The sequence below is a fragment of the Erythranthe guttata genome, chromosome 10 (assembly GCF_056151865.1).
Source record: "Erythranthe guttata isolate IM_541 chromosome 10, IM_541, whole genome shotgun sequence".
Lineage (NCBI taxonomy): Eukaryota > Viridiplantae > Streptophyta > Magnoliopsida > Lamiales > Phrymaceae > Erythranthe > Erythranthe guttata.
The window spans coordinates 13,935,816-14,079,994 of record NC_142542.1 but is presented as its reverse complement, the minus strand read 5'-3'; the positions used below and the strand labels follow the sequence as shown (position 1 = coordinate 14,079,994).

Below are 144,179 nucleotides of genomic sequence, written 5' to 3'. Positions count from 1 at the left end.
TTTTTTGTAATTTGACCATACCTCAGGAGTGGTTGGTAATTACCCAAACAATAAAGGGGTTTTGTAATTTGACCATTACTCAGGGGTGGTTGTAATTTACCCTAAATAAAATGATTTAGGGAAATGTTTGTGAAATATAAATAAAATTTGCTAAGTTTGGTGAGACCCCCCTGAAAATGTACCAAGTCCAGGAGCCCCCCACATGTCCCGCCCTATAATACCGCACTCTAAATACACACACACCTCAACTCACCATCCAATTGCTAATTAAGGACAACTCCTAATTCTTAATATTTAAACCATCAAATAAAGAAAAACAAAAGAAAAAAAAAAAAACTAATTCCTTTCAACACAAACCATCAATTTCACACACACACACACACACTCTTTCTATTTCTCTCTCATCCTTCTAAGAAAATTAAACCCACAAAAAAATAAAGAAAAGAAAAGCAAGAGGGCGGTCGCATTACGTTGTTTTCCGGGGTTTCGATCATGTCGACGGGTGCAGCCGGAGACGGGCTTCTCCGGGGAATGTTCGAAGGCTGCATCTCCGGCGGGGATATGGGCGTCCAGCGACGCCCGTATCATAAGAACTGCAAGTGCGCCATGCACAAGGCCCGCGGCCACTGCGCCCACTCCTCTTCTCGGTACGCCAACGTTTCTTACCCTATTCGGAGGTCGTGGAGCGAAGGCTCTCTGGCGTTGATGAATGCTTCCCCGGCCGCCGGATCTACGCCGCCGTCGCCGTCCTCCCCGGTGGTGGCGGCGGGAGAGATCAGCAGGACGCAGACGCAGTTGGTTTTGTTCCGAGAAGAGGATGAAGAGGGTGACGGTGACGATGATGATCATCAGGTTGTTGAGTTTTCTTCTTCTAAAGTTTAATTTCTTTTTTCATTTTGGATTAATTTTATTAAATGGTGTAATGTGTCTAATTTTCTAGTTTTTTATTTTTATTTTAATATGGGGGTAATACCGTAATATTGTAGAATTTTTGGGCGTTAATTAAATTATCAAATGATCAAAATATTGTGGTTTGTTTGGCGGGTCTTGGTTTTTGATACATGCACAGCACAACGTCTGTGCACGTATTTTTCTTCCTGTATTTCTTTTTCTTCTTTTAGCATTATTTATTATTATTATTATTAATATATACAATAACAGCTGATATTTAATTATTATACGTTGTCATCCTCACATATTCTTTTTGCTTTTTCGTTTCTGTCTTTCTTTTGGTTTTCATTTAATTTGCTGATGATTATGTAATTAATCCTAACATAATATATTTATTAATTAAGTAATTCAAAAATAATATTAATAAAGGGGTGAATTGTTTCTACTTTCTAGTCATGTTTTTAGTTTTGATTGAGTTTAGTGGGATTCAATGTATTTGATTATCTGGCATCACATTTTTCCAGCTATTTGGGGATCGATCAGTCATTTGTGTAAAGTTGTTGCATATAGCAACTTTATTGAAATTAATGCCTAATATTCAACCACATTTTGTTGCTCCCACCACAATCTTTTCAAATCAATAAATATCCAAGTTATATGGATGTCTTAGCTAGCGCAAGGAGACAAGGTGGGTCCCACAATTCGAGTTCGATTCCTCCTGCCAATAGTTTTCAGGTCGAACTTCTAGTACAAAGTTTACCGAGTACAATTTAAGTATAAACATTGTGTGATTTGCTAGGTATATATTTTGCACAATTGCGGAACTTACCTAATGCGCATTTATAGTTGTGGGTGCCTTTTCCAAATATATATATATATATATATATATATATATATATATATATATATATATATATATATATATATATATATATATATATATATATATATATATATATATATATATATATTAGAATCTTGATAAATTAATCTCCAATAAATTAATAATTTCGTTTAAATAATAATTTTTTTCGGTCTCGAATCGGAGACAACGTGTTAAATTAATAATTCAATAAATTTATAAGATAATGCATGTTTTAAAATTCTTATAGACCCCATCTAATATATAAATTAATAATGCCTACGGATAGTTCAAATACACATTGTATTTAAATTAATTTATAAAGACCTAACAAAATAGGATTCAATTTTCATTTGTTTCTTGTTAGAAGTTGAAAATATCAAATATTCAATCAGATCCCCCATTTTTCTTGATACAATAAGAATATTTTGTACTTTTGTCAAAACTAAAAAAAAAGGATATTCAATAACATTGTTGCTTTAAGAGCTTAATGGTTGAGAAACGGACGATGACACTTAATTATTCAATTATTTGTTCGTCGGCCAACATCTCTGAAGTTACAATATTTTTTTCAGGGTGGTTCAAGAGATATTCAAGATTCACTTAAAAGTCGGTTGACCGACAATTACACAATCAACCGACTAATTTAATATTAAAAAATATCATAAATATTTAATGGTAATTAATCTAGTAAAATTATGATAGTAAAATGTTAGGGGAAAAACAAAAAGAATTAAACTTAAAATAATAGATATATAAAAGACGTCAAAACTTAAGATACAAATTTATAAACCTCTAAGTACGTACTATTTATTTTAAAAGTCCCATTTCCGATTAGTTTTTGTATATCTAATTCTTGTACAAATTTAGTAAAAAATAATCTTAATTTTAAAATTCTTTTTTTTGCCGCATAAGCTTTTCCAAAATTTTGAATATCTTAATAAAAACCTTTGAAAAAGGTTGATTGAATAATATTATTATTGTAAATAAAAACAAATTAATAATTAAATGTTCGATAATACCAACCAACCGAAGACCCATTTTTTACCTGTAACAAAAGTGGTTGCCAACGAACCACTATCTGATCCACAATAATCGGGCCGGTAATAATTTTTAGTATTCAAAAAAATCGGTTGGTCGAATCGAACGGGTAAATTGGTCAATAATTATCCCACCCATGCCCCAACCCTATGGTTTTCAATTCTAAGTTATGGTTGGTGTTGATTAATTTAAAATACAAAGTAAGAACAGTACTGCTTTTCCAAAGTCAGACTATCAAATATAAGGCAGTATAGTGGATCATAAAAGACCCGTGGTGGATCATGAAAATTGAACTGCTAAAAATCTGCCAAAATTGTGGACCCAATTGCAATTACATCACAAGTTGTTTATTATTAGGTTTTCAAATTTGAACAACCAACCATTTTATTTAATTCTTTTATTTCGTCTACCTGGTGCGGTTGAGACCCCTCTCATAAATGTGTATATATATAGATTGTTCTTTCATATGTACTCGAAATATTTAAAATAGGTGGCGGCGGGATTTAAATACAATCAATACCTTCATTTGGCCCGATTTTGATATCATATTTGATTGACCACCTCAACTAAAACCTTAAGCTGTTAGTAAAATATATCATTTAATATTAATATTTTAAATAATTTTTATCCAATTTTCTGAACCTCTCTACGATGTCATAACTACAAGTTGTTTCTTCATTTTGTTTACACCATTAATTTCAATTCTTTTTTTAAATTTGATATATGTGCATACATATATTCATATTGATTAAATTAATTATTTGTGTTTAATTCTCGTTTTGTCTTTTTTTGATTTTGATTTATTGTTAAATAAGTAATTATTTTTCGATAAATTGTTCAAGTAATGAATTAGTTCACCTAAAATTAAAAAAAAATGACTTACATTTTGTTCAGATGAAATGCTAGACGAGGCGAAGTTTTGTTGAGTGGATTTACCTGTAAAATATAGGAATAATTCTGTTGTACATTCTTTGATAATAGTATGGATTTGTTTGTTCTAATATAATATAAGATTCCTTCATAGGTATATTATATTGTATAATATCATAAAGTAATTAAATATAATAAATAATAAAGGTTTTTGGCCGTTTTATTGAGTTCAACTGATTAATTCAATATTTAATTATGATTCTCTATCATAACAGTTTTCCAGCTATATATCATGTAATGCAAACTAGTTTGAACCTTTTTTTTAATCATATTTAAAAAAAATATGTTATTAATTCGGTTGTCAAGAATTGAATTTAGCTTAAACAAGAATTAATCAAGTTAAATGCAAACCAAGTTCGACGACTAATATAATCTTTTATACATATCATTTTTTGCTAATGGAGTCGAATTCAATTCAAGTTTATTAACTTATAAAAATATATTTCAGTGACAAACTTGAGTGGATTGGTAGATCTATTTACTTTTCAATGCATTCGATTCGATACTTTAGATATACGAGTACGGATGTAGAACACAATCTATGATAGAAAATAATATATATGTATGATTTCTTATTTGAGCTTAGAACTCGATGTAATTCAATGCTACATGTGTATACAATTAATTACGAAACAATTATCCGAAACAATTGAAAATTTCGGCTAGATTTTTTTGTTATTAAGACCAAAGAGATTGCCATGTGAAAAAATCAATGAACATGATGACAAGGCCATATGAAACAAAAGAAAAAAAAAAAAAATACCTATAACTCACACATAGGAAAGGCACAAAGGAAGGATCAATGAGATTCCTCAAGCTCAGAGAGACTAATTGTTTCGAAATTCAGTGGATGGAGGGAATACCGATGAGAAAACGGCCCTAATCAGAGTTTATGAGGCATTTAAGTTAGAAGGGGTACATGTGCCATTTCACAAGTCTATTTTTCCTCTATTACAAATTAACTTTTTTCTTTTTTTTTTTTGCGCAAACAATAAGGGTAAAAGTTTGTTAAAGTTTTGAGCCCAATGAAATGATCTTTGAGTGATCTGGGCAAAGTACGTAAATAAATTGCAGCACAATTCCTGAAATCGGGCCCAAAGTAACATAAGCCCACTGATCCAGTCAAACCTAAATCTGGACCGTCTAGTGTGTGGTTTCAATCTCAGCCCTTCATTTGCCCCATTCTTAAACTCTCCTCTCAAACCCTAGCAGCACTTCTCTGCTGCGCCGTTTCTCTCTCTTCTCCTTGTCCCTCTCTCTCTCTACAGTGTATCGTCACTCATTGTCAAACCGGCGACACCGTCGCAGGTCTAACCGGACAATGGGTGTCCTTGCCGTCGCAGCTCATTTAATGCTGAAGACCGTTGAATTTTCGTGGATAAATACTGTGGTGAGAGAGAGAGACAAGGTGTGATTCACCTTTTATTCAAACCTATTGTTTTATGACATGAATCCTCTTATGTGAGGGTTTCGGTGGTTCTGAGTGAAGAAAACCGGGTTTGTGCTGAGTGGAGAGGGTGGGTTATTCACTGAGTTGACTGTTCATGTGTTGGTGAGTCAACTCAGAGTGAGTTTGGGGGTCAGATCTGGGGTTTGGATCAGTGGCTGTTGCTGGGTGCTTGTTTTCGTTTTGGTGTAACCACCAGACCTTGTATCGACTGTATGAACACTGGAAAAAGGGAACTGAGCCGTTCTATTTCATTTTACAGTTTCCATCTCTTTCCTTATTTCTTTGGTTCTACGGATCTATGGCTGAATTTGGAAGAACCTGTACCTAACAGTGCTATCAGAGCATCAGTTGGGCACTTGTTCTTTACAGACTCGTGCTACGGATTTCATTACTGTGACTCACTCGCTCTGTTCCTGGGTAAAATCCTGGAAAAACCTGTGGTTGACCTTGTGTGGTCAGAATTTCCTTCCGCTGTTCACTGAAACCTGGGCCAACTCAGGCTATCTGTTACACCAAACTTCCCTTGTCCGGACAGCTTAGTGTCGCAGGAATTTGGGGAAGGGGGGTAGTCTGAGATAGCCCAGTTTTCGACCGGTTTTGTTGCCTCCTGCAACACTTGGCTCATTTTTTTGGGCCTTCTGGGATCATCTTGTGTGCTTTTATTTTCTGTTGCTGTCTGTGTGCAGCTTGTGTGCTTGTGTGCTCCTTGCTTGTTTCTGTGTCCTTACCTTTTGTGTGAAAATGAATTCTTATCCTGTCGCTTCATTTGATGGTAAGGGTTATTTTGCTATATGGAAACAGAAAATGAAAGGTGTGTTAGTTCAACAGAAATGTTTTAAAGCTATAACTCAAACCTATGATTATAAAACTACTAAGGAAATGAAAGATGATCTTGATAAACTTGCTTATTCCCTGATTATTCTGAACTTATCTGACTCTGTGATTAGAAAGATAGGTAAACTTGACACTGCTAAGGAATTATGGGATAAGTTAGAAGAGCTTTATACTGAAACCTCCTTACCCTAAAAAATGTTTTTACTGGAAAAGTTTTTTAGATTTAAACTTGACTTGCACAAAGATATATATGAAAATCTTGATGTTTTTACAAAACTTGTGCAAGATATAAAGTTAACTGGGGATAAAAATATAGATGAATATACCCCCAGTGTTCTTTTAAATGCTATTCCAGATTCTTACAGTGATGTCAAATCTGCACTTAAGTATGGCAGAGACAAAGTGACTTTGGATACTGTTATAAATGGTCTGAAAAGCAAGGAACTTGATTTGAAAACCAAAAAAAGCAACAAGTCTTTGGGTGATGTAAACTTTGTGAAAAACAAGCCTAAAAACAAGTTTTCAAACAAGGCTTCTTCTTCTAGTAACCAAAATTTTCAAAAACCAGATAAGGGTAAAGGAGGGAGTAAGAATAAGCTCAAACATAGGAAGTGTTATAACTGTGGTAAAGCTGGTCATTATGCTAATAGATGTGCTGAACCTAAGAAAGAGAATAAGGCTAATAATGATCAGGCTAATAATGATCAGGCTAACCAAGTTGCTGAAAACATGGGTGATGTGTTTATGATTACAGATGATTATCTTGATTTTTTGAATTCTGTGTCTGCATCTTTGACTGATAATGACTGGTTGATGGATTATGCTTGCTCAAATCATATGACACCTCACAGAAGCATGTTGTCTTCTTATGTTGAATTGAAATGGGTCTGTGTCCATGGGTGATAATAGTAAAAGACATGTGCTAGGTATAGGAACTGTATGTCTAAAATTTCAATCTGGATTTGTGATTAACTTGAAAAATGTGAGACATGTTCCTAAACTTAGTAGTAATTTGATGTCTTGTGCTATCTTGGAGGATTCTGGGTATAAGGGTACTTAGGGTGACGGGGTTATGAATATTATGCATGATGGTTTGCTTTCTTTTAAGGCTGTTAGAATGCACAATATGTATGTTGCATCTGCATTATCTGTTTCTCATGTTAACTCTGTCCAGCATGACATGACTGATCTTTGGCATAGAAGATTAGGTCACATCTGTAGTAAATGACTAGGGATTTTGCATAAAAACAACTACTTGAGTGGTGATATAGTTGTTGATATGCCTCTGTGTGATTCATGTGTTATGGGTAAACATTATAAAGTGAAATTCCCTAAATCCCCTTTCCCTAATACTTCTAAGTGCACAGAAATCCTTGAATATGTTCATGCAGATGTTTGGGATCCTGCCCCTGTGTCCACACCTGGTGGAAACAGATATTTCTTGTCTGTTGTTGATGATTTTTTAAGAAAAATGTTTGTTTTCTTACTTGTGCAAAAGTCTGATGTTTTTGATAAGTTTAAAGCTTGGAAAACATTTATTGGAAATCAAACAAACAAGAAACTTAGAACCCTTAGAACTGATAATGGCACTGAATTTTGCAATCATGAATTTGATGCTTTGTGTGCTGAGATTGGCATTAGAAGACATAGGACTGTTGCATATACTCCCCAACAGAATGGCATAGCTGAAAGAATGAATAGGACTTTAATGGATAGAGTTAGATCCATGTTACATGCATCTGGTTTGCCAAAAGTTTTTTGGGGTGAAGCTGTCTTAACAGCTGCTTATGTGATTAACAGATCTCCATTTGTGCCTCTGTCTGGAAACTTGCCTGGAACTATTTGGACTGGGAAACCAGCTGATTTATCTAACTTGAGAGTTTTTTGCTGTTCTGCTTTTGTTCACCATAAAACTGATAAATTAGAGCCTAGGTCCATAAAAATGTGTTTTTATTGGATATCCTGAAAGGGTAAAATGATATAGATGTTGGCTAAAAAATGAGCATGGTTTTAAGACTATTATTAGTAGGAATGTTGTGTTCAATGAAAATGAATATCCTTGCTTACATGTGCCTTCATTTATCATTTATTGTTCCTCTCTCTGCTCCAATTGAGGTGGAGAGATCTCCTCTTGGAAATGTGGAAATTGAGAATGATGATGATGATTCATCCTCTGTGCCTGAAAATGTTTTTGATCAAAATGATGAGTCTGATTTGCCTGATATTGATGATTTGCATGATTATCAACTTGCTAGGGATAGGCCTAGAAGAGAGATTAAGAAGCCTCATCATCTTGATAATTTTCAGCTTGCTTCTTATGTGTTCAATGTGTTTGATGCCTTAGATGGTAATGAACCTAAGTGCTACAAAGATGCTTTAAATTCTGCTGAATCTGCTATGTGGTTATCTGCTATGAAAGAGGAAATTAACTCCTTGCATGTCAATCATACTTGGACTCTTGTCCCTAAACCTGCTAAGTGCTCTATGATTGAATGTAGATGGCTCTTTAAAATTAAGCATGAAACTGATTATGTTAGATATAAATCTAGGCTTGTAGCTAAAGGTTTTACACAAAGGGAAGGTATTGACTATACTGAAATATTTGCTCATGTTGTGAAATTCACCACTGTCAGAATTTTACTTGCTTTAGTTGCTCACTTTGATTGAGAACTTAAGTAAATGGATGTTAAAACTGTCTTTCTGCATGGTAATCTAGATAAGAAAAATTTCATGTCTTAACCTGAAGGTTTTGTTGATTCATGTCTGTTAAAGAAATCTCTATATGGCCTTAAGCAGCCACCTAGACAGTGGAACAAAAAATTTGACTCTTGTATGCTTTCTTTGAAATTTAAAAGAAGTGATTTTGATCCATGCTTGTATTTCAAAGATAACTGTCAATCTCCTGTGTTCCTGTTAATCTATGTTGATGACATGCTTATTGCCTGCCCTTGTTTAAAGGCTATTGATCATGTGAAGAATTGTCTAAGTGATAATTTTGACATGAAATTTCTGGGTGATTCAAAAAGAATTCTGGGTATGGACATAATTAGGAACATAAAAGATTGTTCTTTGTTTCTGAACCAATCTGCCTATGTGGAAAAGATCTTAGATAAATTTGCCATGAAAAATGCCAAATCTGTGTCTGTGCCTTTAGCTGCTCATTTCCTATTAAGTAAGGAACAATCCCCTAAGACTGAGCCTGAAATGTGTGACATGAAATATGTTCCTTATGCTAATGCAATTGGTTCTATCATGTATTTAATGGTTAGTACAAGACTTGATATTGCATATGATGTAAGTTGTTTGAGTAGATACATGGCTAATCCTGGCATGCCTCATTGGGAGGCTGTAAAATGAGATATCTAAGAGGATCTGTTAGAACGGGGATTGAATTTTCTAAATGTGAAAAAGGAATTGTCTTATGTGGTTATGTTGATTCCAATTATGCTAACAATAGAGATAATAGGAAATCTACAACCTCTTATGTGTTTACCTTGTGTGGCTCTTGTATTAGCTGGAAATCACAACTTCAAAATATTGTAGCCCTTTCCACCACTGAGGCTGAATACATTGAAGATACTGAGGCTGTTAAAGAATATATCTGGTTGAAAGGACTGCTCTCTGAAATTGGTTTTTTGAAAGAAAAGGTTGTGGTTTTCCCTGACAGCCAATCTGGTATTCAGTTGTGCAAGAATCATGTCTTTCATGACAGAACGAAACACATTGAAATCAAGTACCACTTTATCAGGAAGATTGTGGGAAAAGGTCAGATAGAATTGGAAAAAAATCCTTCTGAATTCAACCCTGCTGATATGGGCACTAAGTGCCTACCTGTTGAGAAATTGAGATCATGTTTGGGAATCTTGAACATTGTCTCAAAACATGATTGAAACAGACATTTGTGTGTCTGCTTGCTGTGTGCAAGCCTTTTTTTTTTGTGCTTTCTGTGTGATAGCTTTTGTGAATTTTAACTTCTTTGTGATTTTAAAATTTTATGTATCTCGGTTTACCTCCTTCGTGGAAAAATACTTTTGAATCTGCTACTATAATCTGTGTGATTAGTATCTAAGATTCAAAGTTACGGCAATGATGATCCCAGTCCATTAAGTATGTTCATAATAATCTTTTATTGGTCTCAGGTGGAGAATTTGTTAAAGTTTTGAGCCCAATGAAATGATCTTTGAGTGATCTGGTCCAAGTATGTAAATAAATTGCAGCCCAATTCCTTAAATCGGGCCCAAAGCCACATAAGCCCACTGATCCAATCAAACCTACATCTGGACAGTCTAGTGTGGGGTTTCAATCTTAGCCCTTCAATTGCCCCATTCTTAAACTCTCCTCTCAAACCCTAGCAGCACTTCTCTGCTGCGCCATTTCTCTCTCTTCTCCTTGTCCCCCTCTCTCTCTATAGTGTATCGTCACTCATTGTCGTTTTCGGCGACACCATCGCAGGTCTAGCCGGACAATGGGTGTCCTTGCCGTCGCAGCTCATTTAATGCTGAAGATCGTTGAATCTTCGTGGATAAATATGTGGTGAGAGAGAGAGACAAGGTGTAATTCACCTTTTATTCAAACCTATTGTTTTCTGACCTTAATCCTCTTATGTGAGGGTTTCGGTGGTTCTGAGTGAAGAAAAACGGGTTTGTGCTGAGTGGAGAGGGTGAGTTATTCACTGAGTTGACTGTTCATGTGTTGGTGAGTCAACTCAGAGTGAGTTTGGGGGTCAGATCTGGGGTTTGGATCAGTGGCTGTTGCTGGGTGCTTGTTTTCGTTTTGGTGTTACCACCAGACCTTGGATCGACTGTATGAACACTGGAAAAGGAAACTGAGCCGTTCTATTTCATTTTATAATTTTTATCTCTTTCCTTATTTCTTTGGTTCTACGGATCTATGGCTGAATTTAGAAGAACCTGTACCTAACAAAGTTACATTTATTACATGTTACGCTTCATTATAAACGAAACCATCAAATAGGAGGTCAGGATAATTTTTGTATCTAAGAAGGGACGGGTCTGTAACTTCTACCATATAGTGTAGGACAATCAAGAAGTCCAATTAATAATAGTTCGATGAACTTGGAAGGTAGAGTAGCTAGCTTCTCCGTTCCGATGTCTTTTCGCATTTTAATTTATTGAACTAAAATTAGTTCCTTCAATTTATTTTATGTCTAGTTGTCCCTCTATTAGACACATTTCATATCTCACATAGTTATAAGGGTAGATAAATATAGGGATATATATATACATTTACGGATACAAGAAAGAGAAACTTCATTCAAATGTATCTATTGGATAGTTTACCTACAACAAGGACTTACTTATACGGGGTACTTTTATATAACTCAAAATTTGAAGGCCAAAACAAGAAAAGAAAAATGACAAGATAGATAAAATTAATTAGTTGAAGGGATGCCGTTGAGCAGTTTCACATCAACAGAAAAATTAAAAAAAAAAAAAGAAAAAAAAAACCCGACAAAGTCAGGTCAATCATCTCGATGCCACCTAAGAGCATATATGCACCTCACATACACACACACCCACATGGGTGTGTGTGTGGATCATGCACTTGTCGATCAATTGTCATCTTTCAAGGCTTTCTTACTACTACAAGTCACGTGTGTGTGTGGGTAGCCGGCTCCTACTTTGTCCCATAAAAAAAATAAACATCCTTTAAATATTCTTAAACTTGGACGTTCCATGCACTTTCAAGAATCATTCATACATACAAGTCCTCATAATAATATTATATTATACAAGTAGAAAAATAAGTTGACCTAATTCCTCTCTTCCATTCAATATATATATATATTTGATCATCTTGTAGTGCATATACCTATTCAAATCTTACTTAAAGCTTTCACATAACCATCATACTCAAAGATATTGGCCAGATCATCAAGATGAACACTATTGCAGATGATGTATTTCTACGAAGCTTCCAAGGATGCGAATCGATATGTCAAACGGAAAAGAGCCGAAGACCGTATCATAGAAACTGCAGCTGCGAAATGCACAAGTCCAAAGACAATAATTCATCGTGTGTTCATCGCAAGAAGAATATTCAGATGAAGAAGAATAAACCATGGTACAATACTTGCTCCTTGTCAGTCGAAACTCCGAAGTTTATTCTCTCTGAGAAGAATAAAGAAGAGGAGAATGCACCCAAGATAGGAAGGATAGATCAATGGATGTTTATGTAGAATTAAGGAAACCAAACGAGGTATTAACTAGGACTCGTGCGCAAAACGAGATAAATTCAATTATTCTTCACCTCAATTGTTTTTTTCTTTTTTTTTCGATAATATATTGTTCACTTCGAGTACTACTAGCCATTCTTAATTAGTCGATGAGTGATTTTTTTTTAAGTACTATTACAAATTCTTGCACATGCCAACACTCATTACGATATCGGAGTGTGATCTGCACTTGAAAATTCTTTCGACCGGCCGCCTCAATTCAGTTCCTAAGTCAAAAGTTGCATAGCAATTTTAGAATTATATTCAGATATATAGTAATAGAGGGTGTACTTACAATATAAGATATCATGGATTCTAGTTGAGATTAAATTCTTATGTTCTTGTATATTAAAAAAAAAAAGATAATATTCTTATGAGTTTGGACCCATTACTTGAACTTGCACTGTAAATTTAGGCATGTGTGTGTTTGAATTCACGGGCAATTCTAGGCCTTTAATTTAATTGAGTTTATATACAGCTCGCTAGTACATTTTTATGAGCTCGTGTTCGAGCTGAGTCTATGTTTTAAGAACTCGAAAACAAGTTCAACCATAATATTATAACTCACGAGCTGGCTCGTGAACTTTTGAAATTATATATATATATATATATATATATATATATATATATACACACGCTAATTTGCTCTGGGCCCAAATTATACAGCAAATGGGTCTAGATTCACCAAGCCCCAAGCCCCAAAAGATCAAGCTCAATTAGTCCATGAGGCTATTAAGCTCAAATATGAACTATTAGTATATATATGAAATGGGAGATTGAGAGGGTAGGGCAGGAGACACCTACAACACTCAAAACACACACTGTCTCTTTTTTGGTGCCTCATCTATATCGAAAAATATAGATACACACAAATACACGAAATATGATGAGGAGGTCCAAATGGACTTCATCAAATGGCGCCGTCTGTGGGAACATTTGGATTATAGACGGGCGTTGGTCTGATTTTTGAGTTTTTTTTTTTGTTTGGTTTTGGGGGTTTTTTCCAAGAAGTAGAAGGGGTCTTCTTTATTCTTTCTCATTTCTCTTTTACAAATCACCCTACTGTGAATCATTAATGATTTTGGGGTTTTCGGGGTTTATTGTGAGTCTGTCATGAATTAGTGAAGACAACTAGCTATTTTTTGTCCGATTCTAGGGATTTCTACTTGCATCGACCTACCATGTAGTTGCTACAGTCGGCAGCGCCTGTGATGTTGGGAATCAGGCACGTGTATGCAGCGGAAAACAAAAAAATTATATGAAAAACGATTTCATTCATATAAACACGTACTCGATATAAGCAATTAATTACGTACCTTAACGCTTCCAACGAAATTTAAATTACAACATGCATATTGATCCGTCCGGATTCGTGGTGGGTTGGTTTAAAGAGTAGAATGGGCCTGGATTTAGACCGGATGACCGCAGCAAACCTACAAGGGAAGAAAAGAACCGGACTTAGGCCGGAGTTAGCACTCCGACGGCCAAGTCAGTAAATTTCTGAAGAAGATTTTAGTTTATATGTGTAATTTAAGTATGTATGCTTGTGTCTTTTTACTGCATTTATTGCCCCTATTTATACTAGAAAAAAGGGGCGGACGCCAAATACTCTTCAATTTAATTTACCTGTCCCATCGCGGTAATTAAGCGTCCGGACCTCAAATTACCTCCAATGCGGTTTAATATGTCACTTCATTGGCGGCTGCAGAGGCAAAAAGTAGGGGTCGAAGAGACATTCGTCTGCGCTTGTCAGGGGATTGGACGTGTATTAAATACCCCATGTGCAGCCATGATTATCTCCGGCGGGAGCACGCAATCTGGCGAGAGATACAAAGCAGAATAGGTGAGGGGAACGAATCCGCTTATGCGAGAGAGTGGGGAAGCGGGAAGCCTCTCGCACGCGGGCTACCCGCGATCTGCGGCCTGGTCCTTCTCGCCCCACCGGGGCCAGTCTGACTGGCTTCTTCTATTAATGGGCTTGAATGGTGCCTTTTGATCTTTTGTTTGGGCCTTGTCTTTATTGGATCTGTCAAGCAATCCCGGGCTGGATCAACTAGTCCCCCACTCGCGGTTACATGCGATCTGGCGCACGTGGCTGCGAGTTCGCTCTTAGCGAGAGAGTGCGCATGCTACCCTTCCGGCGACCTGCTTCCTAATGTACTCATTCGCACCGCTTCAAATAACGTGCATCGTTTCATATTCCGAAACAGAAAAACTGTACACATTCCGAGTAATTAAATGATTTAATTTATCAAAAAAAATTTTTTTTTTTTTTTTTTTTTTTTTTTTTTGGGAATTGAACCGCCGCCTGCGCTGTCCTCTCACAATTACTGCAGCGCAGGCGCCCCCTCACATCCCATCCCTTGACTATAAAAAGGGGTCTTCCTCACCCCTTTCCTCTACTTTCTTCTTCCACCATCTCCTCCTACTTTTCCTCTGTTCTTCTACGGCGCCGGCAATTGTTCCTTCCTCCCCTTTTATCCAGGTAAACACTTCTCCACCCCGCTTTTTGTGTTTCTTCAGTCCCCATAATTTTTCTTTTTCGTGTTTTCTCCCTTTGCCTCTACCATGTCTTCCGAATCTTCCTCTTCTTCCTCCGGTGAGATTCGCACCCCCATAATCCGCCTTGGTCCTCCGTCGGAACAGAGAAACAGGGCCCAGAAGAGGGCCGTGGTATCCAAAACCCGGGGCCCGTCAGTCACCCCCTCCCGCTCGCAGAAGGGTAAGGGCAAAGCCCCCCCTCTCTCGCAGTCTAAAGGGGGCGATGACGCGACCTCTCCTCCTGGCGGGGGCAAGGGAGTTGTTAGGGTTCCCAAATCGAGGGAACCCTCCGTCTGCATCTTGACCAACCCTCAACACTCGATTTTGACCCCCGACGATATTGGCGATCTCCTCGTCTGGCAAGGGTTAGATGTTTCCTTCGATCTAGCCCTTCCTTTACCCTCGCAAGATTCCCTTCACCCTCCCCCAGGCTACATGACCTGGCATATCGACCAACTGCTCTCGGGCTTGTCGCTGCCCGTTCACCCCTTTTTCTTGGATGTGGCACGCAAATTTCGCGTGCCCATTAATCAATTTCTTCCTAACTCCATTAAATTTATGTCGGCCTTTTTCGTTATTTGCACCGAGGCTTCCATAGAGCCCACGGGCGACCTGTTCCATTCCGCCTTCAAAGTAAATCGCTCCCCCTCTGGCTTCTTCCATCTCACAGCTCGCCCCGGCGTAGGCCTTTTTAAAGGTTTGACCAATAAAGTGCACAACTGGCCCCAACGCTTCCTTTTCATTCGTTCGCCCACCTCCTGGGGCTTTGATCCATCATACGTGGGGACCGCTCCTCGCCCCATCGGGGTGTCACCCGCTTGTTTAGAGACACTTGCCCGTTTAACAGCTCGCACACCTCCTCAATTGTGGGATGTGGAGAAGATAGTAGCTTCTCCTTCTCTTTTCGCCCGCTCCGGTTTGTGGGATATGTCTGTGACTGACCCCCGCCCACTGGGTATTTTCTAGGACTACTTCCTATGTTTTACCCCATGCTCTCTTTTCTTTATTTTTTTTTTTTTTTTTTTTAAATGACCATTTATTTTTGCCATGTCTCAGGCGAGATGATTCGAGATGCCATGAAGGCTGCTCTCGCCAAGCAACGCGCGCAATCTTCTCGCACCCCTTCTGAATCCAACAGTCAGGCTCCCTCCACTCGTCAGCAATCCCCTACTGCAGGCGCTGCGAGCACCGCGGGAGGCTCCACCCATCGTTTCGAGGATAGGCGCGAGAGCCTCATCCCGCCGTCCAGTGTCCATTGGGAGCCCACCATCGATCTTGGTAGTGAGGACGCGGACAATCAAGAGGCGCACGACTCTCTTCGCTCCCGGGAGCTCGCGCAGCTGGAGGCAGGTCGCATGTCTAAGCGGGATGCTAGTGGCGGTCAGGCGTCCCCTATGTCCAAGAGGCGCCGTGCGGACGACAGGGGCTATCTATCGTCGCTCTCGCCTGACCGCAGTTTGGCTGACTTATCTACCCATTTTAGCCAAATCAAACTTGGGGAGGATGCCCAGGCCCTCGAGAGCATGTCATTTGAACAACAATACTCTCGCCTACTGTTCCATTGTTCTCAGGTTTCTCGCGTCATAATCATCAAAAGTTTGCCCTTTGTTTTTTTTTTTTTCTTTTTATTTACTAGCTTCATGTATCTACTTATCCTCAGATCAACGTACTCCTTGCCCATGGTCTTGGCTCAACTGATCCTACGCGTCAAGCTGAGGAGCTCGCCTTTATGAAAAGGCTAGCCAGCGAGAAGGCTAACGAAGTGACTCGTCTTCAGGACATAATCCGCGAGCTGACGAACGAAAAAGAGGAAGTCGCTCGCCTGGGCCATGAAAAATACAATGCCATGAAGTCCTCTCTTGAGAGTAAGGTGGCTCGCCTGAATGCGGAAAAGGAGGAGCTGATCTCCATCTCTCGCCAAAAGCAGGAAGTGGTGGAAGCGGAATGTATGAGAACCGTGGCCTTGGAGCGGGCTAGGAGTTTGTATGACCATTTGTGCTCGATAGATGGGCAGGATTTCTTAAGGGGATATCGCGAGAGGTTATGTAGCAAGTACCCTTCGTCCGCTCACTTTGCCAATGCTGCGGCTCCAATAGGCGTGGGTTTCATGGATCGAGGCATTCGTATGTACGCAGCTCGCCATAATCTTGAAGATCCTACTGAGGAGATCAGCACCATTGTTGATCTACTGGGCGATGAGATTCCTGGCTGGGCGGGGAATCCTACGGAACCCGTAGATTACGCTTGGTGGGCTGGCGTGCTCGAGGGGATGCTCGCAGAGTTGAACCATTATGCTGCACAAGCCCCCTCCAACATGGCTCGTTTGGACCCTACCTGTTCCGCCTCTTCACTTCCCGATGTTCCTCCCTCCTGAGGCTTATGTTTTTTATTCGTAGGAACCTTGAACAATTCGTTTTAGTTTATTATGTTACATTCTTATTTTTACATTTCATGCTTTTGAGTTTTATTATGGCTTTTTGGAAACATCAAGTATTTTTCTAACTGTCTTTCTCGCATTCTCGTGAGGTTTGCTCGCTGCAAATTCTTGTTCGCCCTTAGTATTGGAAATATTCCCATCTTTTTGTTTTCTAGCTAGACTTATGCAAATGCTCGCTCGCAAACTTCATACTTGGGAAATATCCCAGATATTTTCTCTCGCAAATTCCGTAATGGAGATAGTTCCAATACTTTCTAACTTTCTAACGAGGTTTGCTCGATGCAAATCCTTGCTCACACTTCATATTGGAAATATCCCAAATATTTTCTTAACTTTCTTTCTCGCTTACTTGCGAGATTTGCTTGATGCAAATACTCGCTCGCCAATTTCATATTGGCAAAATTCCAAATATTTTCTCTCGCTTTCTGGCGAGATTCGCTCGATGCAAATCCTTGCTCGCAAACGAAATAGAAATACTCAATATTTTCTTTTGCTTTCTTGCGAGATTTGCTTGATGCAAAGGCTCGCTCGCCAATTTCATATTGGAAAAATTCTAAATATTCTCCCGCTTTCTAGCGAGATTCGCTCGCCAATTTCATATTGGAAAAATTCCAAATATTTTCTCTCGCTTTCTTGCGAGATTTGCTTAATGCAAAGGCTCGCTCGCCAATTTCATATTGGAAAAATTCCAAATATTTTCTCTCGCTTTCTTGCGCTTGCTCGCAAACTTCGTATTAGAAATACTCTCAATATTTTCTCTTGCTTTCTTGCGAGATTTGCTTGATGCAAAGGCTCGCTTGCCAATTTCATATTGGAAAAATTCTAAATATTCTCTCGCTTTCTAGCGAGATTCGCTCGCCAATTTCATATTGGAAAAATTCCAAATATTTTCTCTCGCTTTCTTGCGAGATTTGCTTGATGCAAAGGCTCGCTCGCCAATTTCATATTGGAAAAATTCCAAATATTTTCTCTCGCTTTCTTGCGAGATTTGCTTGATGCAAATTCTTGCTCGCAAACTTCGTATTAGAAATTCTCAATATTCTCTCTTTTTTTTTTTTTGTTCGCTTATGTGCGAGTGAGTTTGTAGATTAGACATCAAATTTTCCAAAAGAGGCCACTTCATATTCTTTTCTTTCCTTACATCAAAAACATAGCTCGTCCCGCCCTGTGGACGGCTGGGCTATAAAAAATATGGCCTATTCTAATAATACAAAATATTATAACACCAGCACTATATGTAGTAGCGCTTTAGATGACACACGTTCCATGCGCGGGCTATCCTTAAGCCATTCATATCTTCCAATATGTAAGCTCCACCTGCGAGAACCGCTACTACCTTGTATGGTCCTTCCCATTTCTCCATTAGCTTTCCCACCGCTTTGAGCGCATCCGCCTGCTTTAAGACCAAGTCCCCCACTTGAAAGGCTCTCTGCCTTACTTTCTTGTCATAGGCTGCCTTAATTTTGGCTTTGCTGAGCTCCATCTTTCCTCTTGCGCTCTGTTGTTTTTCCATTACCAAGTCCAGCTCCTCGCGCAAGCGCATGCTATTAGTTGTTTCCTGAAAATTCATAATTCTGCTAGATGGCATTCCTACCTCGACTGGTATGATAGCTTCCGACCCGTACACCAACGAGAACGGACTTTCTCCGGTCGCTTCTTTTGGTGATGTTCGATATCCCCATAATACCGCATGCAATTCCTCAACCCAATTTCCTTTCGCTCCCTCCAAACGCTTCTTTATTCCTTCTAATAGTACCCGATTGATCACCTCGACCTGACCGTTCGCTTGCGGGTGAGCCACGGCCGCAAATCTCTGCCTGATACCCAGACCTGCACACCACCCCCGTATCTTGGCTGAGTTAAACTGTGTTCCATTATCTGAAACGAGATCCCTAGGCAACCCATATCGGCAGCAGATATTTTGCCATATGAATTTCATGACTTCTGTATCCGTTATTCTGGCCACTGCCACCGCCTCCACCCATTTGGAGAAGTAATCTACAGCGACTATTAAGAACTTTCTCTGCCCCTTGGCGAGCGGCATGGGGCCCACGATATCTATCCCCCATTGTGCAAAAGGACAAGGGGAAGTTATTATCGTCATATCCTCTCCCGGTGTGTGAATCAGTGGGCCATGCCTCTGGCACTTATCACATCTTTTTACAAACTGCCCCGCATCTTTCCTCAAAGTGGGCCAAAAATATCCCGCCCTTAGTACCCGCGAGACTAATGCTCTACTTCCTGCATGATCCCCGCAGCATCCTTGGTGAACTTCGTTCAACACGTACCTGCCCTCTTCCAGAGATAGGCACCTCAGATGTGGCCTAGTGTAACCTCTTTTGTAAAGTATATCCCCGAGTAGGCAGAAATTGCTTGCTCGCTGCTCCAGGACCTTTTGGGCGCGGCCGCTTGCGAGCGTCTTTCCTTGCAGACATGCCCTGATTTCGGTGCGCCAATCTTCCCCACTTGTCACTGTTGCAACACGCTCCTCGCCTCCGCTACATGGCTCTTCCACTAGTAGCTGTATTTTCCTTGACTCGTATCCTACCGCCATGCTTCCTACCTTTGCCAGAAAATCAGCATGCTGGTTCTCCTCTCGGGGTATTTGAGCTAGCTCGCAGAAATCGAACTCGTTCATCATCGACCGTACTATCTCACAATAAGCCATCATTCGCTCGTTTTTTATCTCGAATTCGCCTTTGACTTGCTGTACTACGAGCTGTGAATCCGAAAATATGTTCAACTTCCTGCCTCCGGCCGAAGATACCAGTTTCATCCCATGTATAACTGCTTCATACTCTGCTTCATTATTTGAGGCTTTGAAAGGCAACCTTATCGCGTACTCCAACTCCTCGCCTGCTTCCGCCAGCAGCACTCCTACTCCACTTCCTGATGCATTCGCCGATCCATCGACGAACACCTTCCATACTCCTTGCTCTTCTGGTCTCGTTGTTTCCTGCAGAAAATCTGCTAGGGCTTGCCCTTTTATGGCGATCCGTGGTTCGTAGCTGATATCGAACTGCCCCATCTCTACTGCCCACTTGACCATTCTTCCCGAAACTTCCATCCTTCCCATGACTGTCTTCATAGGGTGGTTAGTCCGAACCACTATTGCGTGCGAAAGAAAATAGGGTCTTAGCTTTCGTGCTGTCGTAACTAGCGCCATACCCATCTTTTCTATCTCGGAGTACCTCATCTCAGCCCCTCGCAAGAGTTTACTCGCATAATATACCGGACTTTGCACTCCTCCCTCTTCTCGGGCTAAGACCGAGCTGACTGCGAACTCGCCTACCGCAAGATATACATACAGCTTTTCTCCTGGCACGGGCTTCGCCAACAGCGGGAGACGAGCGAGAAGGCTCTTGAGCTGCTCGAAAGCTTTTCCTGATTCTTCCGTCCACTCGAATTGAGTCCCCTTCCTTAGTATTTTAAAGAAAGGGTGACTAGCCTCTCCCGCCTTAGATATGAATCTACTTAGAGCTGTTATTCTTCCCGCCAGCATTTGAACCTCCTTGATATTTCGCGGTGCCTCCATATCCAAAACCGCCTGCACCTTCTCCGGGTTCACTTCTACTCCCCTCTCCGTTACCATGTAACCCAGGAATTTCCCCGTTCTCACCCCAAAAGCACACTTATTGGGGTTGAGCTTCATGCCGTAGCGCCGGAGCGTGCAGAAGGTTTCTGCTAAATCTTCTAAATGATTGCTCGCCCTCTGACTTTTCACCAACATATCATCCACGTATATCTCCATGTTCCTTCTGAGTTGGTCCTTAAACATTTTGTCTACTAGTCTCTGGTACGTGGCTCCCGCATTTTTCAGCCCAAAAGGCATTACCGTGTAGCAATAAGTTCCAGTGGAGGTGATGAAGCTCACCTTAGGCTGGTCGCTAAGGCACAATGGAATCTGATGGTATCCTTGCGAGGCGTCCAGCATGCTTAGCATCTCGCAACCGGCGGTTGAGTCTACGAGCTGGTCGATTCGTGGCAGAGGGTAGTAGTCCTTGGGACATGCTTTGTTGAGATCCCTGAAGTCAATGCACATTCGCCACTTTCCCTCGCCCTTCTTGACTAAAACCGCGTTGGACAGCCAAGTAGGAAAACGGATCTCCCGGATCTGTCCGGCTGCTAACAACTTCCGCACTTCTTCCTGTATAATTTTGTCTTTCTCTGCTCCGAAATGCCGACGCTTCTGTTTGACTGGCTTCGCATTCTGCTTGACATTCAGTCTGTGCACCACGAGCTGCTCGTCGATACTCCCGAGATCTGCTGGGGTGAATGCGAACACATCTTGATTCTGCCTTAGAAACTCAACCAGCTGTCGAGACATGTTTGTATCTAAACCGCCACCTATGCGGGTGGTGCGAGAGGCATCCCTCTCGCATAGTTGGACTACCATTAATTCCTCCATCGGCTTCACGTGGGCTTCTTCTTTTGCGGGGTCCACTTCCGGCATCTGGTCCTCCTTCCCCTGGCTACCTGGGGAAACAGTGCGAATAGCATCTATGTTTCCTATTCTTCTTAAGGCGTCGTAATAACATCTCCTCGAGGTCTCCTGATCCCCCCGGACCTCCCCGATTTGATCTAAGACGGGAAATTTTAGCTTCATATGGTAGGTTGAGACTACTGCCTGAAATGAGTTCATGGACGGTCGCCCCAATATGATGTTGTAGGTAGAAGGCGCATCCAGTACCAAAAACTTCACGGATCGGGTTGCTCGCACCGGCTCCATTCCTAGAGAAATGGGCAGGCATACCTCTCCAACCGACCGCACTGACTCCCCAGAGAACCCGACCAAGCTCGTCTCTACATACTTTAACTCGAAGTCCATATTCATCTTTCTGAAGCAATCATAGTAGATAACATCAGCGGAACTGCCGGTGTCCACTAATATTCTTGCGATATCGAAATTCGCGACCATGGCAGTAATCACTAGGGCGTCGGAATGTGGCTGCCTGATTCCTTCTTCGTCCTGGGGACCGAAAACAATGGGCGGTACGTAAGATATTCTTTGCACCTCCTCGAGCTGAGCTTCCATCTCGCACAAACGTCGGAGGTGCGCGCGACTTGCCCGATCTGCTTCTTCTATTTCTCCAAATAACTCCTCCGTCTCTCGCAACTGTCTCAGGTGTGCTCGCCGGGCTCTGTTGGAGTCTCCTCCTGAAGGTCCTCCCAAGATCATGCTGATGAAGTTGGCAGGTGCCCCCTGGTCCTTCCTCTCATTTAGCTTTTCCCTTCCCGGCTCAGGCTTGCGGGGCTCGCTCGCACGCCGAGCTGGGAACTGCTGTGGGCGTTGGTTCCCTTCTTTCACAAATTCTGGCAGATTCTTCGCGCGTATGAGCCTCTCGATTTCGTCACGAAGGTGTTGGCACTCGTTGGTGGTGTGGCCATAATCATTATGAAAACGGCAGAAACTCCCTAGCGTGGGGCTTCTCTTTGGGGCTTCCGCATACGTGCGAGGCCACTTTAACTTTGGGTTATTCTCTATGGCCAACAATATCTCTCCTGGTTGTGCGACTAGCGGTGCATAGCTGTCAAAACGAGGTCCTATTTTTCTCTCGCTCTGCACCTCCCTTCTCGCCTGTTGAGTCTGCTTCGGCATTCTATCTTCTTTCTTTTCCTTTTTTGCCTCGAGGATGCCCTTGCTCTCGCCAAATTTATTATGTACTGCCTCCTCCGCGTTCATGTATCGCTCGGCCTTTTTCAACAAGGCATTAAAGGATGCGGGCGGCTTTTTCGATAGCGACGCGAAGAAATCACCCGCCCGCAGCCCTTGTGCTAGAGCGCTAATCAAGACTTCCTCCGAGGTAACTGGTACCTCTAAGGTCGCTGAGATGAAACGCTTGATAAAACTTCGCAAGTACTCTCCTTCCCGCTGCCTGACCGCGAACAGAGTCAAGGTGCTCCTCTTTTGCTTCTTGGAGCTCGCGAAGTGATCCATGAAACATGCGCTTAGCTGGTCGAAACTGCCAATCGTGCCCGCAGGCAGCTGGCTGAACCAAGCCTGTGCGGCTCCTGCTAACGTAGTCGCGAAGACCCGACACTTCACTCCCTCGGTAAATCGGTGCAAATCTGAAGTGTTATTGAAGCGGCAGAGATGCTCGCAAGGGTCGGTGGTTCCCAAGTATTCGTAAGTTACATACAGGTCGGAATGACTGAGGCAGATCGTCATCCAGAATGTCGGCCGAGAAAGGGCTTAATGCACTTAGCGAGGAACCTGCGCGGGTGAGCCCCTCGCTCCCTCGCCCGCCACTCGCCCCCATCCTTCTTTTGGGCGAAGCAGCCTCGGGCTCTCTCAGCATGCGCACAGAGCCCTCCTGGACAGCGCTTGCCAAGAGTGCCTGCAAGTTTTCCATAGTCATGGCGACCATGGGGCTTCCTCCCGCGCCGGCCGCCTGTGGCGTCTCCTCCCTAGCGGTAGAGGCCTCTCCGACGGCTGGTTGATGCTCCTGCGGGGCTGGGGTTACTTCGGCCTCCATCTGACTGGTTAGATCCCTTACTATGCTTGGAAACGACTCCATTAGTAAACGTAGACTGGTTAACGAAAAACAGAAAGGTGATTTTTACAGGAAAACGTTGCCACAATTTTGCTCAACGTCTTCCCACAGACGGCGCCATTTGATCCGTCCGGATTCGTGGTGGGTTGGTTTAAAGAGTAGAATGGGCCTGGATTTAGACCGGATGACCGCAGCAAACCTACAAGGGAAGAAAAGAACCGGACTTAGGCCGGAGTTAGCACTCCGACGGCCAAGTCAGTAAATTTCTGAAGAAGATTTTAGTTTATATGTGTAATTTAAGTATGTATGCTTGTGTCTTTTTACTGCATTTATTGCCCCTATTTATACTAGAAAAAAGGGGCGGACGCCAAATACTCTTCAATTTAATTTACCTGTCCCATCGCGGTAATTAAGCGTCCGGACCTCAAATTACCTCCAATGCGGTTTAATATGTCACTTCATTGGCGGCTGCAGAGGCAAAAAGTAGGGGTCGAAGAGACATTCGTCTGCGCTTGTCAGGGGATTGGACGTGTATTAAATACCCCATGTGCAGCCATGATTATCTCCGGCGGGAGCACGCAATCTGGCGAGAGATACAAAGCAGAATAGGTGAGGGGAACGAATCCGCTTATGCGAGAGAGTGGGGAAGCGGGAAGCCTCTCGCACGCGGGCTACCCGCGATCTGCGGCCTGGTCCTTCTCGCCCCACCGGGGCCAGTCTGACTGGCTTCTTCTATTAATGGGCTTGAATGGTGCCTTTTGATCTTTTGTTTGGGCCTTGTCTTTATTGGATCTGTCAAGCAATCCCGGGCTGGATCACATATATAATTCATTAATTAAAACATATAGCATGCTCGCAATGAATCATAATATTCATACAAATATTTTCACGAAAAACGATCAAGCAAAAACATACAAAATCAATTTCATGAAAACATACGATGTTTAATTTAATCGAATTAAATTATAACCTAATACTAAACGGGTCCAAAAATTTACCTCTTGAAGTGTGAGGCGAACTCTCGGATTGAAACCTTGTATATATTGATTTCGATCTTCATTTCTGTTATCTATTTGTTGTGTTTTGATTTCGTTTATGCTTTCCTTTATTAAATGTTTCTGATTGTTTGATCATCTCTCGGATTGATATTAAATAGGATTGAACTCAAGAGAGGATTTCTTGTTTGAAGTTAGGAAAACATAGCTCAGGTATGGAAACGGAGACGTGATGCACCTCGGGTAGCACTTAAGGACTTGATCTAAATGCTCTCTTAATAGCAGGTTCTGAACGGAGACGTCGGATCTGTGGGTAGACTCTAACTACACTTGAGAACGGGGTTAGAGTACTTTAGCGTCTGGGTTAACGAATAGGAATGTGACTTTAGATAACGGATTTGTAGATCGTTGTTGATTATACATTGGTGGATTTTGCCCTAGAAGTCCCTTTTAAATCGAAACCCTCCCGTGTTGAGTTGTCGCTATTTTGTTTACGTATATTATATATTTACATGTATACGATCTTAATTGTTTGTTATTAAACTAGGGTTTATCACCAATTCAACCATTTACAATCAGCTAGATAATATAACGATAATATAATTACATTACTTAGCATGTGAATCTACAGGTCCCTGTGGATCGATATCCGGAACCACTGTTCCGCAAAATGCGATACTGTATACTTGTGGTAATTTATACATGAGGAAAACGCGTATCAAGTTTTTGGCGCCGTTGCCGGGGACCAATTTGATTATATCTTTGTTGATAGTGTTACCAATTATCTGATTATTACTTTAGCTATTTACCTGTTTTATTTTCGATTTTTACCTTGATTTTAACTGATCACTTTGTTTATGCCCAGGCGTCGAAATTCGAAAATCATACCTTACGAAGAGCCACACGCAACCAACAAAGTGAACCAATGGCCGACGATCAAGAAAATCCAGAGCACCTGACCTTCGAGTACGATCGAGAGCCACGACGAGATGACGAGCAACCAAGACCGAACCTACCACCCGAGTGAACAATGCGAGAGTACCAAAAGCCAGCTGTGAATGAGAACTATTCGGGGATCAAGAAAGCAACGATAGCCTCAAACAACTTTGAGCTAAATACGGGGCTTATCATTATGGTCATGGCGAACCAATTTTCCGGATTACTTACCTGTTGGGAAGAATTATCACAAGCCTTTCTGGCATGATTCTTTCCACCCTCGAAGAATGCACAACTACGAAGAGATGTAGGCAACTTGTGACAAATGAGCCAAGAGCCGATGCACGAGTCATGGGAGAGGTTCGAGGAATTCTTACGACAATGCCCTCAACACGGATTCTACCCGTGGGATCAAATGCAGTTGTTCTACAATGGTCTCGATCAACCCACCCGATCTCTAGTCGATGCTGCTTCAGGTGGATCGTTGCAAAACAAGACTCCCACAGACGCTCGAGACATTGTCGAGCGAATGTGTGAGAATGCTTACCATTGGTCGTCCGAAAGAAGTGGTACACAAAAGGTGGTCGGAGTCCACCAACTCAATCCATTAGCCTCGTTATCAGCACAGTAGGGACCCTATCAAATCAGGTCGCCCAATTGTCAGTTCAAGGGACACAAACCAAACAAGTAGCAGCAGCGAGTACCTCGCAAGTCACACATGACAATTGGGAGCAAGCACACTATATGGACAACCGATTCAACAATTTCAGGGGGAACAACAATCAGAATCAAAACCTACTCACTACTACCCGGGAATTCGGAATCACGAGAACTTCTCCTACGTCAATCCAAAGAATGCTCTACAACCACCTTTCGATTTCAACCATCACAGAGAGCAATGAGGACTGACTTATGACGAGCGTCTTCACCGATAAGAACAGGAGATGGAGGGCCTGAAGTCAACAATGAAAAGCATGGAAAAGCAAATACGGCAAATCGCCCAATCCATGTCCACGATGGCAAATGATGGATTTCCAAGCAATGCCGAAGTCAATCCAAAAGAAAGTTGTCAAGCCATAACCACCCGAAGTGGGTTGCAAATGACCGATCCTCCATATCTGAAAGACGAGTTACCAAAGCCAGCCATACAACCGACCCCGGTCGAGCCGGAAATCACCATTTCAAGGAGTAGTACAAAAGAGGTTAGTAAGCACAATAACATTTCAATAATCCTCCTCTTATGATAAATCCTATTCATAGGACCGGCAATTGAGCCGGGCCTACCCGAAGCCCGATAGCTCGGCCCGATTTTATTTGAGCCGAACCCGATTAATTGTGAGCCGGGCCGAGTTTGAGCCATTTTCTTAAACCCGATTAAATTATGAGCCGAGTTTGAGCTTACCATGGCTCAACCCGAATAAAGCCCGACTATATATATATATATATATATATATATATATATATATATATATATATATATATATATATATATATATATATATATATATATATATATATATATATATATATATATATATATATATATATATATATATATATATATATTCTCTTTTCTTTATTTTTTATTTTAGGTCTCAAGATTTTCAAAAAGAGTTAGGACATTTAGAATTGCTTGTAGTTATTTATTTTATGATTTTATTCATTTTGGACTCGGATGCATTTTTTCGTTTAATTAATTAAGGATTAAACATGTGCAATATTAAGCTTCATTTGTTTTAATGAACATACTATGGTTTTTTTGTTTTTTAATCTTATTTTGGTTTTCAATGAATATTCTAGATTTTTCTCTTAGAGTGCGAGGTTTTTTTTTTGTTTTTCTTTAACATGTCCGACCGCAAAGTTGTAAAATATGTAATTTATTTATTGTCCGATATAAGCCCGATATAAACCCGAAGCCCGAAAAAATACGTGAGCCGAGTTTGAGCCTATAGGCATGAGGCCCGATGGTATTTGAGCTTGAGCCTATAATAATGAGGCCCGATGGTATATGAGCTTGAGCCGACCCCGGCTCGGCTCACACGGCCCGATTGCCAGCCCTACCTATTCATTATCCAGAAAGATTGAAAAAGAATAAGTTCAAGGATCAATTAAAGAAGTTAATCAAAAAGATTAAACAAATTCGAATCAACATCCCTTTTGCAGAAGCCTTGGATGTAATGCCAAACTACACCAAGTTCATGAAGGAAGTACTATCCAAGAAAATACGAATCGAAGAAAACACACCAGTGACACTCACGGCAACTTGCAGTACCATTCTTCAGTCGAATTTACCACGGAAAATGAAAGATACAGGGAGATACATTATTCCTTGTATTATTGAAAATTCTATTTTCGATAAAGGTTTATGTGATTTGGGGGCAAGAATTAGTTTGAGGCCTATGTCTGTGTTTCTAAAACTGGGCTTAGGAGATTTGAACCGCACTCGCATGACTTTATAATTAGCTTACCGTTCATTGAAATACCCTGATGGGATTGTAGAAGATGTGCTAGTTAAAGTAGACAAATTCATTTTGCCTGTTGATTTTGTGGTACATGAAATGCCTGAAGATGATGAAGCACCAATCATTCTAGGTCGTCCATTCTTAGCCACTGATAAGACGATGATTGATATGGAATTAAGATCTTTGAAACTTAGGGTTAATGGGGAAAATGTTGTTTTTAGTTTGATGAATGCATTTAAACACACTGAACATGTTGAGCATTGCAGTAGAATAGACGTGATCGAGGACTGTGTTTCTTCCTTTTTTGATTTGTATAAATTTATGTGATTCTGTTGAGCACTGCATTGTTAACTCTATTGATTTGCATTCTGCTTCCCCTGAAACTCCAATTGAATATGATGTGCATGATTGTGTGTTGTTTCTTGAGTGTGCCGAGATTTTGGGCATAGACGAGATATGAATCATCACTGAGATACTAGTTAGCGTGAAAATGACCCCCGTACTGGAATTGAAAAAATTACCGGATTACCTTTGTTATGCTTTTCTTGGAGCAGACAAGACTTATCCGGTGATCATTTCTTCTAGTTTGAGCGAGGCCGAAACAAACACACTGTTGGAGGTCCTTAGAGAATATAGGTCGGCTATAGGTTGGTCTATTGAGGATATTTAGGGAATTAGCCCGTCTATTGTCCAACACAAAATTCTAATGAAAGAAGTCTATAAACCGAGAGTCCAACCTCAGAGGCGGTTAAATCCGTCAATGAAAGAGGTAGTCAAAAAAGAAGTCTTAAAGTTGTTAGGAGCTCGTATGATTTATGCAATTTTTGATAGTCCGTGGGTCAATCCGGTGCAGGTTGTGCCAAAGAGGGGTGGGGTGACGGTTATTGTGAATGATAAAAATGAACTTATTCCGTCTAGGACAGTCACTGGGTGGCGTGTATGCTTTGATTACCGATTATTGAATGCAGCCACTAGAAAAGACCATTTCCCCTTCCCTTTATCGATCAAATGCTAGAGAGGCTAGGAGGATTCAAGTATTACTGTTTTCGAGATGATTAATCGGGGTACAATCAAATTTCAATCACCCTGGAAGACCAAGAGAAAACTACTTTTACTTGCCCCTACGTCACTTTTGCATTTCGTAGGATGCCTTTCAGTTTGTGTAATGCACCTGCTACATTTCAACGATGTATGATGTCTATTTTTCATGATATGGTTGAAGAATTTCTTGAGGTATTTATGGATGATTTTTCTGTGTTTGGATCGTCTTTCGATCATTGTGTGCACAATCTAGAACTTGTTTTGAAAAGATGTATAGAAACGAACCTTGTTTTAAATTGGGAAAAATGTCATTTTATGGTTAGTGAATGTATTGTTCTAGGTCACAAGGTCTCGAAAAAGGGTCTTGAGGTGGATAGGGAAAAAATCGAAACGATTGAAAAATTGCCTCCACCGAAAGATGTCAAGAGGGTTAGAAGTTTTTTAGGGCACGCTGGGTTTTACTGTAGATTCATTAAATATTTTTCGAAAATAGTGAAACAATATATCATTTTCTTGAGAAGGAAGCCGTCTTTGATTTCAATTATGCTTGTTTGCAGGCTTTCACGTTTCTCAAGGAGAAGCTAACCCAGTTACCGATCATGATCACTCCCGATTGGGAAGAACCATTCGAGATCATGTGTGATGCGGGCGATTATGCTGTAGGTGCAGTATTGGGACAAAGAAGGGACAAAATCTTCAAGGCCATCTACTATTCAAGTTGTACACTTGACCAGGCACATAAGAACTTTCAACGATCGAAAAAGAAATTCTTGCAGTTGTTTATGCTGTTGACAAGTTCAGACCGTATATTTTGTCTCTCGGGTTATCATTTACACCGACTACGCATCTATTCGATATTTGTTCGCAAAGAAGGACGCCAAGCCCCGACTCATCAGATGGGTACTACTACTCCAGGAGTTCGACTTCGAGATCAGAGGCAAAAAGGGGAGCGAGAATGTGGTAGCAGATCCTCTTTCCAGACTCATACTTGACGAAGTTCCAGCCGAAGAAAACATTCAGGAATCATTTCCAGACGAGCAACTGCTCGCCATTAGCACTCACACTCCTTGGTATGCTGATGTGGCCAACTTCTTGGCCAGTCGAATCATTCCTGACGGTCTATCTTATCACCAAAAGAAAAAATTCCTTCACGACAATCGTTTCTTTCTATGGGACAAGCCATTGCTTTTCAGAACCGGCCGAGATCGAGTGATCTGACGATGTGTTCCGGAAATCGAAATACGTGAGATACTCGCACATTGCCACTCTTCACCTTGTGGCGGGCATCATGGGGAATCTCGCACCGCCGCCAATGTTCTGCAGTCAGGCTTCTTTTGGCCAACCCTCTTCCGAGATAGTTACGAGTTCGTGAAACGGTGTGATCCGTGCCAACGGACCGGGAATCTATCCAACAAAAGCAGATGCCACTGAAAAATATGCAAGAGGTAGAACTTTTTGATGTTTGGGGCATAGATTTCATGGGACCAATCCGTCATTCGAATGGAAAGTTGTACATTCTGCTTGTCGTGGACTATGTGTCCAAATGGGTCGAAGAAATTGCCACCACTACCAACAATGCTCGTATGGTCCTCAAATTCTTCCACAAGAACATATTCTCAAGGTTCGTCACACCTAGGGCAATCATTAGCGCTGAAAGATCCCACTTTTGCAACAAACTACTCGCCAATCTCACGAACAAGTTGAGGATCCGACAAAAAATTGCGCTAGCTTATCATTCGCAAACAAATGGCCTTGCTGAGTTGTCGAACCGAGAAATCAAATAGATTCTAGAGAAGACCGTGAGCACGAACGGAAAAGATTGGGTTTTGAAGCTCGATGATGGACTTTGGACCTATCGAACCGCATTGAAGACACCAATTGGGATGTCTCCTTACAAACTTGTGTTTGGGAATGCGTGCCACCTACCAGTGGAATTGGAGCACCGAGCTTATTGGGCCGTCAAAAAGCTCAATTTTGATCAAACAGCTATCAGCGATTGTCGATCGCTTCAACTAAAGGAAATGGAGGAGTTCAGAAATGATGCTTACGAGAATGCCAAGATTACAAAGAAAAAACGAAAAAGTGGCATGACAAAAGAATTACAAAGCAAGAGTTCCGGGCAGGTGACCAAGTCCAGCTATTCAATTCTCGGCTATGACTATTTCCGGGAAAGCTCAAGCCCCGTTGGTCAGGACCATTCATAGTCCTGAGCGCAACCCCACAAGGAGTTATCGAAATCCGAGGACGAGATGGTCCATCGTTCAAAGTAAATGGGCAACGAGTCAAGCATTACTATCCGAATGGTGCTCCCGAGGAAGTGGAGCGTGTCGCACTGATTTTCTCCCAGTAAACCCAAACGAAGTCGAGTCGTCGACTGTAAAACAGGCGCTAAAAGGGAGGCACCCCATTGTTGCTCATTTTCTGTCATTTTCCTTTTCTTTTTCATGCTTACGTGTTTGTTTTTAGCCTCTTTTGCATTTTATATTTTTAGGTTCAATATCTCATTCTCACCCATTTAAATTTCAATTTTTTGGCAGATTAACAGGACCCAGATCGCGATCCAGCCTTTCGTATCGCGAGTTGGGGGGTCTTATAGTAGCCAAATGGAGAGGAACCAGATCGCGATCCCACGAACTGTATCCCGATCTGGGGTGTTATACAGAAGCCAAAAGTTGAGGATCCAGATCGCGATCTAACAAACCGTATCGCGATCTGGGGGGTCTTACAAAGAGCAAAAAAATGGAGGATCCAGATCGCGATCCCACATTTCGTATCGCAATCTGGGGGGTTTTACAGAAGCAAAAAATTCGAGGACCCAGATTGCGATCCAGCCTTTCGTATCACGATCTGGGGGGCCTTACAGTAGCTAGAAGTCACAGACCCAGATCGCGATGCAACCTTCTGTATCGCGATCTGGGGGGTTTTACAGTAAGTAAAAAGGGCATACCCAGATTGCGATCCAACCTTTGTGTATCACGATCTAGGGACGGGTTAGAAAATAAAACCCTTTTTTTTTCTCACTTCTATGTTTTACAAAACTCGAAATCCTCTTCCCCCAAACCCTAAAACTCCAATTCTCCAGCAAATTTTCTCATCAAACTTGCATCTTTTTAGAATTTCATCAACAATTATCGTTCATTGCTTATTTTTATTGAGAATTGTGGACGAATCTTCAACAAAGTATTTGAGTTTTTCTTGTAGTTTCGAATTTCTTTCAAATTACTTGTCTTTGTCCCTTGATTCTTCATTGTTTATGCTTGTACTTGTTTGTGTACTTGATTTTTGGGACTTGAAAGCATGACTCATTGGTTGAACCAATGTTTAGATATAGGAATTGCCCTATTATGCTTAATTTCGAAATTCTTGTGGAAACTGGTTTGGCTTGAGTTCTTTGATGCTTATTTTTTTCGTTGATGGTTACTGATTATTGTTGTTGTGTGATTGATGTAGGAGGGTTAGATTTCGAAAGAATCTAACATTCAAAGATATTCAAGAACTTGCGCACGCCAAGTGTTCGACGAATTGTCCGAACCATAAGTTCAAGCCTAATTTGCATCTTTCTTCGCATCATGACTTCACCGGCAAACAAGCTCCAAAAAACGGGTGAGAACTCCAAGAAAGCCCCACCAGAGGGAAAGGGAAAAGCCCCGGAAAAGAAAAAGGGCAAAAGTCAAGGCAAAAAGGGGCAAGAAGGCACTTCAAACTCGCCTTCGCATTCGGATGTACCGGCAGAGCATGCCATCCCAAGAACCGGTAACGTGCCCCTCAACACAGGCGCCCATGCAAATACATGCTCGCTCGTCAATGAAGTCACCTTCGACGAGTACGATGAAGAAATATACGTGAATGCCGACGCCAAGAGTGTGTATATCGACCGCCTCCCTCGATCGATCGTCCTAGAGAGAGAGTTAGATGTGCGCACGATTGGATGTCCTTCGGTTGTCAGAAACATCTAGGATAGGCATTGGAGAATCCTCGTTGACAAACCGAGAAGCTACAACGAGAATTTGGTCCGGCTTTTCTATACCAATGCCGGTTAATACACAGGCTCGGTGGCCTTCATCCGGGGCATGGAAGTTAGCTATGACGCAGACGCCATCAATCGAGTCTAAAGGGCGAGGGCGATGGCCCTGAGCCAGATGTACCAGGATTCGAAGATGCCCGACCCGCACCACGAGGCGGGAAATGACAGCAGACAGCAGCAGCTCCGCCACTTCCAGAGTATATGGGCGAGTGGATGGATGCTATGGAAGAGAATCTGGGCTGGTTCAGGAAGATGATGAAGGTTATGGAAGCAGCACTCCAGTGCAGGACAAACGATATAGTCGAGCCACGATCGTTCCCACCACGGCCTCGATTTGATGGGGCATCATCCTCCAACGCAGTTGCCGATTATTCCCGTTTCAAAAAAAAAAAAAAAGTTGTGATGAAAATCACCAAAAAAATTGTTGTTGTTATTTTTCTATTAAATAAATAGACCTGCTTGTGCCCAATTCGAGTTTTTGAATTTCATAATCAAAACTTACTTTTCATCCACATTTCTACTCAAAACCCTCGATGATTGTGTTTATTGTTTAATTACGGATTCTTGAGTCTATCTATTATTTTGGTGTAGAAACAACTAATTGCGTGGGTAGGCGTTAAGTGTATATTTTTACACTTAATCATACCTTTTAATTGGAGCTTTTGGTGTGTTTTAACGATAATTGGTGCTTAAAATGGTTATTATTTGTATTTTAGGTACAAATTGAAGAATTGGAAACTTATGGGGTAAAAACTGCAATTTCGGAGAAAAAGTGGGCCAAAAGTAAAAAAATCAAAACATCGAAGAATTGAAGTCCGGACGGTCGTCCGAGTTTCAGTGTTAATTTTGACACGGCCGTCCGAGATCACGAGGAGGCGCAGTGAAGGAAGTTTAATTACACAAGGAAACCGCCCTCTTATTTTTTTGTAACCTATATAAAGGCTAAGCAAAGCACACAATTGGATCTTATCTTTTTACACGCAATCTAGGAGCAAGATAACGGAGCAACGAAGACAAAGACTTGACGAATCTTAATCATAGTTCTCCCTTTACTTTTATTTTTATTTACGAACTTTTATGATTTATCGTATTTTTATTATGATTTTCGTAGAGAACATGAGTATCTAGGTTTTTAATCTAGGATTTTGTTGGAACCCTATGTGGTAATTCGAACATATTTTTCTAATATTATGCACATTTGAATTCCGTGATTATTTCTTCTATTTTGATCTTATTTAGCGCATGAACCTAGCTAATTTATGTTGCTATATGTTATTGTTAGAATTGATTGACAGGTCGTTTTAATAATTAGAACAGGGATAGAAGAGCCTTCGAGTAGTTTTCACTGGATGAGTGTGTTAATTGCATGTATTATCGTAGACATACAGATAATACCTTAGGTAGCCGTTTACGAGACTTGTTATTTAATGTTTTGTTCATAATTGGTTTGCATAGACATATAGTGAATCGTTTATGAATAATAGACTCATAGTACACGCGACAGCGGGTTATGTGTAATTTAGTGTCTCGGGTTAATAATCAGGAATCCTAACTTGCATGATAGAGGTTTGATTGGGTGATGAATTATCACATGGGGGGAGATAAAATCCTAGATCCGTTTTTATATTGATATTTTCTCGTGATTATTTGCATTCTTAATTAGTTTAATTTAGTTAATTGATTAAATTTGACAACCTTGCGTAGGCTGGATAAAAATCATAATTGTTAGAATTTGGTACTTAGGATTAGATAATTTGAGTATTCCATGTGGGATTGACATCCGACTCTCACGAGTCCACTTTTACTACTTGTTTGCTGATACGTGCACTTGCGTGTTAGGTATTTAGCCCCAACAAGTTTTTGGTTGTATGCCATTCTGAGATTCTAGGTTATCTAGCTCGTTTTATCTTTTAAATTAATTGCAATGCTTTGTGCTTTGACCAATCCGGCAACTTTGTGGGTATGTTGTCTGCAAATCCTCACGAGAAACAACTCGGCCTTTGGGGGTACCCAGGGGTTCAAAGGCTTGTTGCATACGCTAAACGCAATCGCGATTCCCTACGTTAGTGGCCTAGTTTTAGTTTGTTGTTTTTATTCCTTTTTGTTATAGTTTTGTTTTGATTTACTCCGGACGAGTAAAGATCTAAGTTTGAGGGTGTGATAAGTGTTCGTTTTTGCATGATTTTTACTTATCGAATTCGAGTTTTGGTCTTCGTTCGTCTGAGTTTCGGCTTTATATTATTCCGTTTCTTGTTTTATTTCTATTTTTAGGTTTTGTTAGCTATTTTTGCCGAGTCGAAACCATTTGAAAGCAAAAGCGAATTTTCAAGCCAATTTTGGGGCCAAGAAGACCCTGTTCGCGATACAGGAACTGCGTATCACGATCTGGGGATGTCACATAAAGAATCAAGATTAAGACCCAGATCGCGATATGGGGGTTTATACAGAAAAATTTTCGATCAAGACCCAAATGGCGATCCAGCACTCCGTATCGCGATCTGGGGTTCTTACAGTAGCCTCTTCACTCAAGATCCACATCGCGGTCCAACACTCCATATCGCGATCTGGGGGGTCTCACAATGCAGATTTGCTTGGGACCCAGATCGTAATACACATCTGTAGATCGCGATCTGGCATGGCGGTGGGCAGTTCCCAGAGGCTGACAGATCGCGATCCAGCCAAACCGTATCGCGATCTTGGCACGACTTTATGGAAAAGATATTTTGTTGCAAAGCTTCTTGAGGAAGCTTTGCATTAAATATAAATAGGATGGCCCTTTTCATTCTTCATTCTTCTTCGACTCTTTACGGTTTTCGACAGTTCTTCGCGGGAATCGTCAATAGGGGTTTCGACTTGGGTTTTGCTTACGCAATTTCTTTATGTTTTGTTCTTCATTTCTTGTGTACATTCTTTTGACTCTATGTTTGTTATGAACTAAGAACATTTTCTTCTAGGGTAATGAAACCTTGTATATATTGATTTCGATCTTCATTTATGTTATCTATGTGTTGTGTTTTGATTTCGTTTATATTTACCTGTAATGCTTCTGATTGTTTTATCATCTCTCGGATTGATATTAAATAGGATTAAACTTGAGAGAGGATTTCTTGTTTGATGTTAGGAAAACATAGCTCGGGGTGTGGAAACGGAGACGTGATGCACCTCGGGTAGCCCTTAAAGACTTGACCTAAATGCTCTCTTAATAGCAGGTTATGAACGGAGACGTCGGATCTGTGGGGTAGACTCTAATTACACTGGAGACGGAGGTTAGAGTACTTTAGCGTCTTGGTTAATGAATAGGAATGTGACTTTAGATAACGGATTTGTAGATTGTTGTTGATTATACATTGGTGGATTTTTCCCCAGAAGTCCCTTTTAAATCCAACCCCTCCCGTGTTGAGTTGTCGCTATTCTATTTACGTATATTCTATATTTGCATGTATACGATCTTGTATGTTTTTAAACTAGGGTTTATCACCATTTCAACCATTTACAATCGGCTAGATAATATAACGATAATATAATTACATTACTTAGCATGGGAATCTACAGGTCCCTGTGGATCGATATTCGGAATCACTGTTCTACAAAATGCGATAATGTATACTTGCAGTAATTTATACGTGAGGAAAACGTGTATCGCATACTTGTGGGGTCACGCACTTCGCACTGCCCCGTATTTGCTGAATAGAGTTAACACCAAAGCAGTTAAGTCCACACCATACGAACTTTGGCATTCCCAGAAGCCCAACATCAAACATATTAGGATATGGGGCTGTCCCGCTTTTGTGAAATGGCTGGGGGGAGATAAGTTGGATAGTAAATCCGGCTTATGCTACTTTATGAGGACTCAATGGGATACGAATTCTATTATGTCCAGGAAGCAAAAACTTTTGTTTTGAGAAATGCCACCTTTCTAGAAAAGGAGTTTCTATCAGATACAAAAAACAGCATGATAGGACTTGAAGTGGTTCAAGAACCGCAAAGTGAAGTTCAAGCACAATAACAAGTAATCGAGCCAATACAACAATCCACTAATATACCTCCTAAACCTTCAGTACGCAGATTCGAAAGAGTTCCGAAAAAGCCTGATAGGTTATTTCTCCTCGAAAATGATGAATATCATGTTGAACTTGGACAAGATCCAAGAACATACAATGATGCCGCATCGGATGCGGACATGGGACAGTGGTTAAATGCCATGCAATCCGAAATGGACTCCATGTACTCCAACAAGGTATGGACCATGGTAGATCCACCCAAGGGAATAGTTCCCATAGGCTGCAAGTGGATATATAAGAAGAAAATTGGAGTGGATGGAAAGGTATCGATCTATAAATCTAGATTGGTAGCGAAAGGATATACTCAAAGGCAATGTGTTGACTATGAGAAAACTTTTTCACTAGTTACAATGCTGAAGTCTATTAGGATTTTGTTGGCCATGGCTGCGTGGTATGACTACGAGATATGACAAATGGATGTGAAGACCGCTTTCCTTAATGGATTGAGGAAGAAATTTACATGGCGCAGCCGCAAGGCTTCATATCTTATGGAAGTGAGCAAAAGGTTTGCAAACTCCAGCGATCCATTTATGGATTGAAACAAGCATCCCGTAGTTGGAACATAAGGTTCGACTCAACTATCAAAGAGTTTGATTTTGAGAAGAACCCGGATGAACCTTGTGTATACAAGAAGGTTAGTGGGAGGGCAGTAATACTTTTGGTGCTTTATGTCGATGACATTTTACTCATTGGGAATGACGTTGAATGTTACAACAGACAAAAGCTTGGTTGTCCACATGTTTCTCAACGAAGGATTTGGGAGAAGCATCTTACGTATTGGGAATACGTATCTATAGAGATGGAGCAAGAAAGATGCCTGGCTTATCCCAAACCAAGTACATAGACACCGTTATGAAACGGTTTAGCATGGAAGAATCCAAGAAAGGATTCTTGACCATGTCCGATGGGTTCGTCTCTTGAAATCCATGTGTCCTTAGACACCTAGTGAAATCGAGGAGATGAAAAGGACACCTTATGTTTTTGCCACAAGAAGCATAATGTATGGCATGCTATGTACTAGACCCGATATTACGTATGTTGTGAGTGTCACAAGTAGATATCAGTCTAACCCCGGTACTCACTGGAAGACTGTGAAAGATATATAGTACTTACGAATGAGTAAGGATATAGTTTTGGTCTATGGGGGTGCTGAGTTGAAATTAGAGGGCTTTACCGACTCTAGTTTTCAATCGGATGTGGATGACTCAAATTCAACCTTGAGATTTATATTCACGCTTAATGGTGGTGCCGTGTGTTGGAAGAGTTCCAAGCAAAGCACGACGACCGATTCCACTACCGAAGCTGAGTATATTGCAGCGTCCGAAGCTGCAAAAGAAGGGACTTGGATAAGGAAATTCATCCAAGAGTTGGGTGTTATTCCTAATGTTAATGATCCAGTACCGTTGTACTGTGATAACACCAGAGCCGTGGCGCAAGCTAAGGAACCGAAATCTCATCAGAAGTCCAAGCATATTCTGAGGAAGTATCATCTGATTCGAGAGATCATTGATAGAGGTGAAGTCAAAGTAGAACAAGTCGCCTTGGAAGAGAACGTTGCAGTCCCCTTCACGAATCCTTTACCAAGGTCGGTCCACGAGAAACATCGAGAGTCGATGGGATTACGACTGATGGGTAGTTGACTTTTGGCCAAGTGGGAGATTGTTAGAGTAGATGACCAATAAACCAACTTGTGGCTGTGGTCTTTCCATTTATTCTTATAATAAATAATAATTTTTCGTATTAATGATAAAACACCTTGGCATTCTATATCTTTGTCCCTTGTTCAAACATAGATATAGTCCTTAGAGTTATTACAATTACTTGTAATTAATCTTTTAGGATCGTGAGACATTTACTTAAGTATTATAACTGTTAAGGGTCTTTCTAGGGTGAGACCACCCATGTTCTAAACTTATTTGAGATAGGCATTAATCACCATTAATTTTCTAAGATTAAATCTGGACCCTAGGAAAATAACATGGCTTATGTTCTAAAAAATGAAGTACTTTACCATAATATCCTTCGACTATTTTTTTTAAATTAATATAAAATAGATTAACATTGAATTGTCAAACTTACCCCCGACGATATTTTACTGAAATAATTAATTTAAATCCGTTTTAAATATACGGTGTCATTTTACGTAATTACCTTTATTCAATATTTTTCTAAATATGGACATTATTAATTGAAATAATTAAATTAATTATGATTGACCTCCTAATTATCTGCATTACATTACATTACTTAAAATTTAGAATTGAAGTAGAACCCTAACACGAATTTATTAGAACCCTAACTATATATGCATTATAATTTTGACGGATTAATTTGTCGATGTAAATTGTTTATTAAAAAAAATGGGCAATTTAACTACAATTTAACAAAAGCCCTAATTACGAATCAGCAGAACCCTAATTACAAAAAAAAATAGTCGAAGGCAACCTAGAATTGTTTACATATTATTTAATTAATTTCGAATAATACTGTTTATCCCAAACATTCAAATTTTATTTATTAACATAGTTACAAACAAATTCATACAAATTAAAAAGGTGTTTGTCTTTGAAATTGTCAAGTTGCAAATTACAACCCTAATCACGTATCCATGGTAATCCTAGCACATTTTACTGATTACTTGTTCGAATTAAAGTGTTTGTCTTACAAATTGTCAAGTTACTAATTAGAATGTTGTACTGATTCATTGTTCGATTTTTATTGTTTGTCTAACAAGTTGTCAATTTACCGTGTACAACTCTAATCACGTACCCATGGTAACCCTAGCACGTTTTACGGATTACTTGTTCGAATTAAAGTGTTTGTCTTACAAATTGTCAAGTTACTAATTAGAATGTTGTACTGATTCATTGTTCGATTTTTAGTGTTTGTCTAACAAGTTGTCAATTTACCGTGTACAACCCTAATCACGTACCAAGAAATTTGCAATTTCAATAGATATCAAAACGTTGACAATATCATAAAAACTAAATGAGTAGTGGTCAAAACATGTACCAAAATGTGCTAAATAAAATTAAAATGGAAAAATATGTCAAAATAATTCCTTTAGAAAAAAAAATATTCTAGAATGTGATATGAAGCAATACGTTCATTAGGGGAAAAAAAAACATCGACAGGACAAGTCGTTATCCGAATCGTCATCTGAAGTCTCGTCTGGGTATCATATCATGTTATGTGGGCTATTGTACATGTTTAGAGCCAATGATTTTCTTGCAGTTACTGATTGTTCCTACAAAAAAAAAAATTATAGTCATATAAATAATATAAAAATAATTGGTACTCATATATGTTCATCAAAACCAAATTGATTGTTAATATTGCTCACATTGCTCAATGGTGCGTTGAATTCGTTGCCCAATAGCATTAGCATGCACACGTACAATCCACAGTCGTACATGTTGGTATTTAATTGTTAGTTTGTATAGTACTGAAAATGTATGAAGAAAATTGTTAGTGTCTTAAACTTACGTATTTTGTTGAATGGGTACCCAATCCGCCTTTTCGTAATTCAAGAGAGTTGAATTGAATCTCGTTTTCGCCTCTCCATTGTCCCATTTCATCAACACTTTCTCTAGTCGTTTTACCTGCAATATTAAGGAAATGATTAATTATACATGCGGTTGTCAAGATATTAACGTCTCAACAGTAACGGGAACTAATATAGTTATGGTGTAATTACCAATTTTGTTACAAGGTCCATCCGATGGGTATCGAATTATGCTGTAGGTAGAGAATCACAAATAAACACCGTATGTGTGTTAATATCTATAATGACACAAAACCAATGTTCCAAATTGTCATTAATTGGTATGTGGATATTCTTAACAGTGGATAGGGAACCAACGAAAGTTCTATCCTTTGAAAAATATTTCTCAACCATATCTTCAACGCTCCAGGTTGTGTCTTCCATCATCATTTGCTGAAGTACACAACAATTTACATATTGTTAGTTTATTTAATTTTGTATTAGAAATCAGATGTAAATAAAAATCATATTACTAAAATATTTTGACGAAATACGTACGGAAAATTTACTAGGCAAGTACCAACATGTACGATCGTCATCTTTTTCAGCCATTTGCAGCGTCCGCATATACGCCACGCAGTCGATTACCTACATAAGGCAAACAAATATTGTAATTACAGATGCTTTATATAACTATATCAAAAACAAATAAATAAGGTTCGACTTACGGCGCCACTAATGTTAGATGCAGGGAGCAAGGTCAACAGTTGCCTATTAATATACCATTTTCCAAAATCCAGAACTACCTGATTATTGTTCAAAATAATAGAAAATTTATTTAGCTCCAATGAAATAGGTTGTAACATTATTATATTTTTAATACTAGAATTACTCTCACCTCACATCAGAATCTGCGTTGAAAAGTTTGCGAATAATTCTTTCCCCATCCATAGGTTTTTTCAGTCCAGAACACTCGAATTGGTCTTCGTTTCCAACGTAAAGTACCTCATCACCATCAATATTGTCATCATCGCTAGTGAGATCAATTGTGTCCGAGGCATCAACACTTTTGTTAGCACTTTTATTGTCACTGCCGTTGAAAGTTAAAACCTTTGGCAATAGCGATTCGTTTCTAGACAAACTTGTTGGTTTGGACGAAGTCCAAACCCTTTCCTCAACGTTGTGCTTTGTGGATTTCGAAGTAGATCCCCTATTATTGAGAGATGGTGTGCGGTCCAATTTCTCCGATTGTCCAATCCGCAAATTCGGTAGTGTCTCGCGAATCGTCGATTCTACCATTTGCGGGATCTTAGTTAGGCATCTCTGGATATCCGTAGCAATGGTACTAAATTCCCCGCTTCAGTCACGCGTGATGTCGTACCATTACTCGATAATATTGCTTGCATGTCCTTCCGCAATTGTGAAATTGAAAATTCGAGTGATATTATCCGCGAAGTCAACATTGATGGCGTCATTCCAATTTCAGTAACAAGAATGACTTTGCGCGTGTGGGGTGGCCCTGATTTTGTACAAGTATTGTACGGATATACATGTGATGTACGACCACCGTATAATTGGTGTTCAAAGTCATTGCTGTTGTTACTCTTTGTTGAATTAGCCGGAATTGATGATTCAATCGAATTCGCTTTAGTTGTCTCAAACCTCGTAAGCTGAAATTGAAAGTTTTATTATGCATAATATTGTTTTTATACGAAAAAAAAAAATTGGAATTAGTCGACCAAATATGTTATGCGTTGAACTTATAATGAAGTTACCATTGTGTTGCCGTAACCGCGCCATTTGACATCAACTCTTTGCATAGTGATTTGGAACGCATTTTCGACAAGTGTTGTATGAAAGGGACTTCTTTGCTGAGATCTAAGGAATATTTTGACCCGCTTGTACGTACTCTTCCCAGGTAAATAACCTGCATCAGTGTCAGTTGATGTTAGCATTCTAAATCATTACATCAACTTGATGTGAACAATTAAATGTAAAAACAATAACATTACCTGCAGTAGATATGCACATCCACCAACAAATTTTGTCTTTGCATTACTTCTCCATTCATGTATCCCACAGTTTATTTTGTCAATAACTAAGGAAGCCCAATTCACTTTAGGTGTTTCAATAATATGCTCAACTAGATTGAGGTAATGGGTTGGAATGTCATATTGATCACATGGGTATAGAAAAACACCGAACAAAATGGTGAAGTACATAATCTTAAAAATTTTGTCATTGTTGATGTTCTTAGTCTCAGTTAAATGGGACATGAGATCTGTCGTATCCAATTTAGAAACGCCATTACCCTTCATTCGTAAGAGTTTACCGTATAGGTTGGTGCCAGACTTGATTGATGTAAGGTGATATATTTTATCGCCTTCGTATGGAATACCAAGAGCCTCGTACACTGCGTAATCATCCAACTGAAATTTTTTATTTAGCAAATTCATAGAACTGGTTTCGGGGCAGTAGTTGTGTGCAATACACTCCAACAAATCACGGTTAATGTCATCACAATCTCTAATCCTCGCCAAAGTTCCAAACCCCAAATCGTCTAATATCGCCAACTGATTTTCATTAAGGGTTTCATTTACTCGGATCAGCTTTGTCACTGAACACCTTGTTGCAAATCTTTTCGACGGGGTCTGCGGCAATAAATGTACGGTTTATGGCCAATTATCCGTATAATTCAACAAAATTATAGTAATACTAACATATAAATTCACTATGCATTACCGTAAATTGTTTGATGAAGTCATCCATGGCACTAGAAGGCATCGTATCAACACTTCTTTTAAGAGATTTCGATTTCCTATTCTGTATGATTTTTCGTACGGATATTAACAAAGCAAAAAAATCAGATTTTAAAAAAACTGTGCGAATTTATGTTTCATTATAACACCAAAGAAATACATGGAACTAAAAAAGGAGTCTCACCACTTTGTTGCTGGTATTTGAGCATTCAATTTTCCTCTTTCCCGATGTTGATTTATCCCTCCACAATTTGTAAATTAATTAATTAATACAAACGATTAAACATAAGTTTCCATAAAACAGTATGCAACTAATGGAGATTTAAACATGTCTATTTTGCAGTGGTTTCTTAATTAAAAAGAACTTACATATTCGCAATCGGCTGTGGGGTTCTTCCTCGTTACACAGAAAGTAGGTCAAATTTGCTTAAAGTCGAGTGATATGGAAACGAATTTATATTACGTATATCACATAATTGTAGTCGAACACGGAAGTGGGCGCAAATCGTGGAGATACTGATTTCCACAAGATTTTGTTAATTAATTTGACAATTATTTTCCACAATATTTTTGCAGATTTTGGTAACCATTAAGAAAATAATGTGATTAGATCAGGATAGTATTTTCATAATATTAGGAGTATTATTAGGTCTTTATGTGATACTAGACGTATTATTAGGTTGCATCATTTGTTTGGGTTAGTATAACCTAATTTTGTGTTACTTTCCATTAATTGTGAGTTAATTTCCATAAGATTTGATTTTGCTACCATATTCTTGAAAAGTTAATATGTAACACAAGTTCATTCAATTTGTACTAGTTACTTCTACGTGTATAATCAAGAAAGTGCCAAGTTTTGTTCGTTTTTTTGAAACAAAATAATATGTGTTAAAACACAAATTGAACGTCAACGTAAATTTACAGATACAAAGCTCTATTTGTATCGTCAAAAAAAGGGAATGTAGATGTCACAGTACAAATTAATAGAAAAACAGTCTTCATATATAAATTAGTACAACATAAAAAGTTAAATGAGAAGTTGCATCATGTTCTACTCAACCAACGTGACTGCCATAACGTTCTTGTTTGAAATATATTCAAATGAATACTCAAGACCAAACACCAACTTACTTTTAGCAACGAATACACTCCAATTGTCATGAAATTGATATCTCCACCTGTTATTGTTCTTCCTCTTTCGAATCACGACTTCGACAATGGTTTTCCCTTCAAACTCCATCATTACACTTTGTTTATCGTATAAAGCAGCAGCATCCACAATATAGAGACGTATGCCCTGCATAGCAACAAACAAACAGAAATATTTAAATAATTATTAAAGGTAATAATATGTAATTGGCGTCGTTGAAATGTGCGATATGTTTACCATTCTATAACGTGAATGTTTTTTCAACACAACCTCGAATTTTAGCTCTGAGTCTGAATGGCCTTCATTGTCGCTTCTAGTGAATTCATCGTCATCGACTGGAAGGGATTCGTCGTCGCTGTCGGCGAACTCTTCATCCCCGGATTCGGTTTCAACATCTATGACTTCAATAACGTACGAGAATTTTTTCATGGATCCTCCAAATCCATACGCGGTTACTTCAAAGGTGGAGTGACCGACGTAAGTGAATTCCAAGCTTTCATTAATCAGCATATTGAAATGTACTAACATGTCTTGCCACCCAAGACCATAAAAACAATACTTGCAGCAATTACGATGAACATCAACGATCCAAAATTTGCCATCTTTAGCAGTAAGCTTTACCGTTTTCTCCCATATACTACGATTTCGAGCAGCAAATTCAAAAGGAATTATCTATGCAACATTAAATCAAATAATATTAGCATTTATATATACAAATATGCTAGTGTATATACATGGTATTAAGTAACAGTTCGATTAGGTAACTTACACCCTCCATAGAGAAGTCATTGCGATCTAAGACATGTGCAACACAATCCGAGCCGATCAACAACATTATTTAATTAAGAAACTGATAACGTGAATTAACGTTACAAACAATACATATTCATACCATACGCCATGATGGGTTTTGATGATCGGCATCCATCCCTCAATCGATTTACCTTTTGTTTCGAAACTGTATGCATTAATAAATATCACGATTTAGAAATAATATTGACATCTCACTGAAGACACCTGTTACGACGAACTGTTGTTCAGATCTGATAACAAAATACAAGATATTCAATAACAATGTCTAGATTCATAACATATGATGCATACATAGATCAACATACACAGTTTCAATTGATACACAAAAGAAATAAAATAGGAAACCACTGCATCCAATAGAAAATGTTTTAGTACACAATCGTTTCTACAAACGTTTGTTACATACCTAAGGAGGGAGAACGGCGGAGAAGAAATATGTGTGGAATGATTTTTTTTAATTTTAGGGTTTTTTTGGGTTGGGGTGTATTTAGGGAATTTGATCTTGCACGTCGGATATTGCCACGTGGGGTTTTGCTTGTTATGGTGAATTACAATTAATTCGGTTTTTACAAAACCAAAAAAAGAAAAAAAAATATATATATATATATATATATATATATATATATATATATATATATATATATATATATATATATATATATATATATATATATTACGACGTTTAGACTTCTAATACACTTTCGAATTTGAATTTTGAATTTCAATCTCAAATTGAAAACCAAATCCCGCCCGCCAATATGAAATTCAATTACCAAAATCACATTTATTGAGTTAATTAGCAATAATAAATGTTATTTCCAAAAATAAAATGTTATTAGATTTCAGATTATGGTCGTAATTGTTTGTATAAAAAAAATAGTTATTTTGTTTTTGGAAATAATATTTATTAGTTCCAAAAAAAGTAATTTTTTGTGTTGGGAAGTAACACTAATTGTTTGGTGCAAGTAATTTTATTTTTTTTACGATGTTGACCTCAATTTCAATCTCATAATTTGAATTAAAACTAATCAGGATGAACGATCTTGAAACTTATACCAAATGAACATGAGCCGGTTGTGTACCTGCTATCAAATCACAAATTGAATTACCATAAGCATTTATAAATTTGAATCAAATTACGGTTGAATTGATTTCATAAAAATTAGAATGGTGATCATTCGTGTACCGAATTATGAAAACATTGATGTTGGAATTAGTCGAATAGATGCTATTAATGGATTATGATAAATGTTGGAATTAATGTATGATTCATGCAACTAGTACTGAATTTGGTGGAATTGTTATTATATGTTCGACAATGCATCATTAACTACGTGATTGTGATCAATCTATCAAATTGGACTAGTAGATTAAATGCATCATACAGTTGAATTGTTAACTAGCTTATTAGTTATATGTTTAATTTCATGGTCTACTAACACGATTTCAAAGCTACTTTTGTCAGTAGGTGTACATGCTATCAAATTACAAATTGAATTACCATAAGCATTTATAAATTTGAATCAAATTACGGTTGAATTAATTTCATACAAATTAGAATGGTGATCGTTCGTGTACCGAATTATGAAAGCATCGATGTTGGAATTAGTCGAATAGATACTATTAATGGATTATGATAAATGTTGGAATTAATGTATGATTCATGCAACTAGTCTCGAATTTGAATTAAATTACGATTGAAATTTTAAATTGTCATTACTATTAATGGATTATGATAAATGTTGGAATTAAATTAAACATAATTGCATCGTAAAATTCAACGGCAGTAAATCAAAAATCACCACCTGTTGTGACTGTTAATATTTTAAATTTTTAAAAAAATAAAAATAAATTAAACACAAGCGGTATTTGGAAAGGTGTCGTGAATCTCGAGATATATGCAACAAAAAATCACAAGAATCTAGGAATATAACATAATTGCCATGATTGTTTACGTGTGAACGTGGATATAAACGGCGGGATAATGTCCATAAATATTTTCCCACCTTTTATTTTCAATAACATTAATTTTAGGAAATTAAAAAGGAAACTATATTTTGTGTAAATACTTTATTATATTATTTCTGAATATATGTCACATAGTATATTCTATATATATTTATCAAAATTAACTGATGTAGCATCCACGGTCCACCTATATTAATTGTAAATTTAATTATTATAATTAGTATTAGCATATGAATTATTTATAATTAATGTCTCTTTTTATACAAAATATATTGCAAATTCAATTATTTTGTTTTGATTGTTTGTTGATTTTTATTACTTCAATTTTTATTAGGGTTTAAAAATACTTTGAACATAAAAAAATATTAAGCTGAAAAAATAATATTAGGGAATTCGAAAAGGTGTAATCATTAAAGTGTGGGTAAATCGGCGATAAATATGCATAATTATTTTCTCCTCTAGATAATCGTGCAAATCTTATCAAATACGTCTCCCAGTCTTCTTCAACCTCCCCCTTACAGAAAACCCTAATCGCTTTATGTTCCAAACGTTCATTCTTGATTTTATAAATCTCTCTCACCGCCTTCCTCTCCCACTTTCATTCTTTATTTTCTACACAAATCCAGACGTTCATATCCACTGCCAAATCCTTCTTCTCCACATTAAAAACAATGACTGGAAAACGTGATCCCACCCACGATTGTGCAAAAGCAGCAAGAAAATGAAGACCACATATGATTCCAGCAACGACAAAGACCAGGCGGATTCAGATTCAGACATTGAAATAATGTTCGACGATTTCCCTTACAACACAGACATGGCTGCTGAGTATCTTTATTTCAGTCCGAGGGCGAAGGTTTTGGGTGGAGACTTGGCCGGCGTTAAATTTTTGACAGAAAGGCCGATCGACGACGAGACTTTCACAGATTGGGGTGTGAAACAACTGTTAAAGGATAGGCACCTGTTGGGTACCGTTAGAATGGCGAAAAATCCGACCAAATTTAAGTTTGAGATGAATCTTATCCGTGAGTTCTATGCTAATCTGGAGAGGGCTGTTGGTGACGAGTTATCTTGCCGTTTTGGGCAAATTTATGTTCGTGGCAAAGTGTACGAGTTCACCCCGAAGTTGTTGAATAAGATACTTGGCACGAATGAGAAGGGAGCTTTGAGATCAGGAGTATCCCACGAGGATTTGGCAAAAGAGATGACCAGAGGAAAGATGAAGCAGTGGCCTGTGGTTGGTCTGAAGCGTACACAACTCACGAAGGTTTACGCCATATTGCATGAGATAGGATGTGCAAACTGGTTTCCAACTTTGACTTCGAATCTTGTGTCTGTGGATCAAGCTGATTTCCTGTATGCTGTCGGTTGCGGTGTTGAAATCAATGTCGGCGAATTTATATTCCGGCAAATATTGGAAGAGGCGGAACGTGTTTCTGATGTTTTAATATTTCCTATATTAATATTTTCTTTGCTTTGTGACCAGAAATACGTTGTCAGCAAGGATGCAACTTGTAACAGGGTTCCTGCTTATCCAATTGTGATTTCGAGTCCGGAGACTGCATTCCGTGAAATGTTGCTGGGACAGCTGCATGTGAGGCCTGAAGAAGTCGCTGTTATGGAAGCCAAGATACACGCCCTCTCTGCCCCTGGTGCAAGCTTATTTCCCGGATCAACTTCTGCCTCTCCATGATTGTCATTGAAAAAAAAGTCTTTTGTTGTTGGTTTGTTTTTTAACAATTTATTAAATTTCGAACAATATTTTATATTTTGTTTTTATTTTGGATAATTTGATTTTTGATGCATGATTGGGTCTGCTACCCCAATCTGCATATTAAATGTTATGTTTTGTTTTTTGAATTAGCTATGATTTATTTTTGATTCACTCTGTGGAGGATTTCTGAATTTGAACAATAATCTTTTGATTGTTGTTCTTATAGTTTTTGCCTTATGTATATGATAATTGCATTTGCAGATACACGTAAATGCTATGATTTATTTTGTTTTCATTTTGAGGAGGATCTTTGAATCTGGACAATTTTGTTTGGATACCTAGTTATTTGATATTTTGCATTATGTATGTGATTATTGGATTTGCAGGTATAAGTAGATCATCTGTTTTTGTTTTGGTTTCAATTTGAGAATGTTTTTTGAATCTGAACAATTTTGTTTGGATTTCTTGTTATTGGATATTTTGCATTATGTATGTGGTTGTTGGATTTGTATGAACAAGTAAATGACCTGCTTTCTTTTGGTTTCAATTTGAGTTGGTTGTTATAATGTACTCTATTTTGTTTGGATTTGTAGTTGAGGATATTAATTTTGTTTGGAATCGTGTAAGTAGTTTTGTGTAATATCATTGTTATAAATTACAGAATTTGTACTTTGTTTTCATAGTTTGTAACGCGAGTGCAATATTCCTAGTGTTAACTTTGTTTTCATAGTTTGTAGACATAATTAGGTAATGCGTTACTCTATTTTGATAACTTGTTTTATCTATGAAGATTTTGCTTACAAAATAAGGTTTTTATATTGTATTTATGTTTTTCCAAATGCAGTTGTATTTACTAATATCATGTATGCTAGGGTTCCATCGGTTTATTATGTTTGTAATTTAAGACTATAAAGGTAATATGAATGAAAAGGCATAATGTGATTACCACTCATTTAATTGTTTAAAAAACAAGTTAGTGACAAAAGTGAATCAGTTTTAATACAACTTATTGAAGCATGTACAAGTTGAGGGCGGTGTAACTTTACATTGAATGTAACTGAAAAATTAATATATTTGTAAAAGTTTTTCATCAAACCCTAGTGCAATAACCCAATAAATGAATTGTAAAACCCTAATGCAACATATACTATAATAGTGAACCAAAAGAAAATCAGTTTTAATACAACTGTCTTATAGTAAACGAAAGGTAAAAAGGAGTCAATAAGTAACATTTAAATAAATTTAAATTACATTTGTTGCCTCATGTGACGGTATGTATCCAAATATGATGAGTTCAAATGAGACGTCGACTGACTTGTTCCTTCCTGAAAATTCGTGTTAACAAATTAATATGAATATGTTAACAAATTCGTGTCTCAATATGAATAATAGATATCATTACAAACATGTGAATGGATCCCACATGCAGAATTTTTGAATATGAATAATAAATATCATTACAAACCTGTGAATGGATTCCACCGGCATAATCCGCATAGATGCTTCTTAGCTTTTGATCCGCCCTTAGGAACAATCTTAGCGGGATCACCGACATGTGGGACGTGTTTGAAATTTTCAATTGGTTCCTCATTATCACCTTCATCATCATCATCATCATCATCATCATCATCATCATCATCATCATCATCATCATCATCATCATCAGGATGATCAACCAAAGCCTTCTTCGATACTCTGCCGTGAATTTTCATAGTAGGATCCAAGTATGAGAAACGAGATGTGAGATTCTTGCCAACGTCAACAAACCACCGAGGATGGATACTCTTAGCAGGAAATTTAGTAAGTGTCAAATTCTTAAAACCACATATCAAATGGCGACAAGGGATGCCATCGGACTCGAGCTTACTACATTCGCATTGGAATTCTTCGTTGTCCAAATCGATTACGGTGGTAAATGTACGAGGCCTTGCCTTGCTATGATCTTCAAAGATGAATGTGTGCCGCCGATTAACAGGTACACTCTTGTTGAGTACAATTATGTTTGCCTCCTCCTTCAGCTCCTTTTGTATATAATCGAATATGGCTCTAGTGCATACGCGACCGGCATGGTTCTCAAGACCGCTTAATAAGCCTGTACGCTTCACTTCTCTTGGTGGGTTCTCAGATTCCTTCTGCAATACGTGAAACCTCTTTCGAATCCTCTTCAAGAAACTATTGTTGTACTGCCTAAACAAATCTGTAAGGCTAAAACCAGAACTCACTTTATGTTTCAGTGAAGCGTTCATTGACTCTGTACGTTGGGTGCTCCTCATCATAGAAAAAAACTTGCCTCGAAAAAATGCTTCTGCCCATAAATGTCGTTTTGAGTATATGTCTTGTATCCATGGATGGTCGGCAACACCGAACTTAGCAATCAATGTAGACCATCTAGCTTCAAATTGGGCCACAAAGCATGTACTTTTCATTAGCTTGGAAAAACATGTTGCGAATCCTGAAATTTTTATATTAGTTTCGGCATTACGTGAAATATGCCAGCAACAAAGCCGATGAGTTGCTTTAGGAAAAACATCTCTAATGGCTGCGCACATTGCTGCATCCTGATCCGTCAAAACAGTTGTGGGTGTTTTTCCTTTCATGAATTTTTGAAACGTTTGTAGCAACCTGGTGTATTGTTGAGTCGTCTCCTTGTACATAATAGCAACTCCGAAAATACAAGTGCACAAATGATAATTGACTCCAGATAACAACACTATAGGAAACCTATAGATATTGGTCTTGTAGGTGCTATCAAATAGAATAACACCACCAAAATGTTCATACTCGGCTCTTGAATCCCGTCGCACCAAAAGATTCTTGTAAGTGCATTGTTTGCGTCGACAATGTGCTGGTACTCAATTGATTTATCATTTACCTTCATGCCGTTCAGTAGACCCAACATAGTGTTCGCATCACCTCCTTTAATCCTTTTCAACCTTTCCCCATTCAAATAGTTGTACGCGTCTTTCCGATTAAATAGACGTGTTTCACTCCCTGCACATGCTTCATCTAAAAAATCAATAACATGACTGGGTTTCATCCCAACATCAGTCATCAATTGCAACACGTATTTTGTTTCGTTGGTCAATAATCTGCATGCAATATGGAATTATATAAGTATACAATGGATTCAGTTTACAAGGCAAATTTGATAAGGAAAAAAATATATCATACCATCATGCAAGGATGTCAATATAAAACTAAAACCGGAACGATTAGATTACCTATTGCAACGTAGTATATGACTCGTATCGGGCGTTTCTAGGCGGTGACTGTGATCGGAATTGAATGTAGTCACCCGATATATTCCGGTAGAACGGTCAAGTGCAATACGGAATATGGCTGGGCATCCACACCGCCTGTCTTCTTTCGGTGCACACGATCGATCATAATCCTTAATGCATGTGTCACGATACCCAGCTCGAGAACAAACCCAAACCCTATTCATAACGATGTTTAAATCTGTTTTTTTTCTTTTCAAAGAGTGCTTGCGAACGTCAAATCCTGTTAACTGACCGTACCTAAAATAATATTGATCGGCCTCATGTATATCAGTAAAGGTTAATGACATCATGCGTTTAATTAATTGCAAACGATCATCGTTCTCGTCAATGTCGCCGGTGTTGCCTTGCAAATTGAAATTCATAACACTTTCGTTTTCGTCTTCAACATTCCTTTGTAATTCACAATTAGAAGACCTTCGATCTGCAATACAATAAACATATGGGATTAAAGTAAGAAAGCTATTAAGGATTTCGACCAAAACCCTAATTATTGAAATACATGTAACATACCAACTTCGTCGGGGTTAGACATCCTTGAATAAACGTATTCTGAAGAAATAGTGTAACGATTCACCAATTCGAATTTGTAGCAAAGTAAGAATAAATTAATGGATCGAAAAAAATGATGAACAATTGAATTGATCGTGAAACCGTAAGACCAGATTTCGAAGATGAAGATGAAGAACGTATTTGATTTGGTTAGAGATTAGGGGATAAATCAGCATAATTAGGAAATAATATCGATTAGTTTTTTCTATTACGTTTGTGTATAAGGTTATTATGGTCATTCAAAAAAAAAGTAATAAATTAATTAAAATTGCATTAAAAATAGAGAGGGTAAAATTGACATTACATTAATAATATATAATGGCCGATTTTTTGAAAATATTAATTATACAAAGGGTATTTACGACAATACATAAATGAGGAAAAATTGGGTTTTTTCGCAGTGACACGTGGCGCAATATAAAGGGGGTATCTCATAAAAGTTTAGAACATGGGATCTCATGGTAGAAGCTCCCAACTGTTAAACCGTGTTCCTAGTCGAAGGGTTACGCCACCAATGAGGATATCAACATTTCCCATTAAGAGACTAGCACTTAGTGTATGTGTACTACGTCTCATCAGTAAACGGTATTGTGATATTGGCATGCATAAGTGGGTGCTCGTAAGTTGACGAGTTCACTGAACTCCCTCCCCCTAGAAATCTCTAAGTGGTTCTCAATAATCGAGTAGAGATCTCTATGGTATAGTTGTACACCATTAGTCCTTAAGACCTAGACATCACCGTGACTTCACTAGAGGACCACCTGTATCGTGACCTATCTCTGAGTTCCACCGAGGACCGCCCCAAGGGCCAGTGTTGGTGCAGTCCAAAATCTAGTGGGAGGTCTGTGCATTGTAGTCGGGGATTCGATTGCTAGAATATTCTTGGATGTCCTGTATGTTCTCATGGTTTGTAATCTTTAAGTCTCTGGCCTGAGTTGACTAAGTGATGATTAGGGAATTCGATTCTCTAAGTCATGCACGTACCGACTACAACACTTAGAACGATCGCACAATTATTGAACTACTAAGGAGGTCTCGATGAACTAATGCCTCTAGTTCAATTGGGACATATGAATCGAAGGGATCGTACTGTACGTTAACTATATCAAATGGTTCTTGTAGGCACTTCATTTGTATCTAGGGAATCATGACGCGTAGTTGCTAGACGCTAATCTTGATTCGTCGGGTGATTAAGTTGAAACGCGCTTCATCTTAATTTTAACTCTAGGGACGAGTTTAAACCAGAAAGAGTTGTGGACCCACGGCTAGCTTACACCTGAACCATCGAGGGTCACACTGCTCGTGCACTCGAGTTCTTTGAATAAACGGTCAAAGGTAAAAATGTTTAATCTTAGTATAATTGGAAGTCGATATGATTGAGTCCAACATTTGTAATTTGAAATTATGAATGAGAGTAAGAAAATGAAAAGAACTAGGCGAACATCTTAGTGAACTTTCTAAATTGAGAAGTTTTCAAATTTAGAAGGTCCACTGAATTAGGGTTTCCACTTTTAGAAATTGGAAATCGAGAATTGGCATTCGTAATGACGAGGACGTTTCAATGATTCCGAAAATATAATCGTTATGATTTTCCAATCATTGAGTTGTGAGAAACGAGCGAATAAAGACTAACGAACTTAAGCTGTTGTGCTCGGTGTTAGGGCTTTTATACAAGACACTATAAATACAAGATTTATAGGTCTTGCAAAATACACAACACACACCACAAACCCTAGCCGCTCGTTCCTCAAGTCCATGGCCATCCTCCATCGCCGTCGTCGCCCCGTCGCCGGAATCGGTGCCCACGCGCCGAATATCTTCGGTGGTTCAATTCCTTTTTGATTTATTCTTCCGTTAATTCTAACTTTTGCGTGTCTAGTGCCACGTATTTAGTAGAACTTGGTATACGAGGTGAAATCCGAGAGGAGGAAGACAAATGAGTCAATCTGCCGAGACGCCGCCGCGAACCACCGATGCACACGCCCTCACGCGTCACCCGAAGACAGCGAGTGAACCTCACGCGCCGCCACTGATCAGCGCGTCTGCCGCCGCTGCTTCACCGCTGCTCCTCCCGACTGCACGGATTGGTTTCGTGGCAGTTTTCTTCAATCCGAGAGTTCGCCTCACGCTTCAAGAGGTAACTTTTCGGATCCGTTAAGTATTAGGTTTTAATTTAATTAGATTAAATGAAACGTCGTATGTTTTAAATGAAATTGATTTTGTATGTTTTTCTTGTTCGATTTTCGTGAAAATATTTGTATGAATATTATGATTCATTGCGAGCATGCTATATGTTTTAATTAACGAATTATATATGCATGTTGTAATTTAAATTTTGTTGGAATCATTAAGGTACATAATTAATTGCTTATATTGAGTACGTGTTTTTATGAATGAAATCGTTTTTCATATAAAAAATTTGTTTTCCGCGGCGTACACGTGTCCGATTCCCAACAACTTGTACCTTACAGCAAGTTTCGGATTGAATGCCCAGAGGTTGAATGATTTTCGAATATTAGAGAGAGTATGAGGTTTTTGTTAAAACTTTGAATTTAAATTTCTTAAAATTATTCAAATCCCGTTGCGAAAAGTAAAAGTCTCGTTGCAATTAGTATTCAAATTTAAATTATTATCCAAAAAAACTATTAAATATACAGCAACGGCCTACCCCACGGCCCACAGTCAATCTAACTTGTGTGGCAGCGAAACATCCACCTAAAACCACTCTCTCCTCCATCTACCCCCTTCCACCCCCCACCGTCTCCGCCATGCACCACCACTGACAATGAGCTGCTCCTCCACCTGCTACCTCCCCCCTAATCCCATCCCACCACTCAACCACCACCACCGCCTCCCACTAAACCGCCGCTCCCTCCTCTTCCTCTCCACCACCCTCCCCCTCATCAACCCCCTCACCTCCCCCTCCTCCGCCGCCGCCCCTCCCTCGCCGGACACCACAATCACCGACAGGGTATTCCTGGACTTCAGCCTCTGCCCATCTTACTTCCAGAGCCGCACCCTCGGCGAGTCCGACCTCTCCCTCTGCTCCGAATCCGAGCCCCTCGGCCGCGTCGTCCTCGGCCTCTACGGCAACCTCCTCCCGATCACCGTCTCCAACTTCAAATCCATGTGCAGCGGTACCTCCGGCTCTACCTACAAGGGCACTTTGGTCCACAAAATATTCCCCGGCCAGTTCTTCGTTGCGGGCCGCCAGGGCCGCCGCGACAAAGGCGAGGTTAAGCCGCCGGCGAAGATGGTTAGAAACACCGAGACCATCGAATCCAAGGCCTTCCTGTTGGAGCACTCGAGGCCCGGTCTACTTTCTCTTTGTTTGTCCGAAAACGACGACGATGATGATTTGAAGCTAAACCCTAATTATCACAATGTAGAGTTCCTGATCACTACTGGGCCCGGCCCGTGCCCCGATCTCGATAGCAAGAATATTGTTTTCGGATCCGTTCTTCAAGGTGAGTCCTCTCTCTCTAAATTATTGGAAATGTGTAGTGCTATTTTGATTTGAAATGATTTTATATAGATCTGATTACGTCTCGTTTGCTTACTATATCGGATTGGATTGGATTGGATTGGATTGGTTCACTACTGATTAATTAATTATTTAGTTAATAAGATCAGATTGGGTTAATTAAGGTGTAATTTGTGACCGATTGTTTGCTGATAGTTTTTTAATGCAAAACAGTTTCAAGATCACTCTCGTAAATATTATGTTCGAGCTTGCGATGATTCGTTACCAATTTCTGTCTTAATGGTTTCGTTCTATTCCAAATGGTGTGTCGGGATTGTTTGAATTCCGCACTGAATATAAATTTACGATACAGTTGAGAACTTGCAAGACTTTGAGATCATAGTATATTGAGTTAGGCCGTTCCGTTTTTTGTATTACTGGTCGAAATGAGTTATATCTTCACTAAAACCGAAAAGGAAAAGGTCTACAACTTGTAATTATGCAAATGTGAAATGTGTTTCTCGAGAATATTTCATCGACTTGTAGAGCAATCTTTAACATCAAATTCAGTTGCAGTCGTTCTAAAACTAGATCAGTTCATTAGAGAGATCAAGTTGATCGATCACAATTAGATAATTTCGATTCTGTACCAAACTTTTGAACTCGAATTCCCTAATGAACATATATTGCGTGATAATTAAACAATCTAGTCATATACTCTGTTTAAGGGTAGCTATGAAAATTCTCATTCTGAATTTGTTGAGTTCCATTTTTCGTGTTTATGTGCTCTCGATATACGATAGTCATCTGGTTCTTTTTTATTTATTTTTTTAATCTGGATTTCAGGGTTGGATGTTGTGACATCTATAGCTTCGATTCCGACTTATAAACCGGGTGAAAGAATCAGACAATACAATGATTTTGCAGAGTTTATTGGAGACGAGCGTGCCAAATCAGCTCGTGCCATCTGGAACAGACCTCTTAAAACTCTGTATATTAGTGATTGTGGTGAACTCAAAGTTGCCAAAACTACCCTTTCCCCGACTCTACCCTGAAACTGCTATGTTACATGTGTCGGGCGGGAGCACCTTACTGTATTGAATACGTATATACTTTACTTTCTTAAAAGTAATTTTTTTTCTCAGAGCAACGATTGTAAATTCAAGAGAGACCCTGCATCCATGATTTTGAGTAACGCATTGCATTTGATTTTAGTGTTCGGCTCGATAAATAAATATTCGAGCTCGTGTTATAAAGTCTTGAGCTCAATAAATAATTTGAGAGTTTGATATGAGTTTGAGCTTTCTGATGAGCTAAGCTTATGCAGACTTTTAAGTGTTTAAAAGCTATGAGCTTTATTTGAATATGTTTGAATAAAAAACATACAGGGCAAATTACAACCACACCTCTGATGTAAGGTCAAATTACGAAAATACCCATCGTGTTTGCATAATTATAAGCACCCCTCTCAACTATGTATTATTTTACGAAAAAAACCCCTCCAGTTGATAAATTTAGGGGCGTTCATTTGGTAAAATTGTAAAGAAATTGCGGTACGCCAAACTTTCATATATGTTTAGCGTTTGGTTCGATAAATAATCGAATTACCAAAATTTTATTAGAAATATCTAAAATTTTGATTTTTTTATATTTTTTAATTAATTTTAGTTTAAATACTAATATTACATATATAAATATATATAAAAAATAAAATAGAACTGAATACCGAACCGTTAATTGAATACCACACCGAATTAACGGTTCGGTAATCGGTATGTACGAATTTTCGTTCATTTCGATTCGATCGGTTTACCGACCGGATGAACACCCTCAGATAAATTTGACATTATAAGGGTGGACATGTAAGACAATACGTAGTTGATGGGTGGTTATAATTATGCAAACAAGATGGGTTTTTCGTAATTATACCTTGAAGACACGGCCACGGGCCGGGTTGGAACCGGACCCGAACCCGACTTTATATGGGTCGGTTTCGGGTCTTGATTTATTGGACCCGAGAATCGACGGGTCTACCCGGCAGGGGACCCCAGGACCCGGACCCGTCAGGTCCACCCGAATAATTTTTTTTTAAATTATAAAATGCAACGGCTATAAACCGGACCCGGTCCGTAAATTCATTTTTTTTAATTATTTTCAACGGCTATAAACCGGACCCGATCTAACTGAATTCAATTTTTTTTTCAACAGTCAAGATTCAAAAAAATAAAATAAAAATTAAAAGACCGGTTTTAGACCCGGACCCGACCCGGCCCCGGTCCGGACCCGAAAGGACCCAAGTGGACCCGACCCAGACCCGGACCCGCCTCCTCACGGGTCGGTTTTGGGTCCCCAAAAAGTAGGACCCGGACCCGACCCGGCCCGTGGCCGTGTCTACCTCAGGGGGTGGCCATAATTTGCCCAAATATATAAAAGGAATTTATATATAAATAAAAACTTGTATATGTTTATATAGAACATTTATAAATATACCCATATATTTATAACATTTACATGTTCCCCCAAGTTCTCGTATCCCCATTTTTGGAACATGCAGTTCCCCCGTATCCATATCCCTATTTTCCCATATCGCTGTATCCGTTCCCATGCTACATAGTTGTAGATGTAATTAATAAGCCATGTACGTATTTTAGATATGATTAAACTTTAAATTAGTTAAAGATGTGCTTTTGATAGTGTAAAGGACGGATCAACTCGTTGTTGTTCAATGTCGATTAGACTATCCAAGAGAGTCTTTGAGCTCGCAAAAGTTAACTTCCAAAACAGTTGAATAAGACTAGGTGACACGCCGAGTTTGACCTCACGATTGTCCTACAATGCTCAAGTAATAAAACTATTATAATATAAAATAAAAACTTAATTAATTGCCAAAATAGTGCATACATTGTTATATGAATGATAACACATATCTATAGGTGGAGTTTGATGTAATTTCCAGTTGGAAACCAATGTGTGGGACAAGATAGTTTTAATGTCATGAAATTTTACGAGTAATTTAGGGTGTTAATTGGGATTTTTTTTTTTCTTTTTTTGGATGGGCCAATTTTGGGACTTTTGGGCCAACCTCCAATTATAAACATTATTAAACCCCACTCTCAGGTTGGGCCACGTGCTGATGGCCTGCGAATAATTTAGAAATAGTCGCTTGAAGATGTACAAAATTTCTGAGGGCTGAAATGTTGCAGTCGATTTCTCTACCCTCAGTTTATGATTCTTCGTGTACATTTTATTAATGCTATATTAGTAATAAACTAAGCATATCCTTATAGGGAAATGAAATCTTGTATATATTGATTTTGGTTTCTAGATTTATTATATAAATGTCTCACTTTAGTTTCGTTTACGTTTTCTTGTTCTTAATGTTTTCGATTATTTTGCCAACATTTGAATTAATTGTAAATGGAAATAAGCTCGAGAGATGATTTCTTGTTGGAAATTAGGAAAATATAGTTAATTTGGAGAAACACATCCGTATTAGCCTTTAAAGCCTTGACCTGAATACTCTATTAATATTAGGTTCTAAACGGAGACGTCGGGCGTGTGGTTAGACACTAACTACACTGGAGATTAAATGTTAGGGTATTCTAGCATTTGGGTTACCGAATAGAGATTTGACACCATATATTGGATATGTAGGTCATTATCCGTAGGGTTGTTCATGGGTCGAGTCGGTTGATTATCAGCCCGACCCGACTAACCGACTCTTGCAAATATATAAAACTATTATCGGCCCGACTAGTGTGAGTCGGATAAGGGTTGGCAACCGACTTTGTCGGTTGCCGAAACTGGCCGGTTGAAAATTATCGGCCAATATCGGCCGCATTATAAACAAAAAGAAAAAAGATTTAATGCTATTCCTTAATCAAATTCGCAACAGACATTCCAATATTTCATGTCCAGAATCAAGTTTCAACAATATCACATATTACAGATTAAAATTCCATAAAAAAAATACAAAATACTAAAATGAATTACTTTCAGCCATTGACACATTCGCAGCACAAAATGCTGAAATTTTTTATTTTAATTTGAGGGGAAAAAAAAAAACGTACCTTAGAGTTTAGAAAGAACTAGAGAAGGCTAAAGGTGAATCTTTGGAGAAAGCAATGGTGTGTTGGCGGCGGCGGCGATGGTCTGATGGAGAGAGACGAGAGATACATCGACGACTATGGTTGATATAGAGGGAGAGACAAGAGTCGAAGAGAAGGGGAAAATGAAGAGTAGAGTTTTTTTAGTTTTGTACTTTTATTCATTTCAGCGAAATCAAATATTAAATATTGAAATTCAATAATCAGTCAAAACACAAAGAGAAGTAAAAAAAAAAAAAAAAAAAAAAAAAAACAAACAGAAAAATGAATGTCAAAAGGAGGACGACAGTTCCCGACAGTTTGTGTAGGGATGGCCAATTGTCTTCTTCAATGTCAAGTCCATGACTAACGACAAACCCCCAAACGTAACACGGTTTCTTGTCTGAACTTCAAATTGCACCAATAAAAAAATATCCCATAAAGTCACTATACTATATATATACTATTTTCGTTTAAGCTCAATACACTAGTAGAAAATTTGCTTATTACTACGATTTTTTTTGCTACGGTAAAAAACTGTAATAAAAGGTACTTTTTACTATGGAACAATTTTGAAGTCGTAGTAAATACTAGGATTTACCGTAGCAAAAAACGGCCATTTACCGTAACAAATCTTTTGTCACGCTCGTATATGCTACGGGGCAAATTCGTAGCAAAAGCCGTTTTAGTACGAATTTGATACCTTTTGCTATGGTTAATGATCGTAGTAAAAAGCCATTTTTCTATTAGTGATAGTCAACTTGTTGTGCCCGTGTAAGTTATCCTCATTTTTACGGGTGGTGTCATCACCCCCACCGTCCCTTGTCGCATTCAACGTGTGCCCCCTCGCACACCCGACTTACCAAAAGTATCGGTATGGTTTGACATCTAATTAATAGAGGAGTGCCGTATCATTTGACCCAAGTTCGAAACTTCAACACATTTTAGGTTGAGTACATTACAAAGTTAGTTTAATATGATTGATATCTACCCACAAAACCAAGATTTATCCAATACATTCAAATGACTTTCCTTTAGCTTGTCAACCAAGTAACTAAATAGATAAAGACTACATAAGATTCGGATCTGTCAACATCATTTATCCCCACAATCATTCTCTATATCAATTTCTTCCCACTATTATTATATTTTTTTTAGACTAGTTCCATTCCATTCCTACCGAATTTCATGCCACATATGTGACCTGTTATATATATATATATGTTGTGTGTATATATATATGCATATAGTCAGCTAAAAATATGAGAAAAAATAAAGTATTAGAGTGGTTCAACTGCGGTTTGAGAAAAAAATTAAATATTAGAGTTGTTCAACTGCGGTTTAGTGAATATAGCGCACAATTGGGTGAGAAGTAAACGGATATTAGCAAATTAGCAAGCTGGGAAATGGGAATGTTTCAACAAACGGAACTCTAACCTTAATCTACTCGTTAATGTACACTAGTTGTTTAATTAATTAGTTATGGCTATTTTCAAATATGTAATTAATTAAAGTTTTCTTTTCTTTTCTTTTCTTTTTATTATTATTATTATTATTATTATTATTATTATTATTATTATTATTATTATTATTATTATTATTATTATTATTATTATTATTATTATTATTATTATTATTATTATTATTATTATTATTATTATTATTATTATTATTATTATTATTATTATTATCATTATTATTATTATTATTATTATTATTATTATTATTATTATTATTATTGTTATTATTATTATTATTATTATTATTATTATTATTATTATTATTGTTATTATTATTTTTATTATTATTATTATTATTATTATTATTATTATTATTATTATTATTATTATTATTATTATTATTATTATTATTATTATTATTATTATTATTATTATTATTATTATTATTATTATTATTATTATAGGAACTCAATTGGAATTTGTGGAGGAATATTATTTTTAGAATAACAAATATTATATTATTATTGAAAACAATGTTTTTTTCAGAAAAAAAAAAAAAAAAAAAAAAAAACAATGTTAGACAAGGCATACCTCAAGGAGATAAATGTAGTCATGCAAATAAAATGGAATTTTTCGTAACTTAACCTTACCTGATCAACAGCTTTCGTAATTTATCGTATATTTTAGTAAGAAATAAAGTTGACTTTTTATTTCTTATTAATGGGTAGTTATTCTGATCAGTTTATACTAAAAAGGTTTTGAATCTTTTGATCAAAAATGTGCATGTAAACAACCATATATATAACTAATCTTCTGATAAAAATGAAAGATTAATCAATATATGTACACAAGATATATACGATGCTCGCATCACCACTTTAACAGCTGCTATAAGCTGGCATATATCAATGGAAAATGACACATAACTAACCTAACAAAAATTTAGTTACAACTTATTAATTACTATTTTATACTATACGTACACCCAATGAACAAAATGTAATTAATTACAATTTTTATCAATTCTCCAGTAGCTAGCTTGCTACCTCCACAGAGAATCCAAATCTGAAATATCGGGACTGAAAGGGAAATCACACGACCGATCAAGTAGTTGATCACCAAACGCGGCCTTAGAATTGCTTCCGTTAATAACACTGTCTCCCTTTGAATTATGCACAGAGGCTATTATCTGGTGGCTCGTGACACAGTTGTGAGATGAATTGTCAAAAGGCTCCATTTTGCACATATTTAAATTTTGGTTACAATAATCTTGATTGTACTGATGATCGTAAACAAGAGACGACGAGGATTGATGAGGAGTAAACACTGAATTGGGATGAGATATTTGGAGATCAATTATGAAATTAGAGGGATTATTATTAGGGTTTATGTTGTAGTAATTAGAAAGAGAGGGCATCGAAAGGAATTCTTCATGCTCTTCATCGTGCGTGAGAAAACTCGAACTAGGTGATAATGGTGTAGGGCTTTCCAAGAGATGATCGACAAAAGAGTCGATTCTTGCTAGTCGTGGAGTACTACTAATTGTTCTTGTTCCGGTTTTCTTCTGGAAAACCCTACCAACAACCCATTCTTCCTGCCAATGAAAAAAATTTACATTATTTCTCTTCTTAAACACTTGTTCACACTTTCGAGTGAGGCTGACTTAGCTTATATATAAAATAAACCAATTAATATTGCAATAAAATACAGGAAGTATTACGGAAGATATATTCTACCTCTGGTGTCGAAGAGAAATTGATGTAATGAAAAGAGTTACCCTCCAATCTGAATTCATGCATGACCCAATTAGTGTTCTCTCCTTTAGGAGCTCTCCCTTTGTAGAAAACGAGAGTCTTTCTCATCCCGATTAGGCAGTTTTTTTTACCCTTCGTATGTATCTCTTTATCTTTTCCGGTGGCTTTCCAGTAACCCGATTTTGTTGCTCTATTCGTTCTCTTTCCTCTTGGGTACTTTTTATCTCTCTGCCAAAACACGTACCATTCTTTCTCTTCCGTCTTCGCCTTCTCTAAAAAATCAACGAAAAAATAAATAAACAAGTAAATTTAAATGATCATCATTTCATATTTTGATAAATAATAAGTACTTTCTATTTTTTTAATGTTTGGCTATATATATTACATCAGCTTGGGATTTTATAAAATATATATAGCACATATGTCAACTTGCATAATGTATTAATTAATAATCGTCAACCTTATAATTTCAGTAATGATTAATTAAAAATATATACAATTAAATGAAAATTTGGCTTAGCTTGTTCATCCATGCCACCTAACCTAAATCAAGAACTTTGACTATAGGAACATCTATTGGATTCAAAGTCTCCTGCCCTATTTACGGAAAGTCTTCGATTCGTGCTGGTTGCTTCGTATCCATTTATTACCTAAATTACAATATATATGATGCATCTAAATTGCTTAAGCTAGTAGAAAAAAGGCTTTATATTACGAATTGTTTTGCCACGGTAAAAAAATCGTAATAAAAGGTACATTTTACTACGCGCCAATCAATGAGTCGTAGTAAATGCTAGGATCAATAGTAGCAAATTAAAAAAAATATTTGTTACGGCCGTTTACCGTAGCATAGTTTTTGTCACGCCCGTATCTGCTGTGGTGAAAATTTGTAGCAAATCAGCAAAAACCTTCTTAATACGAATTTAGTAATTTTTTACAATGGTTAATTAATATCGTCGTTGAAGTAAAAAATAATTTTTCTACTGGTGATTGTAACCGGAAGGTGATCTACTATTTCAACCTTTGCAAAGTCAAAAGACTAGGAATTACAACAAACTTCTTGAAATTCTAATAGATCTCTCTCTCACACACACATATGTATGTATGTATATTTCCATGAATGAAAAATTAAAGAACACATATATATAGAGAGAGAGAGAGGGGATGGAATAATTACTTGGTAAATCCCAAGGTTCGCACTTGTTTAGATCAACCTCCGTGACGGCTACGGCCGAAAAACGGGGGTCGATCGACTTTTTGAGAAGATAGTGTACGATAATCTCTTCGTCGGTTGGATGGAATCTGAAACCTGGAGGCATACCTAAGATCATTGATGCCAACTCTTCTTCTTCTTCAGTATTAGCAACAAATGGTGGACCTGCTGCACTTCCTCCTTCCATTTTTAGCAACAAAAAAACTTAATTTCGTGTAAGAAAAAGACAACAACACAATTACTGACAAAGCCGGGAATAAAATTAAGGATTATATTGTTGGTCCAAAATATTTAAGATAATCACAACTCAATATGATAAACAAAGGAAGAAGATTAAACTCAAAACACTTGTATTTCTCAAAGGAATTAGGCTGCTGCCTTTTACAAGATAGAGACTCTCGTTTCTCTCTATTTCACTCTGCTTTTTGTTTCTTCTTCTTACTTGAAATACAAACATAAACCTCATATTTATACTAATAGGAAATTAAGTACAATTTAGATATATGAAAAGACATAAGACTAAATTCATTGTTCTTCAAGATGCATCTTTAATTTTCCAAATTCATGAACTTCACTCTTTAGATGGCCAAAAAGCAAATACACTTTATTTTGATTTGCCTTATCCAACAGCCCCTCTCAAATCAAAATCCTCTTCACTCCAAGCATTTGCCTTAGCTTCTTGAACGAATCAGTTGGTAAAGCTTTCGTCAAAATATCTGCTACTTGCTCCAAGGTACTACAGTACTCCAAAGACATGGTCTTCTTTTTTACATGATCTCTCAAGAAATGAAATTTGAGTTCAATATGCTTGCTTCTTCCATGTTGAACGGGATTCTTGGATAACTCAATCGCCGACTTGTTATCAACATATATGACCGTAGGATCATTCTGTTGATGGTTCAACTCTTTCAACAAATTTTTCAACCAAATTGCTTCACAAACAGCTGAAGATAATGCCACATACTCAGCTTCGCACGAAGATAATGCAACCACATTTTGCTTCTTGGATGCCCATGTGAATGCTACAGACCCAAGAAAAAATACATAACCTGTGGTACTTTTCCTTTCATCTTGATCTCCTCCCCAATCGCTATCCGAATATCCATACAAAATAGCATCATCATTGTACAAATAGGATAAGCCAAAATTCAGCGTACCTTTGATGTACCGCAAGACCCTTTTTGCAGCTAGCCAATGTGATTCTTTTGGTTTCTCCATGTATCGACTTAAAAGGCTCACGGCGTAAACAATGTCCGGCCTTGTGATTGTGAGGTACCGCAAACTCCCGATCAAACTTTTAAAGAGGGTAGAGTTAACAAATTTTCCTTCTCCATCTTTTGTCAATTTTAATCCAGGAGACATAGGAGTTTCGACGGGATTGCAATTTGCCATTTTGAATTTCTCGAGTAACTCAGAGGCGTACCTTTTTTGTGAGATAAAAGTACCTTCTTCCGTTTGTTGTACTTCGATGCCAAGAAAAAACGACATTAGCCCAGAATCTGTCATCTCAAATTCCTTGAACATGGCTCGCTTGAATTCACTAAACATTTCCTCGCAATTTCCAGTAAACAGCAAATCATCGACATAAAGACATAGAATGAGCAATTTACCTTGAGAAGTTTTCTTTGTATAAAGTGCGTGCTCATATGGACATTTGACGAAACCATTCTCAAGAAGATAACTGTCAATGCGAGAATTCCACGCTCGTGGGGCTTGCTTCAAACCGTACAAGGCTTTCTTCAATCGATACACCTTATTTTCTCGGCCTTCAACTACAAAACCTTCGGGTTGCTCGATATACACTTCTTCTTCAAGTATACCATTTAGAAATGCAGATTTTACATCCAATTGGTACAATTTCCATCTATGGTGTGCTGCAAGTGACATCAGCATTCTTACCGTATCAAGCCGAGCAACCGGGGCAAAAACTTCATCATAGTCGACTCCGTATTTTTGCTTGTACCCTTTGGCAACGAGTCTTGCTTTGTATCGGTCAATTTCTCCATCAGCCTTTCGCTTAATTTTGTAGACCCATTTGACTCCAATTGGCCGATGCCCTTTTGGAAGAGAAGTTAATTTCCACGTATCATTTTTTTCAATGGAACGTACTTCCTCCACCATAGCTTTCTTCCAACACTCTTCTTTCACCGCTTCTTCGAAAGATAACGGCTCATGATCAGCATAGAGACATAGCAAATTTGTCTCTTCGGTTTCTTCATAAATTTCCCTCAAGCTTCGCATTTTGATTGGTGTAGAAGGGGAACCACCTGAATTTCCATTTTCGCGAGGAGTTCTTGCATGTGGAGGAGTTAACATCTGCGGCTCTTCACTTTCATTATTTTCCTCATTTTCGACTTGAATTTCTCTGCTGGATTCTCCTTCATTCCACTTCCAAATTTCATCTTCGTTGAATACAACATCTCTACTCACCACTAATTTTTTGGTTAGTGGGTTATAGAGTTTGTATGCTTTTGATTCTTCACTATAGCCAATGAAGATACACTTCTCACCTTTGTCATCAAGTTTTTTTCTTTTTGCTTCCGGAACTCGCGCAAAGGCAACACAGCCGAAAATTCGAAGATGGCCAATTGTTGGCTTGTAACCACTCCAGGCTTCTTGTGGTGTCATATTTCTCACACTTTTAGTTGGACACCTGTTCAGCAAATAAGCCGCACATCGCACAGATTCAGCCCAAAATAATTTCGGCAGCTTTTTCTCTTTTAACATGGTTCTCGTCATGTCAAGAATAGTGCGATTCTTTCTCTCCGCAACACCGTTTTGTTGTGGAGTGTACGAGGTTGTAAATTGCTGCTTTATACCTCGTTCTCTGCAAAAATCTCGAAATTCATTTGAGGTGTATTCTCCACCTCTATCAGATCTGAGGATTTTAATTTTTTTACCACTTTGCATCTCAACAAATGACTTAAACCTTTTGAAAATCATAAATGCAGCTGATTTTTCCTTGATAAAATACACCCACAATTTTCTGCTGAAGTCGTCAATAAATGAAATGAAATACTTGTTACCTCCAAGAGATTCAATGTCAAGAGGTCCACAAATATCTGTATGCACCAACTGCAACGGTGTTTGAGCTCGCCACGACTTTCCACTTTGGAAGCTATTTCGGTGTTGCTTTCCAAGAGTGCACGATTCACAAACAAAATCTGGTGTCTCGATCGATGGTAATCCATTCACCATTTTAGCATTTGCCAGGAGCTTAAGACCACTAAAATTAAGATGGCCAAGTCGAAGATGCCATTTCCACGACTCTTTCTTTATAATCCCTTGTAAACACTTTTCAGAAGTAGTGTTTAACTGCAGCGGAAACATTCGATTGCTCGCCATTTGGACTTTAGTGATAAGACGTCCCTGTGCATCTATCAAATAAAGACAAAAATCCTCCATGTGTATTACATAACCCTTTTCAAGTAATTGCCCGAGACTGAGAATATTGCTCTTCATGTCAGGTACATAATACACACTTGAAATATACTGAGCAACACCATTTTTTTGAAAAATTTTAATTCTTCCTTTGCCTTTCACTGGAACTGTGGAACAATCTCCCATGCTAACATTGCCATGAAAGTACTCTTCAAGGTCCTCAAAGATATCTTTCTTTCCACACATATGATTGCTCGCTCCTGAGTCAAGATACCACACATCTTGTTGTTTGTCGGAGTCCTTTTGTGCAAAAAGAAGTGTGATATCTTCGTTTTCTTGTTTTTGGGCAAAATTGGATTGATCATTTTGTTCAGAATTGTTGAACCAACAATCTGATGCAAAATGTCCGTACTTGTGGCAGTTGTAACATTCAACATCTTTATTGTTACCTCGGCCGCCACGACTTCCTCTCCCACGGGATCTTCCTCTAAAACCTCCTCGCTCAAAATTATATGTGTTCCTTTGCTGATTTTGATTTTGATTTCGGTCGTCGAAGTTCCCACGACCTCGACCTCTACTTCGAAAGTTATTTCCTCTGCCACCACGTTGAACTCCTCGGCCTCTACCTCTTTGATTACTGATATTGAGCTTTGACTCCAAAGCTTGCTCAATTGGGGCAGAATCAGTATCTTTTTTCATGCGTTGTTCATGAACTTGTAAGGAACCCATCAACTCGTCTATTGTAAGTGTATCAAGATCTTTTGATTCCTCTATTGCAACAACAATATGCTCAAAGTTCTTTGTGAGTGATCGTAATATTTTTTCAATCACTCTAATATCTTCAACTGCTTCTCCATTTCTTTTTAATTGATTTACAATAGAGAGTAATCGAGAACAATAATCGGAAATCGATTCACCTTCTTTCATTCGAGTGCTTTCAAAATCACCTCGAAGTGACTGCAAACGAACTCTTTTCACACGATCTACTCCTTTGAATTGAGAGGCAAGTTTATCCCAAGCTTCTTTGCTCGAATTTGCTTCAGCAATCTTTTCAAACATGGATTCGCCAACACTTTGATAGAGAAAGTATAATGCTTTCTTATCTTTCTTTCTTTGCTCTCGTAGAGTATTCCCTTGTCCGGCGTTTAGAGCAGCTTCTGCATCTGCACCAGGTTCTTCGTAGCCACTTGTAACAATCTCCCAAAGATCGTATGACCCAAAGAGAGCCTTCATTTGAATGCTCCAATTTTCATAATTTTCTCCTGTGAGTTTTGGCAGTTGGGTTTGTACAAAACCGTTTGTCATGACGTCTTCCTCGTAACGTGGCTCTGATGCCACTATGTTGGTCCAAAATATTTAAGATAATCACAACTCAATATGATAAACAAAGGAAGAAGATTAAACTCAAAACACTTGTATTTCTCAAAGGAATTAGGCTGCTGCCTTTTACAAGATAGAGACTCTCGTTTCTCTCTATTTCACTCTGCTTTTTGTTTCTTCTTCTTACTTGAAATACAAACATAAACCTCATATTTATACTAATTGGAAATTAAGTACAATTTAGATATATGAAAAGACATAAGACTAAATTCATTGTTCTTCAAGATGCATCTTTAATTTTCCAAATTCATGAACTTCACTCTTTAGATGGCCAAAAAGCAAATACACTTTATTTTGATTTGCCTTATCCAACATATATATAGAATGAAGAAAGTATTATAGTACACGCAGGGAAATTGGGATGAAGTTTCTTGCGGTGGAAGGAAGAATACAAGGAAAGAGTGGTGGGAATATATAATATGCGTAGTTAAATTAATTAATATTTTTTTTTCTATATATTAATCCGGGGGATGAAACCATTAGCTATATATTAATTTCATTATATTTTATTTGATATCTATATATATATATATATATATATATATATATATATATATATATATATATATATATATATATATATATATATATATATATATATATATATTATATATGTTGGCCTTTTCAGACGGAATTGTGTTGACGTAGAGTGTGATGTCATCTTGGTGATGCTCAGCTTTAATTTGTGTATGTCGTTCCTGAGTGTGTGACTGTGTGTCTACAGAGTGTAGACACGTAAATCCAACGTGGTGGTCTACATTTTCCACCCTAAATTCTGCTGTAATAAACTAAGTTTACAAGATTTATTCTTGAGATGAGATCTATGTAATTAATAATATATATAAAAAAAAAAAAATTATTCTAGAATTGAATGTTTCAACTATAGCTTGATATGAAGATTTGAATAGTTGGGTTATGCGCTAATGATAGGGATAATTACACTTTTGGTCCCTCATGTTTGACTAGATTTCACTTTTGATCCTTGTTGTTCCAAGTGAACAAAGTTTATCTCCAAGATTCAATTAAACACTTTCGGTCATCGCGTACATATCCGTTAGCAAGTAAAGGAAAACACTATTTTGGGGTGGAAAGTAATTAAAAATTTAAAATATACTACTAATTTAAGTATACATGAAATTTGTTTAGTTAATATATTTTTTATTATTAAAATTTTAATTATAAGTCGTATAATTATAAAAAATAATATTAAATCTACTACTAAAGTATAAGAGCTAGTAAGATGTTTGGTTGATAAGATACAACATTACTTAAGTCTACTACTAAAGTTGAAGCTTGCAATTAAGTGCTACTATGTCATGAAATTAGTAACACCCTTCCCCTTTGCGATTAATTTTGTATGGGTGACTATACGAAAAATTACAATTTTATCCTTACAACAATAACTTAATTTTTTAAAATAAAAGACTTTATAGACAATTCACATATAATGATAACATCCGACAAATTTAATACAACATGAAATCTAAAGAACCAAACATATTATTAATTAATTATAGTTAACCTATAGGGAACTAACCCAATCTCATCCGGTCTAATCCGATATAGGTAAGCAAACGTTATTTAATAAATATTCTACTAACTAAACTTTAAATAACCCATGAAGCTCATATATTGAAGGTACATGCTATTCATCGCTTGAGTTTTCTGTAATTTATGTGTGCTTATTATCTCGCAGGTTTAAGAGTACTTAAGTATTATAGCGCGCCACATGACGAATGCTCCAGCTACATCACTTGACCGCGCTCCCACGGCAGGACCACTCCCGGCGATCTCAACCTCGTGGCGGGATCCCTCCCGCGGCGGTACTACCGCGTGGCGAGATCACTCTAGCACCGCTACTACCGCGCGACTATCACCTTTAGCCCATCCCAAGGGGTAGGCCAACAAGACCTACGCCTTGGCCCTCAAAAAAATGTTGTTTTTTAAGAGGCTCAAGATCTAATATTAAGCTGTTTAATATGTATTCTTCATTACAATAAGATCATTTGCTCTAGTGGTTATTATTAATCGGAGGTTGAACCATCTAAAGTAGAACAAATAACTATTCTTCTAATATCATCTTCTACATCGAGGAAAATTATGAGAGGGTGAGAAGAAGGATTTTTAGCATACTTAATCAATAAACCACATCAAATTAAAGAAGCAAACTGGAAAAAATACATGTAACTGGATACTTTCCTGAAATATTTCCAAGAGAAATAGATTCATTGTTGTTAAGTGTATAATTTTACACTTAATAATATCTTTTAATTGGAGCTTTTGGTGTATTTTATTGATAATTGGTGCTTAAAGTTTTGGTTTATTGTGTTTTAGATGCAAATTGAAGAATTGAATAAATTGAGGGTCAAAACTGCAATTTAGAAGAAAAGGTGGACAAAATTGTAGAAATAACGTAAAGGAAAGATTGCGCAGTAAAGAACTTCCAAAACTTACAAGGAAAACTGTTTTTTCTCCAATTTTTTCCACTTTGTAAAAGGCCATCTCTCAAGCACACAGTTAGGGGTCCTCTTTTTACGCAATTTCGAGAGCAAAGAAGCAATAACGAAGACTTTGAAGATTCAAGCATAGTTTTTATCTTCCATGAATTCTTTTTACCTAGCTTGTAATTTAATCATGAGTATCTAAACTCTTTATTTGTATGATTTATTTTGAACCCTGTGTGGGATTTATGAACCAATTTTCAGGATTTTATGCAAATTTTAATTTCAGATTATTTCTTCTACTTGTTTTATTAAGTGCATGAAACTGACCACTTTATGTACTCTATTGTTACTGTTGAATGCATGAACCGGAAGATTGGTTTAACAATTAGAACTGCGATATAAGAGCATTTGTTGTATTAACATATGAATGTAGTTAATCTCTTAGGTAGCCATTATTGAGATTTGTGTTTCATGTTGTGTTCCAAATTTAATTGAGTAGGAATACAGTAATTCAATCTAGAATATTAGAAATCGTAATACACGCAGAAGCGGGTTATGATTAATTTAGCATCTCATGTTAGTAATCTGGTTTAATAACTTGCATAATTCAAGGAATTGGGGAATTAATAATCACAAAGGGGGAATAATAAAATCCTAGAGTTGTTTAATCTGATAAATCGTCGTGTTTATTTGCTTTCGTGCTCTTGCTTGTTTATTTTGCTTTTAAATTGCTTTAGTTTAATTTAGTATAATTATTCAACTTTCGACTGTGTAGAGTGAACTTAATTATAATTGGTAGAATTTATCGACTAAGATTAGATAATTAATATTCTCTGCGGGATTATTATATTCAGACTTAATTGTCCACTATATTACTTGTTCGATATATGCACTTACGTGTTCTCAAAAAAAAAAAGATATGTGCACTTACGTGTAAGTAAAATAACCAACAATTGCCGCGAAAGAGACAAATAGAGTTTGTCATTGACCAGACGTAACACCAGGACCTAGAACACCGTATATAATGGCTCCAAATGAGCACAAAGAATTAGAAAAATAATTACAAAAATTGTTGGATAGAGATTTCATTCTACCAATTGGCTATTTGGGAAGAAAACTGACGTAACACTCAGGATATGTATCGTTTGTCATGGACTAAATAGGTGTCACCATCAAGATCAAATATTTGGTGCATCACATTGACGAGTTATTTGATATCTTATAAAATTAATTCGGGGTGTATTCTGAGTTGGATTTAAGGCATAGGGTATCATTAATTAAAAATTAATGATAAATTATAACCATCTCCCTAAGATAAAATGTTTATACAAAAAACCCTCTTATTTTTGAAAAATCACATCTAGTACTTGCAGTTTGTAAAATTAGTACATTTGCCCCTTTAAAAGAGTGTTAGCGTCAGAAATCTACAAATTGCAGGGGTGAATGTAATTATGTGAAAAGAAGGGTTTTCTTTTTGTTTTTTTTTTTTTTTAATATAAATAGAACTACTCAAGGGGTGTTCGTAATTTACCCTTATAATTAATTTAGGGAATATTTAACATTTAAAATTTTAGAGAGATCAATTTGAAATTGTATATCAATTATCATGTATTCAGAATGTTTCTTTCCACAATTTATACAACTATTCTCAACGACTGTAAAATAAATAAATAAATAAAATAAAATAAAAATCACAGATCTTTCAGTATGCATTGGCGCAACAAGGAATTAAGTATATATATTAATTAATGCCTTATATCGATTAAGCACCCTCAACAATTAATTAATAATAAATTCAAAATTCAACAAAAAATAATCATTTTTTTCAAATAAACTATGGATTCATACATACTGGCCTATTGTATTTTAATTTATGCTATTTTAATGAAACTTACTTAAATAATTCGAGGGCGAAGCCCCCGAGCCCTCATCATCAGGGGCGTACCCAAGTTTGTGGCTAGCTTCACGACTGCCAATCTGATTTCGAACAACCTTAATAAAAGTCCTAGATCGCCGGTGCTTGTACCTAGGACCTATAATATGATTTGAGTTGGAGAAATTTGGAACCAATAATTATCTTATTTTTCTTAAAAAAATAAAATAAAATAAACTACAATTTAACACATGGTACATGCATACAGGCGGGAATATTGGTTGCAGTGATTGAGAGTCATACAAAAACAAAATGAGAGTCATACGCAGGCTATTGATGTATATGGTCCTGAACATGTTGGTGGTCCATCAAAGCATCGACTGACACGTGTCAGTTGTACGGTGATATTGTCATTGTCGGAGGTGATGTTATCCGCCTGTCCCTCTTTTATCTTCCTATGTTCTTTGGATACTTGTATTAATGAAGCTCCTTCGACCCTACACCCGGTGTCACGTGTCCCAGTTTTTTATTTTTCTAAAATCTCTAAAGGTAAATCCTAGCGGGAAATATATTATAAAATACAAAAAAGAGACACGTGGCAGCAGAAGACCCACCCAGTGTTTGGGTGTAGGGTCGAACAAATCTATTAGTGCTAAACTCTAAATGAGATCTAACAAAAAATAGGGTAAATTACACCCACACCCCTGAGATATGCTTAAATAATTTTAAGGTCCTTATGGTATTGATAATTACACTCAACCCCATGAAACGTAGTTAGAAACTCTAACCGGATAACGCATTGTATTCCGATAAGGTTCTAATGAAATATTACTTTTAGCTAGTGGTGTAGATAACATAGAGTTATGGGGAGTTATGGGGTGACATGGCTCTCCCAATATTTCTTAAATTAGCCATAACTCTTCATTGTCTCCACGACTTCCTGAAACCAATAGTCTGTTAGAACTCTATCGTAATAACGTATCCAATGCATTATCTCATTAGAGTTTATAACTACGTTTCAAGGGGTGAGTGTAATTATAGATACCACAGGGACCTTAAAGTTCTTTAAGCATACCTCAGGGGTGTGGGTGTAATTTACCCTAAAAAATATTTGGGTGTTTTATGAAAGGGTGAAATACATGTTGCACCCTTGTACTACTGTCGCATTTACCTCATGTACTATTAAATGCTATAAAACGACCCATGCCTTTCACAGTCAACTCTTAATGTTTTAACACCGTTAAGTAGTATTGTGCAATTACATTTGTACCCTTACCCAACTAAATACACAAAAGCTTGTGTAACTTGAGAAATTCCTCAAAATACATTTAAATTTCTTCCACATCTCTCCTCTCTTCGACTTTTAATTACAGTAGAAAAAAAATAATTTTGAGAAAATGGAGAAAAGTATAATTGCAGGATAAAATAAATTATTTTAATTTTTTTTTTTATAAAATTCTATTTATGGTTTTGTGACTTTTATGCATTTTACATTTTATCGAATTTTATGAAGTACTAGTACTTTTATTTATTTTGTTATTGTTTTCATTTGAGAGAATAAGCCTATTTCATTTCTTTAGTCTTTTGTATATTTATATTTAGGAGTGTGAACGAGCCGAGCTCGAGCTCGTCGAGTTCGTTCTTTTTTGGCTCGAGCTCTAACCCAAGCTCATTTGCTTTTTTTTTTCAATATTTTTTAATTATTATTAAAAATTATTTAAAAAAGATTACAAAAGAAACAATAAATTATAATTATATATATTTTTTAATATTTATATTTTATTTTTATTTATTTCTATAATATTTTATATTATTATACATTATTTAAACAAAATAATATATTAAAAATAATAAAAGATAAAATAAAAATAATAAATAAGGCTCGCGAGCTGGCTCGTGAGCTCATGAACAACTAAAAATCGGCTCATCAGAAAGCTCGAGCTCGCGAGCTCGAAAAACTCGAGTCCGGGTTCGAGCTTTTTCGAGCCGGTTCATCAAACTCACGAGTCGGCTCGGCTCGTTTACCATCCCTATTTATATTTTTATATTGGAAGGGTAGAACTGTCAGGAAAAAAAACTTCACATAAAGTCAATGTGCCACCATCATCTCTTATGGATTGAAATATTAACAGTTGTTAATTGCAGCCGTAGATAGACATGGCCACGGGGTGGGTCGGGTCCGGGCCGGGTCCGACTTTTAGGGGACCCGAAACCAACTCGTTGGGAGGCGGGTCTAGGTCGGGTCCGGGTCCAAATCGGTTTTCCAATTTTTTTTTTTTTTGCCCCAAATAATTACAAGAGAGAAAAAAAACTTAAATTGAAACTTGAAAAAACTTGAGATTAACTTTAAATTCAAAATTACAAAAAAAAAAAAAAAATGAATTTAAACACTAAACAATTTTAGAAAAAAATGAAACGATTAACACCTTGAGACATAAACTAAATAAAATGAAAGTTGTGAAGATTGGATTATGTGTATTTATAAGTGAAAATAATAATTGAGAAATTTTTTAAAATTTTAAAATTAAAATTCAATCTTTCTTTTAAATTAAATCATAATTTTTTATATTTTTCAAAATTAAATATATACGCATTTGTTATTAGTGGACAGTTTTAATATTAATAATAGTGAACATGACAATTAATAATTTATTAAACATTAATTATACAATTTTTATAATCATTTTACAGTATTATTTATATTTATATGTTTATAGTTAGAATTATTATAAGAATAAGTTACTTTGCTGGAGTGGTTAGTACTCTACTGAACCACTCCAGCCACCCGGGTTGAACCCCAAACTCGGCACTTTTGTGTTATTTCACTTAAAATCCTGGTGGACCCGACGGGTATTTGGGTTGGGTCCTCGGGTTCCCCTGCCGGGTAGACTCTCGGGTCCAAAACATGCGTTATTTCACTTAAAATCCAGGTGGACCCAAAGGGTACTCGGGTCGGGTCCCCCCGCCTGGTAGACCCGTCGGGTCTCGGGTCCAAAACATCGGGACACGAAACCGACCCATACTTTGTTGGGTCAATGGTCAACGGGGCGGGGCAGTCTTCGGGTCCGGGTCAAACCCGGCCCGTGGCCGTGTCCAGCCATAGGGGTGGGTTTGGTAGAGCAGTCGTACCAAACCCCTTGAGTCACTAGCATTAACGAAGTTACCAATTTACGTTATCTACTATTTGTCGCAAAACTAAATATTATTTTCTGAAAACAATTCATGGCATATACTTGTTTGAAATTCTCAAAACTAGTATTTAACATATAAGTATTTTAAATATATGTTCTTAAGTTACGTAATATAAAATACTTCTTAAATAAAATTATAACATGAAAAATCTTAAAATAAATTATATCATCATTAATAAATGCATTTCAAGTATTTTTCACATACCTGAAAATTACAACTAAATTCTAACTATTAATAATTACTTAGCTACTATTTTCATTTTTTATATAGAATATATTAATTATTCAAATAAAATTTTATTTGTTAATAATACTTTGATACGGTAGGGTAATACCGGTGTAATAATTTTGAGTATCTCTGCCCTACCAAAATACTTGGGTACGGCACGGTACGGTATGGTACGGTAATTATTCGGTAGAAACATTTCGATAGAATATTGGTAGGGTTCGGTAGGGCAATATGAAAAAAAAAAAAAAAAAACCACCCCTAACTGCAAGGGTTGTTTTGTCGGATTTGATAGTATAGGGAGGTAAATGCGACAATAGCTATAGTACAGGGGTGCAAAATATATTTAACTCTTTTGTAAAATTACAAAATTACATTATAAATGATGATGTTCATATTTTAATTTATTTATTTTTCACTTTATCTTATACTGATGATTTTTTTTAAGTTTACAAAACGAAAATGAAATATACTGGCTGGAAAGCGCTTCGAGACTTTTATCTATTTAATAATTCATACTGGTAAAAGATGCGGAAAATAAAAATGAGACTAATATCTTTGGAGGAGACAAAATTATTTTAATTGTCCAATCATGACTAAAAATATTAGAAAAAAAATATGTTGTAAGAAAAAATTAAAGAATGCAGTGAAATTTTTTTGGGCGAATGGCAAAAAGGTCAATCACATGGGACTTAAATGTATTTTGGTCCACAAAAAAAACAGTTATTCAATTAAACCCATCCCCATGTCTTTAGTCTAAAATACCCTCCATAGTATAATTCTTATCAATTCCACTCATTATGCTCTAACTTCCTTAATATTACACATTGACCTCGGATTTAAACAAATATATCACATTAACCCCCCAAATTTTTTTTTCAGAAAATAATTTTTTTTTCTGAAATGTTTTTTTTCCAGCCAGATTCCGGCGTTGACTTTTTTTTTTTTTTGAAAACTTTTTTTTTCCTGAATTTTTTTTCCGGCCGGTCTCCGGCGTTGACTTTTTTTTTCTTAGAAAAAAAATATTTTAATTAATATGACTGTCTTGGCTACTAAATTACTGACTCAGATAGTAATATTACTGTTTGGGACAGTAATATTATGAATATTATTTTCCCGAACTGTAATATTATTAATATTATTGTCTAAGACAGTTAAATTACTGTTGGAGATAGTAATTTAGCAGCCAATGCAGTAATATTAATTAAAATAATTTTTTTTAAGAAAAAAAATAAAAAAAAAAGTCAATTAACAGTTAAATTACTGTCTCCGACAGTTAAATAACTGCTGGAGACAGTAATTTAGCAACGAATACAGTAATATACTAATATTAATTAAAAATATTTTTTTTAAGAAAAAAAAGTCAATTAACAGTTAAATTACTGTCTCCGACAGTTAAATAACTGCTGCAGACAGTAATTTAGCAACAAATACAGTAATGTTAATTAAAAAAAAATTTAAGAATAAAAAAGTCAATTAACAGTTAAATTACTGTCTCCGACAGTTAAATAACTGTTGGAGACAGTAATTTAGCAACGAATACAATAATATTAATTAAAATATTTTTGAAGAAAAAAAAAAGTTAATTAACAGTTAAATTACTGTCTCCGACAGTTAAATAACTGCCGGAGACAGTAATTTAGCAGCCAAAACAGTAATATTAATTAAAATATTTTTTTAGGAAAAAACAAAATTATAAAAAAAAAAAAAAAAAAGTCAACGCCGGAGACCCGGCGGTCAATGACAGTTGACCGCCCGGAAAAAAAATTCAGGAAAAAAAAAGTTTTTCAAAAAAAATAAAAAAATAAAAAAATCAACGCCGGTCAACGGCGGCGACCGGTGGTCTCCGGTGATGGCGGGTCAAAATTGAAATTAAGGTTAAAATTGGTTAATTGATGAAATTGGGCTAAATTGGGGTGTAAATCATGAAATTGGAGTTGAATTGGGTTTCATTGAATTTGGGGGTAATTTTGGTATATATAAAAGGATTTTCCTTATTTGCAAATAAGTTTGAATGAGCTGGATTTATTTGAAAGACAAAATAGTTGGATGTCCCTCTTTTAATTAATTGCCCTTGTCATGGGCCTATTTGCCATTTACCCAATTTTTTTATGTAAACATGTTTTATTACATTAAAAAATGGTTATCGGGTCGGAGGCAATTAGGGACCGTCACACGATAAATTGGTGCGGCAGCGACTAATCGGAGATAAATTGGAAATAAATCAGTTTTTAGATTTAGTATAATGTATTTTGAAATATTATTTGTAAATACTCAAAATATATATTAAAAATATTTAAACATAATTTTATTCCCACCGCCGCTTGCCGTCGAGCATCGTCTCAGTCTGTAGCAGCCGCCGAACCAGTGTGCTTCGTTTTGTTTTAGTAAGTTTTGATCAGATTCTTATTTCTTACGGGGTGGTGACTTGGTTTGATTTTGATTAAAAAAAATTGGGTTGAAATTTGGAAAAACAGAAGAAAAAAAACCTAATTTCCTTTTAATAATTATTTAAAAAAATCCGACTTGTTGACCCGATATATCGATTTGACCCTCCCAAACCACCACACACCGTCACAAACCGCCTCAAATGGCCTTAACGTCCAAAAAATCGATTTTTTCAAATTGCCTCACCAATAATAAGGTTTTAGGATCGCCACCGATATGGCAACCGGCACGACCGATATTTAGAAAGGTTTTTTATGCATAAGTCCCTAACCAACCATTTTTACTACGCCGGCAGCTGAACGTTGACCGTAATTGTACAGTCGTTAACAGTAATTATACTTTCAACCACATCAATATTATTTTTTTTTTATTTTTTTTTTGGTTTGATTTGTTGACAAGTCAACGTAATAATATTATTGTCCTTGACGGTAAAATTATTGTAAATACTATAATATTACCGTCAAATACATCAATATTATTTTCTTTTGTCCTTTTTATTTTACTTGATTTGTTGATCGATTAACGTAATAATATTACTATCTACTAATACTGTAAACACAATAACATTACTGTGGTTGACGGTAATTACTATCGTTACAGTAATATTATTGTGGTTGACAATAATATTACTGTTCACCACATTAATATTAATTCTTTTGGCATTTTATTATGTTTGCATTTGTTGAACGGTCAACATATTAATATTACTCTATTACACATATTAATATTATTTTGTTGTGTTAATATTATTGTTCGAGAGAGTAATATGGCAATATTACTGTGTTAAACTATAATATAGTTAATTTTACTTTGTTAAACAGTATTATAATTAATATGACTGTCAACCGCAACAATATTACTGTTTAAACGGGCCAAAAAATGTTGAAGAAAAAAAAAAGTTAACGCCGCCGGAGACCGGCGTTGACCGCCTGTCAGCGGCGTCAGAAAGAAAAAGAAAAAGAAAAGAAAGAAAAAAGTCAACAGCGGTTAACTAGCCGTCAACGGCGGCATGGGCGAAATTTTACTCAAAATTGATTTTTTGGTCAAAATTGAATAATTGGTGAAATTTGAGGTCAAATTGAAGTTAAATTGAATTAAAGGATGAAATTAGAGCTAGGAGTGAGCAAATCGGACCCATCAACCCGTTGAACCCGTCAAACCCAGTAAAAACCGTCCCGCTAGGACCGGACATATAGATCCATCAATAGGATTGGGTCTTGAAATAGAAAAGATTCGCGGTTTGGGTCTAAGACGAGTTCACATTTTTTTAATATCCGCGAAACCCGTGCCGCCACGCCATACAAAACGACGTCGTTTTGTTTACATTATGTAGTATAATAAATTAATAATATATTATACATGAATAAAGTGTTTCTTAAATGTCAAAACTTATATCTATAATGACGACGTCGTTTTGTTTATATTATGAAGTATAATAAATTAATAATATATAATACATGAGTAAAGTATTTCTTTCATGTCAAAACTTATATCTATAATGACAACATCGTCTCGTTTTGTCTATGATTATCTATTTTATTTAAATCTTGTCTTATAAAGCTTTGAATTTAGTTACTCTTTTAATGGTTTTATGGTTAAAACATATTAATTTTAATTTACTCTTGACATTTATCATTGATTTTATTTACTTTGGTTTCAATTTAAGATTTTATATTTGGTCATTCATTTTAATTTCTAAATAGTTTCCCGTAAAACTTATAAATTATTAAAAAACTAATATGCTTAATTATGATGGGTTTCGACCTGTGAAAATTGGGTCCTATTGTAAACCCGTCATCGAACCGTCTATCCTAAATTCATCGAAAACCCACAGATTTGGTTCCTTAAAATCAAGAATCGTTGGTTGACGGGAGGAGAGCAAATTTTATTAGAACCCGCGGGGTTATCTTCCGTGTACACCCCTAATTAGAGCATATAAAAACGTGAGGGAGTATTTTAGTCTCTTACACACCTCTAGACAATGTGTGGACCTTTTTTTTGTAAAAGTGTGTTTTATATGGACCCCTTTATGAATATGTAGACCATGATGGACTTATTTGTAATGAACTCTATAAGAGAACTTGGTATCAATTAAAATGTATATTTAGTAAAAAAATAAATAAATTAATATGCATACCAAAAATAGGGAAACTTTTGGAATTATATTGGTACTTCCTTCGTTCCAGTTAAGATTAACTGTCACTTTGGGAAGTTTTTCTTGTTTCATATTATCTGTCACTTTATAATTCCAATAATGTATTAATTAATATTTTCTCAATTATGCCCTTGTTTGTTATTACTCTTAATTAGTTGAGATATAATTAGTTACATTGGTATTTTAGTCATAATATATGTCTTTTCCTAAAATCCACAAATATTTATTAATTTTCATAATATGCGCTCAACAACCTAAAACGTCAATTATTTTGGAACGGAGCGAGTAACAAATAGATTCGTTTTTGCAAAAAAATGTGGGAAGAAAATTAAAATCCTCTCCAACATTGTGACTTTTAGACGTTTTAGGTTTTATACTTGTCCTAATTAATCTTTTTAAGACATATTTAGCTTCTATGATTATGTCCTAATTAGGGGCGTAAATGAGTCGTTCCCGCTCGTGAGCTCGGTGAACGAGTTCGACAAAAGCTCGAACTCGAGCTCATTTTCAGTTGTTCGTCAACTCACTAGTTATTTTTATTTTTATTTTTTTATTTTATATTTTAAATATAGTTAATATAAAATAAATAACAATTCATATAAATAATTTAAAAACTAAATTACAGGTTATTTTTATTTCGATATTTTTTTATTATAATTTAAAATAATATTTTTTTAATAAAAAATAATAATAAAATGGCTCAGTTTCGAGCTCGAGCTCAGAAAAAAAATACTCGAAGAGCTCGAGTTCGAGTTCGAGCTCGATGTCACGGCCCGCCAGTTTTGACCCAACCCTTTGCTAGTTTCCCTTGGGCTGGGAGGTTAAGAAGTCAAAACTTAGCCCAAATAGAGTTAGGCCCAAATTGGCCCTAGTGTATATAGAGATTAGTAGAGATTTTTGGAGGATTCTAGAAAATTTTCTAGAACCCTCCCTTTGTGGATATTTTGTAGGAATTATTTGAAGTGTTCTAGTGAACCATACGTAGCCATTAGATCAAACAGATCTCCACCGTTCATTAAGGAGTATAAATAGGAGTAGGGACTTCATTTGTAATCATCCAACAAAATTCAAGACATTCAAGCAATACAAGTACTTTCCTACAAACTTCCTTATCTTCTTAAGTTCTTTATTCGTTTTCCTGCACTTATCATTCACACATTTCGGGGAGGCTCACTAAGCTATCGCGATGGGCGAAAAGAAGCTAAGACCGCACGGTTCGTTGGTAAAGGAACAAGTCCGTGACATCGAGCTCGCTAAAATAGCTAAGTTCGGCTCGTTTACACCCGTAGTCCAAATTATTCTCTTTTCCTGACAGATTATGTGTTTAATTATTGTCCAAAAAGGTAAAACAGTTATGGACTAATTATGAGCAAATTACGTAAAAATACAAGACAATTGCATTGAAATAAAGAGGAAATCAGCAAGACCCCCTTCCATTTAGAAAAAAGTATGCAAGAGAGAAAACCCTTTTTTTTTTAATTTCAGAAAACTAGTTTGACGTATTAATATCAGGGGAAATGTAAGTTGCACCTCCGAATTATGGGATGTGTATTAAACAACCCCATGAATTACAAAGCGTACTAGTTGACTTTCCCCAATCAATATCTTTTGACATATTTACCCCTCAATTTACGATAACTATTTTTATAAAGATATATATACAATTTATATGTATAAAGATAACTAAATAATAGCCGTAATATTTTTTATTTACTCTTTAACCTATTTATACAGTAAAATATTTAATTTATATTTTCATTTAGTTAATAAAATAGGTATTATATCACTCATCATCATCATCTTCATTATCACAATTTTTTTTTAATTTTGTCTTCCTCTTTTATAGGATTATTTTGCATCAAAAATCAATTTAGTGCCCAAAATTAGGATTCACTCGATTCTCGTTTCTTTTCATTGTGGAGGAGTTGATTTTGGAGAAATAAAATATTTATTATTTTTCTCTTTTGCTGTCACTTTTTTAGATATTTCCTTTTGCTGGGGAGTCGGTATTGTAGTGATATATATGACATCCGCCGAAAAACAGAAACTAATTATCTCGCAAGCAAGGAGAAGAAGACGATGAGTTGGGGGCACGTGCCAAGATTTGATTTTAAGAAAAATAAATAACAATATCTCTTAAACTCATAGGGGTACAAATGTTATTGCACCTTCAAACTAATGGAGTTCAAATTTTAATGGTTGACTAGAAAAGAGAGAGGGGCATTTGATATGTGTTGCATTTCAGGGGGTGTTTGATACACACCCCATAATTCAGGGATGCAAAATGAATTTTACCCTTAATATTATTACAATACCAATTACCCTTATTTAATTATTAAATCAAATAAAAGCTCAAACCCACTCTAAGCCCTAGATCTTCAAACCTTACGTGACTTTCTTTTCTCGCCAATTCTCTCCAAGCATTCCATCTTTATTTCTCTTCTATTCTCTCCAAATCTTCTTCCATTATCAAAAAGGTGCAGTTGACGTTATCGTCAGCGAAGGCGGACGAGATGGCAGTTTCAACGTGCGGCGGCGGAGAGTGAAGAGATGGTGGGTCTTGTCATCGGAAAGCCATGTCTTTGAGTATGATCCAAACGACAAGAACGGCGTTGATGGTGTGGGTTTTGTGATGGTTTGGTGTGGCGACGGTGCAGAGCAGATCTAGAGGTTGTTGGGTAGATTGCGCCGAGGATGGTGCATGCCACGAAGAAAGTTCGCGGATGTTGGATAATTAATTGACTACGTTGTAGTATTCGGTTAAGGTTAATCCACTACGTTTCAGTAGTCCATTAATGTTAATCAGCTACATTTTTTAATTAATTTTTAGATTTTCGTTTATTGTTTCTTTATTTGCCTCACATAGTTGGACTTAGGGCCTTAACTGTGGTGTGTTTTTGTTTTGGCATTGTTAATCCATCATCCAATTTTGTATAAATCAATTACAATTTTTGTATATTTGTTGTTTCGTAAAAAAATAATTGATTTTCGTGTTTTTAGTTGTTTTGTTATTTTTTGCGGTTGGTTGTTATTGTTTAAATTTTGTTTTTTGTTGAATAGTGGTGGATTTCATTGCGGCATTACGATTCTTTTTGTTACTTTTAGTTTTAGTAATCAATTTCATTATTCAACAACAATTTTAGTAGTCAGTACATTAATTGATTATGCTTAAATACCTGACAAAGAAAAAAAGAATTGAAAAAAAAATTAATATTGAAAAAATAATAATAAAAATTAAATTATAAAAAACATAAATTAATTTAAGAGAAAAAGAAAAGAAAAAACAAAATGGGGATGAGAATTGTAGGAACAAGATAGTAGGAGGGCAATTTTAAAATTAAAGAGAAAGGTGGAAGAAGCATTGATTTATCTCAAATAGTAAAAGTATGGATGGACATTTTCCTATTATTATATTATTGGGGGTTTTATCAAGGGGAAATTAGCTTGAGATCCCTAAAAAATATTCTCTATAGCTATAAGGATAAACGCATTTTGTCGTTTTGCTAAAAATCCATGTGCGCTCCCCTTTTAACAAAATCGCTTAGGAAAACTAATAGTAACGGCGACGCGGTGATTTACACAGCTTAGTTATAAATTAATAAGCGACGGCTTAGTTAAAATATAGTTAAAAAAAAACTAAAACAAGAATAAATGTTTCCCACAACATGTATACAACTTACACATACAACTTAGTTCCACAACTTAGACAGCTTAGTTACACAATTTAGACAACTTATTTGCGTAGCTTAGTTAAACAAGTCGAGAAAAAAAAATCTTTGGTGCGTACATCACCACCAACATCATCATCATTATCACCAAACAATTCTTAATATTTTTCGGTTTTGTTTCTATGATTATTAGGCTACAACGGAGATGAATAGGTGTAACAAAATTCATATTGCGTATTTGCGTATATAGGTGTGTGATTTATGTGTGTGCACCGTGTGTGGCTGTGTGGCAGAACTTTTCAACGATGACAGCTACATGGACCAGATTTAACAGAATGCAACAAGATTGGACAGAATGTGATGAAGTGTGGAGAGTCCGAAAAACACAGGACTTTTAGCAGATTGCAAAAGTCGGTCTATCCTGATTTGAAAGACAATTAAAGCGTGTTTAGCAAATTGTCTCTTTTATCAAAGAGCTCCAAAACAATTATTGACTACATGGGCACCAAGTAAGAAATCAAGTTTAATAATTTGGATTAAGAACTTGGGTGAAATCGCCCTATTTTATTTCACTCCACCAACATAACATTATTTGTCCTATTAAATAAAAGAATCTACAACTTATTCTTTAGCCAAAATATCCCCAACATGTTGGCTATTTAATTTTTAATTTATTATATATAATAATATAAATAAAAGAAAGAAAAAGCACCTCTTGGTTTCCACTTCCATGCTATATAACTTGTCCTACACCAACAAACCTTCCACCCCCGCCCCCACCCCCATCCCCCTTGTCTATAAGCACACTGTCTATAATTAGGCAGCTTTGAAAATTTGGTTCACCATACACAAACAAACAAACAAACAAACAAATTATATGGCATTTCAGGACCACCGCTACTCCGACGACCACCACTCCTCCTCCTCCGCCGCCCTCTTCCGCTCCATCATCTCCGATGAAAAACCAATCCTGACCACCACCGCCTGGCTCAATAACTCCACCCTCCACCACCAGTGGCTCCCCACCCAAAGTCAACCCCCGCCGGAAAACAGCGATCACAACCAAGAGAGCGGCGGCGGAGATTACAGTAATAACAGCAACGAAAACAACACGGCCGACTGGGAGAAAGAGAGGTGCAAGGTGGATATTCTGAGCCACCCTCTTTACGAACAGCTGCTGTCGGCACACGTCACCTGCCTCCGCATAGCTACGCCGGTGGACCAGCTGCCCGGAATTGACGGTCAGCTTTCTCAGTCGCATCAGGTGGTGGCTAAATACTCTGTTCTCGGTCATGCTCATGGTCATGGTCAACTCCCCTTAGATGATAAAGACCTCGACAATTTCATGGTACCGACCAACTAACTAATTAATCTTGTTTTATGTATCTCCTAATTAATAATCAAGATTCAAGAATCGTCTTTTTTAATTGTTGATTAATTAATTAATTATATTTTTAGCTTTTGTTTTCTGGGTTCTTGAAATTGTTTTTTTTGGGGTTGAAATTTTGCTCTGCTTTTTGTCCGCATCAAGTTGGCTTGCCGGTCACCTACTCTAACACTAATTATGTGCAGGTCCTATGTTAGAACATTTTTTGATTTGATGGTTTTTTTAATTTTGTTTGCTCATAATTTTCATGACTAAATTTTTGAAGAATTAGTGCCTCTAAAAATTGACATTAAAGAATCTTGCTCAAATAAAGCTAAGCCACATATATAGTTACATGTCACTTCTATGTTTAAGGCACACCAAAAACAAACTTTCTTTAATTTCACTATGCTATTTGTTGTTTGTTAGGTTTAATGATGTATTTTAGTTGAAGTTTTCCACTTTCTGCTCGGAGTTCGGTCTTAATCGTGGTTTGTTTGGTGATGTTTATGTGCATATAATGATTCTTGAAAAATTAAGGATATTTTGTTGTGTCGCATCAGAAGAGGAATCTGTTGTACTCACTACACTAATAATTGAGACTCTATATATATATTCATTATAGTGCTTTGGAGAATCTCTTTCTTGATGCAGCTCCACTTATTACTCGTTTCGTTTCGCTTCCGTAACTTCCTTTTTTTCATCCGGAAATTGACAAACTCTATAGTTTCCACTTATTTATAAAATTGGATCTTTACCTATCTTAGGATTTAATTTTTTTTGTTAGATCGTAACTAAGTCAAACCAACAACCCTCTTGAATACGTGATCCTTCTTATGCCGATGCATTTAGATCGATGTAATTACGTGCAACAATTGGTTCGAAATATATGTTTTGATATCCCAAAAATAATTAAATGGATATTTTATCGATTCACTTTTTTTGTGCAATTTTTTATTATGCTTCTTTGATATCAGTAAGGTTATTACAAGTACTTTATGATATGGTGACGCTTTTCGCCATGTTTGCATATAAATCTTTTTTTTTCTTACACGTTTGTGTTTTGTTGTGATGTAGACGCATTATGTTCTATTGCTGTCTTCTTTCAAAGAACAACTGCAACAACATGTCCGAGTCCATGCAATGGAAGCAGTCATGGCTTGTTGGGAGCTCGAGCAATCATTTCAAACCCTAACAGGTATCGTCTCATTACATATTAAATAAATAACTATACATTATTTTTTAGCCGAAAGTACGTTTTTTCATTCCAAGTCATTTCACATAATTCATTGAAGTTAATTAGACCTTGTTCATGGAAATTTGTTCAAGAATCTTGGTAGTACTTCTTCTTGAATGCGCAATTTTTTCAAGAATCTTAGTCGTATACAAAGCGAATAAGTCGACAAATTTCCTCTTCTTTTTAGTTTTTAGTAAAGTTTTTTCGTTATGAAGAAAAAGAAAATTCAGTTAGTTGTTTCATTAGCAATAATCCATATTTAAAATAGGAAAAACCAAACTTGTTTGTATCTTGTGTCAATCATTATTCCCGCGACAGGTGTAGCACCAACTGAAGGTACGGGAGCAACCATGTCGGATGATGACGAGGACATGCATGCAGACAGTGATATTCAAATTAATTTGTTCGATGAATCCTTCGATGGACCGGACAACATGGGATTCGGCCCTCTTGTCCCTACAGAAACCGAGAGATCTTTGATTGAACGTGTCAAACACGAGCTAAAACACGATCTTAAACAGGTCCGCAAAACAAAAAAAGAAAAATCCATGATGGTGCTTCGATAATCTTGTGTGTGATCTAATTTAATCTAATAATAATTCATTGTTTTATTATTTTTTTTTTATAGGGCTATAAAGAGAAGATTGTGGACATTAGAGAAGAAATACTACGAAAAAGAAGGGCGGGAAAACTGCCCGGTGATACAACTTCCGTCTTGAAAGCTTGGTGGCAGTCCCATTCTAAGTGGCCTTATCCAACTGTAAGAAAAGTGTTATATATTACTGCTAAAAAAACGTATTTTCTCTTGTCTGAAAAGTATTTTCGAACCTCGATAAATTAATAACTTCGCTTAAATAATAATTTCTCTCGGTCCCGACTCCGTGACAATGTGCTAAATTATTAATTCGACTAATTTAATATTTTGCTAAATTAATAGAATTTTGTTATTCCGAACTCTGTTAATTTATAGACGTTTAACTATATATGTTGTTTTTTAGGAGGAAGATAAGGCAAGATTGGTGCAGGAAACAGGGTTACATTTGAAACAGATCAATAATTGGTTTATCAATCAAAGAAAAAGGAATTGGAACACTAACTCTTCAACTTCTTCGTCTCAGAAAAGCAAGCGCAAGAGGTGGGTTTTTATGTATTCATCTCATTTTTACCGGAATTAACATGTTTTCACTAAGAATGCCGAATTGATTTTGTTTCCTTTTTTTTTTTTGTAGTATCAAATAGTGGTGCAGGTGATAAACGAACCGATGAGGGTTTTGCAATAAGCGCGGTTTTCGGGTTGAAGTAATATAAAGTTGCGTGTATATATATATATATATATATATATATATATATATATATATATATATATATATATATATATATATATATATATATATATATATATATATATATATATATATATATATATATATATATATGCCACAACGACACTGATAGACGGGCAATGTTTGGTTGAGGAAGGAAATGGAAATGGAAGATTGCAGTAGCTTGACGTTGCGAAGAACACGAATTTGATGCCAATGCAATCGATTGTGATTTATTTGGAACCTTGAAAATAAACATGCTACTGTGATATATGATATTATGGTGTTCTAGTATCCAAGGTTATATGCATATAATTTGATGCTTGGTTTTGTCAATATTGTTACACAAATCGATCAATCAATCATGAATCCTTTTGGATAAAATTGCATTTACGAGTACAACAATGCGATTTAAAACAAACACCACCGGGACTTCCTCCTTTTTTGGTACTTCACTCGACTCTAATTACCTAAGTCGCTAGTAATATGTACTTTAGACGCGGCTGAACTTTCTTCAGAAGACATGTGTTCCAAGTCTTTTTCCTGAAATATTGATTACACTATTTGGATTAGTTCAAAAAATATCAATTTCATCTTATGTTTTCTGGACTAACACGATGGACTATTCGTTAATTCTCTCTATTCTCATGTTAGGTTTCGAAGATTCTTTCCATTGGTGGTTATGAAATTATTTTTGCGGTTGCATTCAGTAAGTGGTAACTGAGCTTGTGTCAATTGACCCAGCTTTGAATTCCCTTAGCTTGCCAACGCCGTTAGGTGGATCTTGTCACACGTGATCTGAAAAGCATCGAACTCCACTAAATGCTTTAAGTTCATTTGCTTCAATCAATCAAAAGAGGATATATTTTCATTTCAATTAAATAGTTATCATTTTTCTGAAAGAAAACAAAAATCAATAAAACCAATATCACAATCCACACATTAAATTAATTACCAATTCTGAGAAACTAATTTCAAGAAATATAACTACTACTACTACTTCTAATCACACTTAGCAGAACTCCTTTTGCTGATCAGTACTGCTCAGCAAAAACCCGCACGGGCAAACCTCGTCGAGAAACTATGCAACAAATCTTCGTCATCCTCCGGCCGGTCGCCGCCGGCAAAGTTGAGGGCATAGCTCTCCGGCGAATACTGAAACCGCGCGGTGGTCTTACAATTATATTTCTTACAACTGCAAATCTTACCGATTTTTCTGACAAAATTCTTCCATTTAGGCCCCGCCGTGAGCTCCGAGAAATCCCTAAGTTTCTTGAGGTTTACGAAAAGCCATGCACCATTTATCAAGGGCGCCGCTCCTCCTTCCTCCTGTTGCAGAAGGTAGCTATTGCTTTCCTCTTTCGCGTACAGTCCGAAGCAGAAGCGCCGGAGACAGCCGCAGCCAGCGGTGGCGGTGGTGGATGCCTCTTCGTAGTCCTGGTGGGGATAATTATATGTTGTGGGGAAGGCCGGTGTGGCTGCCATGTTTGAGATTAGTACAAAGTTTCAGGGAGATTTTGTATGGAAACAAAAAAGGAATTAAAATTAGAGATGGTTTTCTAGTCCTATTAATGGAAGATTATATGATTGAAGTTGCTTATGTACTTGTGATTATATATATATATAAAAGTGTGTGTGCGCGCGGGGTGTAACCGTGTTGTGTTTGTGTTAGGAATAGGGAGAAAAAATCGAGACCTTAATTACAAGGAGTTTGAGAGGAAGTATCAGAGAAGTGCATTTTTTTTTATTAAAATGTAAATATAAATTAAAAAAAGTCGTAGACAATTACAACGGGTATATCCAAGGAAATTGTAGAACCTATTGCAGAAAGCAAAAAGAAATAACCTAACGTACTAAAAGCATAAATAAAAGTGGGGTTTATATCGCATTGACCATCATTACATTAAATTTAAGAGTAAAACGCAATTTACCCCCTAAACTAATGTCCGTTTTGCACTTTGCCCCCTCAAACAAAAAACATTTTCACGTTCTTACCTGAACTCCATTTTTTGTTGCACGGTGCCTCAAAATTAGAATTTTCAGGCCATTTTGACCGGAATCTTATACACGTGCTTTTCACGTGAGTTTTAAGGGGGTAAAAACGTTAATTTATTTATATTCTTCAAAAAAAAAAAAAACAAAAAAAAAAAACCAAGGTGGGAAAATCTGCAACTTGAGAGAACCTGCTCCTCATAAAAATTTTCAAGCTGGAAACTGTAAAATGTGTGAAAGCAATAAGAAATTGATGGGTGGCAAATTTTGTGCAAAGAAGAATCAGAGAAGAAGAGAATGTGTGTGGGGATTTGAGTGTGGGTTTCAGCTTGTGGGGAGATATCATTATTTCCCTCTTCCAACAAAATTCCAAGATCCAAAGCCAAGATAGAATCCATCTACTACGTTTTGTTTGAATTGAATTTGGGATTTTTTTGGAATGAGGATTTTGGATTCTTTTGACCATCTACACTGCTCCTCTGCAGACCCAACGATGGAATCTCACACTGCTCCGCCTGCAAATTCGAGCTACCTCCGGCGGCTTTTCCATCTATATGAGTTTTGCCCCCTTAAAACTCACGTGAAAAGCACATGTGCAAGATTCCGGTCAAAATGGCCTGAAAATTCCAATATTGAGGCACCGTGCAACAAAAAATGAAGTTCAGGTAAGAACGTGCAAATTTTTTTTGTTTAGGGGGCAAAGTGCAAAACGAACATTAGTTTAGGAGGCAAACTGTTTTTTACTCTAAATTTAATTGTTAAAAAAGTCATGGGGTTATTTTTATTAGCACAAATGAAATGAAAAGTTTATCAAATACGAACTAATATTACTATTGTACAATTAAAAAGTTTATCCAATACACTTCGAAATTCGATTTGTTACGAGTTTTCTAGTTAATATAAACGAAACGCAAGAAAGTACGGGCGACTAAATTTATTGACCCCTTCTGTTTGGAAAAAAGACAAAGTTAAAAGGAGAACACAGGTAGCACGTAATACATGTTGTGTTAGTGGTCTATGTGGCAGCATTATGCACTAATTAAAAGGATTTGTACAGAAAATATCTAGTTTAAGTTATGTTTGTTGAGTGCTTAATAAATGGTTAAGACCCGGTCCATTTGCCGGCTCTTTAATTTGTTCCCTTTCATCTCACGCGGAGTGAACGCGATGATTTCGATTTAACTAAACGCTTGGTATACTATTACATTCAAAGGGCATTTATCTCACTCCAATGATTATAAGTAGGCATGTAAAATAATTATCATCTACCAATTACAATTGTATACTTGCCAAACATTTGTTAAAAAAATAAGGAGTCTTTACAAATAAGTTCATCAATGTGTATTTATTCATAAAAAGATTCAGACAATAAACTCGTTTAATATGTTTCAATTTCATCCTTTAATTTAATTTAACCTCAATTTAATCCTAAATTTCACAAATTATTCAACTTTGACAACATATTTTCATGGACAATTTCGTCCGTCACCGCCGTTACCTTTTTATTTATTTTTTTCTTCCTGATTTTTCCGCCACGGTTCTCCAGCGTTGACTTTTTCGATTTTTTTTTTCTTTCTGTAACATCTTTTTTTTTTTTCCGTTTAAACAACAATATTGCTGTGATTGACAGTTATTTTAATGTTAACAAATAATTACGTTCACTTGTTAACAAATCAAACAGAATTTAAAAAAAAAATAACAAAAAATAAAAAATAATAATATTACGTTAATTTACTGTCAACGGCAGAACAATTACGTTAATGTACTGTCATTGACAGTATAATTTACTGTCAGTGACAGCACAATTACGGTCAATGTTTAGCTGCGGACGTAAAAAAAAACAAAAATAAAAACACTGAAAAAAATTAACGCCGGAATCCGGCGGCGGAAAAAACAGACCAGAATAAAAAATCGAAAAGTCAACGTCGGAGACCGGCGTTGACCGCCGGTCAATGCCGGAATCCGGCGACAAAAAAATGTTTTTTGAAAAAAAAAAGTTTTTGAAAAAAAAAATCAAAATTGAATTTTTGTGGTCAAAATTGATTAAATTGGGATTTACAATTAAGAATTGGGTATAAAGGGTTGGGGGCAATTTTGTTATATACATGAATGTTTCCTTTATTTATAATAAATATTAAAGGAATGAGCTTATTGGTGATAAACCCAAAAAAAATAATAAAACATCGGTTACCAATAAACAATGAACGTACTATTGAGGGGGCGGGAGGGGCTGTGGACCCCCAAGATTCATTTTTTTTAGGTATTTTATACTTATATTTTTTAAATATTAGTTTTAGCCTCCTCAAAGTTTTTGTAAATATGTATCTTAATCTTTTATTTTTATATTTTTTTCTCTCGTGTTATATAAATTTTTATATATAGAAGAAAGGTTTGCCCTAAATCCTAAAAGCAGTTTTTTTAATTATTTGTTTTTTCTTCCTTTTTTATAGAACACGTTTCGATTTTTCTTTTTATTGTTTAATTTTTCTTTTTTTCTTCTTCCTTTTTTCTCCATTCCCCACTAAACGCGGTCAATTTTTTTCACATTTTTTTATTTTTAAATATTTTCTTTTTCTTTTTTTCTTCTTCTTTTTTTCTCTTTCACCACTAAATTTTCTCTCTTTTTTTATAGGACAAGTTTTTTTAATTATTTTATTTTTCTTTTTTGTATTTTTTTTCTTCCCTTCCCCACTAAACAAGATCAACTTTTGAATTTTTTTTCACATTTGTTTTTAAATATTTTCTTTTTCTTTTGTTCTTTTTTTTTTTTTTTTCCCCTTCCAACACTAATTTTTCTCTCCCTTTTTTATAGCAAATGTATGTAGGCGTGGTAAACGAGCCTAGCTGGCTCGACAAAGGCTCGAACTCGAGCTCAAGTTTTTCAAGCTCGAGCTCACAAGTTCGAGCTTCGGACAAGCTCGAGCTCGAGCCCAAATATAGTTGTTCGACGGCTCGCAATCCGGCTCGCGAGTTGGTGTCTTTTTTTATTTTTATTAATATTATATATATATAAATAATATTTTATTAATAGTTTTTATGAATTCTGTGAAAAGCATAATGAAATTATATATTATGTTCCTTGGTTCTTTAATACATTTGTCAAAGAATACATTTCTGTTATTGAAAGAGATCATAAGCTTCAAACAGGACAAATACAAAAATCTGTTTTCCCTCCGCAATCAGCTTTTCAAATAGAAAAGAATAACAAACAAATTAATTTTACTGCTTTTTCAAAATTACTTGAAAATTATATGCTTCAAATTACTACAAGACATATACATCAACTTTTTTAGCCAAAGACATTTCTAGCCAACTCATTCTTGGTCTCCCATTTTTACATCAGATATATCCTTTGACCTCTGTTAATTCAAAAGGTCTCACATGTACTTTTGAAAGGAAACCTATAGTTTTTGAGTTTATAACAAAACCTATACAAACAGTTCTAAATGAACTACAAGAGCATATTGACAGAAAAGAATTCCATATTAATTCTTTAAAAGAAGAAATTAGTTTTTTATCTATTGATGAAAAACTTAAAAATCCCAAATTACAGGATAAGATTAAAATTATCCATAATAATTTCTCTGTTGAAATATGTAATGACTTTCCAAATGCTTTTTGGGAAAGAAAGAAACATATTGTTTCCCTTCCCTACGAAGAAAATTTTAAAGAAGAAAATATTCCTACCAATGCTAGACCTTGTCAAATGAATTCTGAATATTTGGAGTTATGTAAAAAGGAGATAAAATCCCTTCTTGACAAAAAACTTATTTCTCCCTTTCAGTCCTCATGGTCTTGTACTGCTTTCTATGTTAATAAACATTCTGAACAAGAAAGAGGTGTTCCTAGACTTGTTATTAATTATAAACACCTTAATAAAGTTTTAAAATGGATTAGACATCCTATCCCTAATAAAAAGGATCTTCTGGACAGGCTTGTCCATGCCCTAATTTTCTCTAAGTTTGATTTAAAATCTGATTTTGGCAAATACACATTGATAAATCTGACAGATATAAGACCGCTTTTAATGTTCCTATTGGACATTATGAGTGGAATGTTATGCCTTTTGGATTAAAAAACGCCCCTTCAGAATTTCAACAAATTATGAATGACATTTTTACCCCCTATAGTGATTTTATTATCGTCTATATAGACGATATTCTTGTCTATTCTAAAGATATTGAAAATCATTTTAAACATCTAGATCTTTTCAAAAAGATTGTTATACAAAATGGTCTTGTCATTTCAAAACCTAAGATGGTTCTATTCCAAACAAGCATTAAATTTCTCGGTCATAACATTGAAAAGGGAAATATTATTCCTATCCAAAGAAGCATTATATTGAATTTGCATCGAAATTCCCTGATATTACTACTGATAAAACCCAATTACAAAGATTCTTAGGAAGTCTGAATTATATTTCCCCTTATATTGAGAATCTCAATAAAGACTCTTCTATTCTTTGTGATAGGTTAAAGAAAAATCCTTTACCTTGGTCTGATAAACATACTGAGGCAATTAGGAAAATCAAAGAAAAGGTTAAAAATCTCCCCTGCTTAATGATTGCTAATCCCCAATGGAAAAAAATTATTGAAACCGATGCTTCTGATATTGGATTTGGAGGAATCCTCAAACAAATTAATCCCCAAAATAAACAAGAATATCTTCTTAGATTTTATTCTGGTAAATGGAATAATGCACAAAAGAATTATTCTACTGTTGCAAAAGAAATTCTTGCCATTGTTAGAAGTGTTCTTAAATTTCAAGATGATTTATATAATCAGAAATTTATTATTAAAACTGATTGTCAGTTTGCAAGATTCATGTTTATAAAATATTTTAAACATGATGTATCGAAACAAATGTTTGCCAGATGGCAAGCTCATTTAGCACCTATCGATTTTCAAATTATTTATAAACGAGGGGAAGAAAATCATCTTCCTGACTTCTTAACTCGTGAATACCTGACATGTCTACATCTTCAGGAATGAGTACACCTGGACGTGGTTATCTTTCCTCTTATAGATGAAGAGGTGGTAGGGGAAAACCCCCTAATCTAAATTACGATGGAAGAAATGATACCTCCAACACTATACTTCAGCATGGGAAAAAAAAGCTTATAGCTCAAAGCTTTTCTGGAAGTAATACTTCTAGTAATCCAAAAGATCCACTTCATGATGAGTTTCAAGAATTCTTGAAACAAAAACAGCAGAAAGAAGGTAATAGCCCTGAGTCAAGTTCACATGCATCGTATGCCAATATTGCAAAAGATGATGATGATTCACATATTTACATTGAAAATCTTAATAAGGAAATCATTCTTCTCATATAAGAAAAGGACTCACAATGGGCAGATAACCCATGGATAATCATGGAAAGATATTTGAGTAATAACTCTTTGTCATATGGTTCATACAAACCAAGAGGATTCTATGAAAATATCCTCGTTCATATGAAGAGTGTTGAGATCAACCATTTTTCTTCAGGAAATGTAAAGGATAAAGGAAATTATAGTTTTTCCAAAATCATTATTAAAAAGATTATATCTTTTGAAGAATGGAGAATTTCTCCCTTAAATGAGAAAGAAATGTTCTCCCAAAATAATAAGAATTTTAAATTCAACTATTTTGATTACATAGAAAGTTTTTATAAAACTTTTTACTTTGAAAACAAAAAACAAAGACATTCTTGGTTTATTAAGATATGTGAAAATATTTTTCACAAACCAATCCCTACTTGGTTTTTTTCTTGGTGGAGAATTTGCGGACCATCAACAAACATTTTGCCTGAAAAATTCAGCAGCCTTATGAAAGAATGGGTAGCCATTTCTCCCAGCATTCAAAATAAAGAGAAATATATTGAAGGGAAAACTTCCTGCATATTTTTTATTGAATTTGGTATTCCATGGATCTGGAAGTGGAAACCAACTTTTGGTTATACCAACTACGGTGCTCCATGCTTATGGAGAATTGGTATGTTTAAATTCTGGGAAAAACTCATGCGCCTAGATACAAAAACAGGAGAGATATTTGGCTCCGAAACCATTGAAAAAATAAAAGAAAAAATCAACATTTACAGAAATGATCTAGAAAAACGAGAGGAAGATGAGAATACTAGTCCTTTCAAACTCTTTGCTCAGAAATATTCTGAGATCTATCCAAGGGAAAAAATCATTGATATTTTCCTCGAGCAAATGAAGAATGATATATCTAAACAGATTAGAAGTTCAGAATCAGATGCTTCCATGAACTATGATTCAAGTTTTACCAAATCAAATAATCCTATGCAAGAAGCGCAAGACCCGGATGATGATATTGATGATGATATTGAAGACCTCCCAGACATTGATAATGCATTTGAAAAGTTCAAAGACTCTCTCTTGAAGTAATGAAGGAGACGACAAAAATTAAAAGTATGAGAATTATTGTCCTTCATAATGGGCAAATTGCTAATCACCTTTTTGACTTATGGGTCATTTCTTTGTTGTGGTAATTGTTCACCTTTTTGACTTCTAAGTCATTTGTTTGGTGAAATATCACCTTTAGTTTTATTTTCTATTTTGAAATCCGGGGTTTCATGTCCGTGATTTCTCTACTTATCGGCATGTTTTTTCATTTCGGAAAGGCATCCAGTTTTTCTGCCTTTTCTCCTCTCTCCCAAACCACTCTTTCCTCTGTAAAAGCCTTGTGTTTTAAAAATAAAAGCTTGCTGCTGGTTTTCTATATTCTTGTAAGTATTTTAATTTTCTGTATTTAAATTTTGTTATTACTTTATTTTCAGTTTTTGCCGCCTATATGGTCGGCTAGATTGTATATGTGCTAGATCATGGCTTGACTAAATATAGTTTCTACTAACATGGTAATAATGTCATTTTAAATTCAAAATTTTTTAAGTCATGTTGAAGCTTGAATGAATCAGTTTGGTTAAATATACTTCGTGCCCTTTGTCCTTGTTGCCATCATGTCTAGGAGCGACGCAGGCGTTGTTGGGACTTTTCTGGGTTTTTCATGTATATTTAAGCAACTGATTTGCTTTTCATTGCTTTTGACAAACTTATAATTTATGGGTTTTTAAATGGTACCATTTAAGTTTTTAAATTTAAAGTCTCTGACTTCAGGAGGAGGCTGGATGGAAGAAGAAGCATTGGAAACTATATCAGTTTCCCTTCTAGTTTGTATATGAACATCCGGTTTAATTTGATTTATAGCAGAAATTATTCTTTCTACTCTATCTTGTAAGGATATGATTTCTTCACCAAGAATAGTTAAATAAAGGTTAGTGAAGTTTTGTTTTGCAAAAAGTTGATTTATATGTCTTGTAGTAATTTGAAGCATATCATTTTCAAGTAATTTTGAAAAAGCATTAAAATTAATTTGTTTGTTATTCTTTTCTATTTGAAAAGCTGATTGCGGAGGGAAAACAGATTTTTGTATTTGTCCTGTTTGAAGCTTATAATCTCTTTCAATAACAGAAATGTATTCTTTGACAAATGTATTAAAGAACCAAGGAACATAATATATAATTTCATTATGCTTTTCACAGAATTCATAAAAACTATTAATAAAGTATTCAAACTCTTCTTCAGAGAAATTTTTGACATACCATAATCTAAATTTATCCCATTTGGGATCATAAAATTCTTCATTGATCTGTGCTCTTGCACTAGATCCTTTAGCAAACTTGATTTTTGGGTTTAAATCCATAAATTATATTGTGAAATTCATATCTGATAATGTATCAGTTTCTTTAATATTGTGAACAATATTATTTCTGTTTATTATAATTTCATCAATATGATTTTCTTTTTCAGGTCTCATATCTTCCCTTAAACAAGAAGTAGAAGTCTAGAAGTTTGTGGAATCTCCACATTATAGTCAAAAGGTGAAATGTATGAATGACTCGAACTAGATCTATGAAGAGAAGGCATATATTTTTGTCGATTTTCAAATTGTATGTGTACAGATCCTTCATTAGTCTGAACAATATTTTGAAACCTATCATTTATTATAGGATTTCTAGGAATAGCTTGTTCAATAATCCAATTATCTGGAAAAATAATTTCTTCCCATTTGATAGATCTTCGAGTTGTAATCTTAGATTTATTGAAATTGGTTTCTATTAGAATAGTTTCATTGGAATTTTTATCAACTCTTTTACACATAGGATTTAAAGTAAAAAGAGGTTTATAATAAATTCTATAACAAATGCATATGACTTATGTTCCTTGTATATAATTATACCCATGTGTTTTAACATTTAAAGTCAAAGCATCTAAGATGTTTACATCTGAAAGATATGAAGAAAGATTAGGATAAACATCAAAGTAGACTGGGCCATGTGCCAGACTGGATTGTATAATTCCCATAAGGGATTGTTTCCAATTTAGATTCCTGCCATCTCTAAGGAAACTTTCAGGTAATCCTTCAAGAGTTAATGGTCTGAAGGCAATTTGAACACATCCTATATGAAGAAATTTATGGAATTTAAAAGGAATTAAGTCACTTTTATTAAGTAGTCTTATAACCATTTCTTCATCATGAAGAGGAACTGATGATTCAGTCGTTTTAACAATTTGTTAAAAACCTATTTTTTCAAAGGTTCCTAATGTGTAAACCAATTTTGGTTCGATTTTAGGGATAGTCCACTTATTAAGTAGATCCTGGTTATCTGAAATGTCATAATCTTCAATTATACTGTTTTTAACAGTATTTTTCATTCCAAAAATATTCATAAGAATATTTTAATATATGTGCCAGATCAAGAACTATATTCTAAATATAATATTTGCTCCCATGGCTCTGATACCATTTAAAAACCCAGAAATTATAAGTTTGTCAAAAGCAATGAAAAGCAAATCAGTTGCTTAAATATACAAGAAAAACCCAGAAAAGTCCCAACAACGCATGCGTCGCTCCTGGACATGATGGCAACAAGGACAAAGGGCACGAAGTATATTTAACCAAACTGATTCATTCAAGCTTCAACATGACTTAAAAAATTTTGAATTTAAAATGACATTATTACCATGTTAGTAGAAACTATATTTAGTCAAGCCATGATCTAGCACATATACAATCTAGCTGACCATATAGGCGGCAAAAACTGAAAATGAAGTAATAACAAAATTTAAATACAGAAAATTAAAATACTTACAAGGACATAGAAAACCAGCAGCAAGCTTTTATTTATAAAACACAAGGCTTTTACAGAGGAAAGAGTGGTTTGGGAGAGAGGAGAAAAGGCAGAAAAACTGGATGCCTTTCCGAAATGAAAAAACATGCCAATAAGTAGAGAAATCACGGACATGAAACCCCGGATTTCAAAATAGAAAATAAAACTAAAGGTGATATTTCACCAAACAAATGACTTAGAAGTCAAAAAGGTGAACAATTACCACAACAAAGAAATGACCCATAAGTCAAAAAGGTGATTAGCAATTTGCCCATTATGAAGGACAATAATTCTCATACTTTTAATTTTTGTCGTCTCCTTCATTACTTCAAGAGAGACTCTTTGAACTTTTCAAATGCATTATCAATGTCTGGGAGGTCTTCAATATCATCATCAATATCATCATCCGGGTCTTGCGCTTCTTGCATAGGATTATTTGATTTGGTAAAACTTGAATCGGAGTTCATGGAAGCATCTGATTCTGAACTTCTAATCTGTTTAGATATATCATTCTTCATTTGCTCGAGGAAAATATCAATGATTTTTTCCCTTGGATAGATCTCAGAATATTTCTGAGCAAAGAGTTTGAAAGGACTAATATTCTCATCTTCCTCTCGTTTTTCTAGATCATTTCTGTAAATGTTGATTTTTTCTTTTATTTTTTCAATGGTTTCGGATCCAAATATCTCTCCTGTTTTTGTATCTAGGCGCATGAGTTTTCCCCAGAATTTAAACATACCAATTCTCCATAAGCATGGAGCACCGTAGTTGGTATAACCAAAAGTTGGTTTCCACTTCCAGATCCATGGAATACCAAATTCAATAAAAAATATGCAGGAAGTTTTCCCTTCAATATATTTCTCTTTATTTTGAATGCTGGGAGAAATGGCTACCCATTCTTTCATAAGGCTGCTGAATTTTTCAGGCAAAATGTTTGTTGATGGTCCGCAAATTCTCCACCAAGAAAAAAACCAAGTAGGGATTGGTTTGTGAAAAATATTTTCACATATCTTAATAAACCAAGAATGTCTTTGTTTTTTGTTTTCAAAGTAAAAAGTTTTATAAAAACTTTCTATGTAATCAAAGTAGTTGAATTTAAAATTTATATTATTTTGGGAGAACATTTCTTTCTCATTTAAGGGAGAAATTCCCCATTCTTCAAAAGATATAATCTTTTTAATAATGATTTTGGAAAAACTATGATTTCCTTTATCCTTTTCATTTCCTGAAGAAAAATGGTTGATCTCAACACTCTTCATATGAACGAGGATATTTTCATAGAATCCTCTTGGTTTATATGAACCATATGACAAAGAGTTATTACTTAAATATCTTTCCATGATTATCCATGGGTTATCTGCCCATTGTGAGTCCTTTTCTTCTATGAGAAGAATGATTTCCTTATTAAGATTTTCAATGTAAAGATGTGAATCATCATCATCTTTTGCAATATTGGCATACGATGCATGTGAACTTGACTCAGGGCTATTACCTTCTTTCTGCTGTTTTTGTTTCAAGAATTCTTGAAACTCATCATGAAGTGGATCTTTTGGATTACTAGAAGTATTACTTCCAGAAAAGCTTTGAGCTATAAGGTTATTTTTCCCATGCTGAAGTATAGTGTTGGAGGTATCATTTCTTCCATCGTAATTTAGATTAGGGGGTTTTCCCCTACCATCTCTTCCTCTATAAGAGGAAAGATAACCACGTCCAGGTGTACTCATTCCTGAAGATTTAGACATGTCAGGTATTCACGAGTTAAGAAGTCAGGAAGATGATTTTCTTCCCCTCGTTTATAAATAATTTGAAAATCGAAAGGTGCTAAATGAGCTTGCCATCTGGCAAACATTTGTTTCGATACATCATGTTTAAAATCTTTTATAAACATGAATCTTGCAGACTGACAATCTGTTTTAATAATAAATTTCTGATTATATAAATCATCCTGAAATTTAAGAACACTTCTAACAATGGCAAGAATTTCTTTTACAACAGTAGAATAATTCTTTTGTGCATTATTCCATTTACCAGAATAAAATCTAACAAAATATTCTTGTTTATTTTGGGGATTAATTTGTTTGAGGATTCCTCCAAATCCAATATCAGAAGCATCGGTTTCAATAATTTTTTCCCATTGGGGATTAGCAATCATTAAGCAGGGGAGATTTTTAACCTTTTCTTTGATTTTCCTAATTGCCTCAGTATGTTTATCAGACCAAGGTAAAGAATTTTTCTTTAACCTATCATAAATAATAGAAGAGTCTTTATTGAGATTCTCAATATAAGGGGAAATATAATTCAGACTTCCTAAGAATCTTTGTAATTGGGTTTTATCAGTAATAATATCAGGGAATTTCGATGCAAATTCAATGCTTCTTTGGATAGGAATAATATTTCCCTTTTCAATGTTATGACCGAGAAATTAAATGCTTGTTTGGAATAGAACCATCTTAGGTTTTGAAATGACAAGACCATTTTGTATAACAATCTTTTTGAAACGATCTAGATGTTTAAAATGATTTTCAATGTCTTTAGAATAGACAAGAACATCGTCTATATAGACGATAATAAAATCACTATAGGGGGTAAAAATGTCATTCATAATTTGTTGAAATTCTGAAGGGGCGTTTTTTAATCCAAAAGGCATAACATTCCACTCATAATGTCCAATAGGAACATTAAAAGCGGTCTTATATCTGTCAGATTTATCAATCTGTATTTGCCAAAATCCAGATTTTAAATCAAACTTAGAGAAAATTAGGGCATGGACAAGCCTGTCCAGAAGATCCTTTTTGTTAGGGATATGATGTCTAATCCATTTTAAAACTTTATTAAGGGGTTTATAATTAATAACAAGTCTAGGAACACCTCTTTCTTGTTCAGAATGTTTATTAACATAGAAAGCAGTACAAGACCATGAGGACTGAGAGGGAGAAATAAGTTTTTTGTCAAGAAGGGATTTTATCTCCTTTTTATATAACTCCAAATATTCAGAATTCATTTGACAAGGTCTAGCCTTGGTAGGAATATTTTCTTCTTTAAAATTTTCTTCGTAGGGAAGGGAAACAATATGTTTCTTTCTTTCCCAAAAAGCATTTGGAAAGTCATTACATATTTCAACAGAGAAATTATTATGGATAATTTTAATCTTATCCTGTAATTTGGGATTTTTAAGTTTTTCATCAATAGATAAAAAACTAATTTCTTCTTTAAAAGAATTATTATGGAATTCTTTTCTGTCAATATGCTCTTGTAGTTCATTTAGAACTCTTTGTTTAGGTTTTGTTATAAACTCAAAAACTATAGGTTTTCCTTCAAAAGTACCTGTGAGACCTTTTGAATTAACAGAGGTCAAAGGATATATATGATGTAAAAATGGTAGACCAAGAATGAGTTGGCTAGAAATGTCTTTGGCTAAAAGAATGCTGGAAGTAATACAATTTTTATCCTTACAAATATAGACTTTAGGAAGTTTATAATTTATACTTAGAGGTTTTCCACCAGCATGTGACAGGGAATGAGAAGTTTTATGAAAATATTTTGTAGGGATAAGACCTTCTTGTATAACATTCAAATCAGCACCACTATCAATCATGGCAATAAATTCTCTTTTATAGGTATTATCTATAAGAAGGATAATTTTAGTATACCATTTCTGAGATATAATCATAGTAATTGTGGAAAGATGATTTTTTTCTAAGGATATTTCCTCAAAATTTTCCTGAATAATATTTTTTCCTTTTTCAATGTCAGAGATACGATTATTAATGAGAGAATTTTCTCTTTTGAGTACTTTAATATCGTTTTTCAAATTATTAATTTCATATGATAAATCTTGTATAGTAACAGTATTATGATTACTCTATTTATTTTTCAAAAGCTTATTAACTTCTGCCATAGAATAAGATTGATTTGAAGGAACATAATTATCTTCTGCTTCTTTAGAAGTAGAAGGTATATCTTCCATCTGATCAATAATACTTGTTCTTAAATTTGGATATTTTATTCTTTTTAGGAATTCTAAAATATTGTTATCAGTGAGAACATTTATATTTAAATCTTTAAATTGTGACATGAGTCTATAAAATTCATCATTGTTATCATTGGTGTTATTAATATCATTGGTGTTATTAATATGATTAATACAAGATTTTCCTTGTTTACAATTTTCACATTCTTCCTCTGAGAAGATAGAGTCATTGTTCATTTTTTTATTAGAGCTTTCAGAGAAATTAGATTTATAGTTTGTTTCAGAATTATCGTCTGACTGAGAATTATAGAATATAATATTATAAATTTTTTCCTTTATGTCATCATTGATATCAAGATTTTTTATTTTCTCTTTGGCCCAGCATTGATTAGCATAATGGTCTGGTTTGCCACATTTGTGACATATTAAAGAAGAGATTCTTTTAGAATTTTTATTCATTTTAAAAGGATATCTTTCTCTTTCTTTGTTTTTATATTCTCTTCTTTTCTTAAATTTGTGTTTAGGATCTCTCTCTCTCTTTTGGAAAGAGAATTCCTTATGATTTATTTTTGGTATATCCATACCAAATTGGTTGCAAAATTGACCAAGTTGTCTTTTTTCAAGACGATTTTGAGTCTTAATTTGTTGATTTAATTTTAAATCATTACATAGGGATAATCCTTCTTGAATGCATATGCTTATGAGATTTCCATATGTATATGTATCATAGAGGATAGATAAATTATCTTTTCTAAGAATTTTCTTAATTCTTTTAGCGAAAAGGCTTGGTAAGCCATCAATGAACTTTGGTTTCCAATGACCAGAATTACATTCTGGTAACTCAAAGATTCTAGAAAGAAAAGTATCTTTATACCATCTAAACTCAGTTAGAGTTTTACATCTTAGATAACTAAGAAGGGTACGTATAGTATCACTATTATCAATATATCTTCCTTTAAAATGTTCAATCATAGTAGTTATCAGAGAATACACATCATTTTCTACTTGACTACCATTTTCATTTTTAATGGATCCTAAAATATCATTTTTTTGGTTGAGACTTAAATAATTATCCCACCATCCTTTAAGCTGGCCAGTAAAACCAGCTATAATCATTTTGGCAATATTTTTGTCAGTATTATTAGCAGTTTTGCAAACAGTACTATACATGAGCATACGATGTGCAAGGGTAAAAATATGCTTTTCAGTATTTCCATCAACATTCCATTCATAAATACTTTTCCATTATAACTATTTGAAATAATATATTCTTGTTCTTCATGAAGAACATCTAAAGGAGTTGGTCTGTTATAATAATATTTATTATGAGTAGGCTTATTAGCCCATTTCATTTTATTAATCTTATCAATATTATTTGTATCATCATTTAAAGCAGAAATGTTAAAGGCTTTAAATTTTTCTTCTATAAAATTTTCAAGTTGAGAAGCAGAGTTTTTTACAAGATAAAATTAATAAAGTTATTATTAATAAAGTTATTAATAAAGTTATTAATAAAGTTATTATTATTATTATTATTATTATTATTATTATTATTATTATTATTATTATTATTATTATTATTATTATTATTATTATTATTATTATTTATTGTAGAATTTTTATTGTCGAAGTAGTAATAATAATAATAATAATAATATTTTTTTATTTTTTTTATTTTAAGTATGCCATGCTATCAGATCTTAGTATCATGATATTATTCAACAGAACTTAGCCGGCCATATAGGCGGCGATACATAAAATAAAATTTTAAATACAAAACAAGAATTAAAAAGAAGAGTAAGAACTTACTTAAGAGCCCACAAGTATGATACATAAAACTTTAAACTGCTCCGGAAATTTACAAAGAAAATTTATTGAGAGAATTCTGAAAATCTAAACTTCTGCCCCTTCAAAACAAGAAAAGAGCTCTCTTAAATAGAGAGGGGAGGAATCAAAAAAGTAAAAACAACAAACCAAAGAGGACAAAATTATACATTGTTTTATAAAAGTATTTGCTTTATTAAAGTGTCGTTTTTTTGAAAAAGAAGATTCCCTAAACCATTATGAAAGGTGGTAGGGACCCGAACTCAATTATTTCTCCATTCTCTCTTTTCCTTTAGCTGTAGTGGAACTTTGAATTTGTTCTGTAATGGATTGTTTCACATTATTGATGATATCATCAATTGAAATATCTGATTCGTTTCCATATGGATCTTGTGATTCACCAGGATGGCAGTATTCTTCATCATCATGTGAAGAGGTGGCCATGGAAGTGTCGGAATGATATTCAATTCCAAAATTTCTTACCAAGTCTTTTTTGACTTCTTCCATGTAAGAAGCAATTAATTCCTTATCAGTCATTTGTCCTTTGTGGAAATTTAATATCCTTGAGAGATGTTGAAACGGGCTGGGGGCTTCCCTTTGTTGCTTCAACTGGATTTGTTCTTTATATTGTTGGATATGATCCAGAATCTTATCAATAGTCTCTTGTCCTTCAATGACACCATGCTCATTTTTCCTGAGCATTATTTTCCAAAATTTGGTGTAAGCTGCCATTTTTATACAAGGTATATTTTGTGGGGTATGACCCAACTCTGGTTCCCATTTCCAGATCCATGGAATACCAAACTCAATAAAGATGTGTAAAAAATGCATTCCCTCAATCCACTTATTAGTGTGTTCAGCCAGCTTCAATAAGAGTTGGTGAAATTTTCACTCATTCTGTATAGAGACCTTTATAGGGTTCTGGTAAAATTTTTACAGTTGGGCCAAAAGATAGCCACCATTGGTATAACCAATTTGGAATATCCTTCTTATAAACATTAGGACAAATTTTGAGGAACCAAGTATGTTTTCTTATTGGGTTCTCATATAAAAAAAGCTTTATTAAATGCTTCGATATAATCCCAATAATTGTACTTAACCTGGATTTTTTGGTCAGGTCTGAAATATTCTTTGCTCCTAGGGTACTTAACCCCCATTCTTCTGCAGATATTATCTGCTTAATGATTACTTTGCTAAAGCTATAAGCTTGTGTATTTTTCCCTAGATAAAAGTGTGAAAAGTCACAGGAGCTAGTAGCTTTTAGAATATTTTCATAATTAGTTCGTTGTTTGTATGAACCAGCAGTAAATGATGTTGTATTAAGATATCGATTCATAAGGTGCCATATTTCACCTTTCCATCGAAGATCTTTATCTTCTAGGAGTAATATTACCTCTTTGCATGTATTCTGCTCATAGGGAAAATCATCAGATTCTACCTCATCCTCCAAGACAACATTACCATAAGTAGGGTTGTTTTGGCATGCCTTGCTTTGAATTCCATAAACTCTTTAAATAAAAGTTCATCTCCTCATTTTAAAGTATTACTTCAAGAGGATGATGTAATATTGGCAATATTCTCGGCTATGAGCCTTTGATTCCTATGTTGGCCAATTCTTCTTCCTCATCTTCCTCTATAAGAGGAATTTCCACGTCCGGGGTGGCTCATCCTGGAAATATAAAATGATCAAGCAATTAGCTATTTATTAAGAAGTAATATCTGGACTAGTCCATTTGCCAATCAAGCCTTTCGAGAATATTATCTCGCTTCCTGTAAATAGACATTCCATAAGAATGTATCCTGGTTAGCAATCTTTGATCAAAGTCATTCATCATTGTAAATATTCACGGGTTAAAAAGTCAGGAAAATATTTTCAGTTCTTTTTTTATAAATTATATCAAAATCAAAATGGGCTAATTGGGCTTGCCACCTTGCAAACATTTGTTTGGAAACATCATGTTTAAAATCTTTTTTAAACATATATTTTGCTGCTTGACAATCAGTCTTAATTATAAATTTCTGATTATATAAATCATCTTGGAATTTTAAAACACACTTAAGAATAACTAAAATTTCTTTAGCTATAGTAGCATAATTCTTCTGACTATTATTCCATTTTCCTGAATGGAATCTAACAAGATATTCTTGTTTATCATTTGGAGAAACCTGTTTAAGGATACTTCTGTAACCTATTTATGAGGCTTCATTCTCAATATTTTTTTCCCAATTTGGGTTAGCTATCATGAGACAAGGAAGATTATTGACTTTGTTCTTAATTTTTTGAACAGTCTGGGTATGATTCTCTGTCCAAGGTTTTGGATTTTTCTTAAGTCTATCATATAGGATAGCAGTATCATGAGCAAGATTTTTAATATAGAGGATATATAATTTAAACTACCTAAGAATCTTTGAAGCTGAGTTTTATCAGTCAGGGAATTTAGAGCCAAATTCAATACTTCTATTAATAGGGATAATTTTCCTTTTTTCAATATTATGACCAAGAAATCTAACTTGTTTTTGAAAAAGTTGCATTTTAGGTTTAGATATAACTAAACCGTTTTGAGTAACAATTTTCTTGAAAATATCCAAGTGTTTAAAATGTGTTTCAATATTTTTAGAAAACACCAAAATATCATCGATATAAACAATGATAAAATCACTATAATGATTAAAAATAGGGTAAATTACAAACACCCCCCTGAGGTATGATCAAAATACAAAAACCCCCCTCTTGTTTGGATAATTACATCTACCCCCATCAACTATGATTTTTTCTTAGACCTCCACCTTTATGGTGCCAAATTCAACATAGTCATCTAGATTCCGTGAAATGTGTTCTAGTTTGTACTCGTTTTGCGTAAAAAATACAGTTTTCGATGCACCACAAACTGATATATACAAGCTAAAAATCACATATTATGATCATCTTGCTTCATAATGTAGAGTTTGAATGGGATAAAACGGGTACAAAAGTGATAATATTACATATAATCTCGAAAATTCCACTAAATTTGAGGAGTTGAGGGGGGTGGATGTAATTATCCAAACAAGAGGGGTGTTTTTGTAATTTGACCATACCTCAGGGGGGTGTTTGTAATTTACCCTTAAAAATATCATTCATAATATTTTGAAATTCTGAAGGAACATTCTTCAGACCAAAAGGCATAACTTTCCATTCATATTGACCAAATGGAACATTAAAAGCTGTTTTATAAACATCTTTTTCATGAATTTGGATTTGCCAATATCCAAATTTTAAATCAAATTTTGAAAAAATCGACGCATCATGAAGCCTATCAAGTAAATCCTTCTTATTAGGGATCGGGTATTTAATCCATTTTGAAGCAGTATTCAAAGGTTTATAGTTAATGACTAACCTAGGAACACCTCTTTCTTGCTCAGCATGTTTATTAACCTAGAAAGTTGTGCAAGACCATGGAGATTTAGAGGGTCTTATTAACCCTTTATTCTGCAAAGTTTCAATCTCTTTTTTGCATAGCTCAAGATAATCCTTATTCATTTGACAAGGTCTGGCCTTAGTAGGGATTTTTTTCTCATCAAAATTATCCTCATAAGGAAGTAAGACAATATGTTTTTTCCTATCCCAAAAAGCATATGGATGATCATTACAGATTTGTAAAGAAAACTTATTATTAAGAAGTTTTATCTTATCCTGTAACTTAGGATTTTGAAGAGTTTCATCAACATTTAAAATACTTATCTCTTGTTTAAGAAAATTAATTTGGTTTTCTTTATTCTTTATAAAAGAATCTTTTATTTGATGAAGAATTCTAGTGAATGGTTCCATAATGAAATGGAAAATAATTTATTTGCCATCAAAGGTTCCTATGAAACCTTGCTCATCAATTCTTTTTAGTGGAAAGATTTTCTTTAAAAAAAAGGGTTCCTAGTATAACTTGGTTAGTGATATTTTTTACCAGTAAAAAACTAGTAGCAATGCAAACTTTATTCTTGCAAATAAACGATTATGGAATCTTAAAATTAATTTCCATTTTCTGACCATTTGCAGAACTTAAAGAATGAGTTGTTTTATGAAAGTATTTTGTAAAAATGATTTCTTCCTGTATGCAATTTAAATCTGCACCACTATCAACAATTGCTATAAAATCTTTTTTATAATCATGATCAATAAGAAGAGAGATTTTTATAAACCATTTCTGAGAAGTTACCATTTGTAAAGTGCCTAAGAAACTATCATCCTCAGGAAGAGTATTTTGGTAATCAAAATTAATAAGGGGTTGTTTTCCTTTATTAAAAATTTCCAATTTGAAAACCCTTTCTTCAAGGTTTTCATTAAAACTTTTCAAACTTTTGATCTCATTTTTGAGATTAGAAATCTCAATTACTAAATCATTAGCATTGGTTGGGGTTTTATTAACTTGCTTTTGCTTTAGTATTCTTTTTACTTCTGCCATAGTATATGGATCAGAAGATTTTTGAACAAAATCATCAAGTTTGCTTGGAGGATCTTTTTCTCCTAAAATATCAAGATTTTTTTATCGAATTTCAGGATCTTTAACAGATCTTAAAATCTCTATGATATTATCATTATTAAAAACATTAATTTCTCTAAATTGTGAAATAATTTGATAAAGGTTATTACCTTCTTCTGGGTCGGAGCTATCTTCCTTCTCACAGGATAAACCATTTTTACAAGGCTCACAGTCTTCACTATCAGAAGAGCTACTCTCATTTTCCAGGGCTTCAAGCCCTTCCATAGGTACTCCTTCTTCTTCAGAATTAGAATGAATAAGAATAAGAATAAGAATAAGAATAAGAATAATCATTATCATCATCATCATCATCATCATCATCATAACAATAACAATAACAATAACAATAATAATCATCATCATATTCTACTATTGCACGTGATTTCGTAGAGAAAATTCACCACAACCAGACATATTTCTATTTCTACACCTACATAAAACTAAAAATTCCTCTTCATCCAAACATATTCCCATTTTCTACACAAAAACCAATACATCTATTTTTTCCATCAGAAATTTTGGAAACTAAAAATTCTCATTGGAAACATAACCAAACATCCCCTAACATTTTCATTTATATATTTACTTTTGTTATAGTTTGCAATAAAGAAAAGCTCGAGAAAATTATCGTCCCATAAAATAAAATATACCAACATTTTGATTTTTATTGTATGGAAGAAATAAGCATTTGTTTAGTAACAAATTTGTTAATTATTATTTCATAGTTAATAGAGAAATAGTAATTATTTTCGTATTTATCTAAATATTTAATTTTGACAAATATGTACTAACTATTAAGTGGTCAAAATGAAAGTGAACCATATATCAAATGTAACAAAAATACGAAGAAAAAAAATTCTAAGATTTTCAAACTAAAATATGTTGTAAAGTTAAATGATATGCACAATCATAATTAGTTTACAAAAAACGAACAGACATTTACGAATTAACCAAAAAAAAACAATAAATTATATTCTTAAATATATAAATTAAAATGTTAATTTTTCCCATTTTGGTTTCGTTGACATTGAGAATTGGATTTCCCATCAAAATTATCTAACTCATCATCCACATCATCTACTTTATATTTTATTTATTTATTTTTTTAAATTAAATATCAAGAAACTATTGAATTACCTGTTGTAGCAAGTCATAGGGCTAAAACCAATGTTTTGAAAACCGGATCGGACCGGCCGGTCCGACCGATTCAACCGCGAACCGCTGCCATGTCCGGTCCGGTTAGTTGTGAAAACCCGAAAAGCCCAAAAACCTGGTTCAACTGCCAAAATCCCGGTTCGACCGGTAAAAACCGGTTAAACCGGAACCCAGGCCGAAAACCGGTTTTCAGCTAAAAAAAATTCATGGTCGGATCTTCGTCAATGGTGGTCGTTGGTGATTGAATCTTGTCGGAAAAGTTTGTTGGTGAACGGATCTGGGTAGTATGTGACCCAATCCAAGTGGTGGCCGCCATAGCTTTCCACCGAAGAAACAAAAACGAAGAAGGTGAGTGAAAATGATGAAAAAATACGTTGAGGAAATAGAGAATATATCTGGGTGGAAATGAGGATAATTAAGAATAAACAACAATGAAGAAGAGAAGAAAAGAAGAAGGGGATGGGGGATCTGTGAAGACGGAGGAAGAAGAAAGAAGAGAGAGAGAGAGAGAGAGAGAGAGAGAGAGAGAGTGGGAGAGTAGAGAGAGAGAGGAGTGTGGAGAAATTAATAATTTTAAACTATTTTTTATGATAAAAGTGGGGTATGTAAGATAATAAAGTGATGAAAGTGGGAAGGAAATATAAAAATATAAAATATATTATATTTGAGGTATTAAATTAATAAAAAAAATAAGAAACCCGGTTGGACCCCGGTTGAACCGGTCCAATCGCGACCCGGTAGCTTTGCCGAGTCGATGTTCGGTCCGATTTTCAAAACATTGACTAAGGTGGTGTTTGCAAATGATTATTTAAAAGCAGAAGTTAGTGATTGTGATTTAAGTTAGTTTTAAGTGTTTATTTCTAAAAGTTTGGGGTGTTTGCAAATATTTCGAAAAATGAACTAAAACTGAAAAAGCAGGGTTAGATCTGCTTTTAAAAAAATAGCTTAACGCAGATTATTTGAAAAGAAGCAAAAGCAAAAGTTGATTTTGCAAACACCTAGAAACAGATTATGAGAAAAAAAAACCGCATAATCACTTTCAAAAAACATTTGCAAACACCACCTAAGACTTTCATAATTTATAATTTAAATGACTAAAATTCGGAATTTAAAACATAATAGACTAAATCTCTCAACCGCTAAACTTAGAGGACTAAAAAACTCATTTTGGTTTAATACAAATACATACTCATCATCCACCAAATTATGAGCCCATAAGTCAACTTTTTGCCCAAATACGAATCCTACTTCCGGTCGGCCCATTACGCCACCACAAACAGAAACCAATAAAAACTCGACACGTCGTCGTTTCAAGGAAAAGCAACGTTTAAAACCCAACGGCTAGTTCCATGATCTTACCGTTCAACAAGACACCCATAATTCAAAACCACCTTCTTCTTCTTCTTACAGCACAGCCTCTACTCATCGAACTGTACAAGAATTCAACTTTAAAAAATCCTCTAAAAAAACACACACACACGCAGTTGCAAATCCCAGAAAACAGAGCTGAATTAGAAAGAAAATGGCGTACTCGTACACACCGACATACTACACGTCGCTGCACGATTCGATCAGCTCGATGTGCAAGAACATCCTCCCGTTTTCGTTCAAGAAGAAGCGGCTGCCGGCGATTGCGGCGGCGGAGCAGCAGCTCTCGAAGCTGCAGTCCGACAATCTGAAATGGCAGCAGGAATCGTACCACCAGATACTTAATTTGATGGGCCTCTGCAAAGAGGGAATTCTTCACCAGAACGAGGTTTCCACTTTCAGAATCCATCTTCTCGAAACCCTAATTTCAATGTCCGTCGATTACGAGCCCCCCGTAATTTTGAGAGATAAGCTCATCTTCTTGCAGGTATGTCGAATCGTTATTATGATTTGGTCACAATACTTTGAATTTCATTTATTGCCGAAATTGGGTGCTCGTGTATTATTTATTTTGATTCAACATTTGATTTGTATGGTACAAGTAGGGGTGTAAATCGGACCGATCCGATCGGAATTAGCCCTTTCCGAAAAATTCCGTTCCAAAAAACATGGAAAAAATCTGAAATCGGAATTTCAGGAATTGGAACGAAAAAACTTGTTCCAAAATTGGAGAATTTCGGATTGGAATGGGCGGAATTTGTAAATTTCCAATTTTTGGTCACCTTAAATATGAAATACATATTAATATTGGTTTTTTCGGAAAAAAAAAAAAAATTGGAATTATTTTCGGAACTTAAATCGGATGGGAAATCGGAATGAAAAATATTGTTCCAAAATTATAAAATTTCGGATCGGAATCGGCGGATATCGGAAATTCCGTTCCAATTTCCACCCCTAGGTAGAAGACTCTTAATTTGTAAGAGGTATTATGTGAAAAAATGTACTTTTAGATGTTTTATTATTTGTTTAAGTATACATTCTCACATCAACTTCATTTTTTTTTGGTTGAATTTTGTGCCAATTAAATTAGTTTATCGTGACAATTAGGTTTTGCGCTATTTGTCGTGCATTGTTATCTTGTAGAGAAAGAACTAAAAAATTATTGATCAAGCTGTTTACTATCATAAAGATGGGATCTTGTTGTACTTGTATCTAATTATATGGTAAATTTTGTAAGTAGTATGATTTGATTTAGCATATTATCGTATTACAGGAATTACTGTACGCAAAATGCATATCGGACGATGAGTACCATCGATCAAAGATGCCTTTGTTACAAAAGTTAGCAGATCAAGGTGCGGAAATTAAGGAAAGGGATTTTATAGTTGAGCCGAAAAAGCAAGAGTGGTCCGTTATTGATTTGAAGGAAAGTAATAAATCTTCGGTCACAACACCAAAGAATAAAATTAAAGAAGGGTCTCCGACAAAGAAATTAAACGGGACTTCATCCGTTTCCGGTTTTGTTACACCTGATAAAAACGGAAAGTTGAAGGAGGATAATAATAGTAATATTAGGACGGGTGATCGAAATGTAAGAACCGTTAGCTTTCCGAGGAGTGAGCTTATGAGTTCTAGTGAGAATCCGTTTTGGAATCGTTGTTTGGACGAGAAAGAAAGTGAGTCGAAGTCGATTCTTATGATGGAGACTTTACCCGAGCAAAGTGGCGGTGCTAAAGGTAAAAGGAAACCGTTTAGAGCTCTGTTTCAGAAAGATCAAAAGGAGGGGCATTTTGGTAATTACGTCGAGGAGAAAGAAAAAGCGAAATCGGTGAAAAAAACGTGGGGTTTTGATGGATTCAAGAAATGGAAGAAATCAAATCCCGATGATGAAACGGCTCCTTTGTCCCTTACTGAAAAATCGGACGGTATAAGTTGCACCGAGCAAATGGAGAAGAAATTGCATCTGAATGGTTCAACGGTACAAATATTAACAACACTAATTACTCGTTTTCTTGACTATGTAAAAGAATTTGCGGTGATGAATTAATCGCTAAACTTGTTCGAAATTCTCGTGTAGGTTTTACCAGAGAAGATGAAGGAGGAGCCACCCCATATCCAAGTAGAAGTCATCGAAAGAAGCGCACATGTCCATTTGTCGTAAGCAATTTTCATTTACAATTAAATTTTATCATCATTGCAATTAAATTTAATTTTTAATTCGATGTTTCAGAGGCGATCAAACTGAAGAAATCTCGACGTGGCATCGTGATGCAGACAGTGCTGACTCGAAGAAGTTGTTTCGAAAGTAAGGCGAAATATAATATCAGTCGTTTATTTTGATAATATCTGTAAATTCAAGCAGGCATTTATTTAACCAACATGTTTCTGATTCTTCTATCGTTTTTTTTTTTTCTTTTTTTTTCTGGTATAATTCAGATCGGGGGGTGATTCTGTAAATTCTTCGGGTTTAGCTAGGGAAAAAGTCAACTCGAAAAGATGGACAACATTTGATGATGATGATTATGAAGAAGAAAATTCACATCCAAATCTCTTTGCTCCAAAAGCAAATTTGTCTTCGTCGAGGAATGCCCGAACATCGATTAATAGTAGCATCGATAAGGGGTTTAGATACAACCCTTTCTTCGATATGTGAGATATTTAATTATGAGCAAGCCGACACCTGAATCGGCTTTCTTTTCATGTCGGAAATACTCGAAAAACATGGATTCTTATATGCTTCTTTAATGTGTGTGTGTGTATCTTTTCTTCCTTTGAAAATGGATTGTATTGTAATTGTATTACTTTGGAACATTATATAGTTGTTAGCTTGGATTAAATAGGGATCAAGTTATATATATATATATGTACTCTCCATTTTATCATAGTGTTAAATCAAATTGTGTTATAATTGTATCATATTACTTTGTAAAATTATCTAGTTGTATCTTGGATTATACAATGAACATTAACGGGGACAAAATCGGTTGTGACCTATGTTGAAATGGTTCGATGAATCAAATTATTGTTTAATGACGATTTGGCCTTCCTTCTGACAACTTCAAGCCGAACATAAGAAAATCTCGATCAGAATCTAGAATCTCAGTGCCTACTCGTACTCAATCGATTCCAAGGAAGTTCACTATATCAAATGCCTCACTTATTTTAAATATTCACATGTTGGCAAGAAATCCTCTTAGGTAAATCGGTTTTTACTATTACGGTGTTCTGATGTAATTCTTTCAATTTGATGAATAAAACGACACCTTTAAGAAAAAATGATCTGATTCACATGAAAAAACAGATAGACAAATAAAGCTATATCTTTTTTTCTTTATTATTTTATTTTTTATTTTTTCTTTTTTTGGTGTGGACAGAAGAAAAAAGGCGTTGACATTATCGTGCAGCAATTATCCTTTGCAGCTGTAAATTAATTAATTCATCAACAAATATGGATGGCATCTATTACCCAACCTGTGATAAGATAAAAAAAAATCAACCATAATATCTAAAACTTTTTCAGCGAACCCTAAACCATATATATATATATATATATATATATATATATATATATATATATATATATATATATATATATATATATGGCAAATTACGGTCACTCTTGAGTTATGCTCAAATTACGAAAAACCGTCTCCTGTTTGGATAATTACAGTGACCCCTTTTAGGGATATTAACTCAGTAAAGCCGACATTTCATAATTCATGTTGTTTACCGAACTAAATATACGATTTGATTTGGTAAATAAACGAATTATATAAATTTTAAGTAAAAATATTTAAAAGGAGGGGTAGCTGTAATTACCCAAACAAGAGGGTTTTTTTTCATAATTTGGCCATTCCTTAGCGATGCCCGTAATTTGCCCATATATATATAACTGCCCTTCTCTTCTTTCATTATTACACATCACTATCATATCACTCCACAAAGCCACATATTCACACATAAGTATGAACATAGGTTCTTGGAAATCAATCCCACCTAGAGAGAGAGAGAGAGAGAGAGAGAGAGAGAGAGTAAAAAACAACATAAAAAATGGTTCCAAATAGAAGTACTAGGAGACTGTCATTGGACATGTTCCAAAAGACAGGAGCATCTTCATCAGAGAGGGGCATATTCAGGTACATGGATTTAAGGTTTCCAACTCATCAAAGTGCTGATGACGTCACCAATGAGGTTGAATGCGCGTGTTGTGGGCTATCGGAGGATTGCACCGGGCCCTACATTCGGAGCATAAGGGCCCGTTTCTACGGAAAATGGGTTTGCGGGTTATGCTCGGAAGCGATCAATGAAGAGTCGTACAAGCTTGGAGGTATACGGAATATCGTCCGGGAAGAAGCTCTACAAGCTCACATGAATGTTTGTAGAGCTTTCAATCAGACGGTTAGAGTTAATCCTGCTATGTCTCTTGCATACGCTATGACCCGGATTCTGAGAACCGGATCGCAGAAAAATAGCGCTTGATATTTACTTTTAAATTATAGCAGTAAACTACAAAAAAAAATATGGTTCACTAATAGGATGTCACTAATTCTATATAGTGACAATAAAGTAGGATTAAGTGACAACAAAAAGAACTATTAATGATAAAAAAATGTTGTCACTAAACCCATGCATTTCGTGACAACTTTTGATATTGTCACAGTTGAGGTGTCACTTTTGCAATTTTTTCTTGTAGCGGTATATTAATTAGTTTAATAGTTTTATTATCTTATATTTTTAGTCAAATGAAATAATGTTATATCCTCTAATTAACATAATCATTTTCAATTTTTTGTTGACAAAAATGATGAATTACCTTCAAACCGAACTTGTCCAACATTTCGGCTCGAATGGGATCCGAATCGTACTTAGTAGGTCGATTATATGAGCCTTTTTCAGTTAACTCTCTCTAAATCTCGATGATCACTCTTTCAAACTCAAATTCTGCAAATTCTCAATATCCTAATATGTATGCCTAATAGAGGTTCTTCTTTTAAATAATGTATGCAAATTCTCAATATCCTATGTTTCTCGAAGCCAGCAAATAGGACATTGCCTATATATGTTTTTAGAATATTTCTCAAAATGAACGTTTACAAACACAAGAAGCACCACATTCAAAGACAAACTAATCCTAAGATTCAATCACATTTATGTTTTTTTTTAATGTCGATAAAAACCTTACAAGACACGTATTTTAAAACAAAGAGAGGACTTGAAATTCATTTTATTTACCCAAACTCAGGAAAGGAAAATGTAATTAGCTCCTTCATAAATTAAAGAATTTTAAATTTACACTGTTTCAATGTTTATGTCGTTTTTGATAAATCGTTGCTCTAAAAACATAGACAATGTTTGAATACGTTTTTTTGGAGTTATTTTCATTTTATTTTGGGGAAATATGTTTTGAGATAATAATTGGAGAATGAAAATAATGTTTGTATATAAATTGATATTAGACAAAATACACTGTAGCGATCAAATCATGTTTAAAGATGTTAAGAAAATATATTGTAGAAGAAAATTTTGAAAAATAAAGTGATGTTTGTTTATTGTTTAGTGAAGACAATTTTTACTGTGGCAGTTCAATCTTTTTACTGTGAAGAAAATCATAATCTTAGGGGCAAATTACGGTCAACCCCCTGAGTCATGATCAAATTAAGAAACCTCTCTCGTATTTAGGGATGTTAAATCGGTAAAACCGAACCGAAATTTCAGTACGCCAACATTTCATATTATTTAATTTATCAAACTGAATATACGATTTAGTTCGGTAAATAACTGAATTACATAATTTTTAGTAAATATTTAAAAGGAGAGGGGTGGCTGTAATTTGTCATAATCTTAAATAAATAAAAAGTTTAGTAGATTGAATAATAATTCCATCTTGAAGTGACGAAAATACCCGCACATCTTTTTGTATTTGTGGGGGGCCGAAACTGCAAAATGTGTTTTTTTTTCAAAAGGAGGGCGAAGTGCAGCTTGTATAAAATAAAATTCCAAAAATGAGGGTGCCCGAGTGGTGAGGAGCTAGGTAGAAGAAACTAGCGACCGCGAAATGTTGTTGTACAAACAAACACACAGGCAGCCACCTTCCAACACACTCGAGGGGTATAAAGTAACCAACTCTGGAAATTGACAACACGCGCTGGGGGGCATCGGCATTTTAATTCTCGAATAAATCCGAAGGGTCTAAAATGCCGGGAAAAAGACCCACACAGTCACTACATCTGACAAGCAGACTAGGTTTCGGGTTGTATTAAGTACACGTGGGCAATTTCCAGACCCCCACACCCCCCTCAAAGTTATATTCTCAATCAAATTCCCAATATTATAAACAAATTAAAGTTCTAGTATTTCACCGATGTGGGACGGTATGAACCAGTTCCTAACTCTCAGTCGTCGGGTCGGGTCTAACCCGGCCCGTGGCCGTGTATATACCCCCAATACCAAATTCTTGTAATAAAATAGTACACGATGCAGCTCTTGAGCTTAACCCTGGCCCCACAATCACATCCACCGCCGCCGCCGGGGTTCAGATTGTTTCCCAGCCTCGCCGCGCCGGAAAAGGGCCGCAAATTCCATCAATTACTAGTCCTCCTCCTCACCTTCACCGCCTACGCCGCTTTCCACGCTTCCCGTAAACCCCCAAGCATAGTCAAATCCATCCTCACAAATCAAACCCTAGCCGCCATTAATGCAACTGCTAATGATCAATTCACCCAGAACCCAGTTCAGAACGGGACCGGGTGGGCCCCATTTGACGGCCCACGTGGCCCCCACCGCCTCGGCGAGCTCGATCTCTCCTTCCTCTTGTCCTACGCCATCGGCATGTATTTCCTGGGCCACATTGCGGACACAGTCGATCTCCGAATTTTCCTGACCGTTGGAATGGCGGGCAGTGGCATTTTCGTAATTCTCTTCGGGTTGGGGTATTTTCTTGATCTGCACTCTTTTGGTGTTTTCGTGTTCATACAGTTGTTTTGTGGGTTGTTTCAGTCAATGGGGTGGCCTTGTGTGGTGGCGGTTGTCGGAAACTGGTTCGGGAAGGCGAAGAGAGGTTTGATCATGGGTGTATGGAATTCTCATACCTCAGTCGGTAACATTATCGGTTCCGTAGTTGCTTCCTCCGTTTTGGGCTTCGGATGGGGTTGGTCTTTCCTTCTGCCGGGATTCCTTATCATTTTCGTGTCGGGCTTCGTTTACTTGTTCCTTGTTGTTCATCCCGAAAGTATCGGGTTCGGGACATTGTCCGAAAAGGACGTCGAGATGAGCGTTGAAGGAGTAGCTTTAGTTGATTCCGAGAAAATCGAGACAGAAAATAATGGTGGAGTAGTGATTGAATCCGAGTACGACGAAGGTGGCTCGGTTGCCATTGGTTTCTTCGATGCGTGGAGATTGCCGCACGTGGCGTCGTACGCTTTCTGCTTGTTCTTCTCGAAGCTCGTGGCCTACACGTTCTTGTATTGGTTGCCGTTTTACATTCGACACACAGGTAATAAACATGCATTACTTTTTCTTTATTTTTTTCGTATATATGTTTATCTATATGGATGTGTATGTATAGGTTAAAAATAAAAATCAACTCTGTTTCGTTACGAAATTACAGCTGTAGCTGGAGTACATTTATCCCATAAAAGAGCCGGGATTCTCTCGACAATCTTTGACATCGGAGGGGTCCTAGGTGGAATCTCGGCAGGTTATATTTCCGATATTATCGAGGCTCGTGCGGTTACTTCACTTATATTCTTGTTTTTGTCGATTCCAACACTCGTGTTATATCGCCTTTACGGAAGTATATCAACGGTGACAAACGTAGGATTGATGTTTTTTTCCGGTCTGCTTGTGAACGGGCCTTACTCACTAATAACAACGGCAGTTGCTGCCGATCTCGGCACGCAGGGCACGATTAGCGGGAATTCGCGTGCGTTAGCTACCGTCACTGCAATTATAGATGGCACTGGCTCGGTCGGGGCGGCACTTGGTCCACTTTTGGCGGGATATATTTCGACTAGGGGCTGGAATAGTGTTTTCTTCATGCTTATTGTTTCGATATCGTTTGCTGGTTGTTTGTTGATTCGTGTTGTGAGAAGCGAAATTGTCGGGAAGCTAAGGGAAGGTAAATGGCTTTGGTTCGGCATAATTATGAACCACTGAGTCACCATATATTTTTTTTATAATTATTTTCTTTTGTACAAATCGGATGCATTTTTGTAAAGCATCGGTATCTACAGCAGTGTTCTTCAGTAGCTGCTTTCCACGTGCGTGTGTTAATATATCTTACTAGGCGATTCGATTCGATGCTCTTTTGTCGAAGCGTATGGAGATTTGATTTGAAAATTTATGAAAATATAGATTCATGTATTCCACACTTGTAAAATTACTTTTTTACCCTTTAAATGTTGTATCCGGCACTTGAAAAATGATGTATACCGTGTTTTAAATTTCCGACATTTGTACCTAATAATCTATTGGGTGTGAGTAATTATGTACTCTTGTCGTTTTGGTGTTCAGTCGTATGTTTCTCTCCCGTATTGGAAAAGAATATTGTAGTAACTCGGTTACGTGTCGTCTGCCTTTGCGTTGTTACATAGTACAAAAGGTTTACGTGATTGCTCGTGATGAATGCATGAGAATGTCGTAGTGTAAAGCCGTGTAATTGCTTTGCACGTCTTTCGTACTGGTTTTTTTGTAATTGCTTATGATAAGTGCTTCTTTTCATGTTTTGGTAGACTTGAAGGAATCGAATATACGATACACATGTAGCTATAATCACCCGATACGTTTGTATGCAGATATGTATACAAACATGTTCATCAGAAAAAATGGCTACAATTTATTACATTTGTGTTTACAATGTACACATGTTCCTATATCCTTCGACAACGTAGTATATTGTCCTCGTGCTTTATTCCATGTCCATTTGACAAACCAAATGGAAGAATTGCGTATACCAATCGGCATATTTACACGTTCTTGACAACATCAAATTATTTATCATCTCCACACATGTATGTGACCGTAAGAAGAAACAACGATCACGAGGCACCAATTTTGGCACAAAAATGAATTGCAACTCACATATTTTAGATACTACACCGGATGAAGTGTGTGTGCGAGCGCGCGGAATAAGCGTAAATAATCTTCACCACCCAATGTGTATTTCACCAGGTGTAGCATCTATCTTCCAGCGTAAGGGCTTCTAGCCCTGGAGCAGAAACTTCAGGCTTTGAAGCCCTTCCGCAGAAATGCACCGCCTAACCCTACTAGACCTCTGCACCACCATCGGAGCTGGCGGCTCGGTGTGAAAGCACACCATCACCACTGTCAAATTATCCATCGCCCCTCGTTTTTTCGCCTCATTCACGATATCCTTGCAACACAACTTGACACTATTGTGCTCTTGTAGTCTCCTCCTAGCGAAATCCACCGCGTTTTGGCTCCTAAAAACATCCCATATTCCGTCACTACCGATTATCAAGAATTCGTCCTCGTTCGTAAGCGTCGTTAATTTGAGCTCCGGTTCGGCACTCAACGGTCCGCCTTTTTCCCACTCCTTTAGCCCTTTAATGTGCCAATCGCCTAAAGCTCGCGTCACTCCCAATTGGCCGTTCAAATAACCGTCGTCCACAAATCCACCTAGTGACTCGACCCTCGACCGTTCGTTTGCACAACAAGGCCTATGGTCTTTTGACATCTCGATTGCAACCCCGCATCGAGATAAAACCGCTCTACAATCTCCGGCATTTGCAACGAGCAACGATCTGATTTCAAATTCACGCCACGTTTTTTTTTGTCAGCGGATAAAATTTGTGAAAAAAGAGAAATGGGACGATAAATGCGAGAATATATTGTACCTGCCAAATATCATTGCGGTGAGTGCAGTTGTGCCAGACGACAGTGTAGATTCGATGAAGCAAGATTTGGCAAAGGCGGTATCGGCTTCCACGAAAGATCGTGTGATCACTTTCTCAAGCTCCAACGGGAAATCGGCATCCTCGACAATAATTCTTGGCAAGTGGTCACGTACAAATTGGGCTGCACCCTTTCCACCATGTCCATCGAACACCTGTCACAAAAGCCAAATTCACATATAAATATACAAACTCGTATTATTTGGTATTATCCATTATGAGCTGATTTCTCTTCGATCTCCAGTTTTGAGTTTCTAGAGAGATATCACCTTTTTATGAGTAGAAAATAAGTCTCAACTCTTCGCCGAATCAGAAAACATGTAAAAATTAGACTAATACACAATATTTCAATGGGTAAATTACGACGACTCCGTGAGGTATGGTCAAATTACGAAAAACCCCCCTCATGTTTGTGTAGTTACAACCACCCCTCAACTATAAATCTTCTTACACGTCCATCCTTGCGGTTTCAAATTTAGTGGAATCTTCGAGATTATATGGAATATTATCACTTTTGTACTCGTTTTATCCCATTTGAACTCTACATTTTGAAGCAAGATGATCATAATATGTGTTTTCTGGCTTTCATATATCAGATTGTGGTGCATCAGAATCTGTATTTTTCCACAAAACGAGTACAAACTAGAGCACATTCCACGAAATTTAGATGATTATGTTGAATTTGACACCATAAGGGTGGAAATGTAAGAAAAAATCATAGTTGAGGGGTAGATGTAATTATCCAAACAATAAGGGTTTTTTTTAGTAAATTGACCATACCCCAAGGGGGTGGTTGTAATTTACCCATATTTCAATTGATTGATTATTCTGAATTATAACATATTTCACCGAAGAAATCTGGTTTCTTTCTTCAACAACAAAATATTCCAAGCTAAATAACAATTTTGCATAAAAGGATATATCGAACTTACCCCATAGAAGGATATAGCTTCGTCACCACATACAGTTGAACCGAAATTCATCGCCAAATCGGGAATGCAAACATGTGTGTCCTCCATATGTAACCGCCCTCCTATGTCCGACCACTCTCCAGACCTAAGTGTCGGGACGAAATTATTATTCGATATCATCTGTTTTCTGTCTGAAATGGTCGAGTTTTCACAAATGCTTTCCAGCTAGATAAGAAGAAAAAAAAAACGGGGTTATGAGTAACTACCGAAGACGATGAACTTTTGAATCTCGAAAAACACGAGTATATGCATTCACAGCTTGTAATAAATTTTCAGCTTATCCACAATTTCATCGACAGTTAAAGCATTTTCACTAGTACGAACTAGTGTTGCCCCAAATCGAAGTTCCATCATAGATGATTAAATTTATATCCATAAAAATTTCGTTATTTATTTTTGGATACTATAAACCGTTTGCTATTTTGCTTAGAGATTTACTCATTCCGATGCAGTATGTGAAAGATTTACTTCGACACGAACGGACAGAAAAGTAAAGATCACAATCTATTCACATATATGTTTAACTTTAAAGTTGTTTGCTTTAAACATGAATTTAATCACCTTATCCGTTATCACCGAATTGAGTTACGAAAATCTACTAGATAAAACACCCCGGTAATTCAAGTATTGGAAAAATTCGTTCGACAAAATAAGAAATTACAATGAAGGTACCATCTAGAAGAAAATTTCACTTGTGTTAGATTTTAAATTGAGAAATAGTTGCTATAGTTACGAAACTGAAATGCTATTCGTAGTGCGAGTTTTACTGCCTTGCAGTGCAAATTTATTTTATTTGTAACTTCTATTAAAAAAAACTCAAAATCCTCTCAAACACTTTCCGAATACTCAAAATTAAACGAGCAATTTCGACAACAATTTTAGGTAACAATTACTTTAATACGTAAATTTAACGTTTTATTGTTGGTTAATTTACAAATTCCATCGATTAGTTTAATTCTTTTGTTGAATCGATCGAATAAAAAAAAATAAAAAAAACGACACCGTTTGAAATAATTTGCTCTATTTCGTGCTTCCTAGCACGAAACATAGTCGATTTTTTTTTTTTTTTTTTTTTTTTTATCTTTTGGAAAAAAGTTTTGGAAGATTTGTCAAAAAATGAATTATTTGGCACTACGAATGGAAAAAATCGCACAATGAAAAGCAAAGCCCTTATGAAAGGTAAGTACACTGACTTTTTTTTTTTTTTGCTCTTTTTTTGATAAAAATAAGTACACTGACTGTATATGAAGCTAACCCAACCATAAGAGAAGATGGGATATGTGTCAGCTAGTTCAACACCCCCACCCCACCCCACCCCACCTGCAAAAGACATAGAAGAAGCAAAAGATTTCAAGAAAATCCTAAAATAAAAAACAAAAAAAATAAAATAAAAATTCCTGCTTCTTTTAATTGTCAAATCTCAAACTAAGACAAGGACCCAGAAATATAGCTACAGTGTTACATATGACCAAATCTAAACAAACAAATCAGCAAATAAAAAATATGAAGACAACACCAAAATTAAAGATTGAATTTTTAATTAATACTCACAGGGAAGGAATTGGGGTTGTGGGTATTATTGGAGAAATCAACTTGAGAAAGCAAATCATTATTATTGCTGGGCAGACCCTTTTCCTCCATTAATCCTTCACTCACTTGCTCTGCATCTTTAACACACATTTCCTTTTTTTTTTTCTTTCTTCTTCACTATTTAGGTCAACCAGAAGAATCAAGAATCGTGTCTCTTTCTCTCTCTACACTTTATGAGTACACTAGTGGTGGTAGAAAGAGCTCCCACCCTTTGGATTGGGAGCTAGAGAGAGAGAGAGAAGATTCTGGGAATATGTTGTTTATGGCTGTGAGAAGAGAGAGAGAGAGAGAGAGAGAGAGAGAAGTTTGTGTGTGTGTGTGTGTGTGTTTTGTAAATCTGTTGGATTAGTATCACTGCTATATATTGTGGAGTGTTTGTGGTGTTAAAACATTTTCTTTTTTTAAATTAATTAATCCTTGTGAAAAGCATGGCTGCAACTGTGGGAAATTTGGGGTGGTGTTTTATTTATTTTTTTTGAAAAAGAGGGTGGTGTTTTTATTCATTTTCCTGTATTTCAGTGCGTGTGTGTGTCACACTATGTGGGGGCGGTTGGGGTTATTTATAAGGGTAAATTACGACTACCCTGAGTACGATTAAATTACTAAAATAAATTTTTATGTTTGGATAATTATGATTACGTTCTTCAACTATGAATCGTTTTACATGTACATTTTTATAATGTCAAATTCAATAGAATGTTCTGTGGTTTGTACTTGTTTTGTGGAAAAATGCAGTTTCTGATGTACCGCAATATGATATTTATACATCAATATACACATCATGTGAGCATCTTTTTCAAAAGATGGAGCTCAAATGAAAAAAAAACGGGTACAAATTGGAGAATATTTTACATAATATAGAAGATTACATTATATTTCACACCGCAAAAGTGAACGTGTAAGAAAAATTATAGTTGAAGGGTTATTGTAATTACAAAACATGTGGATTTTTTCGTAATTTGACCTTACCCCTGGGATTGACCGTAATTTAATCTATTTATAATTCTGATTAGGTGGTTTGAAATTAAATTTAAAAAAGGAAGTTGTTTTAAATTAAAAAAAAAAAGAAAAAGAAAAAGAAAGGAAAACAAAGCACTTAAGCTAAAGTGTAATTAATATTTCGTTAGGTTGGTTCTGCTACACAATCCATACCTAATTATCTAACTAAACATTTGACTTGAACAGATGACTTTATGCAATTTACAGCCTAAAATTAATGGTCAAAGCTACTTTATTTAACTTGTTTTATAGTCCAGGTAATATCAAAGTTTAAATCTACAATCCTCTGTGATTTCTTACTTTTCGGGATCATTTGACAAACCCCCTCATATCCACCGTACGTTTAAGATGGGTCCAAAAAAAAAACTCTCCTTTTTAAAATAAATCCAAAATATTTGTAATCAACCTAATTTCACTATAATACTCTTTCTCTTTTTTTTTTTAATCTAACGCTGTTAGACGTCTCTTTCTCTCATTTCTCTTCTCTCACAACCACTCACCACGGCCGCCCTGCGCGCCCTCATTTTTCTTCTATCGTTCTTCTCTTCACAACCAACATCTCTTTCACTCATGACCACCGCTCCTTCCCCTGCCCATCAAGACGATTAGGATTAATGGTAATTTGCAGATTCAGAACCAAGCCGAGGACGATTGTTAACGGAGGAGGAAGAGACATCGTTTGCTGGTGCAGTTTGTGTTAGAAATTGTAGATGAATTTGAAATAGGAATTTTGTTATTTTTTTTTTACTTTGGTCAATTCTTCACATACACACACAACCCTAAAAGATAGTGAACCAATCTTATGAGACCAATCAGATGAAGCTTAGCCACGGACCTCTTCAGTTAGGAAATTACAAAGTTTAATCGACAAAAAGACATAATAAATGTCAGTCAAATTTCATAGTGTAATAATGGGAACACCAACAAATTATACAAGCAAAGTCATGGGACTTTTGTTAATTGATAAGTGTATAATGGATTTTTGTAATGGAATTTGTTAATTACGTAGTGATTTTCGTTAATTACAGAGTGGTTTTTATTAATTACAGAGTGGTTTTTGTTCATTGATAAGTTTATAGAATTTTTGTAATGAAATTTGTTAATTACATAGTGATTTTCATTAATTACAGAGTGATTTTCATTAATTATCGAGTGGTTTTAGTTAATTGATAATTTTTTAGTGAATATTTATAATGGAACTTGTTAATTACATCGTGATTTTCGTTAATTACAGAGTGATTTTCATTAATTACAAAGTGGGTTACGTTAATATTAACGTGGATTATGATTATTTTATAGTAATTTTTCTTTTAATTTCATAGGGGTTTTCGATAAATTTAGTGGTTTTCGATGAGTATGTAGTGGATTTCATTTTTTTTGAAAATATGAACCATTTAAAAAAGTGAAAAAAACCAATTTCTGTTTTAAACTGATATTAAAAAAACCAATAAAAAAAAAAAGAAAAAAGATGAAACTTAAACGGAAGCCGTGCGATAGGGGAGAGAATTGAGGATGGTGTGATATCTACCAAAAAAATAATGAATTTTTCAAAATAATATAATATGGTAATTTTCAGTAATATTAAATAGGGGCATTTGGGATAATTCCAGTCAATTGGGTTTATAACAAATATCAATTAAAAAAATAAGTTTATCAAAAATTCAAAATTCAATTAGGGGTGTTTGTCATATAACCCCTATTTTTTCCCCAAATGGGTATATGATCTAATCATTTAATTCACTTCAAGCAATAATAATTTCACAATGTTTGATTCGGATTTCATCTCAATTTTATTATTTTCCGGAATGAATTTATGTTTGTTAATATTTTCAAAATAGATTCTCATAACAATTTTAAAAGTTTATCTCTTCTCCATACATGATTTGACTCCTATTGTAAAAAAAAATTGACTGCTAAACTACAACTTTCAATAAAAAGCAAAAGGATATCACTTTAATTTTGAAATTCGTCGTCTAAAATATTTTCTTCCAACATATGTAAACTTGACTGCTGGAGTGTAGTTTGATTCGCTCAAAATATATTTCCACAAACTAAATAAAAATAACTACCCAAAGGAATCCAAACATTGTCAATATTTTTGCATCACAAATTTGTCTTAAAAAATGACCCAGAATTTATGTTATAGCTATATATAAAGCATTGAAATTTGCCTTATTTTACATCCATTAGTGGATGTAAATGAGACAAGCCTCATGATTAATTTAAGTCACAATCAATTGAAAATTTTCCACCACGTTAGAACTCTCATCTTACATATCTTTTTCGCTTTTTTTGATGCAACCTTTCATTTAATAAAGCAAACTAGAAAATAATTAGAATTTTATTTATCTGGAATGCTAAATTCCACACTAAATTTATCAAATTCCGATTACAAGTGAAAAGCTTTATCTCTATAAAATATTTATTATCCTTCCCTAGTCTTCTTTCTTTCTACAAAATAAAACACACAAAAGTTACATGGCATTCCAAGATCCAAATAAATAAAAAATTTCACATATTCAAGCTACAATTAAGATAATGTTTTACCTTTAATTTCATTTATTGTTCGAATCGATATGGGTTTGAGATGATTTCATAATACATTGAAAAGAAAACAAAAATCAACTTTTGGAACTCTCATGGTCGTCGATAAATGGCGGCCTAGGTCGTCACCAATGACGTTGGTGGTCATCCATGGTGGGCCGCCTGTGATGATTAGCCAACGGCATAAGTTGGAGTGCATCCACGGCAGATACAACAAAGTGGAGGCTGAGGTGAACAGTGGCGAAGCCAGAATTTTATCACTTTGAGGGCCGAATATACATTAAAAAATAAGGTAAAATAAAAATTAACGATAACAATAATCAGGGGCGGACCCAGGGGTGTTTTCTTGGGGGGGCGAAAATATAGGGGTAAATTAAGAGAGAATTTTTTTTTTGTTTTTAGGGACTAAAATGTACAAAATTAAAAGTTTGGGGGGGGCGAAAGTGTATAAACTAATACATAAATACCCAAAAAAAAAAAAAAAAAAAAAAAAAAACAGCTTAAAAAAAAAATCTTGGGGGGGCGGGGGCCACCCCAGCCTTAGGCGTGGGTACGCCCCTGACAATAATAGTCCTAAGAGTGGTGAGTCTAGAATTTTGTTACATGTTAAAATAGAGAGATAATTATTTTAATTTATGTGCATGATGTAGTATTTTTTTTTCTTAATTTAGCACCCCTTATTTATTTATTTGAAAACAATATCGCTCTGGCTTCTTATTGTTTGATTTACTTGTGGTCTGACCTGTTTTGTTTTTTTTCAACACTAGTGCAGATTAAAAAAAATATTTAATTGAAAATAATAAAAAAGGAATCCAAGAGAAACAAAATATAAATTAAGGTCCAACATAGTACAACCTCAAAAAATAAAAAAACATAAAAGCAAACAATTAGATGATGATAACGTTTTTGTTTGGTGTGAAAGCTACCACCCACTAAGTGTGGAAGGTTACAATTCATATATATCGTACTTAATTATTTATTGGTATCTATTTTGCCACGAATTTCAAATGACAAACATATATATATATATATATATATATATATATATATAAATTAGCAAGAACCCTCTCATTTGGAAAAATCATGTGAGGTAGAACCTCCTCAAAAGAATAATTTGAAAAACCCCTCCTTATGTTTTTTTTCACGATTTTCTAATTTACTTTACGTTTTTTTCGTAAAATTTGGATTAAACTGGACGCTAATCGACTATGTTGTTTGCATAGTCAATATATGAATCGAGTATAGTTGATTAAAATATTAAAATGTATATTATATCTAAAAATAATAAATCGACTATAAAAAGACATAATTAATTTATTAATCGACTGTGCAAATAACATAGTCGATTAACGTCCAGTTTAATCCAAATGGAATCTCTCTCTCTCTATATATATATAATTAGGATGAGAGTCGTGAACCATAAGGCATGGAGGCTGTGAAGGTGATGCAAAGACAATGACATAAGATTTTCTCTTTTGGGCTTTTAAAAAATGGATTGGTAATGAGACAATTATCTTACAACCTTTATCTTCATTTAATTACACATTGATATATAATATTATAATACCCAACTTTATATTAGATAATATGAATTGCAATATCGAGTCATGTTTCATACGAAAGGGAATACAAAGTTTAAAATAGATATCTTCTCTTTACACGCAATTCACGCCTTTTCAAATAGAGATGTTGTCCGAATAATGTTTATTATTTGGGGCCATTCATAAGTTTTTTTATTTAATTTCTAGTCATTGTCGGGTCAAGTTTCTCCATTTTTTCTAGGCAACTACATTTTGAACCGACTTAAAATTTAACAATAATGGACCCCACTCATTTAGCGACCGTATAATTTATTTTCATTTTTATTTTTTTAACGAAAGAAGCTGCAATCTAAACATGACCATATACTCGCCGGTATATAAATATATCACATGTAGTCATGCACCACTTACCTCCTTCATTTATCAATTAATGGTGAAGTTTTTAACGACGTTAATACTAAAATATGAGGTATGTAACATTTATCTTTGCCCATGTTTGTTATAGGAACTAAATTAACTCATTTCATGAACAACAATATTAAAATATAAGGTAAATAGTATTAAACCACTTAAACCTTATTTTCTTTTGCGAATTACCACCTTAAAAAAAAAGTAGCACTGTAAAATTAAACTTGTTAATTTGTGCCACGTTGCCTATTTCCATATCATTTTCGACGGAATTCACAACATGTGCATTGCACATGCTATTCTAATGACTTAATTGCCTTTTCAAAACAAAATCTCCAAACCCCCTAGTTAATCGTTGAAATTTTCATGCGTTAGACTTCTTTTTTCTTATTCCCCTAATTCATGAACCTTTATTTAATATGATGCATGTACCTCTTGTGCCTAAACTAGTATAAATAGGTGTCAGATTGTATTTATGATTCAACAAGTTTTAGCAAGAGTAAAATATGTAGAAGGAGATATGTACTCCTCAAAATTATTTTCTTGTTAATCTTATTTACATGATTCCATAAAATATCCAACATGGTATCAGATCCCGATTGATCATAGTCAACTGGGGCGTAAAAAAAAATCGAGAAAAAGAAAAGGAGTGCAAATCCTTTCAAAGCAATTAAAAGAAAAAAAGGGTCTCGTTGAATCAATTGATCACGCATTCAATTGATTGAAGATCGAAGAAAAAACCCCAAAGGGAATACTTATCCCATATTGAATCAAAGAAGGAGATTTCATGACAAGTTTCAGAATCCTTTCTTTGAATCAAAGAAGGAGATTTCAATGGCAATTTCCGGAATCCCTCATCCTCTTCACATCTTTACCGGTAAAAACTTTGAGCAAAATTGAGTAGAAAGAGCGTAAAAACTCAAGGAGAAGTAAAAATGTATCCGGCATTCCGGCCCCATGTTGTTTTTGCAAGTCAAAACACATGGAGAAGGATTGCAACCACAACGGCAAAACCCGATTCACAAACTGTAAAAAATTCAGACATTTGCAGGAGTATCGTCGATTCAAAAATAAAAAAATAAGACCTTGCAAATTACTCTCAAGGAAACGAAGAGTATTTTTTGTTGCTAGTCAGTTTCTAGAAGAAGGAGACTGCAAAGTCGAAGAATCTTGAAGTTGAAGAGAAAGCACATTAAGGGATGTTGAAATATTAATGCACTTTCGAAAATATCCACATGCATGTATAATGTATGATCGAATACATGGAAAGGTAAGTACATGAATCTTACATGATTATCTAGTATTCATGAAACTTTATCTAATATGATGCATGTAGGGATAAATACACTTTCAGTCCCAATACTTGCCACCTAAAATGATTTTAGTCCTTAAACTTTTCTCTCCACGAATTTAGTCCTCAAACTTACAACTTTTTGACACTTTCAGTTCACCGGTCAATTTACACAGTTCACTTGGACGAAAATGTCATGTGCAGTGCACGTGAGGTCTATGTGGCAGTACAAATCAATTTGGAAGATGAGTTGGACGACACCTCATTATATCCTTCCATTTCACTCATATCTCCCTACAACAAATCCACGATTCATTTTCCACACAAACCCCCAATTTCCCGTCTTCAAATTCCAAAACCCTACCCCAATTCCTCATCTTCGAAGATTGCGTTTTGATTTTTCGAGTATCGAGAGGAATATCAATATTTCTTTATTCAAACCTTTACAAAAATTGTTTAATTTATAGTTGTGGGCAGGCATGCATTTTTCCTTGAACATAAAAATATTGAAAACTGTGCGAAAAACTAGAAAATTTAATCCCATATATGTGTTGTAATTAGCTACTAGAATCGAGGATCAGATTTTGGGAATTTGAAGATGGAAAATTTGTGGGGTTTTTTTTTAGAAAGGAATTAAGAATGTGTTAAGGGTAGAGAGATGTTAAGGGGGAGAGACAGATAAAGAGAGATGATGAGGTGTTGTCCAACTCATCTTCCAACTTGATTTGGACTGCCACATGGACCTCGTGTGCCGCGTACATGACATTTCCGTCCAAGTTAATTGGGTGAGTTGACTGCCGCACAAACAATGGCAAATTTGATGACTAAATTTGTGGCGGCGAAAGCTTAAGGACGAAAATCGTTTTAGGTGCTAAGTATAGGAACGAAAAGTGTAATTATTCCGATCCACGCATGTACATCTTATGCCTAAAGGCCCTAAACTAGTCTAAATAGGTGTAAATATTTGTAATTCAACAAGTTTTTAGCAAAAGTAAAATATATAAAAAGGAGATACGTACTCCTCAAAATTATTCCTTGTTAATCTTATTCAGATATTTCCGCAAAATATCCAACGTAAAGCCCAACAGCAAATTGAAGGTTAGAAAAAAATTAAAACCACACGCAAAGAAATTAAAAGATTGAAAATGACCAGAAGATGCTTTTTATTATGGCCAAGGCCATGTTATATTTTATGTGGTCCAAAAGAATACACACTAATTAGCCATAGCCGAAATCTTGAAAAGAGCTTTGTTTTATTATTATTATTATATAATACAAATAAGCTGTCTGTATCTATCATATGCTATAACTGAACCTTTGCTTCCTCATGACTGGTGGAAAAGCAGTTGATGCAAAGCTTAAACGTGGGATCATTTTGTCCATTTGTATTGGGATCTATATTTCATTATATTGCAATTGTACCCCTAAGTTTTGCTCATCATAGATATTTCATTTTTGTTTTTTTCTTTTTTTAACCTTATATTCAATTGGGGGGGGGGGGGGGGGTGTGGGTGTTTACTACCATATTGCCCTACCGAACCCTACTGATTCTCTACCGGATGATTACTGTACCATACCGGTACTCGATATTGTTACAATGATATTACCCTAACCTACCGAAATATTAATAATACATAAAAAATAAATAAAAATTTATTTTAATACTTAGTGTATTTTATATAAAGAGTGAAGATAGTATGCTAAGTAACTATATATTATTAGTTAAATTTTAGTTTTACTTTTGAAGTATTTTTTAAAATATTTTGAATCCATTCATTAATGATGATATAACTTATGCTAAAAAAGATTATATTATAATTTTATCTTAGAAATATTTTATATCAGGTAAGTTAAAAACATATATTTAGAATATTATGCCTTAAATAATAGTTTTAAGCATTTTAAACAAGGGTATGTCTTGAATTGCTTTGGAAAAACGATATTCAGTTTTAACTTAATTAATAGAAGATAGCATAAATTGGTAATTATCATTACCATACCGAACCGTTCTGTATTTCGGTATACCGAAACTTTTGGTAAGGAAATGATAATGAATATCATAATACTGAAATTTCAATAGTGGTAATGATTCAAGGGATTTGGTGCGGTTGACCTACGAAACCACTCAATTACTCAGTACGAAAATTTTATCCATTGATCATCAATTCATCCATATCTTGTAATCCGTGACTCTGTAATATGTAGTTGTTTCTACTTTATATGAAAAATAAATAGATATTAATTTAGTTTTGGGGCTTCAAGCTCTTGATGGCCCAAAGCATTATATTGGTGGCCCTAGGCCCATACATCACACTGGACGAAGTCAAATAATATATGAATTATGTATATATATTTCCATGTTCTGTTACAATTTACATGCATGTCACAATTTATGACTCAAAATGGTTTAAGAGGTGAATCAATGGATCACATATTGAATTGAAGATATATTCAGATAAATGATGTAGTAAGGGTGAGAACAAAACCGAGATATTGAACCAACAAGCAAGAATTCGAGCCGTTATGAACCTTCCCGAGTCATTAACCATTGATCTACTTATTATTATTTTTTTCAAAAAACCCGAATTTTTTTGTTTGTGTATGACTTTTTGCCCCAAAGTGAATTTATGATCAAACCGAACTGAATAGCCGAAATCGACCTTTATTTTCCCATTTATTTCCTGCCATCCTCTTTTACATAGAAACCCTAGCCACAATCCCAATTTCTTCTTCTTCATCAATTCCCCGTCAATACTTACCGTTTCCAGCCGTTCCCGTCAATCCTCGCTCGTTTATAATTGATAAAAAATTGCATTGGATATTTATACTTATTTAAACCTACATAATTTGGAAATTTAAGGTATTTTAGAAAACCAAGCTTATAAGTACTCCCTATGTCCCTTTAACATGACGTTTTGGAGATTTTTTTTTTGTCCCTAATTATATGACGTTTCTCATTCCCAATAGACTATTAATTACTCATTTGTCCTATTTACCCTTAATTATTGAGTTGTTGGAGAGTAGAAGGTTATTTTAGTCCACCTCTCTTAATTTATAGCTAGATTTAATGACTCCTTAATTTGTGTGAAAAGCTTTAAAATGTAATGTAAAAAGGGACAGAGGGGGCATTTTTTTTTTTGAACAGAAAAAAGTACTTAGTCTTAGATCAAAATAAGGGAACGATTTCAAGGAGTACTAGTACATCTAGAGTAATTCATAACAAAATCATTGTTCAAAAGATCAATCAAGAACTGAGGACAAGAGTCAAAATACAAAACATCATTGAAATTAAAAAATGCCCCCTTCTTTGCTAATACTCTGCAATGCTATTCAGTTCCATGTAGCAAAAGCTTCCCACCACACGCTTGAATATATGCGGCATGTTCCATATGTCCTGAAGAAGCGTCTGGAGGCTGGTATGATGAACTTCCTTCATGCTGAGACATGAAAACGAAAAAGAAGAGCCAAACGATTCAAATACAAGATTATGAATGTCTAAGTACACTGCGTGCTTAAGACTAACCAAGAGCGCCCTTTTCAGCCTTGTTATTAGTAGTAGAACCAATATTTTTTTGCGAACTCGATAACGAACGCTACAATTTACTATTTATCTGATTCAAATCTATATTTTTTCAGTGAAGTTTGCAATCATCTACTAATTTTCGAATAAAATATCGCAAACTTTGCTCACAATGTGACACCCCCATCCCATATCGATTGTAAGTGGAATTGTGTGTCGGTTTATAAAAATATCTTTTACTACTATTGAATGCCGATATTTTTAATGGATTTTTGGGTTGAGCTTGTTATAGGTCTATTGTTGACCTAATGCGTAGTTGATCAGTAGATTGGCATAGATATCAAGTTGAAAAATTTGGGGCTTTATTTTCTATTGAGAAAGACTTTTGAGCCCTTAGACGTTGTCCCGTCAGAAATTTAAGTGGCGAGTTTGTAACATCCTCATGGCGCATTATATTTCATACTACTAGGCACCAACATTTTCCAAAAAAATATTCAACTGTGTGCCAATAGAATGGGTAAAAAATCGTATAAAACAACATTATACATAATCACCAAAGGTAACTTCTATTTCAATAAAAACTTTTGCAAACAACACAGATATTACAAATTCCAATTTGCAAACACCACTTCACATTTAAAATTCCACTTAAATGGACTCAAGTCCTTGAAATATAATATAGCAATTTGAAATGAAGTTCGAATGTGAGAGTTAGAGGTGAACACGAACGGATTAGGGAGGATGTATAGAAGATCAACCCGACCCTATGGGTAGCGGGTTATCAAATTGCAAACCGAAATTGCCCAATTATGTTTATAAACCACCCAGTTCGGATTTATTAGGTAGTTGTTTGACGGACATGTTAACGGATGAGTTGGCGGGGGTTTAATGCTTCTTAGTTTTTGCACTGTTTTACTTTTTAGAAAATGGGCTATTACAAATAAACCCAAAGGTGGACAACTTACTCAAATCTAGGTTCGCCCTTAAATTTCTTTTACAAAAAAGTTTATACAGAGTCAAGGCTTGTGTAAATGACTAAAATATTCCATCACATTTTAATATACTTCAATTTCATCCCTTTAACTTAAATTTTATCAATTATTTAAATTTGACCCCAAAAATATTTTTCTATTTTGATCATCGCCGCCGTCGATTGCTGATCTTCCGTGTTGGCCTTTTTTTTTCTTGAAACCTTTATTCCGCCGCCTCCGCTGACTTTTTTTTTTTTTTTTTGGAAAACCTTTCTTTTTCAAAATATTTTGTGGCCCCGGTAAAAAAAAATAATATTAGTGTAGTTGGCAATAATATTAACTATATTATTGTTTAAAACAATAATATAGACAATATTATTGTTATATTACTATCTAACACATTAATATTAGGGGTTTTTATGATTAAGTCCCTGACCCACCATCTTTATTATTCCAGGTTCAACGGGTATATATCTTTCGCCAATAAGCCCATCTGTTTAATATGTATTATAAATAAATGCAAAATAAATGCATATGACAAAATTACCCAAACACTTTAAACTCAATTCCTAATTGTGACCCTAATTTAACTTGAATTTAATCAATTTTGACCACAAAAATCCAATTTTGACCTTTTTTTTTTTACTTTTTTTTTTTCTGCCGGTTTTCGGCGTTGACCGGCGGTCAACGCCGGTCTCCAACGATGACTTTTTTTTTTCCTGTCCGCTTTTTTCGCCTATCTCCGGCGTTAACTTATTTATTTATTTATTTTTTCCTTAAAAAATATATCCTTTTTTTTACGCCTGCTACTGAACGTTGACCGTAATTGTACTGTCATTAACAGTAATTATACTGTCACTAACAGTAATTGTATTGTCGTTGAAAGTACAATTATTCTCAACCACAACAATATTATTATTTTTTTGGATTTTTTTAATTTTGTTTGATTTGTTGAGAAGTCAACGGAATTATATTTCTGTCGTCAACGGTAAAATTACTGTAAACACAATAATATTACTGTCAACCACATCAATATTATTTTTTGTAAGCCTTTTTGTTTTGTTTGATTTGTTGACCAACGTAATAATATTTCTGTCTACTATTGTAATATTAAAATAAACACAATAATATTATTGTGGATGACAGTAATACTACTGTCAACCACATCAATATTAATTCTGTTGGCTTTTTATTATGTTTGCCTTTGTTGAACGGTCAACATGTTAATATTACTCTACTACACAATAACAATGATTTTTGTTATATTAATACTACTGTACTAGAGAGTAATATAACAATATTACTGTGTTAAACTGTAGTATAGTTAATATTATTGTGTTAGACAGTAATATAGTTAATATGACGGTCAACCACAACATTATTACTGTTTAAAACATGCAAAAAGATGTGGAAGAAAAGAAAAGGTCAACTAAGACCGGTGGTCTTTGGCGGCGACAGGTGAAAAAATTGTACTCAAAATTAAGTTTTGTTGGGTTAAAATTGAATAATTTGTGAAATTTGGGGTCAAATTGAGGTTAAATTGAATTAAATGACGAAATTGGAGAATATTAAAACGTGAGGGTGTACTTTAGTCTTTTACACACATTTGGATTATGTCTGAACTTTTTTGTAAAATAGTTTTTTGTTTAGACCCTTTTATGAATAAGTATCCCATGATAAATTATTTGTAACGTGGCCTTAATATTTACACTACAAAATTACTATTTGACATAATAAATTATTGTATAATACAATAATAATATTATGTTGTTTTAATAAAGTTAAACAAAATAAAACGCTAAAATATTTAATATTGTTGTGGTTGACGGTACTATTACTCTCAACCACAACAATAATATTGAGGTTGATAGTAATATGACTATTAACCCCAAAAATATTACATTAATACTAGACAGTAAGTAATATTTTACGTTGATCGGTCACAAAGCAAATAAAATAAAAAATTCAAAAAAAAAAAAATAATAATATTGATGTGGTTGATAGAAATAATAATGTACTTACAGTAATATTACTGTCAACCACAATTATATTATTATCTACGATCAACAGCGGGAGGAAAAAAAAGATTAAAAAAAAAAGTCAACGGCGCTGGAGACTAGCGGCGCAGAAAATAGCAGAAAAAAAAAAGTCAATGCCAGAGTCTGGGCGATGAGTTGGTTTTTGAAATCGAACCCCAACCCAACCCACACCATTCGAGTTTCCCAAGTATAGAAAAATACAAGAATATTCACAAGACGGAGAAAATGCAATAAATAAAACATGTATGAACAACAAATTGAACCAGAGATTTTCTGATAAGGGAAAATACAACAAATAGTTTCTGGTACCAATTACTCTTTTTTAAGGTTATAATTTAGTTGGACCTTCGATATTCATATTTTTTCATAAAACTAAATATTCGGAATTAAAATCGGATCGAGAATCGGAATTTCCAGTAATTTTATATACAATTCCGATTTCATTCCAGATAAATTCGGAAAATTTAAAAATCGAAACTTCAAAAATCAGAATGAAATTTACGGTTCCAAAAATTCGAATATTTTTGAATTAAAATTGACGGAATTCAGAAATTTTATTACGGTACCTCCCATGTATGTGGTCCTTTTGTAGTTAGAGGTTGGGCCTAGAGCTAATTGACCCAACAAAGAGCCCACATGTCAGGAAATGGGCATAGAATAGAACCCCGCAATCAATGCTACCTAAAACCATAGTCCGATGGGTGTATTTATCTGCTTGTAATAAATTCTACAAATTCATGAGAAACCCTTGATCAAATCTTAAAATCGAGTGTACTAGATTTACTTGTCGATTTATATGTTTAAATGTAATAAATTCTGCATGCATGCGTAACCGACACTCCATTGACTATATTATTTAGGATTCAATACACTTTGCACCTCTGAAATATAACTTATGTAACACTTAATCAAAAATCAATTAATTACTTTGAATTTTAAAATTTAAAATACGACAATAATCTTAATATATTTCCACTCTCATTGGATAGAATAATTAAAAGATAATTTAAATAGTTTATTAAAAATATTAATTGAAAAGTCAATGCAATATTATTTAAAATTTCAAATATTATATTTATTTGTTAGAATAAATAACATAACAATCTAATAACTATTGGATTATTAAAATTGAAAAGTAATTAAAATTAAATATTTGAAAAAAATATAAAAGATAATTATATTGTATAATAATGCATGAAAATATATTTTAAGAAATTAATGAACTATAAAATAATTAAGATCACAATTAATTATGTATTATTTTTTAAAATTTATTGATATGAATATATAATTCAATTAATTGGTCCAACAATAATTAGATGTATTCAAATACATTTTAAAATTTTGAAATATTGCATTTTTTAATAGATATTTTTAATAATATAATTTAATTATTCATTTTAGTTATTCCTCTCAATAAAAGAAAAAGAATTTAAGGTATTAAAACTTAACATACAAATTAAATTATGCTTGAGGGGTAAGTATTGTAAGTGATATTTTAAGGTTAATGTATTACATAGAGTATACTTTAGGGGTGTAAATTGTATTTATCCCTAACAATAATCTAATGCATATTGTTGTTGTATAATCCAGGTTGAAAGATATATAATCGTCGATCTCATGTTAAGTTGGCATTCATTTTGAGAGTTGACTTACATGAATCGCAACTTGAACGTTTTTAGCACATCAACCATTAACTAACCACTAAAAATGGATCAACTATTCTAATCAACCCATGATAGTTGAGTTGGTTGTTAGTTTGTAATATGTTAAAAGGTTGGTTTGTTGTTTAATATCGGCTGAAGTGACCTATATGGCCAATGTATAAGATAAGAGAGGATAGTAAACTGGAACTGAAGGGAAGCCCAAGGAGAAGAACAAAAGATCTACAAAAAAGGAATGCCTCCCCGCATTAGCACTCCGACAATCAAGTCAATTGAGATTTTTTAGAAAGAGAATATATCAATTGAGAAAAGTATTGTAATAATCATAACTTGCCTTTCTTGAGCCTCAAAGCTGTTATTTATACATGTCCAATGAATGAAGTGTTGGGGCCTTCCTCCTCTTTTGCCCATAGTCCCACATAGGGGTGACGTGGCTCCTCTGAGCCGTTTGTCTACTGGAGGCGAGCCCTCTTTAAGTGCTGCAATCCGGACTAGCCTATGAGAAGGGACCTTGTTTATGGGAGGAGAGGTCGCCCTTCTTTGGGTCTCACGTGGGCATTCTTCTCGTGTATACCTCTGTAGGCTTTCTGCCTATGACATCCGCAAAATGTTGTCACGTTTGTCAGTCGGCCTCTACTACGTGGGAAAGGCTCATGGGACGGGGAATGGGATGTCCTATCACGGGCTTTGTCGTGGGTCGTGTTTAATGTAGTTTTTATTTTTTCTTTTTCCTATAAATTTTATTTATTATTTTCTCTAATTTAACCGACCCACAACGCTGCTTGTCAAAACCCAACCCGTATATTGTGGATCGACAAATGTTTCCAAAATTTACAAAAGTCGATTCGTGAGTTAGGTTGGTTACTAGCTCAATAATCAACCAACCCAACATAAATTGTCCTACTTATTGCGATATAATTTTATAATATCCATTTTGCCCAATTTAACCTTTAATGTAATATTCACTTGCCGGCCAAAAAAATAATAAAAGAAATTGAACGCAAGTGGAAGTAGCAAGTGGCCAATAATTCTTCAGTTGGATATGAATAAGTAGGGGTGGATTCGGTACGGTTGCCAAACATTTAGCTCAATACCGTGTACCTACCGTACATTGCGGTATTGAAAAATTTCATACCGTTACCGTACCAAAAGGTTCGGTATACCAATGTTCGGTATACCGTTATTTTCGGTACGGTACAATCGGTACGTGGTATTCTACCGTACTTGGCGATGCATCAAAGATTAAAGAACAAATGACTTAAATCTATATATATATATATATATATATATATATATATATATATATATATATATATATATATTTCTAGTTACTCTTGTATGAGTTATATCTTATTTTCTAAGAAGGTTCGGTGTATAATCAGAATAATTAACATAATTTTCTTCATTGAAACAAGAACATATACCATGATAATGTAAATGTTGTTTAATGGAACAACTAGGTATTTGTTAGGAACTTGATTGTACTTAATAATTATTACATACAATAAATACTTTACTAATGCTATACATACATGTAGGTAAAAGAATAAAATATTCATACATCATATACAACAAAAATTAGTTGGCTATAAGAAACATAAAAGACAATTTAGTAGAACATATATGTTGAATTACAAAATTCAACTTTGTAGAAAAAGAAAAAAAAAAAAACAAATACACTACACTACCACTAACTTAAGGAAAAAATAATTGATGACATTTATAAGCTTCAAAGTAAACAAAATAGAATTACAAAAAATAATATCGAAAAAAATATATTAATCGGATTAAAATATAAATTGCGGTACGGTACGGTATTACCGTGGTATTAGAAATACAATACCAATACCGTACCATATTGTAATGGTATGGTACTAATACCGTACCGTAGACAATGGTAACCGTTGTTTCGGTAATTTTTCGGTAATCCGTGGTTGGTATACCATGGTATATGGTAATCGGTATTTTTTTTCCAGCCCTATGAATAAGATATAAATGGAACATAATATCAATCATTGAGGAACAACAGTACCCCTCTTATTCTTACTACAATATTCAGAACAAATTCATGCATTAAATTCGGTTCATGTAACCTTGTCGATTTTTAAAAAGTAATTATGCACAAGTCTCTTATAAAGGATGTCATTTGAGCTATGTAATACAGAAACTTCAATATCTTCATGTTTTCGTGTTTCGAATACGTATCGCGTCCGATACTTAAGGATACATGCCGGATACTTTATGGGTCATTTTGCAATTTTAAAAAAATTAGAAACATGTTTGAATAGTAAAATTTCACTTTGTTTTGTTGTTGTTGTTATCCTAATTATTTACGATTCCCCAAACTTCAGTATCCCAATTTTGGGATATGCCGTTTCCAAGTAATTTCTCATTTTCCCATATCACTGTTTCTGTGTCCGTGCTACATAACATGTGAGATATATCTGTTTTAGGATTCACGTATACCATGATCTTGGATTTCCTTTAATTTCATTTTATCAAATAGAAAAACTTAATAACACCCTCTCATTTATATTGCTATATAGACAAAATTCCTTTTTTTTTTTTTCTAAAAAAAAATTATTTTTTAGAATCAAAATATATGAATCGTGACGACTGACCATGATTTTGATTAACACTTAAGCTCCCATGGCGTATCGAAAATTTATAAAATCGCATCATACAAAATTATTTTGCACACACTTTTATGTGTATGCATGGTTGTGTATAAATTTATTATGTAATGCCACACGGTGGACTAATATAATGTAGTATCTAAGATACCGATGTACATTATAATCTTAACATGGAAAAATATTTATATATATACCCACATAATTAATAACAAAAAAAAAAAAATTTAAATCTGGATGCCCTCAATGCTATTAAATGATACATTTCACTAACAACTTAAGCTTTTGGTTGAGATGGTCATTCAACATGGTATCAGAGTCAGGTCAAATGAAAGGTCCTGAGTTCGAATCCCACAGCCACCCATGTAAAAATATTTCAAGTGCAAGGCTTCAAATGTAATTCGCCTGCACTTGAAGAGGCGTATTGGAGATATTAATATTAAATAATACATTTCACTAATAGGTTAAGCTTTTGGTGGTTGAGA

The 144,179-nt window shown here is 35.3% G+C and overlaps 13 protein-coding genes across 13 annotated transcripts; 7 read left to right on the top strand and 6 right to left on the bottom strand.

The window, feature by feature from the left end:
* The first annotated feature begins 184 nt into the window (after positions 1-184).
* Positions 185-1,180, top strand: LOC105971525 (uncharacterized). The gene has a single exon (XM_012996378.2). It carries the CDS (start codon positions 493-495, stop codon positions 880-882), a length of 390 nt encoding a protein of 129 aa, XP_012851832.2. The 5' UTR covers positions 185-492; the 3' UTR covers positions 883-1,180.
* A 17,272-nt stretch (positions 1,181-18,452) lies between these two features.
* LOC105966912 (uncharacterized) lies at positions 18,453-25,912 on the bottom strand. Its single transcript, XM_088824684.1, has 4 exons — positions 25,878-25,912; positions 25,599-25,775; positions 23,436-23,752; positions 18,453-23,290 (listed from the first exon to the last, which is right to left on the bottom strand). The coding sequence occupies exons 1-4, from the start codon at positions 25,910-25,912 to the stop codon at positions 18,453-18,455; spliced, it is 5,367 nt and encodes a 1,788-aa protein (XP_088680810.1).
* Positions 25,913-26,590: 678 nt separating this feature from the next.
* LOC105954889 (uncharacterized) lies at positions 26,591-31,353 on the top strand. The gene is made up of 9 exons (XM_088824683.1): positions 26,591-26,848; positions 28,779-28,877; positions 28,962-29,038; positions 29,254-29,387; positions 29,490-29,578; positions 29,671-29,883; positions 30,020-30,266; positions 30,623-30,786; positions 30,934-31,353. Exons 1-9 carry the CDS (start codon positions 26,591-26,593, stop codon positions 31,351-31,353), a joined length of 1,701 nt encoding a protein of 566 aa, XP_088680809.1.
* A 13,112-nt stretch (positions 31,354-44,465) lies between these two features.
* On the bottom strand, positions 44,466-45,818 carry LOC148767595 (uncharacterized). Its single transcript, XM_088824210.1, has 3 exons — positions 45,397-45,818; positions 44,865-45,299; positions 44,466-44,774 (listed from the first exon to the last, which is right to left on the bottom strand). The coding sequence occupies exons 1-3, from the start codon at positions 45,460-45,462 to the stop codon at positions 44,529-44,531; spliced, it is 747 nt and encodes a 248-aa protein (XP_088680336.1). The 5' UTR covers positions 45,463-45,818; the 3' UTR covers positions 44,466-44,528.
* A 9,653-nt stretch (positions 45,819-55,471) lies between these two features.
* Positions 55,472-57,688, top strand: LOC105971555 (Cyclophilin-like peptidyl-prolyl cis-trans isomerase family protein). The gene is made up of 2 exons (XM_012996408.2): positions 55,472-56,419; positions 57,262-57,688. Exons 1-2 carry the CDS (start codon positions 55,738-55,740, stop codon positions 57,468-57,470), a joined length of 891 nt encoding a protein of 296 aa, XP_012851862.2. The 5' UTR covers positions 55,472-55,737; the 3' UTR covers positions 57,471-57,688.
* Positions 57,689-62,778: 5,090 nt separating this feature from the next.
* LOC105971483 (NAC domain-containing protein 92) lies at positions 62,779-65,173 on the bottom strand. The gene is made up of 3 exons (XM_012996337.2): positions 64,892-65,173; positions 63,697-63,986; positions 62,779-63,554 (listed from the first exon to the last, which is right to left on the bottom strand). The coding sequence occupies exons 1-3, from the start codon at positions 65,112-65,114 to the stop codon at positions 63,003-63,005; spliced, it is 1,065 nt and encodes a 354-aa protein (XP_012851791.2). The 5' UTR covers positions 65,115-65,173; the 3' UTR covers positions 62,779-63,002.
* A 21,284-nt stretch (positions 65,174-86,457) lies between these two features.
* On the top strand, positions 86,458-89,636 carry LOC105971567 (homeobox protein knotted-1-like LET12). The gene is made up of 6 exons (XM_012996421.2): positions 86,458-87,041; positions 88,137-88,257; positions 88,615-88,817; positions 88,925-89,056; positions 89,295-89,431; positions 89,526-89,636. Exons 1-6 carry the CDS (start codon positions 86,571-86,573, stop codon positions 89,533-89,535), a joined length of 1,074 nt encoding a protein of 357 aa, XP_012851875.2. The 5' UTR covers positions 86,458-86,570; the 3' UTR covers positions 89,536-89,636.
* Positions 89,637-90,662: 1,026 nt separating this feature from the next.
* On the bottom strand, positions 90,663-91,103 carry LOC148767594 (uncharacterized). The gene has a single exon (XM_088824682.1). The coding sequence runs from the start codon at positions 91,101-91,103 to the stop codon at positions 90,663-90,665; it is 441 nt and encodes a 146-aa protein (XP_088680808.1).
* Positions 91,104-101,104: 10,001 nt separating this feature from the next.
* Positions 101,105-112,804, bottom strand: LOC148767593 (uncharacterized). The gene is made up of 4 exons (XM_088824681.1): positions 112,227-112,804; positions 111,200-111,328; positions 101,851-102,507; positions 101,105-101,484 (listed from the first exon to the last, which is right to left on the bottom strand). Exons 2-4 carry the CDS (start codon positions 111,312-111,314, stop codon positions 101,105-101,107), a joined length of 1,152 nt encoding a protein of 383 aa, XP_088680807.1. The 5' UTR covers positions 111,315-111,328; positions 112,227-112,804.
* Positions 112,805-113,363: 559 nt separating this feature from the next.
* Positions 113,364-116,543, top strand: LOC105971564 (uncharacterized). The gene is made up of 5 exons (XM_012996417.2): positions 113,364-114,099; positions 114,886-115,590; positions 115,690-115,769; positions 115,843-115,917; positions 116,049-116,543. The coding sequence occupies exons 1-5, from the start codon at positions 113,767-113,769 to the stop codon at positions 116,263-116,265; spliced, it is 1,410 nt and encodes a 469-aa protein (XP_012851871.2). The 5' UTR covers positions 113,364-113,766; the 3' UTR covers positions 116,266-116,543.
* A 1,119-nt stretch (positions 116,544-117,662) lies between these two features.
* Positions 117,663-118,091, top strand: LOC105971529 (uncharacterized). The gene has a single exon (XM_012996383.2). It carries the CDS (start codon positions 117,663-117,665, stop codon positions 118,089-118,091), a length of 429 nt encoding a protein of 142 aa, XP_012851837.2.
* A 1,502-nt stretch (positions 118,092-119,593) lies between these two features.
* Positions 119,594-122,122, top strand: G3PP5 (Major facilitator superfamily protein). The gene is made up of 2 exons (XM_012996389.2): positions 119,594-121,104; positions 121,219-122,122. The coding sequence occupies exons 1-2, from the start codon at positions 120,087-120,089 to the stop codon at positions 121,764-121,766; spliced, it is 1,566 nt and encodes a 521-aa protein (XP_012851843.1). The 5' UTR covers positions 119,594-120,086; the 3' UTR covers positions 121,767-122,122.
* Positions 122,123-122,421: 299 nt separating this feature from the next.
* Positions 122,422-126,614, bottom strand: LOC105971540 (putative protein phosphatase 2C 27). The gene is made up of 4 exons (XM_012996390.2): positions 126,046-126,614; positions 124,456-124,659; positions 123,467-123,678; positions 122,422-123,373 (listed from the first exon to the last, which is right to left on the bottom strand). The coding sequence occupies exons 1-4, from the start codon at positions 126,172-126,174 to the stop codon at positions 122,812-122,814; spliced, it is 1,107 nt and encodes a 368-aa protein (XP_012851844.1). The 5' UTR covers positions 126,175-126,614; the 3' UTR covers positions 122,422-122,811.
* Positions 126,615-144,179: the final 17,565 nt, after the last annotated feature.

Bases quoted from the DNA above. Each gene is read 5' to 3' on its own strand.
- LOC105966912 (XM_088824684.1), bottom strand. From the start codon at position 25,912: ATGCCAGAAAGGCTTGTGATAATTCTTCCCAACAG. The intron at 25,776-25,877 runs GTAAGTAATCCG...ATCCCCGAATAG, and splicing joins GTGATAATTCTTCCCAACAG to TTCTCATTCACAGCTGGCTT. The intron at 23,753-25,598 runs GTATGATTTTCG...TTCGTTAACCAG, and splicing joins TGCGTGTGGCTCTTCGTAAG to TCTACGTTTACTAATGGAGT.
- LOC105971567 (XM_012996421.2), top strand. From the start codon at position 86,571: ATGGCATTTCAGGACCACCGCTACTCCGACGACCACCACTCCTCCTCC. The intron at 88,258-88,614 runs GTATCGTCTCAT...TTCCCGCGACAG, and splicing joins ATCATTTCAAACCCTAACAG to GTGTAGCACCAACTGAAGGT. The intron at 89,057-89,294 runs GTAAGAAAAGTG...GTTGTTTTTTAG, and splicing joins CTAAGTGGCCTTATCCAACT to GAGGAAGATAAGGCAAGATT.
- LOC105971564 (XM_012996417.2), top strand. From the start codon at position 113,767: ATGGCGTACTCGTACACACCGACATACTACACGTCGCTGCACGATTCG. The intron at 115,591-115,689 runs GTACAAATATTA...ATTCTCGTGTAG, and splicing joins TGCATCTGAATGGTTCAACG to GTTTTACCAGAGAAGATGAA. The intron at 115,770-115,842 runs GTAAGCAATTTT...TCGATGTTTCAG, and splicing joins AGCGCACATGTCCATTTGTC to AGGCGATCAAACTGAAGAAA.
- LOC105971555 (XM_012996408.2), top strand. From the start codon at position 55,738: ATGAGCTGCTCCTCCACCTGCTACCTCCCCCCTAATCCCATCCCACCA. The intron at 56,420-57,261 runs GTGAGTCCTCTC...TCTGGATTTCAG, and splicing joins TTTCGGATCCGTTCTTCAAG to GGTTGGATGTTGTGACATCT.
- LOC148767595 (XM_088824210.1), bottom strand. From the start codon at position 45,462: ATGTTGTTGATCGGCTCGGATTGTGTTGCACATGTCTTAGATCGCAAT. The intron at 45,300-45,396 runs GTAAGTTACCTA...AATGTTGCATAG, and splicing joins ATGACTTCTCTATGGAGGGT to ATAATTCCTTTTGAATTTGC. The intron at 44,775-44,864 runs GTAAACATATCG...GTTGCTATGCAG, and splicing joins AACATTCACGTTATAGAATG to GGCATACGTCTCTATATTGT.
- LOC105971525 (XM_012996378.2), top strand. From the start codon at position 493: ATGTCGACGGGTGCAGCCGGAGACGGGCTTCTCCGGGGAATGTTCGAA.
- LOC148767594 (XM_088824682.1), bottom strand. From the start codon at position 91,103: ATGGCAGCCACACCGGCCTTCCCCACAACATATAATTATCCCCACCAG.
- LOC105954889 (XM_088824683.1), top strand. From the start codon at position 26,591: ATGGAGGGCCTGAAGTCAACAATGAAAAGCATGGAAAAGCAAATACGG. The intron at 29,388-29,489 runs GTGTGCACAATC...GTATTGTTCTAG, and splicing joins TGGATCGTCTTTCGATCATT to GTCACAAGGTCTCGAAAAAG. The intron at 30,267-30,622 runs GTCTATCTTATC...TTTGGGGCATAG, and splicing joins CAGTCGAATCATTCCTGACG to ATTTCATGGGACCAATCCGT.
- LOC105971483 (XM_012996337.2), bottom strand. From the start codon at position 65,114: ATGGAAGGAGGAAGTGCAGCAGGTCCACCATTTGTTGCTAATACTGAA. The intron at 63,987-64,891 runs GTAATTATTCCA...TTGATTTTTTAG, and splicing joins CGAACCTTGGGATTTACCAA to AGAAGGCGAAGACGGAAGAG. The intron at 63,555-63,696 runs GTAGAATATATC...TTTCATTGGCAG, and splicing joins ATTTCTCTTCGACACCAGAG to GAAGAATGGGTTGTTGGTAG.
- LOC148767593 (XM_088824681.1), bottom strand. From the start codon at position 111,314: ATGGAAGGGCTTGAAGCCCTGGAAAATGAGAGTAGCTCTTCTGATAGT. The intron at 102,508-111,199 runs GTAATAACCTTT...CTAAATCTTCAG, and splicing joins TAGCTCCGACCCAGAAGAAG to GAATGAGTACACCTGGACGT. The intron at 101,485-101,850 runs GTTTTTATAAAA...TCATGCGCCTAG, and splicing joins CTACTTTGATTACATAGAAA to ATACAAAAACAGGAGAGATA.
- LOC105971540 (XM_012996390.2), bottom strand. From the start codon at position 126,174: ATGTGTGTTAAAGATGCAGAGCAAGTGAGTGAAGGATTAATGGAGGAA. The intron at 124,660-126,045 runs GTGAGTATTAAT...CTTCTTATCTAG, and splicing joins ACAACCCCAATTCCTTCCCT to CTGGAAAGCATTTGTGAAAA. The intron at 123,374-123,466 runs GTACAATATATT...ATTTGAAATCAG, and splicing joins ACCGCAATGATATTTGGCAG to ATCGTTGCTCGTTGCAAATG.
- LOC105971529 (XM_012996383.2), top strand. From the start codon at position 117,663: ATGGTTCCAAATAGAAGTACTAGGAGACTGTCATTGGACATGTTCCAA.
- G3PP5 (XM_012996389.2), top strand. From the start codon at position 120,087: ATGCAGCTCTTGAGCTTAACCCTGGCCCCACAATCACATCCACCGCCG. The intron at 121,105-121,218 runs GTAATAAACATG...ACGAAATTACAG, and splicing joins GTTTTACATTCGACACACAG to CTGTAGCTGGAGTACATTTA.